The sequence below is a fragment of the Podarcis gaigeae genome (assembly GCF_964106915.1).
Source record: "Podarcis gaigeae genome assembly, chromosome: Z".
Classification (NCBI taxonomy): Eukaryota; Metazoa; Chordata; class Lepidosauria; order Squamata; family Lacertidae; genus Podarcis; species Podarcis gaigeae.
Window position 1 is genome coordinate 5907477 of NC_139691.1, and position 144179 is coordinate 6051655.

Consider the following 144179-nt stretch of genomic DNA (forward strand, 5'->3'; position numbering starts at 1 on the left):
TGTTTTTCAGTTCAATTTTCTCAGCTGACTCTCCACTGGGAGTGTGCCAGTTTACAAAAATGCAATGGGGCTTAAAATAAACAAAAAACCAAATTGTCCAAATTGCAGACTTCTATGACAGTTGTGTGTGTGTGTGTGTGTGTTTATTTTTATGTTTTAAAACCACCATTCCACTCGGTATCCCAGGTTTGTATGTCAAGATAGGATGTGCATAATCCTGTTGGAATCTCTTTAGAATCCTGACAAACAGCCTTTTGATTGGGTGGTTGACGATATCAGCATGATTCAGAAAACGCAATAAATAAAAGTCACAGAGCACCAGCATTTAAACAAAGGTGTGTGGGTTTTGTAGCTGAGTGTGAATTTCGAGCACATGGTAAAAATTAGGGAGATTTTAAGGGCAGCAGGAACAGCTTGAACTTTAAGCTTCAAAGCAGAAGTAAAAGCAACAAGTAGAAATACATTCTCCTTTTTATTTTATTTTATTTAAAAAAATATTTGTTCTTTTCAGTTTCATACATTTCACTAATTTTACAATCACTTTTTAACTGTACATTTTAAAGAAGTTAATTTTACAAAACTTGACTTCCTTCCCCCTCTTTCTGTGATTCCTTAAATTTATTTTTAATATCTTCTGCATATCCAAATTAACTTAATTTGCTCATTTAATTATCTACTGTAAATATATACCCTTATAAAACTGCAGGTCATTACAACAATCCAGCTAATGTTTTTATCTGTTTACAATTTATCTGTAAATATTCAATAAACAATTTTCATACTTTTATTAAAAGTTCGTTATCTTGATTTCTTATTCTTCTAGTAAATTTTGCCATTTCTGCATATTCCATAAGTATTTGTATCCATTCTTCCTTTGCCGGGACTTCTGCTTCTTTTCCATTTTGGGGCAAGTAACATTCTTGCCACTATGGTAGCATAAATGAATAAGTTTCTATACAGAGTAGGTAGTTCTGTCCTTAAAATTCCCAAAAGTAGAAATACATTCTCATGACATCAAGCTGTGGCCAGGCTAGAACCAGGAACACAAGCTGATTGCTTGTGTGTAATCAAGATGGGAGAGAAATTTGGATCAGTTCACATTTAAAAGTGAACCACCCTAATTTGTACTTTCCAAAACACAGCAATATTTCAAAATCCACATTGCTCTGAATTTTGGAATGCAGTTCTCCAGTTGAGTAATGTGGGCCAAAATGTATATGCTACCGTAACATGTGCAAAATTGTGTCCCAAAAATGTGTATACTAAATTCATACTAAAATGTTGGTGATTTTTCATGAGAACTTTTTATTCTTTCTTAAAATACAAACCCATATGGAAAAATGGGTAACTGAGTTTAAGCTTAGAAAAAATGAGAAATGGAGAGAAATGAAAATTGATACATGCATCCATCCTTAGTGTTACACCACCAACATTATAATTTAGAGCAGGGCTCTCAAACAAGAACATCGGAAGATTCCTGCTGGATCAGACCAAAGGGCTATGTAGTCCAGCATCTTGTATCTTTCAGTGGATAAACAGGTGAAAAATACATGAGGGCACCAACACTCTCCCGTTCCTAATAGTCAGCAACTAGTATTCAGATGTATACTGTGTCTGATAATGGAGGTAATATACAACAGGCCTCCACACCTGGAGCCCTCAGCTGGAGTCATTGGCCATGTTGGAGGGAGCTGTACTCCAAAAAAACCTGAAGGGCATTAGGTTGGAGAAGACTGATATATGTCAATATCCTCCACAAATTTGTTTAGTTCACTTTTAAAGCCGAGTTGGCAACCATCATCACATCTTGCAACAGCAAATCTCCTAGTTTAACTATGTGCTGGGTGAACAAGTCCTTCTTCGTTTTCAGCTTCATTTGACAATGTCAGGTTCTAATAAGGGCTGTGCACTGCTCCTCCTATGAGCTGGAACACACAAACACCCAATTCAGCCCTGAATCGATATGAGGGTCAATTAAATTAAACATATTGGTTGTGTAAAAATATGGCCCCAAGGGGATGGGGGAAGGTGCTTGGGACGTGGTGCCCTGCAGGAATCCTCCGCTTACTAGCTGGGGAAGGCAACTGCAAAGTAGATTCTCATGTGCACTCCGTGCCCCAAAGCATTAATTTGACGCTTTGGGGCACGGAGTGCACACGAGAATCTACTTTGCAGTTGCCTTCCCGTGTGCACTCCGTGCCCCAAAGCATTAATTTGACGGGGACTTCTCCAATGTGCTGGAAAGGCTAGAATGAAATGAGCCTTCTGGAGCTGTCCGTGGTGCTGCAATACATCTGTGCCAAGCTTTCAGCCACAATGGCTTTTATTACATTGTTTTGGTAAAGCAGGGAACAAGCTCTTGAGTTCACAGAGGTACATCATATGCCCATTGAGTGACTTACCTGGGTTAAAGTTCACCCTGCTTTAGCCTTCAGAACTGGTTTACAGTAAGTGTTCTGTTTTTAAGTGTTCTCACCATCCATCCTACTCTTAAAAAAGCTCAAACATGGAGAAAACCTTCTTAGGATCTAAAATGAGGAAAATGCAAGAGACGGGATAGTGAATTAAAAATAACTTATGTGCACAGTTCATGCATTATTTGAAACATTTATATCCCGCCTTTCCATCCTGCAGGGATCTGCAAAGCAGCTAATGAAAGCATATGGCGAGTAATCAAAACAGAATAAAACAACAGCAAAACATTCATTAAGACAATAAGCAATAAACAATAAAAGCCACAAATAACATAACAAAACCACAAGAGGCAGCAAAACAGGCGGCAGAAGCATCCAAATTGGGATTAGAGGATTCCACCCCTTCCAATCATTTCTTCCTCTCATTCCCTCTGCATCTGTGTTCACTCCTCCTGATTTCAGGTTTAAGTAGAATAATTTCTAACATTCATTGCAGAATTGGAGCATACACAACCAGAGCTCAGAGTCAAGCTGTGGAGTTTGCTGTGGCATTCAGGTCTGTCAATACAGTTGAATTTCCCACAAATCCTGACATTATTTATGAAGCACTGTGAAAAAAGCAATGCTAATAGAATGCTACATATGATTGATTTTACACAATTGATTTTAATATGTGAACCGCCCTGAGGACACAGCCGATTGGGTGGTATAAAAATGTTTAAATAAATAAATGCATACATATATAAATAAATAACTGCTCTTGATTGTATTGGGATTCTTTTTTATGGAATGTTTTAACTGCACAAAACCCTAACCACAACTTTGCGCACAAGTGTGCCCATACATCAGCAAGACATTTGAAGATTCCTTTTCTGCAGTGTTTTATCAATCAGCATATTTGCATAGCTAGTGTGTTCATGCTGCATGTGGAGGGTGGTGGTGACACAAATGAACGGAAGGAGTCACAATGTGTACATTGATCCATATAAAATATGTTCTATATAAAAGTAATGGAACAACTGAGGAATTCGAATGCTTCTGTTCCACATTGAAAGTGCTACTGAGTTATTTGGCACTCCAAATTTCAGTGAGAAGTTCAGATGAATAAAATTTTGGAAACAATATTTAGAGAAACTTCCTAATGGTAAAAACTGTTTGGATGTGGAACAGTCTGCCTCAAGACATAACATATGCTCCTTTACTGGAAGTGTTTAAGCAGAGGCTAGATAGCTATATGTTATTCTGAACTGCAGATCTAGCACTTAAGTAGGAGGCTGGGCTAGGTGACCTCTTTTGTGCAAAAACTATTTGAGTTATGTCTCAATTCCTGGAAACATGGGGCTACTTTCTGAAACAAAAAGAGCTTACATGTATAATGCACCATTGTTCCATCATGGAACCCAAGACAATGATCATCCAGTTCCCAGAAGTCACCCATCCAACCAATGATCAGACCCAGATCTTCTTAGCTTCAACAAGTTGATTACACACTCATGATATCAATCTTGCAAAATTGTGGGCAGAATGCTTCTGAATACTAGTTGATGAGGAACAACAGTGGGAGAATACTGTTGTGCTCATGTTCTGTTTGTGGTCTTCTAAGAGGCATCTTGCTAGTCACTGTAGGAAACAGAATGGTGAGTAGGCCTTTGGTTCAATCCAGCAGGGCCTGTTTTATATTCTTAATCGCAACTCCTACATGGCCCTTTCAGGGGTCGTTTATATAAATAAACCCCACCACACCTCTACCCTTCCCTAGCATTTTGTCTGCTTCCAGAAATGGAACATCCAGAAGGAGCAGAAGGAGGACGTATTCTGGGTAATGACACTGCTTCATGTTCATTTGTCTAGTTGTAATGAACAAATCTCTAAGGCAAGTCAGTATTATTAGCCCTCCATATTGCAGATGGGAAAACTGAGACTGAAAAAGAGTGGTTGGCTTAAAGCCACCTAGTGAGCCTGTGGCAGAAATCCTGCTAATGAACTTAAATTGTAACTAGGTAGATTTGGTTGTGTTTCTGTTACTTTGATACCTTTTTCTGCTATACTATAATTACATGTGCTTGTCTTGTCTAGTTTTTTGTTTTCCAACCCCCACTTTTGTTTCAACCAGATAACCCTATTTATAGGGTTACTTGGCAGTAAAATAAATAAATGCTTTTTGGTGGTTAAGGCATTTCAACACGGGAGCCAAGCACCTAGAGAAATTGTGGGCTCTCTGTCACTGGAGCTAGGCAGCCACTTGTATGGTGAGGCTCTTGCCCTGGGTTTCCCTCATTGTGCAGAAGGTTGATAGCCTTACAGGGCCAGCTCCAGCTCAATTATTTTTATTCTCAATCAGTCACTCACATTTCCTTTTCTGCCATTGTATATGCCTTTAACTAACCTCCCCCATCATAGCTGGGGAAGATCATGCAGAAAACATAACACTTCACATCGCCCTTCCTGAGTCAAACAGAGCCTCATTGAGGAAAGTGTCATCCCTGAAGGAACAAAGGAACACAGAAAGCTGACTTATACCTAGTTGTCTAATTGAACCACCCAGCCGACAATGACTGCCAGCAGCTTTCAATGGCTACTAAACCTGATGGCTATGAAACCACAGGAGGAAAGAGTGCTGTTGTGCTCAGCTTCTGCTCATGGGCTTCTCATGGTCATTTGGTTGGCCATGGTGAGAACAGGGTGCTGGATAGATGGGCCATTGGCTCAATCCAGCAGGCTTTTTCTTATGTTCTCTCTGGGGGTTTCAGGCACAGTCTTTCCCAGCCCTAACTGCAGATGCCAGGGAGTGAACTTGGGACCTTCTGCATGCAAAGCAGATGCCATCCCACTGAGATATGGCCCTTCTCCTTAAAGAACGCTGCAACAAGGGAGGTAGAAGAATCCTCACAGAGGCTGATAGGAAGAGAACCCAGTGGATGGTCAGGCTGCTTGGAGATAGCTAGGACGTGTGTGTGTGTGTGTGTGTGAGAGAGAGAGAGAGAGAGAGAGAGAGAGAGAGAGAGAGAGAGATCTGGATGGATGGCTTGTTGGAGGGAATTTATGAGCAGAGAACAGGGTGGTTGGACTTTAGGGGAGGGAGACAAAGACTGTACACAAAGGGAGGGAGAAAGAGGACCTAGTAAGACAAAGATAGGGAATGGAACGGGGGCAAGAGGCAGACAAGCTGAGAGGAGCGAAAGGGAATAGAACAGAAAGCCAAACTGCATAGAAATGGGAACTATAGAAACACAATGGAAAACGGAGAGAGAGAAACAGATGACCCCCCCCCCACTCAATTTCCTGTGGTGCTTACTATATCCAGCAGGTTTCTCTAATTAGTCGCTTCGCCTTCGCCCGCCCAAATCTAATCCAACGATTCGTGTCCACGGACACACCAGCGACTCTTGGAGCCCACTCCTCAATAGGCTCTAAACCTCCCCTTCCTCCCCAAAAGCGCACACCTCTCTCCTCCCCCCCCCCCCATGCCACATCTCAAGGGGTGGGTCCCCCTATATCTCACAGGCCAGCACCCCTGTCTTCTTTTTATGCCCTCCCCGACATCCCTGTTTCAAAACGCAGCCCCCGCTCCCACGTCCCAATGATAGAGGGAGTGAGAGACTTCTTAGGACCAGCCCCCTTCCAGGCTCTCGGCCCCGCCCTCCTCCCTCCCTCTACCCATTCATTTTCTTCAACCGGGCCGAGAGCTCCGCCCCTGACGGCACCGAGGCCCCGCCTTTTCCTCCAGCCTTTGCTCATTTCGGTCGCCTCCCTCCCTCTCTCCCTCCCTCCCACCTTCTCTCTCTGTGCTGCTTTTTGCGCCTTCGTTTCGCCCCCGGTGGCTGCAAACTGATCCATCAGAGGAAGGCAGGGAGGGGATTAAGGATAATAATAATCATACAGAAAGAACACAAGGAAAGAGGACTGGAGAAGGATAGGTAAAAGAAGGTGGGGGAGAGAGGGAAGGAATAACATCCGGATTTTCTTTTTCATCTATTCCCCACACCTCTTCCTTTTTGCATCTCTGCCTTTTAATGCCTGGGATCCGGGGCGAGGAGAGGGATTCTCTGTCTGAGCATGAAAAGGACTGCTAAAGCCCCAGTCTTCCTACGCCTGCAGCATCAGCGGAGAATCGCCCACTATGCGCTCTGGATCCAGAAGGGCTCGCACCACAAGTTCCTGCCGAGCCGAATGAGAAACCAGATCTCCGCTAGAGAGGGGCACTAACATCCGGTAAGGGAAAAAGGCATTTTACTATTATTATTTTGACTCTGCTCAGCCAGACAGCCACACAGACAGCCGCAACATCGGCTAGCTCGTTCTCGTGGGGCCGCCCTCTAGAACTCCCGTAGGCATTCCTTGTTATCTAGCCTCTCTATCTTGGTAGTCACTGTGGGAAACCGGACTAAAATGGTCTGATCCAGCAGCAGCGCTCTTCTTCTATGGCTGGCAGACTTCTCTTCCGAATTCTCTCTCACACTCCTTAACAGCGCTGCCTCCCCCCCCCCACCCCGCCAAAAAATAATAATCCTTCCATCGCTCCAATCTTTTTCCGGATTTCATCTTTCATCATTCACTCAGCCAAAATCTGAGGGATTCAGTTCCCATACACGTCGCTTTGCAGTTTCGTATCTTCCTACTTAGTAAGCAGAGGGTTAAATGGTGGATGTACAAAATCGCGCAGAAACTCTGGGCTTGCGTGTGCCGGACCGCAACACAACACAACGCAGACAAGACCTGTACGTGTGTGTTCAGGTGCCTAATCGCTCACAGGCTGTATGTAGTGCAATTCCCAGACGAGATCTGTCGTGTGTCCGTGTGTTAAGTGTAAAACTCTTTCAGCCTCTACACACACCCTTGTAGAATTATTTCTGCTGGGCTGTCATGATTTGTCATGATCTCGGGTCATAATTTTTGAAGGAAACTTCCCGGCAAGGAGGGAAAGGCTAGTGTGCGTGTTTGGTGGACGTGTGTGTGTGTGTGTGTGTGTGTACACGTACAGCTGTTTCATGCAGTGCAATCACACATTATGCTCAGGCTGAAGTAGCATCTCACCAAACTGCATGGAAATAGAGGGCTTGCAAAATCTCGGCGCCCCCACCGCAGCCCAGCCGCCACCCCCCGTGATGTCTATGCCAAGATATATTGATCAGGACAGAGTCTAATAGAGTCCTGGAGGGGGGGGGAGTCCCCAAGGAGACAATGTCCTCTTTGCTTAATAGACTGCTGTGTTTGGTTTGCAGAGTGACAATCCAAGCTTTGAATTCCAGGCTTGGGGGGGGGGGGTTACTTCCTCACCCTGCCCCACTGGTATGTGGGGAGACTAGGTAGGAATTGTGTTAAAATTAGATGTAGGGAGAATGGTCTGTCTGTCTAGCTGTTCACGGCAGGAATCAGGATGGTGGACTAGCTGGATGTTGGGGTCTGATTCAGTGGGTCTCTTCTTATCTATTTATCTATCCATTGGAACAGCAGGGTGCCATGCATGCATGGGAAAGGAGTCTCTAAGGGGAGCGCTCCAGGATGGGAGGGGGCACCTTAGCAAGTGGAAGCAAGCTGAAAGCTAAACTTCAGCTTTGCCAGCCTTTTAAATAATTTATGCAGCATGGATGGAGACTGTGCCATTCCTCCATTCTCTGGAGGGTCATAGAATATATATTCAGGGGTTTAATGGGAAGGTGGTCCGTCGTGGTAGTGGTGGTGCGGTGAAGTATGTACACACACACACACACACACACACACACCTCTCTCTCTCTGTGGAGAGAGGCTCAGTGCTACTTCTGATGCATAAGCCATAGTATAATGAGAAGGCTATTGACAAACCACTCCAGTATAAAGATTCGCTACCCCCAAATCACAGCTGTAGGGGAAAGGATGGGGGATGGAGCGTGTCCCACCCAGAGGAGAGAAATCTTTTCTTAATAGGAGTTAAGCTGGTCTGAGAAGAGTTACAGAGAGGTAGGCTGATGGTGCAAAGGAAGAAGAGATTAGCAAGAACTCTGGAGGGAGTGAGAGCTATTTCTGGGTAGATTCAAGCATCTTTCCCACTGTTGATGGTCCTATACATCAATTTACCATGCCTGCTTCCCTCTCTCTCACAGGACTATCTTTTATACACATGAACACATGCATGGACATGAGTGTGTGTGTGTGTGTGTGTGCGCGCGCGCACACACACACACACACACACACACGAGGCAGTACATTTATTCACAGAGGTCGTCTTCTTTTGGTCTCACACAACGCATGAATTGGTGCTTGTCTCCCTTTCATAACGCATAGCTGATGTCTCTCTCTGACTTGCACAGGCACACACCACTGGTGGCCTACTCTGGCATGCATGGGCACACACACATACACACATACACGTTTGTATTACGTACACACACTTTGCCATCAACACCTTTTCTTTTATATGCACACAGATACACATGCCACTTGGTCACGTAGATTTGGCTGCTATTCACAAGCATGCTAAGGTATTGCAGACAGCTTCTCTCTGTATTTCAAATGTGCATGTGTGCACACACACACACATACACACACACACACAGAGAGAGAGAGAGCTACACAGACTTTATTACTTTGCATTATGGTTGCTTGCACACAAAGTTTCACCATGTCCCCCTTCCATTTCCATAAACTGTCCAAAGAAAGCTCTCCTCTTCTCTCCTCTCTCATAAAATACATTTTTTTTAATTGATGCGCATGTATCCAGTGCTTCTTTCCAGTGGGGATGCAGGGGTACACATACCCCTAAACATTTTTTGAATCTTTGTACTTTTGTCCATTTACTGTATTTATTTTCACCAATTTGAACTATAAAATGGTGATTTTCTTGAGTGAAAATGAGAGTATCCTTAAACGTGTGTTTTTTTAAAGAAAAAAAAGCACAGCATGTATCCCCACCCAGTTTCCTTCCTTGCACAGACAGCCCCAGTTGCACACAACTTGCATGCACCCTTAGGCTTCATTCTGCACTCAGTCGCACGCAGGTTCCCCTTCTCATCTCTTGCACACCCAAAACTTCCACACTGTGTGGTTGCACATACAAATAACAATGGCCAAACAAGAGAGATCTGTCTTTGCTTCCCCCCACACCACGCATGCAAACAAGAACACATGCAGCAGACACATACACACAATTCTTTGGGAGGGTGTGACATTCTCCCTCTCCTGATTGGGTATCCTTTACTCTCAGCCCTGAACTGATATGCACAGTCATTCATCCACATACACAGGCATCATTGCCAGGGACTTTGTGGCAAGCTCTGCCCCTCTTGTCTGTACAGATCAAATCTTAAGAAGTGAATAGATATGCTTTCACCTCTCGCATCCCTCACTACTAGCAGGACGCACTGTCCGTGTTTTCCTCCAGCCATTGATGGGGGTGGGGTGGGGGGTTATCCATCACTAGAGCTCCTTAATCACTCAGCAGAAAATGCTTTGCACACATTTTCCCTCATCTTCCTTTTACTGCACTTTTCATGTCCTCAGGACTCTGCAGTTCCTTCATTTTGAAAAAAAAGCAAGAAAACAGGATCCTGCAAAAGAGGGAAGGGTGCTTATCTCTCGGGTAAGCTGGGATACACAGGATTGGGATATGTAACCTTGGAAAATCACTGAGGGAGTGTTGTAAGGGTGGTGGACGAGAAAGGATCTTGGGTATGGTCCTGTGAGCCTAGCAAGTGAGTGTTGGAGTGTGTGAGGAAGCCTGTGAGACAGCTGTGTTTGCACTTTTGAAAATGTGTGCAACAGAGCATGGCTGTCTGCCAGTGTGCTCCATGCTCACGAGACACATGGGATTGTACCTTCATTTTAACTGGTTCCAGAAATAGGGTAGGATGCATGTCCAGAGGTATTGAGGCATCTGCATGAAGGGGGGGGGGTTGAAGGAGGGCTATTGCTGTGAGAACATGTGTGTGAGTAAGAGGCTGCAATGTGAGTGCATCTGTGAGGGTGATGGAGGTTGTGCGAGAAGATCAGTTCTAATGCATTCATGTTCATGTGTTTGGGGTATGAAAAAAAGGCAATGCTTTTTTTTCTAGGGCAGCATCTGGGAGTAAAAGCAACAATGGTGGGTGAACATTGAGCATGTGCATTTGTGGGTGTTGATACCACTGCTTATAGAAGGGAACCAGTGGGGGATATAAGGGGATGGTGCGTACGAGTGGCACCATTGATGGGTTTGCAATATGGATGATGCACATTCTCCGGAAAATGCCCAAGTCTCCCTAGTGAGATCAGAACCAACACTTCCTTGCTTGCATAGCTCAACTCTCACTGGCAGCAAGACAATTGTACTAAATTAAAATGCTCCCAAGTTTATCCCACTTCTCTTTCCAGGGCCTAGTTAAGAGACTGTATAATCCCCTTAAGGCAGCATTTAATAGGGCCAGACAACTGCCCTGATGAAATGTCTTATTTTGTAGTGATTGCTGCAGGGAAAAAAAGCTGGTCCCCCAAGAGAGGACTGCTGAGAATGGCCTTTGCTTTGACTCCCCTGCCCCTGGGGTCCCACTGTATATCCCACCCCCTTCCTTCCCCAACAATTCCATATTTAAGAACTTGGAAATATTTGTGGCATCAGCTATACAAAGTCAGGTTCTCTCTTTTTTTTGATAAGCACATTTGCAGGTGTTTAGGATTAACATTAGGGGGTGAGCTGGGAAGGTGGGAAAACTGTCATAATAATTAAGCTGAATTAGGGAACCATCTCTGCCTGTGAAATAGTGTGTTATGTGTGTGTGTGAGAGAGAGAGAGCGAGTGAGTGAGTGAGAGTGTGGGAGACTCACGTCTGAATGTCGCTTTTTAACATGTATTTCAAAATCTGTTCTGCTGTCAGACTCAGTGTGGGCTGTTTAGGTATGTCACGATGCAAAGCAAGAGGGGTTGTTTGTGTAGTGGGAGGGAAATATCAGGGGGTGACAGAATAATCTTAAAACGTCTTGGTAAAGCGGGGACAAGGATGGAGAAAGGGGGTAAATTGGAAGAAGAGAGAGGATGCAGAAACAACAAATAAAAGAACATTTGAATCTTGATATGTTAAGGTTGTCAGGGAAGGGCATGAACATGTTTCAAACATGTGGTTTTATACATGGGAACCTTTGATGAAATGCAGGTATATTTAAGCACCTTTCAGGCAACACAACCAAATCATCCTTGTCTGTTCTCCTTGTCTCTAGAAAAACTCATCCCATGAAGACACTGTGTCTCCCAGAAGGGGGAGCTCTGACACCATTTCTGGGGCCCGCCTATAGATTTGCGGATGCCAGCTGTATACCAGAGCAATTTAAATTCCTATTTGGTTTAGATCTGCGAACACACAGAGAGAGAGAGAGGGAGGGAGGGACGGAGGGAGACAGACAGACAGAGAGAGAGAGACTGGTAATGGCTAAAGCACCCTTGCATAAACTAGGGTTGCCATATATTTTCTTTAGGATTCCCAAAGAAAAGCCCAACAATTTTGTCCCCTCTCCCCCAAAAAGCTCAATAACTTTTATGCCCAAATTTTCACTTTGGCAACCTTACCTAACCACATTTACTAACCATAACCCTGTTGTATCAAATCAATGGTCCAACTCGTCCAGCACCCTGTTCCCCACACCAGCCAATTAGATGTCTTCAGGAAGAATTAAAAACAAACAGGCAGGGCATGTGGGGGAAACCACTTCTTCCAACTGTTTTTCCTGCAGCAGCAAATGTTTTGAGGTAAACTGCCTCTGAAGCTGAAGGTTCCACTTAGCCTTCAGGGGGATAGCCTTCAGTAGACCTTATCCTCCATGGATTTGCCCAAGACTCCCCCTTTTAATGAAGTCTAAGTTTGCAGCTGAAAGCACATCTTGTAGCCATGAATTCCATAAGCAAACTAGACATTGTGTGAACAAGGACTTAAAAAAAAAAAGAACAGAAGAGGAAGCTTCATTTGTGTGGTAGTATAGACTTAGTGATGGTCTGTGTGAAACTTGTTCCTCCCCAAAGCTGCCTAACTGAGGTGCCAGGCTTTGGGGAGGTATGGAGGTTCCAGCAGTGTCCCAGAGCCCTCTTGCCTTCTTCCCATATGCTGGGGTCCCCTTCCCAAAGGGTTTGGGAAGGCAGTGAGAGAGCTCTTGTGCCTTGTTCACAATGCCTGTCACATTTACCCGGCCCTTGTGCCCACCCTCCACCATAAATATAGTGCTGTCTATAGTGTTCCACAGCCAAGATGGCCCTGAAAGTGTCCCAAAGCTCTCTCAATTACTCCCCAAAGCCTAGCACCTCAGGCATCAAGTTATGGGAAGGCAGTAATAGAGCTCTGGCAACATCCCAGAATCCTCCCGCCTCCTTCCCCAAACCCTCCCCCTTCCTTCCCAAAGTGTGGCATGTCCTAGAGCCCTTGTGTCTCCTTCCCAAAGGACAGTGCCTCAGTTACTAGGCTTTAGGAAGCCAGTGAGATGGCTCCAGCAGCAGATACAGACTTTGTCAATATGGTACCCTGAGCGAGGACAAAAATAATCTCCTAAAGATTAGGCTTTTGGCAATGATGTCCAGCACCTCAAAGCTGCTGCGTCTCATTTCTGAAGCCTAGCACCTCAGTTATCCAGCTCTTGTGCCTCCCTCCCAGTATTTCTTATTTTCACAATAATTCCTTGCTCTGCCCTAAAGACACTGTCAGCTGCAAAGCCTGGGACTCTTAAGCCTCACCGCCTCCTTCCCAAAACTCAGAGCCTCATTTCCATCCCAGAACCCCAGAACCTCCTTCCCAAAGCCCCATGTCTCTATTATCCTGTTCTGGGAAGAGAGTGAAATGGCTCTGGCAGTGTCCCAGAGCCCTCTTGCCTCCTCCCCCAAGCCTGGTGCCCCAGAGCCCTCCTTCCCGAAGCAGGGTTCTGAGCCCTTGCAGCTCCTGCCCGAAGCCCAGCACCTCAAGATAATATCTGGTGCCCTCCCTAAATGTTTCTTATTTTCACAATAATTCATTGCATCATCCCAAAGTCCACAGCGAGCCTGGCACCTCAAAGCTCACACACCTCCTTGCCAAAATGTGGTGCCTCATTTACCCAGCCCTTGCACCTCTTTCACGAAGCCTGGCACCTGCTTCAAAATCCCAGCACCTCAGTTACTGGGCTGAGGAAGGCAATGAGATGGCTCTGGCAGCAGGCGTGAACTTCGGTAATACACCACCCTAATCAAGGACAAAAAATTCACCCTATAGACTGCACTGTACAATGAAACCTGGCACCTCAAAACCCTGGAGCCTCCTTCCCAAAGCCCACTGCCTCAGCCTGGCACCTCCTTACCCCCCAAATATTTCTTATTTTCACAATAATTCCTTGCACCACCCTAAAGATGGCACTGCTGGCAGCGAAGCATTCCTCCTTCCCAAAGCCCACTGCCTCAGAGCCCTGTGCCTTCTTCCCAAAGCCTGGCACTTCAGTTGCATCCCAGAGCTCTTACACATCCTTCTCCAAGCCTATCACCTCAATTATCCAGCTTTGGGAAGGCACTGATATGGCTCTGGCCAAGAGCCCTTGTGCTGCCTTCTCAAAGCCTGGCAGCTTGCTTACTGGGCTTTGGGAAGATGGCTCCTGAAAGTGGTGTGGTGTGAGGGTTTTGGGGTACTATCAGAACCCTTCCACTCCCTCCCCAAAGCCTGGTAAGACAGGCAAACCCTCTGGGTGCACAAGTGGAGGAAAGTCTGTTTATTTATTTATTTCCCCTCTCACATAAGGTCACAATCGCCTGCCTCTAATCTCTCTCTCTTTTTTTAATTGAAAAAAGCAAATCCTCTTTGTCACTATTAAATACAATGTTCAAATCAGGATGAGGAAGAGTTAGGGTTGAGGGTGCTGATGAAACCCCCCCACCTGTTATTTCCACTAAATTGAGTTAAATTATCTTCTCGCTGTACTCTTCTAAAAATAGCAGCTGGGGGGCCCATGCTAAAAGAGGGGTGAGAAAATTCTGGCCCTGGAAGGGGATGCAATATGGCCCTCCAGGCCTTTCTTTCTGGCCCTCAGAATTCTCCCAGGCCACACCCATCACTGGACCTTGTTGAAATGTGGCTTTGAACTCTGATAATGCCTTTTACATGTTTGGATAGAGATTATGAGCATTTTCTCACCTGGTTTCCATAATGCAATGTGCTAAGCATGCATCATGTATCTTAGGTGGGTATACCAGACAGGAGAGAAGTGTCCTATTTTACCTCACCTTTGGCATACCATAAGTGCTGACATAGAGGAGCACTCTGTGATCACAGTGACAAACAGGATGTTCATGGGAAGCCCACAAACACGACTTGAGCACAACAGCAGTTTCTTCACCTGCAATTCCTAGCAACTAATGTTGCTGCAGACAGTGAAAGTGTAGCATGGCTGCCATGGGCAGTAGTCATCAATACCCTTGTTCTTCTGGAATGTTTCTAACGCTCTTTTAAAATCATGTGAGCTGGTGGCTACTACCACATTAGGCAGAATGAAGCAGTTGCCTCAAGCAGCTGAATTCAGGCATTGCCTGAAAACAGGAATTGCGCCAGACATTTTGTTGCCTGAGGAAAAAGACAAGATGGTGCCACTCTCACAATCCTATGTACAGAAGCTGGGCAATTGAATCTTCAACACTGGTGATGGGGCAGTGTCCTGAGGGTGGAAGGCACAGCGTGCACCACTACCCCTCTAAACATCTGTATTCATTTGCTTTTACATCTTTGTTTTTATATTCCACCTTTGCTCCCAGGTGCTCAAGGGAGCATACATGGCTCTCTCCCTCTCCATGCCATGAAGTAATTCAGGGTGAGAGATGGTGTCTAGGCCCCCAAGGTCACCAAGAGAGCTTCATGGCTGACTTGAGATTTGAACCCCTGTTCCCCAGGCCCCAATGACATAACCACTTCTCCATGCTGGCACTCATCTTACTCTAACAAAAGGGCCAGCCCTGTGTGCAACAACAGCAAACTGTCAGTTGTTTAATTGATTATTGTTATGGTTTACTCCCAGGGAAGGCACTTGTCTCAGATACTGTGCGCTAGGGATGGGAAATTCGATTCAGTTTGTGTTTCAAGCAACCCCCTGGAATCTGCACTTTCCAAAGCAATATGCAGACTGAAACGCAGCACTTTCCCAAATTGTGCTCCAGCCAATTAATGTGTAAGGTAAAGGTAAAGGTACCCCTGCCTGTACGGGCCAGTCGTGTCTGACTCTGGGGTTGCGTGCTCATCTCGCTCTAGAGGCCATGAGCCGGTGCCGTCTGAAGACACTTCCGGGTCACGTGGCCTGCGTGACGAAGCTGCAGCTGGCGAGCCAGCACCAGCACAGCACACAGAAACACCGTTTACCTTCCCGCTATAAAGCGGTCCCTATTTATCTACTTGCACTTAAGAGTGCTTTCAAACTGCTAAGTGGGCAGGAGCTGGGACTGAACGACGGGAGCTCATCTCGCCGCGGGGATTCGAACCGCTGACCATACAATCGGCAAGTCCTAGTCACTGAGGTTTTACCCATAGCGCCACCCGCGTCTCCCAATTAATGTGTACAAGGATGCATATATGAGGGTAAAAGTGTGAATGCAAAAAGATGCCTATATTTGTGAAAATAATATGCAAAAATGCATTATATTAGGAAAAGCTGCTTCGTTGAGCAGTGTATTATTAGGAGAAATTCACTAAAATGCTCATCAGCTTTTATGAGGCTTTTATTATTATTCATTTACTGCAAACCAATGTGGGAAAGGGGGCAACAGAATTTAAGACTGGAAAAATGTGAGATTTAAAGTTTTGCCCATCCCTACCATGAACCTTTGGGTGGGGACTGCGAAGACTGAGTGGGGAGGGAAATATAATTTTCTGTTTCGTCTCAGGCAGCGAAATATCTTAGACCAGCCCTCAGCACCCTCCCCCACAAATGTCAGTTTGGCACAGCTTCATGTGCCTTTTCAGTGCCAGCTTAAAACTGTTTTAATGGATGTTTTCCTGCCCCTGTTGTGCATTTAATGGATGTTTTCTTGCTCCTGTTGGTTGCCTGTCGCTGCCTGTCTTAATTGTGAGAGTCAGCTTTTGTATTGCCTTTTCAGAAAATTGTTCTGGATTTCTGCATTCATGTTGTATTCCATATTGCAAGCCGTGCAAATTGAACTACAAAATGTGGCTGGCTGGGGAAACCATTTACTTGCCTGCTAAGAGGATAGTATTTCATGGCAAGCTATTCATGGCTTCCCATGCACTTGATCTGGAAGCTGCAATTTGTGCAGAATGCTGCAGCGTGAATGCTGATGGGAGTGAGGTCTTGTCTGCACCTGTGCTCTGAGGTCTGCAGTGTTTGCCAATTTGCTACCAGGCCAAGTTCAAGGTGTTAGTACTAGAATATGTTTTTACTTGTTGAGCACAAGAGTAGAGGAGATGGCACCTGGCACCCCATTTTCTCCCTAAAAGCTTAGCTCCTTTCCTTTGATCACCATACGGCTTGGACCATCGAATTGTATTTATTTTTGCCATTATGCCTTCTGAAGACATCTGAAGGCAGCCTTGTATAGGGAAGTTTTTTAATGTTTAATGTTATGTTTTTATATATGTTGGAAGCTGCCCGGAGTGGCTGGGGCAACCCAGTGGGATGGGTGGGGCATAAATAATAAAATAATAATTGTTGTTGTTTGAGGGTATGGGGTGTGTCCTCTTTTTTGCTCCTCAAAATATGGCAACCCTACTTTTAAGCACCATGGTACTTGACTGCCCCCACAAAGAGTGTGGCCTCAGCACTATCTTGCTGCATTTGCGAGGGAAACACAAGCTAACCTCCACTTAGCAGGCTAGGAAGTCAAAGCATCAAGCAGTCCAACGTGATCCAGTGCAGCCATGGAGGAAGCAAAGTAGCCAACATGAAAGTGAAATAGGCTGTGAGGGAAGGGGGTGAACAATCTATCCTTCTTCCAAACCTCACCTGCCTGTATTGAATTCCTTCCCACCTGTGGCCAACTGGCAAGCTGTTAAATGCAATGATGGGGGCAGAAAGTCAAAATAATTTTAATCTGTTTTAGTATTTTAATTTTTGTATGTTTTAAAGTAGGATTGTAAATTCTTATTGATTTTACTGTTTTATTTTTTTCTAAACTGCTTTGAGGTTTGTTTGTTTTTAAACTATCCAGTGATATAATGTAGTGCAATAATTAATATAATATAATAATATTATATATCCCACTATTTCTGTAATGAACTCAACTAACTTTATAATAAATAATAAATAAAATCTTTATTGCAATCCCAAGACCCATCCAACAATTTCAGAACAAAATACAGTTAAGACAGCCAACCACAAAGGAGGGGGGAACCAAGGGGTTGTTTTTTCTTGTCTCAAGCATGATGATCCTTGTTTCTTTTAACTTCCGAGAGAAACTTTGCCACGGCCAGTCATCCAAAAGACCTGTCATCCAAAAGATATTTAATATGGGAGGCTTCAAATTTTCCCGGCAGATTTGCCAGTAAGGATTTGATCAGTTGGTCCCTTGTTTGCTCGTACTGCCCACAATGCAGTAAAATATGCTTCATGCAATCGACGTCCTGAGAACATAAACAAAGCCTATTCTGATAAGGGACGCCTCTCAGTCTACCATTTAGCACTTCCGATGGAAATACATTTAGTCTGGACTTGGTAAATAAACGCCGATACATTGGTACAGACAGGTTCCTAAGATATCTGAAAATCTGAAAATCGTACCCATATTGGATTTCTGCTGCTACCGGGCCACAAATTACATGGGATCGAGATCGCAGGTCGCTATGTGAAATGTCCCAAAGCCTTTGCCTCAGGGAACTTACTTTATAAGGTTCACTGACTACCATTTCTTTCTGGGCTGTTTTTGACTTTTAAAGCCTTATACATATAGGGACTATTTCCTCCAGGAACCCTGCATGAACCCTGAAACCCTTCCCCACGTACTACCACACTGGTGGAGGTCTGGAGGGGGATGAGGAGAGAGTGGGTCTTCTCTATATCATTTCTCCATTTATCAAATCATGGCAAAGTTTTGTGATCATAGCATGGCTCCCTGAGTGAGCCCAAAATTTGGTTCCCTCCAAATGAACCTTCTCAGTTTTGTATTTCCTCATCTTGGTGCCCTATGTGAGAGAACTACCCTACCACCCTAAGCTAGTCTGATCAGATGCTTTTGCCAGAGAGGTCCATTTGGCAGCAACCTTGCCATCATTTTGGCACCAGGCTAAGAGTTTCTTTTTACTTCCCCAGGTATTTAAGTAGCACCAATTATATTTTGGGACATGGGTGGCGCTGTGGGTTAAACCACAGAGCCTAGGACTTGCCGATCAGAAGGTCGGCAGTTTGAATCCCTGCAACGGGGTGAGCTCCCGTTGCTCGGTCCCAAATCCTGCCAACATAGCAGTTCGAAAGCACGTCAAAGTGCAAGTAGATAAATAGGTACTACTCCAGCGGGAAGGTAAATGGCATTTCCGTGGGCTGCTCTGCTTCGCCAGAAGTGGCTTAGTCCTGCTGGCCACATGACCCGGAAGCTGTATGCCGGCTCCCTCGGCCAATAAAGCGAGATGAGCGCCGCAACCTTAGAGTTGGTCACGACTGGACCTAATGGTCAGGGGTCCCTTTACCTTTACCTTAATTATCTTTTAGAGGGCTATTAAATTTATTTTGAATTATGCCATTTTATTGTATTTTTCTTTACTTTTTATATTGCCCCGGGACTTTTATTCTTTCTTTTGTCAAATAATATTTATTAGTTTTGCAAAATTTTAACAAATCAATACCAAATCACATTATATTTTATACAGTTTTTTCCAAAAATTGACTTCCTGCTCTTCGTTCTAGATGCTTCCCAACTTTCCCCCATAGCTGCTTGATTTTACATATTTATTTCTAATTCACATTTTATTCCTTATATTTGATTTACAATTTTTACAATTTTTATTTTTTTCCTTCCCCATTATCCATCATCTGTCGATTTATCAATTCTTGCTTGTATATTTACATAACAATAACATATTCCCTTAAAGAACAAAAGAGATTATACATCCTGTTGCCTATCCACTTTAAATCATTACTTATAATTTTATATCAATTTTTCTTTCTTTCCTTCTTGTGTGTGCTGCCATCTGTGTCTGTCTTCTCCTCCATCCTTCACCTTTCAGTAGTTGCCCATCTTCACTTTTCCAATCTACACTCCTCACAGCCAGTGTCCAATTCCTATCCAGTTCCATATTTTGCAATTCATGTTGTCTCCACAGTGTTTGCACTCTATTATCTGTTGTAAGATTATTTCTCAAGGACAGCCATTTGGTATTAACTCTAAGCAAGAAGGACTCTCGTTATACAACCCTACACACATCATCGTAGAAACTGGCCCACAAAGACCATTGGGGAGGAAGACCATTATTCCTTGAAAACTTTAAAATACTAGCAAGATCCCCTCCCCTCCACCATTGCTTTGCCAGTTTAGCAATCAGCTATATTTCCAATCTCTCTTCCTTTTGAAAAAGCAATCATCTCCAGCAACTCAAACCTGTGGTCTTTATTTCCAATTTCTCATTTTCCTTTTTTTCTCCTCAGTCTGGGTGAGGGTGGGTAATATCTCTTTTTAGTGTGTGCCCACCCTCCCACCAGCACAACACAACACAACACAGCACAGCACAACACAACACAACACAACAACACATAAACACACACACAGTGTCCTTTTCACATACCCCTTTCCAACACAGTTCCAAATTTATTGCAGTCAGTTCCAATATTCCAAACTAAATTATATCTTCCTTCTGGAGGGGTGTGTGTAATCATCCCTTGACACAAAGAAGAAAAAATATAAATCTCTTCCCCTCCTCCTTCACTTCACAAGCTTTGCACACGCAATTTCCTCATAACTCATTCTGTATTTATTCTCTTTTACTTAAATACAGCCAGGTATATCAAGCTAAGGTTAGTTTAAACTCTAGCGTCCTCTTTTGAAAGCATTTATTCCGTTAAGGCCGGAGGGTAACCACAAAAACAAGGAACCTCAAAACCATAGAGAGCTACCCTTCTCCTCTTCCAATTCTCTACGGCAGGAATCAACTTCATCACCAACCTTGGTTCCAGCAGCCAAATTTGTCAGCAGCTTGTTCCCCACATCTTCTCCACATCTTTAACTTAGTTCCAGTTAGCCAAATTGAGAAGGGAATCTGCACCTGCCATGGCAGATATGGAAGCTGGCTCACTGGCAGAGAGCTTGAAGACCCAGCGCCATTCTCTTCCAGCCCATTTCGGAGCCTTCTTGCTTCAGCAGCGGCAGGATCTGGATCCACGGTAACCAAGGGGGTTTCAAGTCTCCCTGAATTGTCTCAGGGAGTTTCAGGGGACATCTCAGCCACAGCTGCACCCCCCCCCCCATCAGAACCTTTTCCGATTACGGGAAAGCAGCCTCCATGGCTGAAAACAGAAACAAAATTCAGACTTTTCTTCTTCCTTAAGAGGGAACGGCTTATTTCCATCCCACAAATAAGTCAATCAATCTCCAAATGGCACATAGAAGTCTTAACATTAGAACAAAGAAGCAATTCAGTTGGAAATGATGGGATCTTTTCTTTGTTTTGTAGTTTTCATCTTCCAGCCAATTAAGTTCTCTGGGTGGCTTTTAACAATAAGACGGGGCAGGGAACTTTTTCTCTTTTTTCAGCCCAAGGGCTGTGTTTATTGGGGGGGGGGGAGGCTTTTGGGTGACACATACCAGTGGAAATCAGGATCAAGTGCGAAAGCGGTTGGAATAATGGGACCGGCGTTTATTTTCGTAACTAATATACTGTATACGACTATTGTAAAGGCAACATGGATCAAGTTTATGGGAAGTAACTTGAACAAGCAGGGATAATTTCAATTGTTTATAATGATTTTTTAAGGCAAGTTATATATTTTCTCCATTCCTTATTAAATTTTTGGTCTTCCTGGTTTCTAATTCTTCCGGTCATTTTTGCCATCTCAGGTTAATTCATCAGTTTAATCTGCTGTTCTTCTCTGGCAGGTATTATGTCTTCTTTCCATCGCTGGGCAAGTAACATCTGGGCAGCAGCTGTCCCATACATAAATAGTCTCATCTGGTCCATTGGTATTTCGGCACCTAAAATCCCTAAAAGGAAAGCTTCAGGGTTTTTTTTAAAAAAAGAAAAGGTTATTTTTAAATATTCTCCCCAGTTCATTATATATCATTTCCCAGAATTCTTTTATTACTTTACAAGTCCACCACATGTGATAAAAGGTGCCTTCTTTTTCTTTACATTTCCAGCATGTATTTGACTTTGTTTTGTACATTTTAGCTAATTTACTAGGTGTTAAATACCACTAATACATCATTTTCATATAGTTTTCTTTCAGAGTATATCATGCTGTGAACTTTAAATCCCAGTTCCATAGCCTCTCCCATGCTGCAAGTTGTATATTATACCCAAAGTCCCTGGTCCAGTTTATCGTAACTGATTTGACATCTTCATCTTTTGTATGCCATTCTAATATTAATTTATACATTTTAGAAAGCAATTAAGTCTTATTTTCTAATAACACTTTTTCAAAATTAGAGGTTTAATTAGAAAAGCCTTTCCTTTTGTCCATCTTAAATATGTCATTAAGCTGATGATATTGTAACCAATCAGTTAATAGTCCTCTTATATCTTCAAACCTCTTTAATTTTAATTTGTGTTCTACTTCCATTAATAATTCTTTATAAGTTGCCCAATCATTTCTCATGTTTATTTTTTTTTTAAAGATACCTGGGAAAGCCACCGTGGTGTTTTTTGTTCTAATAAATTTTTATATTTTTCCCATACTTCATAAAACACTTTCCTTACTACATGGTTAGGAAAGGTCTATGTACTTTAACTTTATCGTACCACAAATATGCATGCCAGCCATTATTATCATGGCCTTCAGGATCTAAAACATCAGTATTTTTTAAAATGATATTCATTCCTTTAGCCAGCATAGGCAGGACACCTCATAATATATACTTAAATCCGGCAGGGAGAACTCACCTCAGCAATTTATATTTTATTCTTGGTTTCTTCCCCTGCCAGACAAATCTGGTACAGTGGTACCTCAGATTACAGACGCTTCAGGTTACAGATGCTTCAGGTTACAGACTCCGCTCACCCAGAAATAGTACCTTGGGTTAAGAACTTTGCTTCAGGATGAGAACAGAAATCATGCTCTGGCGGCGCGGTGGCAGCTGGAGGCCCCATTAGCTAAAGTGGTACCTCAGGTTAAGAACAGTTTCAGGTTAAGAACGGACCTCCGGAACGAATTAAGTACTTAACCCGAGGTACCACTGTAATGTCTTTTTGCCATTCTCCAAAGTGTCCTACCTTGCTGACCAAAGGTATTGCTTGAAATAAAAATAACATTATTGGCAGCACATTCATTTTAATTACCGATATCCTTCCCAATAATGATAAGTTCATCCTTCCCCACACCTCCAGATTTTTCTTTATTTCTCTCCAAGCCGTCATATAGTTATCTTTTAAAATATTTATATTCTTAGCTGTTATCCACACTCCTAAATATTTAATTTTTTCTCTCTCAATCATTAATCCTGTTAATAATTGTAATTATTTTTTATATTGGTCAGTCACATTATTCACCAGCACTTTTTTGTTTATTTTAAAGCCTTCAATGTATCCAAATTTAGAAATCAGTTCCAGGACCATAGGGTCTTCCACAGTTACCACAAATGCCTGCAAATGCCTTAAGTGTATATGCTTTGTACCCTAATGTTATTCCCTTTATTTCTACATCAGATTTTATACTTCTAGCCAGGGTCCCTCATACTAAAATAAACAATAATGGTCACAGGGGACATCCCTGTCAAAATGACTAACCTTTTTCTCCTTTTCTCACAGGTGCAAATTTGCTGCCAAACCAGTCTAAAACCATTAAATTCTGCCTTCTCTTCCAACAGGTTACCATGCATTTTGTGGCCTGAGGTCATACTCACAACATAAATTTAAAGCACTCATACTATTTTAACAACATGCCCCCCACAATCTTGATGAATGCTTGTTAAGGATGCTGGGACTTGCACCTCCCTGAGAGGTAAAATGTTGCTCCCAGGATTCTTAGTGGGGAAGAATGAATGTTAAAGTGGTATAAACGTGCTTTTAACATATAGTTTGGAAGGTGACCTGCTTCTCATAAGAACTGAATCCTACTTGTGAGGTTCTTTAAACAAAAATCCCAGAGAAAAATAGTAACTTTAGGGAAAGAAGCATTGAATAATTTCTATGGGGTATTATTATCTCATTGTTATAACATGGAAGATGAATGTACAAATGTACAAATCAATAGGTCAAAATCTTAACATATCTCTACCTCCAACCCCCCCCCCCTGCTTTTCTTTGCAAATGTCTCTCTCTTCCTTCTCATTCAGAATAGCAGACAACCTTCCAAGATTAATGCAAACATCATTAAGCACTTCTACAGGGAGGGATCTTATTCTGGAGACAGGTGTGGCTTCAATATTATTCATGAATGAATGTTGGGGCAAAAGATGGGGAATGATGTCTACCTCTAAATATCCAGGGTTAATATTACTTTTGCCTGTTTTGTTCCTTTTCAAGTGATGCCAGACAATCAGGGATCACATACAGGATGGGATGCTATGACAGGGCTATGTAGCTAATCAGGTTTTTATATATCTTGTTTTTGATGTTGGCAAATGAAGTCCATTTAGAATGCTGATAGCGCTTCCTGTATTGGTCACATGGGTGGTCCTGCCCAGTCCAGGATCACTAGGGAGGGACTACACATCAGTGGCAAGGTATTTTCTTTGCATGCAAATCTCTGGCCTCTGCTGCCAAAATTATCTGGTAACAGGTGCTGCTGGATAAAGTGAGCTAGATGGTCAAATAGTCTGACATCATGCAAGACAGCTTCCTATGTAGAGAATAAGCAAATCTTTACCTGTGATATTTTCTTTAGACAAGGAGAGAGAGAAATGTCAAGGTAAAATAGCACCACTATCTTCCACACAATAATTGCATCTCCATGTCATGTGATAAACTTTCCACTTTCTTCTTCAGCCCCCTTGAGATGATCCCTTTGATTGTTCTTTCCCCACTTGCCTTGATTGGTTTCTTACTTGTCTTGATTGCCTTCCTGGGCATTCCATGAGCTCAACAATTCTCTTCCTACATTTCTGTGTTTTGTGCATTCAGTCTCTGTGTGTGCGTGTAGCTTGTTTAGCCATTTATAAAAGCCCATTCAAAGTTCAAGAGAAGAAAGTTTAGAAGCCAGCTTGGTTGTGGCTTCTGTATCATTTCCCAATTCACATGTTATGCTAATCCCATCCAATGTTTGTCCTCTGGTTTACAGCTCATGTGTGGTTTACAGCAAGGTAGAATCCCACCCAAATTGGCTTGCAAGTAGTAAGAGAAATTACTATCTTGGATCCAGTTCCCTACCCTGAAAGAGATGGCTATGTTTGGCAAAGGAAGACCCTTGGCCAGCCTGTCCCTTCTCTAATACTGTCACTGTTTAGGATGACTGAGCAGCAAGAAATGTGGCACTTATTGGTTACTGAAAGCATTAAAAAGAAAAAAGAATAGAGAGAGAAGTTGTAATTACATTATACTAATATACCATTGAGTCGCTCTACAAACACAAATTAAATAAGTAAAAAAAAAAAAAAGATAGGAGGAAAAATATGTGTTGTTTAGCCTGGAGGGAGGAATATAGATAGGGGTGGGGGATTGCGATGAGAGAGGCAGAATTCTTTGAGGGCAGGATGGAAGGGAGCCAAGCACTTTGCAAATGAGAACACAAAAAAGCCTTTTCAAAAAGAAGCCACTAGGAAGGAGCTGGTGTCCCGCAGGATTCTGAGCTGTGGGAGGTCATAAAAGCACCACGAAAGTAAAGACCATAAAGGCTTCAGTGATTCCATGTCAGTTAATTCCACTTTGCATTCTCTAATTAAGGGGAATGGTTCCTATGTGTTGCACTGCAGAATGTCAGAGGATCCCCTTCTGCGAGCTCCTGGGACCCAGTTGCTGATGGAAGTCCTCTCTCTCTCCCTCTCTCTCTCTCTCTCTCTCTCTCTCTCTCTCTCTCTCTCTCTTTCTCTCTCTCTCTCTCTCCTAATGTACTGAATAGCATCTTAGACATGGGTTGGCAAACTAAGGCCCATGGGTTGGATCAGGCCCAATTGCCTTCTAAATCCAGCCCAGGGATCGTCCGAGAACCCAGGCAGCAGGCATAGTGCATGAGAGTGATGGTTTTTGTGACAGACAGGCTTGGGGGTCAAAAGTGAGGCAGGCGGCTGCTCGAGACAAGCCCCTTCTCCGTCCATTGCGCGTGCAGCAATCTTTTCTTTCGGTGTGGGGAAGAGGGAAAAGGAGCCACAGTTCGGATTTCCACCATGGAGCTGCCGGCGACTGACCTCAGGAAGGGCAGTTGTGGCGGCATGGACTTGGAGACGCCTCAGGAGTGACACCCGCCGGTGTCTGTGGCAGCAATGTTCCCCGCCAGAGGAAGTGGGGGCACCTGGGCGGCTGCACTCTGAAGCAGTTCTGCACCCTGCTGGGGAAGCTGCTTGTTAGCTATATGGTGCGAGCCATGGAAAGGTAAATAGCCACCGCCTTGTCTTCCCTCATGCAGGGAAAAGAATGTTTTTGCTTGAGCGGCGCCAGCATGACCTAGCGTGGCCAGCATAACTAAACTGCTTCTGGCACAATGGGACACTGTGACAAGTGCCGGAGCACATGGAAAGGCTGTTTACCTTCCCACAGCAGTGGTACCTATTTATATACTTGCACTAGTGTGCTTTCAAACTGGCAGAAGCTGGGACAGAGCAACAGGAGCTCACCATTGTCAAGCAGATTCAAACCACCGACCTTCCGATCGGCAAGCCCAAGGGGTTCAGTGGTTTAGCCCACAGCACCACCTGTGTCCCATGCCACCCGTGCCAGCCCAGCATGACCACACCCCACTACCACATCAGAGGGAAGTAGGGTGCTAGCTCTGCCCTTGGTAGATTATTTGGACAATGGCACAATTTAGCCCAACTCCCAACTTGCCTCCCCATGTTCAATTTTGCCCAACCTAGCTCACTTCCACGATATTGGAAATGTGGTCAAATTCAGCCCAGCTACAGATAGTCATTGACCTTGCACAATCCTTTGTTGTTCCAGATTGTTTCCTTCACATTCCTTTGAAGCTCCTCTGAATGTGAAGAAAGATATTTTATCTGGCTGGCACATTCTTTTTACATTTCCGACCACCATCTGCACTATATTCTTACCATTGTTCTCAAATCAAGTTCTTATTGCTGTGGCTCCACCAAGCAATGCACAGCAAGAAAGGACATTCTCCTTTCAAGTATCAATGCATCTGCCTTTCACAAGGTTATCAAGTATGGGCTTTTTTTCACTACCTAGACACATGCTTGAGTCTTTTTAGAATCATAGTACTGTAGAGGTGGGAGGCAGCCCAGAGGTCATCTTATCCAACCCCCCCACAGAGCAGAAATCATAGATAAAAATCTAATCCAACCTCTGTTTAAAAACCTATAATGTCTATCACTTGTTCAGTGTTCTTCCACAGAATTTCATTCGCATCTCTTAAACCAAGCAGTGTGGGGTTTTGGGGTTTCTTTTGCTATTTCTTCGTACATAGGAAGCTGCCTTCTCCTGAGAGATTCCAACACCTCAAAATAAATATATTAGCTAATGTCTCATATTTGCTATGGATGACTTTTTGCTGGCTGCTGCTGTTCTTCCCTCTACTGCATGTACAGTACTCTATATACAGACATCTCACCTGCATTGTGTATCTGCTTGGTCTCAGTTCACTTGTATATCTTCTCTGGAGCTATTCATACTGAAGGCACTCCAGCTACCCACATGCAAGAACAGTGAAGTAAAGATTGCATGGGCTGATGGATGCTGATGAATGAATTGTCTTAATTTACATCAAAACTGCAGTGCCTTTGGTGCCTTCCAACTCTAGGAATCTGTTGGAAAACCCTGATGCTAAAAGTACAATCAGAAGTATAATACAGTGTGGGGAAACCTGGTAGTAGCACTACAGTGTGGGTGGAACACAGAATTGCTCTGGACAAGACAAAGTGACTAACAAATTTAATAAATAAATAAAAGCAATGAAAGATCATCAGTTTATCTAGTTCAGTATTGTCTACATGCTGATTTCCAGTGGCTCTCCTGGGTTTCAGGCAGGGGATACTTCTAGCCATTCCTGGAGATGCTGAGATTGAGCATGGCCCATTCTTTGTGCAAGGCAGGTGCATTGACCCTGAGCTATGACCCTTCCCCTGACTGTAGCCTTTCAGTAAACAAGATCAGGTTGTTTCAGGGCATTTTCTGGGATTTCCCATCACTGGCTCTTCATTAGTTAACCATTGCAAGACCTCTGCTTCACAGGGTTGGTTTGTTTGTACAAAGCTGTTATTTTTTTTATATAAAAAACCTGCCCTTCTAGTGCTTATCGACACTTGGAAGAATTAATGCCAACTGTAGCACTAGGCGTACCAGCATACAAAGCCTAAAATGACTTGGAACCTATGTACATAAAAGAACACTTTCTATAGTATCAACCATCTCAGGCCTAAAAATTGACAAGTTTCATCGGGTCTCTAAATGTCAGGTTTATAAAAAGCAGATTTCTGGTGGGAAACTACCAATCATATCAGGCCCTATGATCAGCGGGTTTCTAAACTAGTTGAGCATCAGGTTTCTAAACTAGTTAGATTCTCTGTTGGTGATGTTGCCACTGGGTGCTACCTGGTTTGCACTGGCCTTCTTGGTGGTGGCATCCTGTTTATGGAATCCTCTCCTTGGTGAGGTGTGTCTGACCCTCTCTTTATTAACTTGCTGGATTAATTTTAAAACATTCCTAGTTCCCCCAGGCACTTGATAGCTAATTTTTTTCTGTTCGTGGCAACTTTTTTTGCTGTGAGGATAAGTGACTTTTTAAATATTATTGGGTGATTTAGTTCAGTACAGTCTATGCTGAATGACAGCAGCTCTCCAGGTTTTGAGGCAGAGGGCAGTCCTTGCCCTGTGACCTTTTGCATTCAAAGTAGATCATTGCCACAAAAGGCTCATCCACACTTGTCTCAGGCCTAGAAAGCACGAGCCCAACCAGTTTTCCCCTTGCCCTGTTTCCCCCCCCCAGGGAAAAACCTGATCTTTAGCTCTAAGTTAGGGCAAATGTCAATCCGGGGAAAACCAGAATTGCTCTTTGGTCAGACTGACTTCCAAGAACAGTTTTCCCAGGGGGAAAGCAGTAGGAGAAGAGGAACTGTGGATAAGCCCTAAGTTACACCCCTTCTGAACCATAAAGTACAGTAACACCCCAAATATATATAATAAAAACAAACAGAGATAGGCATAGCAGATAAAGTAGGAGCATCAAATGAAACAAAAAAATCTGCCTAAACAAGAAGGTTTTCCGTCTGTTCTTCATCAGTAACTTGTATTCAGAATCAGAAGGGTCCATTTCATCTTTGTGAGTAGCATCAGCAGATAGATTCTATCCCATCCCTCATAACCTTGACATAACCTAAAGCCATCTTACTCAGTGGCCAACACAACATCTTCTGAAAATGCATTCCATATTCTGCTTGCCTATGGTGTGCAGAAATGAGATGGGAGGGCAACTTGGCATCATGGGCAAATGGCTCCAGTGTGGCCATAGAGACACCCCCCACCCCCACCCCCGTTCTACCTCTAAATGCAAATTGTAAGTGTAGTGTCTCTAATTGCAAAGGTCTTCCCAAAGATTGCCCACAAGCAGGCAATAACCTTCCCTTCCTTCTGTGCTTTACCAGTAGCATGCATTCAGGGGTGCACTGTCCCTGAATATGGAGGCTCCATTTAGACATGAATTTGTATTTGAAAGCCACCTTACCTAGTGCCCATTGCCATGGGCAGTGCATTCCACAAGTCAGGGTTCACCAATCTTTTTAAGGGCTCACATTTGGATTTTTCGGCTGAGCCCACCCCATCTGGCCACCACTCTGCCTCCACCACCAGAGTCATGGAAGGAGAAGGTGTGCACTCACATGCTTCACTCTTCCAAGCCATCTGAATAAAGCTCAGATCCAGCAGAGTTATTACAAGCCTTGAAAAACACGTAGAGATGAAGAGGGAAGAGGGAAAGAGTGTCATTCTTCCAACTTTCTCTTCCAGCCCTGTGTACTACTCAAGGGAGGAGGAAAATGTAACAGTCCTCACCGCTTTATGACCCAGGAGGGCAGTGAGTGGAGGTGTCTCAGAGGACGGGCAGGCATTGCGGAAAAGAACTCAAGTGCCCCATAGGCGCCACATTGCAACCCCTTCTGTACATTAGTTTTGTGTTGTTTGAAGAAGTCCTCTCTGTTCTTTTCTCTTGGTCTGTCCTGAATCTGCTGCCAACTCCCTCAGTTTTACCTGCCTTTCCCTCCAGATGGCAAAACACCAGTAAGATTCCCCCCCCCACACACACACTTTCTAATGAAGCCAAAAGATTAACAAAAACAAGGCGGCACCACTGAGGTTTGCGGGAGGGGTCGGAAGAGAGGGGAGTGCAAATGAGTTCCTAGTCATTTTGCATCATTTTGGCACAGCCATGCTTTTAGATCCAGATAAAGACAGTGTCTGCAATGGTTAGAAAAAAAAACAACAAAAACCCCCCAACAAACAAAAACCAGTCAAACAGATAGTTAAGGTAGAGAACTATAAAGGCTAAGTGAACATGGAGTTTCAGCTCTGAACAGATGGAAGAGGATAAAAGGGGAAACAGCTGTAGACAAGGTGGGAGCTTCAGAGATGGAATAATCAGACACTTAGAGAAGCAAGAAAGGGGAAGGAAGGAAGAGAGGATGTGTCCCTGGGTCTGGGGTGGGGGAAGAGGCACTGTCAGGTATGAACACCACCTCCGTTGACAAGACAGACATAAATACAGAGATAAGAATGAGTGACACCAATACTTATAGGGTATGGCACCAGGGAAGGAAATGTGGTAGGCATGTGGGAATCTGCGATAAGGGGCAGTACATGTGTGAATTGCTAGAATTATACAGAGGAGGGCCGTGTTGGAGGGCAAGTGTGAAAGAAGGATCCTTTTCCACATCTCTCATTCATTTGTAGAGAGAAACAGATAAGGAAAGGACACACACACACACACACACACACACAGAGAAAGAGAGAGAGAGAGCGTGCATTATGCAGTGTACCCTTTGGTGTGATTTTCTTCTGATGGTGGAGAGAAGAGGAAGGGAAACTGAGGAACAGTCACATAGTTTACTTTGGTTTCACATACCAGTTTACATCTTACTAAGAGCTGGTTCAGGGGCCCTTAGTATAATTCTTATTTTGGCCACTGAAAGTGGGGAAGAGCAATCAAGAGTCTGATGTATGTCCACCTCAGTGTAATATTTCACAAACAGAAGTAGAGTGTGTTTGGAACATCCCAATTCTACCACCAAGGGTCACTACTATAGTAAACCCACACCTACAATTTCCCACAGAACACAACAACCTGCCCTCCACTGATTAAAAAACCAAGATGGTAACTATCTTTTTTCTTAGATATATGTGTGAGGTGGGGGGGCGGTTTTTTGGGGGACGGAGAGAACTATCCTGCAAGACCAACCAATCAAGCCCTGTATATTGCTGAATTCTTCCCCTCCCCCATGTTCATTGCAACATGGGAAACACATGAGCTTTAAGTTGTCGGTGGGAGTTTGAAAAGGAATATACTTCCCATGGCACTGTGGGAGTTGTCCCAGAGCTTTGAGGGAATTGCACCTCATTTTCAGTTAAATGTAAGACAAAAGAATGGGTATTTCTTGACAGCTCCTTGTCAGATGTCTCGAATGTGGACATGCCCGATTCTCCAGAGAGTTTAATTCATCTGGATGGGTCTTCTGTGTTAGGGCATCTCCAGCAAAATCAGAGGCAACTGTGCATATTCAATGAGACGGGTTGCAGATGCCCACGGCAGAGCAGGCCTTGCATGCTGGCAGGGAATACTCTGCCATCTGGCTTGTTGTGCAGTGCTTGCTGATGAATTAACACCTAGGTCCAAGATGCGGCTGGAGTTACCTGCTCACTTTCGACAGGAAAAATTGTTGCTTGGGCAGAGAATTGATAAGCAGGAAAAAGATGCAGGAAAAGATAAATGAGGAGCGAGGAGGGTACATTCAGCCCCCCCCCCCGGGCATTTCTGTCTATCCCTTGTGACCCTCCCCTAAGGTCATACCCCCTACCCAAGCCACACCCCCTCTGGCCCTGCTCTACACCTTCCTTGAGTACTTCAGCCAGGTAGGATGTATTACTGAACTGCGATAATGCCTTTTATTTGCCTGGATGGAAGCTTGCATGTGTGTAAAGCTCTGATTTTCTGTAATGTAGCTTGTTGTGTGAAGGGGAGAACCCTACCCGCTTTCTACCTTCTGCCACATCCACCATATGCCACCCCCTGAAGTTTGCCAATGAGGAAATGTGGCCCCTTGGGCTGAGGAAGGTTTCCCATCCCTAAGATAATGGGGTTGTACTGAAGACCTCGGAGTCTCATCTTGCTGCTACGCCCTTCCTTCCACTTTTTATGGTGATGAATGATCTTCCTTATCAAGAATGGATGGTGCTGAAATATGCATTCTTTGATTTCATGCCAGCATTATGGATCACCTGTATAAAAGCAATGTTTCTCCCAGGTGTATTCCCAAGCTGGATAACTTTATGTCTGTTCAGCGTTGCCTCAATCCAATATTTAGACAAAGACCTGTGTTCACTAGGAGTTCCTAGGAGTGAACTTAAGGGTAAATGTTTTCTGCAAGAAAGTAGGAAGGGGTGTGTGATCAAACTCTCTCCAACACAACCTTTAACACCAGTGCACTGGTGTTTTCAGCCATTATCAGCTACATGGAAGGGCCATAGCTCAGTGGTATAGCATTTGCTTAGTATGCAGAAGATCTCGTGTTCAATCCCTAGCATCTCCGGGTAGGGGTGAGAATATGTCCTCTGAAACCCAAGATTTTAACATACATTCTGTCACGACCTTACAAGGAGCCTCTCAGGACTTCGTGGAAAGCATGGCCTCCATGGGGCTGTCCCTGAATAAGTTTGGCCCAACACATAGCCACAGACATGCCTTCGATCTGGTGTTCACCTTTATGGATGTGGGTGATCTGACACTAAGTAAAAATGAAACAAAAGAAGTGCCATGGTCGGATCACTTCCTGGTGCAACTGGACTTCTCTGTGACCCTTCCCCTCCACTGGGAGGTGGGACCAATTTGGATGGTCCACCCTGCTACAATGGATCCAAATGGTTTCCAGAGAGTGGTAGGAGATGTTTTATCCCATGTTGATGGCCTTTCAGCTAATTCCCTGGTGGCCCACTGGAATGCAGAGTTAACCAGGGCTATTGACTATCTGACTTCGAAGTGCCCTCTCCAGTTGCATGGAGCCCAGACAGCCCCATGGTTTTCCTGGGAGCTGAGAGTGATGAAACAATTGCTGAGATGGCTAGAGCATCGGTGGAGGAAAACTCATTCTGAATCAGATCGGACACAGGTTAGAGCTCAACGTTGAGCCTACCAAGTGGTGATAGGGATGACGAAGAGGACCTTCTTCGCTGCCTAATTGCATCTGCAGAAAACAGCAACAGGAGACTCTTTCAGTGGTTTGCAATCTAACGGAACCAGCTTCGTCATCGGGGCCTGATGAGCACCTCAAGATCTCCTGCAATGAATTCTTGCAGATAGTCACTCAGATTTGGAAAGAGGTAGATTTCACCATGGTAGTGAGGCCGGGCTGGGAGAGTGCTAGAGTCCTGTCCGGTCAAGTTGCATGGAATCAATACCAATCTGTTAACTCCAAGGATGTGGACAAGCTGCTTGGACGAATGAAACTAGTCACCTGTCTCCTTGATCCTTGCCCATCCTGGATAATAAAAGCGAGCTGGGAAGGGCTGGGCAATGGGCTCCGTGGGGTGGTGAATGCCTTCCTCTGTGAGGGAGGTTCCCAGACCTATTTAAAGAAGTGGTTATTAAACTGTTTCTTAAAATACCATCTTTGGACCCAGCCAATATGGCAACAATCGCCCAGTTTCAAATCTTCCATTCTTGGGCAAAATGATTGAGCAGGTGGTCGCTGAACAACTCCAGGCATGCCTGGAGGATGTGGACCACTTGGATCCATTCCAGTCAGGATTCAGGCCTCATCATGGGACTGAAACTGCCTTGGTCGCACTGGTTGATGATCTCTGGCGGGCTGGGGACAAAGGTGAGATCTGTTTCCTAGTTCTGCTGGATCTCTCAGCAGCTTTTCATACCATCAACCGTAACATCCTTCTGGACCATCTAGAGGGGCAGGGAGCTGGGGGCGGTGTTATACAGTAGTTCGCTCCTTCCTCCTGGACCGTGTTCAGAAATTGGTGGTGGGGGATGAGTGTTCAGACCCCTGGGCTCTCACTTGTGGGGTGCCTCAGGGTTCTGTCCTCTCCCCCATGCTTTTCAACATCTACATGAAGCTGCTGGGAGAGATCATCAGGGGGATTGGGCTGGATGTTCACCAGTATGCAGATGATACCTAGCTCTACCTCTCCTTCAAATCAGAACCAGTGAAGGCAGTGAAGGTCCTGTGTGAGTGTCTGGAGGCAGTTGGAGGATGGATCACTTGGGCTACTGCAGTGCCTTTGAAGGTGACCCAGAAACTACAACTAATCCAGAATGCAGCAGCTTGACTGGTGACTGGGAGTGGCTGCTGAGACCATATAACACCAGTCCTAAAAAAATCTTAATTTGTTCCCAGTGTGTTTACGAGCACAATTCAAAGTGTTGGTTTTGATCTTGAAAGCCCTAAACAGCCTCAGTCCTGTATACCTGAGGGAGCATCTCCACCCCCATCATTCAACCCAGACACTGAGTTCCAGCGCCGACGGACTTCTGGAGGTTCCCTCACTGGAGGCAAAGTTACAAGGAACCAGTCAGAGGGTCTTCTCGGTAATGGCACCATCCCTTCTTCAGATGTCAAGGGGATAAAGAACTACACAACTTTTAGAAGACATCTGAAGGCAGCCCTGTATTGGAAGGTTTTTAATGTTTGATGTTTTAGTATGTTTCAATATATGCTGTGAGCTGCCCGGAGTGGCTGGGCAAACCCAGCCAGATGGACGGGGTATAAATAAAATAACAATAACTATAACAATGTTGCTATTATTCCAGACCTACAGAGCAAAGTATTAAGAGCCCCCTGCTTCACACCATGGTTTCAATCCTTCTCCCCCCCGCATACCCTATTTATTTGTTACGCAAAAAACAGCAATATAACAAAACTACATAATAAAAGTCATGTTTACTATGGGTGTTCAAAGCAATCATTTTTGGTCACCAGTTGCCTTTGAAAAATTGGACTCATTCCCTCCTGCTGACACAATGCCACCATTATTTAGCCCCCTGTGCTTCATTAACTCCTGTGTGCACGCACACACATGCACGCATTAAATGGCACACTTTAATTTAAAGTGGCAATGGCTCTCCTGTCTTCTGTTATTTTCAAACTTGCTTGCAGACTCCAGCATTTGGGGGACATTGATTGCAGCTGAATTGCCCCTAACACATTCAGTGTTTCACAGAAGTACAATACCCCTGTCCTGGTTCTTGGAGTGCATATTTCTCTGCATGCGCCAAGAATCAATACAAACTCCATCTTTTCCACTTCTGCATTGCACCTTGCCCTTCCTCAACCCTGTATCCTGTTACACATTTTGCAAAGGCAACTGGTAGAGACTGCAATTTCTTCTTGTCACAGAGAGAGAAAGAACATTCTGATATCTGGATTAACAAAGAAAAAACAACAGAAAGCAAGCTTGATTGATGAGAGAAACTCCAAAACACATTCCACACTTAATATTTGTGTCTGATATATGTCAGAGCAGAATTCAAGGTTAGGATACCCCTCTGAAGTTTGAAAGTACCTGAGAAGGAACACATCTGTTCTCCAGGCCAGATAGCTTTCCCTCATGTTAAAAGTGATTTTTGATGTAATAGGTTCTTGCTGGTGAATAATTTACACTGCTTGTAGCACACAAAGAGCTTTGGTGGTGGTAGTATGTGTGTGTCTGTGTGTTTTTGTATATGTATATGTATATGTATATGTATATGTATATGTATATGTAACCAGCTGATGCAATCGTTTGGAAGTGTTAAAATTTGTTGAGGAAGTGCAGGCTCAAATCTCTGTTTGGCTGCAAAGCTTTCTGTTAAGCCATAAAGCTCATTGGGTGAATTCAGCCAATCCCTATCCTTCAGCTTCTGTTGGGGAACCTGTGGCCCTCTGGATGTTGTGGCAGTTCTATTCCCATAATCTTTGACCATTGACTTTGTTGGCTAGGGCCGATGTGACTTGGAATCTAGCAACATCTGGAATGCCACAGGTTCTCCATACCCACCCTGAACTGTGGTCAATGGCACCTTTGTGTTTAAACAAGCCAGCTTCACAGCCAGCTTCGAAGTTTGCTTGTTTCGAATAAAACTATATTTACATTAACCACAGTTTGCTGAGTTCAGATGGTTGAAGAAACTGTGATTATTCAAAAATGGGAGCAAAAAATTCCAATTTCCTCCTCACAATTATATTGGAGGGGGGAAATGTGCGACCCTGATGCTTGCTGTGGTTCATTCTCACCATTTTTAACAATGGTTTAGCATGTTGGTCAATGTGGTGCTCTTTAGATATTATCAAACTCCAATTCCGATCATTGCTGACCATTGGCCATGCTAAGTGAGGCTGAAGGGAGTTGGAGTTCAACAGCCTCTGGCAGGCACCACACTGGTTTAAGCATAACATCCAGGCTGGGCCAGCCCATAGGACCTGATGAACTGGATGTAAGTCTCAGAGTGAGAGGTTCGGCTGATGTTAGAGCCTCCTTTCAGACCACCTTATATTCTTCCCTCAATGCCAGCTCTTCAGCTGACTCATTGTTCAATTCTTTACCTTTCAGAATGTTATGTAGCCCTGAAGGCAGGTAGTAGAGCTGCAGCAAAGTGGTCTACCAAGAGCAATTCGTTAGCTGTTTTTCTCCAGTGAAAGCCACAGGAAGCTGTGACCTTCTTCTTCTTTTGTGCATTGCGGGGGTGGGGGTGTCTTATGAAATGTGGGACATGAAAATAAGAACAACCATACATAGACTAATTGTGTGTGAACGTGAAGTGAGAGGCAGCTTGTTTCATTATCGAGTTTTATAATCTCTGATTCCCCCAAATCTAGCAAGAACAGGTTATGTGAGGCTGGGAAAGTGAGAGAACATCTTGTTTGAAGGGGAACAGACATCTAAGTCTGATGTTAGAAGCCAAGGGCAAGCCTGGAATATGAAGCTTTGTAATGACCCTCTAAAAGGGGGCATTTTATGCGGAGGACCACTGACCTGGTGTTTTAAAATTTAATGCAAAGGTGGGAATCTCAGGCCTGGATCAGTAATTCAATAGCCATTTCAGTAACCCACTATGGAAGGGCTTTGATATAATGCTAAACCATAGTTTAGTATTACATGCACAAGTCTCAAGCTTGTGCACCCCCTCGCTCAAGGCTTCTCCTCTGGTATAGTTGCAAGGAAATCAGAAGCATTCCCTTCCATTTGAAATGAAACACACTGCATTGTTCATCTGAACAGGGTTAATTTAAACTTTAGTTCACCCGAAGAACTGAAGATCAACCCATGGTTTCTGATCCTACCTTGTTTGGATAAACCAACAGGTGGGGTGGGGGAGGGGCATGGGAAGGGAGTGGCATGGCCTATGGAGAGTTCCAATGCCCTTATATACATTTGTCCCCCAGGCCTGAGTTCCCATGAGTTCTCTTTACTATCAACCTATCTCCTTCTTTGATTGTAGAACATGAGTGGACTACACTGACTGACAGTCATTCACCTACTCAGGGCTAAACCAGATGCAATGACAACAATTTGATTACAGTGGTATTTCAGGTTACATACACTTCAGGTTACATACACTTCAGGTTACAGACTCCGCTAACCCAGAAATACTACCTTGGGTTAAGAACTTTGCTTCAGGATAAGAACAGAAATCGTGCTCTGGCGGTGCAGCGGCAGCGGGAGGCCCCATTAGCTAAAGTGGTGCTTCAGGTTAAGAACAGTTTCAGGTTAAGAACAGACCTCCAGAATGAATTAAGTTCTTAACCCGAGGTACCACTGTATGCCTCTCCAGCACATGAAGTTTAGCCCGTAATGAGGCCGGTCTTCTGAGGAGTAAGCTGCCCCCGTCAGTATGTAGATAGGTAGAAAGCCATGTGATGGCATTTTGTGTCCTTGTGTTAGCAGATGACCTCAAGCCATGATCAGGAGTCCAGCAATACTGACTTGACTTGCAAACCAGCCATTAATTGTGGTCATCTTCACACACACCCAACTCCTCCATTCTTTGGCATGCATGCACGGAGAGCTGGGGGCAGGGTGCTCACTCATTTGCACAAGGGAATGGAGAAGATAAGAAACAACAGCTTGGAAATAACTGCTGCTGTTTCTTACCTGTTTTCAAAAACTGCAATAGAATTGAGACCTCTGAGATAGGGACCTTTTTGGTTCTGGGTATCCTGCGAACCTTTTTGGTTCTGGGTATCCATGACAGCCAGCCGTCCAACCTCTGCTTAAACATCTCCAAAGAAGAAGAGTCCACAACCTCCTGGTGGAGACCGTTCCACTGCCAAACAGCTCTCACTGTCAGAAAGGTTTTCCGTATGTTTAATCAGAATTTCCTTTCTTGTAACTTGAAGCCACTGGTTCAAGTCCTACCCTCCAGAGCAGGATAAAACAAGTTTATTCCCTCTTCCATGTGACAGCCCTTCAGGTATTTGAAGGTGGCTATCATATCTCCTCTCAGTCTCCTCTTTTGCAGGCTACACACCCAACTCCTTCAAGCACTTCATATAAGTCTTGGTTTCCAGACCCTTGATCATCTTGGTTGCCCTCCTCCTGCACATATTCCAGCTTGTCAACATCCTTCTTAGATTGTGGTGCCCAGAATTGGACACAGTATTCCAGCTGTGGTCTGTTCAAGGCAGAATAAAGTGGTACTATTACTTCCCTTGATCTAGACACTATACTTCTGATGATACAGCCTAGGATAGCATTACCTTTTTTTGCTGCTAGATCACACTGTTGACTAATGTTAAGCCTGTGGTCCACCAAGACCCCTAGATCTTTTTCACATGTCCTACTAGTAAGCCAGGTGTCCCCATCTTCTATTTGTGCATCTGGTTCTTCTAAGTGCAGACCTTAAATTTCTCCCTACTGAAATTAATAATGTTAGCTTGAGCCCAGTTCTCCAATCTGTTAAAGTCATTTTGAATTCTGATTCTGTCTTCTGTAGCTTTAGCTATCCCTCCCACTTTGGTGTCATCTGCAAATTTGATGAGCATCCCCTAAATTCTTTCATCCAAGTCATTTCTAAAGGTGTTGAACAACAGGCTCTGGACAGAACCCTGCAGAACCCCACTTGTCACTTTTCTCCAGGATGACGAGGAACCGTTAATGAGTACTCTTTGGGTTCAGTCAGTCAACCAGCTACAAATCCACCTAACAGTTACCTCATCCAACCCACATTTTACCAGCTTCCTTACAAGAATATCATGGGGGACTTTGTCAAAAGCCTTACTGATCAAGATACACAGCATTCCTCTGATCCACCAAGCTTGTAACTTCATCAAAAAAAGAAATGAGATTCTTCTGGCATGACTTATTTTTGAGAAACCCATTCTGGCTCTTAGTAATCACAGAATCCTTTTCTAAATTCTCACAGACCAACTGTTGAATTATCTGTTCTAGGTATTATCTGTTTCCTGGTAACGATTTCAAGCTTACCAGTTCGTAGTTACCTGGGTCTTCTCCCCCCCCCCCTTTTTGAAGATGAGGAGTAACCTCATCTTCATCTTCTCCCTCCCTTCAAGTCCCATTCTCTATTATAGTCATTTTATGACAAAAATCCATTTGTGCAGGTGATATAGCCCACAAATCACAAGCTTAATTACTCAACTTATTTACTTAATTACTTCTGACGATGCTTAATTGCATTTTGTTTCTTAATTGCTCAGTGCAGGGCTAGCTTACAGTTAGCATGCCCACTCCCTTCAGAATGATTCGGAGTTCTATGCTCATTCCAATCATAAAACCTTGGACATTTCATTAGATTCATGTGCCTCTGACAGTTTCTATATACTTTCTGATATCATTTCTTGTCAACTTTGGAAGTCACCACTTTGATTCTTCACGTAGTGGTCTCTTAAAGTGATCACATAAAATTCATAACAGAATCCTATAAAGAGCACATAACAAAGCAGTAGAGGAAAATTACTAGTAGCCTCAATCAAGTCTCTCTTCTAAACATTGCCAAAAAAGGTGCATTTTAACTAACCATCTAAAACTATAGAGAGAGTGCGAGAGATGTGCTGCAACCCAAAGTTAAAGAATACTGCTGTAGTACAGGCTTCCCCAACCTGTGCCCTCAGATATTTTTGTAAAAGAACTGCCATTATTACTAATATTATTCATAGTGGTAGTCGGTGCTTTTTTCAGTCAGGGCACATTGGAGCACAGTTCGAGCACCTTTCAGGTGCATGCCATTGTAGGGTGGTGCTCCCCCTGCCCTCTTCTTGCCTTAATGTACTTCTCAGAAGCCCAAATCAAACATTTGAATTCATAACAGAATCTGGGCAGCATGTGCAAGTCTACACTTTTTTAAAGGTCTATGACTCTACCTAGCAGCTAGCCACTCCTAGCCATCACTGGGACGGGGCTAATTTGTGTATCTTCAGTCTTTCTCCTGTGTAGTAATGGTGGGCTTTAAGCTTTCCAGCTAAGCATCTACTGTTGCATTCAGACACACGATTGTGCAAGGGCCCTTCCAAGCTGTCCTAGCCATCCGCCTGAATCTAAGAAAATGAGAGAGGTGGGGGCACATTTGTTTTACTTGCAGGGTAAAATAATCAGGGGCATTGGAATCTGGCTCGAGTTACCTGCTGACTTACCGTAACAACTTCATGGTGAGTTCCGGCACCTATTTTCTTGAATAAAAGCACTGGTGGTAGTAGAAGTAAAGTATATATTGCTTGATACCTACTTTCTAAACAGAAAAAAAGCAACAGTTGCACAACGTTGTTAAAACACAGAATGAAAAATACAACATAATTAAAAATGCAAGGAAGAAAACAACCCCAGAAGATGGGGGAACCTGGCTTGTGAAAAGAAGTTTAATGTAAGTCAATAGCTAACAATTCTAGGCTGCATCAACTTAAGTATAATGTCCACTTCTTAGTACCACTGTATTCTCCCTTGGTCAAACCACACCTGGAGTACTGTGTCTAAACCTGGGTGCCACAATTTAGGAAGGATATTGAGAAGCTGGAACGTGTGCAGGGGAGGGTGACCAAGATGATCAAGGGTCTCGAACCAAACATTTTGAGGAGCGGTTGAGGGAGCTGGGTATGTTTAGGCTGGAGAAGAGGAGACTGTGAGGAGATATGATAATTTTTAAATATCTAAAGGGCTGTCACATGGAAGATGGAGCAAGCTTGTTTTCTCCTCTGGATGATAGGACCCGAACCAATGGCTTCATGAAATAAGATTCCAATTCAGTATCAGGATGGAGCAGAATTATGTTCAGTCTGCATTTTAAAATGAAACGATCTAACTGAAAACTAAGCCTTATGACAATCAGTTGAAGGAGCCGGGTATGTTTAGCCTGGAAAAGAGGAGACTGAAAGGAGATATGACGACCAGTTTCAGAAACCTGAAGGGCTGTCACATGGAAGAGGGAACGAGCTTGTTTTCTCATGCTCTGGAGGGTAGGACTGAAACCAATGGTTTCAAGTTACATGAAAGGAGATTCCGACTAAATATACGGAAAAGCTTTCTGACATTAAGAGCTGTTTGGCAGTGGAAGAGACTCCCACGAGAGGTTGTGGACTCTCCTTCTTTGGAGGTTTCAAAGCAGAGGTTGGATGGCCATCAGTCATGGATGCTTTAGCTGAGATTCCACCATTGTAGGGGTTGGACTAGATGAACCTTGGTGTACCCTAACAACTCTATGATTCTATTCTTTGAACTCTCAGGAAGATCTTTCTGACAGTAAGAGCTGTTTGACTGTGGAACGGAGTCCCTAGGAAGGTGGTGGACTCTCCGTCATTGGAGGTTTTTTAAGCAGATGCCTAAGTTTTAGATGCTTAAGTAATGGGTGCTGCATTGCAGAGGGGTTGGATTAGATCAGGGGTCAGCAAAGTTTATCTTGCCTGGGCTGGATCGGTCCCACGGAGATCCCACCATCACACATGCGCAGATGCAATTCTCGGCACCGCAGAAGCGAGTCCCTGCATTGCGCTGCGCCGGTTTAGTGCAGCGTGAGAGCAGGTGGCTTGGTTCAGGGGTGACGTGGGCTGGTCAAACGACCTCTGTGGGCCGCTTCTAGCCCATGGGCCTTAGGTTGGTGACTCCTAGATTAGATGATCCTCAGTGTCCCTTCCAACTCTACAATTCTATGATTAAAACATTAAAATGCAAACCACCAGTGTTGAAATGAGCAACAAAACGATCCCATTAAAGCTGCTGTGCAATTAAAACAAAATTCTTGTGTTAAGAGGTCAAGAAACTGCTTGTGTGTAAACAGGGCAAGACGAATGGCAGTGAGGATGGGGGCCTCTCACATTTCAGCAAGGAGCACATTCTGCAACACCCGCATTACCAGTGAAGAAGCTGATAAGCATCATGCCTCTGTAAGGCTAACTAGGGCCTATTTGTTGATCTTAATGCCCTTCCTGGACAACAGAGAGAACACCTGGCATTTAGGTAGCCTGGCCACTGCATATTTTGTTGTACCACCACTCCCATCATCCCTGACCATTGGCTAAGCTGCCTGGGGTGATGGGACGTGCAGTCCAACTACATCCTGGGACCCAGAGTTTGTTTATTTATTTCATAAAAATGATATACTGCTTGATTATAAAAAAGAAAAGAAAAAAAGTAAAACAAAAAAATTCACAACCCTACTTTAAAACATACGGAAGTTAAATTACTGAAAAGGATTAAAATCACCTCAACTTTCTAAGCATCTGGGTAGGCTTGTTTAAAGAAGAATGCTTTTAGCAGGCACCAAAAAGTGAACACTGAAGGTGGCTTCTTGATCTCAATAGGCAAGGAGTTCCAAAGTTGTAGTCACTGCCACACTAAACAATCAGGTTCTTACCAATGTGGAACTGGCATTATGTGGCACCTCTAGTAGTAGCAATTTCGCTGGTTGATCCAGTCATGTGCGGCAAGGCAGTCTTGTAGAGAACACTTTGGAGAACACTTTGCTGGGGAGTAACCCCTTGAATGGGACGCGGGTGGCGCTGTGGGTTAAACCACAGAGCCTAGGACATGCCGATCAGAAGGTTGGCAGTTCGAATCCCTGCAATGGGGTGAGCTCCCATTGCTTGGTCTCTGCTCCTGCCCACCTAGCAGTTCGAAAGCACGTGAAAGTGCAAGTAGATAAATAGGTACCGTTCTGGTGGGAAGGTAAACAGCATTTCTGTGCGCTGCTCTGGTTCACCAGAAGTGGCTTAGTCATGCTGGCTACATGACCCGGAAGCTGTACACTGGCTCCCTCGGTCAGTAAAGTGAGATGAGCGCCGCAACCCCAGAGTCGGTCACAACTGGACCTAACAGTCAGGGGTCCCTTTACCTTTTAACCCCTTGAACATACTGAGTTATTATGCACAAGAATGCAGTCTCCAAGGAAGAGACAGAGACATTGTGCCTTGAAGATCAGATGTACATCAGTGCACATGCATGAACGTCAAGGCCTCATGTCACACACAGGCTGCCATTCCATTTGCTGTAGCTTTTGAGGTTCATTTCCCCACTACTGATGTGCTGTTATAAGGACAATTATGCAATTTTATGAAACTCTCAATCTGTCTATCTTTACGAAATACCTTTAGCTGAAAGCACAAACTTTCTCTTTGTTTTCCAATGAGCACAGTCAGGCTAGCATATACAGAAGGCAAAATGAAATGGAATCAGCAATGGAAAGTGTTTGGGTGTGAGTTCCTGAATACTTTTGGATGAACGCAAGTGGAAACTGTAGGCAAATATCCTTTTGATAATTTAAAAACAAGCACTGAAACCGCTCTTCTTTGCCCCTGTTTTTCTCTTTCCTTTCTTCCCTACCCACCTTTCCTCTACTCCCTCTTTCCCCTCCCTACACAGGACTCCACAGAATGGAGCAAGAATGAGAGGAAAAAGGCAGACAGAAAAGCATGAACTGGAGGCTTGCTGAGTTCCTCTACTTCCTCTTTATATGGGACCATATAACAGTACAGCCCTCCCACCAGCAACCCGCTGTGACCAACCAACATGTCTCCAAGGAATTTGATTGGCTTATTTCAGACAGAGGGCCCTTCCACCACTCGCGGAGCTACTTATCCTTTGTGGAAAGACATCGTCAGGGATTTACAACCCGGTATAAAATATACAGGTAAGGAGGAATCTTTTGTTTGGGGGTGCTTTCCATTAAACCAATAGCTTCCCTTTGATGTCTTCTGAGTGTTACATGGATGATAGGCAGCTGCAAACTAGAGGACGGGTGATGCCTGGCTTGTGAAAAGGAGCTCAGAATTGCGGGATATGACTGGCAGCATGGCAGCTGCAGAAATGGCTAATACAGTCTATAGCTGCATTGATAGGGCTGTAGCTTCCCAGTTGTGAGAAGTGAGAGTTCCAATCCCCCGCCGCGCTCACTATTCTTGAAGGACTGTCACATGAGGCTTGTTTGTGTTTTGCACTGAACACAGGAACAAGCTGTCTCTACACCATAGCTGTCAATTTTTCCCTTTTCTTGCGAGGAATCCTATTTGGAATAAGGGAAAGGGGAAACGTTTACAGCTATTCTCTACACATGTGAAGGAGTGGACCCTTGTTGATTTGCACAGCTCAGCTATTGTGTGCAGATTCATAAACTGTATATTCATTGAAGGATACATGTGGATTAGAAGCGTGTATCTCGGCTATACATGGACTGTATACTTGTAGCATCTGAACACCTCTATGGAAGAGGGCAAGGACATCTGCACCACAGGGGGTTGGAATAGATGAACAATAGGGTTCATTCTAACCCCACAATTCTGTGGTTCTATGTGCTCTGCTGCCCTAAAGGAGAGAATTAGATCAAATTCAGGATGGCAGATTTCTCTTGGATCAGCTGGAAAAACTGCTTGGCCGTAGAAGTGGTTGGCAAGGACAGGAGAGAGATCTTTTGTGCAAAGAGAGCCCCCCCCCAAAAAAAATCTTTCTTTAATAAAGGCTCCCAGGGTGGGTGGGTGTGAGTTAAACCAGATCCTCTGGTGATGTGGTTTTAGTCTGCTATTGCTGTTTTGGTTTTTTATTAAACTCTTTTATGATTTTGCTTTATGATACTCTTCTCACCCCATTTACTGCTGATTGTTTACTTTTATTGTTAGGGTTGGATTTAATTATGTTGAGATATAAATTGGAAGCCACCTCAAACTTTGCTAGGTGTAAGTGGTCAAATAAGTAAATAAGTAAGCAAGCTATCTAAGCAAGTAAATAAATAAATAGCCAAGCAACCCGAGGTCAAAATATATCAATGGACAAGGCAAATAAGGCTATAGAATCACTTTCTATTCATTGGTTTATAATGTGATATTTTATGGAGAACTTGGGGTCTTGAACCTTGTGTCAGACACGGAGAATGGAAGAGGATTGCTTTCAGAAGGCATGTTACATTCACAGGAATTGGTGTTAATTCCATGCTGTTTTGGGTGGTATGAAATATTTTTTATCCCCCTCCCTTCAATTCTTTCTCTGTGTATTGGATTCCTTCATAATGGAAAGAATTTGAAGCTTTTTAGTTTAGAGAAAAGGCAGGTAAGAGGGGCATGAAAGAAGTGTTTAAAATTATTCATTGCGTGTAGACAGTGTATGGGAAAAAGTCCCCCCCCCTCATAATACAAGAGATTCTTACTTGTGTAAGAATGCAAATACCTATTTCAGCAGTTTTTAAAATCACCATCTGTGCATAGCTTACCTTTAGAAGCTTTTAGAGACAAGGTTGTATAACCTCGAACAACTATGATATTCAAAGATGCTTAGGTAGACGTGGATCATCTCCCTTCTCTCTTTCCCTTTTAACAAAGAAATCACTTGTAAACAAGAAAAAAGTAAAGTTTACTCACATACAAGTCCTGCCAGGATTAAGGAGCTACACTGATGCGAATCAGTGAGGCAATAGTTCTTAAAGTTACAAAAGACCATTGTCCAGTTCAAAATGGTGTGTAACTCTGTGGAGAAGACCCTACAGGCAACCTAACCCATTAAAGGTAGGTAGCGTGTTCTGTGATGAGGGCTGGATGATTTTGGGTTTGCAACATCGTGATTTATCACCAACCAAACATTGCAGTTTGGCGATAAACCACGATGTTGAAAGAAACTGCATCAGCCCCTGCCAGCAAGGCACTGAGGTGAAAGTACCTCAGCTCTCACCGCCGGAGCTGAGGCACTTTCACCCCAGCACCTTGCGGGCTGGGGTGTGGGTGTGTGGAAAAGCTCCTGTCCCCAGCTGAGTGAGCCCTGGTGTCCTTGCCACTCGCACACGAGTGCCAAAAACAAACCCCTGTGTTGCAATGAGAACCAATCACAGAAATATAGACACAACACGTAGGCTGATAACTGTTAAAGCATATGTAATAAAATAATGATATCATTCAAAAGGTAGAAATAAATCTATTAGAATTCATAAATACAATGTAACGGACTAGTGGCGCAGAACGTTAAGCCATGTGTTCAAGATAGGCGTCAAAGGTCAGTAGCACAATGGTTATGCAAAGGTTTCAACAGAAAGTCTCAAAAGTAAAGTTTTCTCAATAGTTTTACATGAGTGGCAGGGATGGCGGGGCTCCTTCCTGAGGCTCCCTCTGCTTTTGCTGGCTTGGGGGTGGTGGTGTGAGCAACCTCGCTCGCTCACCCCACCCCACTCCCTGAAGACAGACGAAGCTTTTCCTTTGTCCATGCAGGTGCGCTGGCTCTTTCCTCCTGGGATGGTCATTCACCCTGGGTAGAAAGACGCAGCCCATCCTCCCGGGGTGAAGTCCACAAGGCAGGGTGGCCTGACGCTGTTGGTGCACCGCCTGGCTAAGCCCGACCCCCCTGGCAAGGCTGAAGCAAGGCTCAAGGGAGAAGTGTGACAGAGCCCACACCTCCCCAGCTGAGCAGCCAGGGCTCTCTCAACCGGGGAGGAGGAGCACCTCAACGGAGCCCCCACCCCAGCGCTGGTTCGTGTGAGCTGGTGGCAGGTTGAGGGCTCTGTAAAACTGCTTGGCTGAGGTGAGGGCAATGGTGCGCCCCTCGGCCAAGCAGTCTAAAGAGGCAGAGGGAGGAACAAAATCAGCACCTCACTGATGTAGCTTGTTTCTCCTTCTGCCAATATGAGGACAGATGATGGTGGCTTCACTCAGCGGTATATCGCTGGTGGAACCGCTGCCTTCTGAGTCCCCTTGCCTCCAGCACCCGGCTACATCTTGTTTCTCCCTTGGCGCTGGTAGAAGGGGGACTCAGAAGGAAGTTTCACCCATGATATACCACTGAGTGAAACTGTCATCACAGTGTGCCCCTCGTACTGGTCCTGGGTGATATGTTGATATATTGCCCAGGCCTAGCTGTGACAGGAAGATGATTAAGTTTTCAATTATTCCTCCTTCTTCTATAAAGGTTTAGAGGATATAACCACTGGTTTAGAGGATATAACATCAGACAGTCCCCTGTCTGTAATTCTCTAGCAACTGTGCATTTGCAATTTTGGCTTCAGATTCTCCCACAATTTTGACAAAGCATATAAGTGAATTGTAGAATTTGCTCCCAGAATGTAGTAACAACCCTCAAATTGAAGGGATTTAAAAGAGGATTCAACAAATTCATAGAATATAAAGTTATCAGTATTGCTGGAGGCAGAATGCCGCTGCTTGTTTATTTTATTTATTTCATAAAATTTATACACTGCTTGATCATTTTTTTAAAAAAAAAATGTTTACAAAAGATAAAGCGGTAAAATAAAGGGAAAAATTGCAAATGTACTTTCAAACATGCGAAAGTTAAGAATATTAAAACTGATCAAAATCACCTCAGTTTCTTAGCGTCTGGGTAAAAGGTGAAGGTAAAGGGTAAAGGGACCCCTGACCATTAGGTCCAGTCGTGGACGACTCTGGGGTTGCGGCGCCTATCTCGCTTTATTGGCTGAGGGAGCCGGCGTACAGCTTCTGGGTCATGTGGCCAGCATGACTAAGCTGCTTCTGGCGAACCAGAGCAGCACACAGAAATGCCGTTTACCTTCCCACTGGAGTGGTACCTATTTATCTACTTGCACTGTGATGTGCTTTCGAACTGCTAGGTTGGCAGGAGCAGGGACTAAGCAACGGGAGCTCACCCTGTCGCGAGGATTTGAACCGCCGACCTTCTGATCGGCAAGCCCAAGAGGCTCTGTGGTTTAACCCACAGCACCACCTGCGTCTGGGTAGGCTTGTCTAAACAAGAAGGTTTTTATCAAGTGCCAAAAAGAGTACATTGAAGGCACCTGCTTGATCTCAGTAGGCAGGGAGTTGTTGGGAATTGCTGGTGAGGAGAGTGCTGTTGCACTCAGGTCCTGCTTGTGAACTTCCCATAGGCATCTAGTTGGCCACTGAGAACAAAGTCCTGGACAAGATGGGCCTTTGACCTGATCTAGCAAGCGCTTATTAGGCTCTTCTACATGGGGAAAACCCTGCCCTCCAGAAAATTATGCTGAAATGGCAGGATTGCTATGTCTCCTCTTAATCTTTCCTCTTGTTTTAACACACCCAGTTTTTTTTAAACCAAACCTCCTAGGACTTGGTTTCTAGGCTCTCCTCGTCCTGGTTGTCCACCTCTGAACATGCCCTAGTTTGTCCATGTATTTTTCTTAAAAGGAGGCACCCAGAACTGGACCCAACGTTCTAGAAGGTGGAAGTTGTGGAATCTTAGTGATAGCAAGCTCTGCAGTTGACTGCATTGTGGAAGTGAACGTGAATATTCCCCTTGCCGGTCACGTACAAAGATGGTAATGGACATCTTCATTTCGAGAGGAAATTGCAGAGTAGGAATTTTTATTATAAATAAATGAAAAAATTAAAAAAATCAACAACATGCACAGAGGCTACATAACTCTAAATATAGATGAAGCAAACATTTGTGGGCTCCATCTGGAAAGATTATTTCCTCTTATAATTGGCTGACTAAATAACTGTTAGGGTTGGTTTAGTTATAATTATTTCTTTAAAGGTTCCCCCCTCCATGGTTAAAAATTGCTTATTTCACAGTAAAAATGTGCCATTTCATGGTACATTGATAAAAAAAGGGGGGAGGAAAAAAAGAAAGACAATTTTGTGGGTAAATGGAATACATTTATTAATATCAGAAAACAGTTATGTCATACTTTCCCATATTTATGACGGATGTTCATGCACTAAATTGACATGTTTTGCGAGTTACAAATATGACTGGACAGAGGTGTAAATGATTTTTATGGGTGGAAAATGAATGCTTGCCACACGACGTTAGAAACAGCCCAGCTGGATCAGAACAAAGACCTATTATTATTACCACCACCACCACCACATTTGCTGGATGCTGCATAAGATAGGTTCTCTGGTCATTTTGCCAAATCAGTCACAGTGTACCTGCCACTTATGTGAGGTCTACATGCAAAGGCAAAACCTTGCAAAGTCAGGAGCCCCTGAGACCACCACTTCTGGTTGCAAGGGGGACCCTGAGACCCTGGGGCCTTCCCAGACCCTGGTAAGCGAGAAGGTGCCTTCCTTACTGGCCTCTAGGAGGATTCTAGTGCTGTCACGCCTCCTTCCAAAAGTCTGTTAAAGAAGGTGCTGCCATGCTTACTTGGCCTTGGGAAGCTGACACAATGGCTCTGGGACACTGTCAGAACTCTCGCTCTCTTCCCAAAGTCTGGTAAGTGAGGAAAACCTGTGCAGGTGGGGTATAAAGTAATAAATGGAGAGCAGGGAGTGGTGGGTTTCCTGGCTTTCCATCAGAAATTCAGGAGGCACTTCACTTTAAATAATTTTATTAATTGTTATTCTATGTTATATATATTGAATACAGGAAAAAGCATACATTCAATTAAAGTTCCCCCCTGTCCGCACCGTAACAACCCCAACTACATCCAGTTGTATTAGTATTAAATAAAATATAACCTTACTTCAATAGCTGATGACTTAAAAAGTGTTGTTTCACAGGTTTCCTTGTGTTTTGTGTAGTTTGTAGATGAAGTGAAAGTAGAACACGTCTTTGCAGATGATTGTGTTGTCTTCTTTTCTTGTACTTTTCTGTCAACTTTTCCATCAAAATTAAATCCCAAACATAAGCGTATCAGGCTTCATATATGTTCAGTGTCCTCCAGCGCCTAGCAACAGCAAAACGTGCTGCAGTTACAAGATGCAGAATTAAGTCTCTGTTCCTAAGTTCTTGTGCTTCATCTGCAAATATTGAAAGTACAGTGGTACCTAGGGTTAAGTACTTAATTTGTTCTGGAGGTCCGTCCGTACTTAACCCAAAACTGTTCTTAACCTGAAGCACCACTTTACCTAATGGGGCCTCCTGCTGCTGCTGCGCCGCCGGAGCACGATTTCTGTTCTCATCCTGAAGCAAAGTTCTTAACCTGAAGCACTATTTCTGGGTTAGCGGAGTCTGTAACCTGAAGCGTATGTAACCTGAGGTACCACTGTAGTGCCATTTTGGGATATATTTTTTTAAAAAAATTGTTTTACAGGTGATTTTTTAAAATGTGTTTTGTGTGTGTGTGTGTTGTACACCAATGTGATATGTGTTTTAATATTGTAACCTGCCCGGGGTTCTTAGGATGAAGGGCAGATTATTAATACAGCAATGATAGTATTGCGGCTACCCAGCCGTGTAGCATTAGCTACCCAGCCCTGCTGCCATCGTGACCCTACTCCATCCCGCTTCCTCTGAGGCCGGGAGAGGAACACCAGGCCAGGCACTGTGGGAGCCCCTGCCAGGGTGCCTGCTTCACGTCCCCTCAAAAATCCATGCCCGGGCCCACGACCCCGCTAGCAGCACCCATGCTATCCCCCTGGGTCTCCCCATAGGCTTCTGGTTGGCCACTGTGAGAACGTGAGAACATGGAAACTGTCTGTTTTCATGGACACCCCACTTCCATCTTGATTCCCTAGAGCCTAGACCAAACCACAAAGCTCTGTCAGTTGCTCCATGACACTGCTTAGACATTGATTTGATCCCTGCATTGCAGGGAGTTGGGCTAGATTACCTTTCAGGTCCTGTGCTACTTTACAATTCTATGCCCATTTTAAATTACCGTGTCAACTGTATGGCTTCTGACAGCCCTTGCAAGGCTGCCTCAGTCCTTGTACAAGGTCCTAAAATCTCCTTGCGTTTTATCCCCTCTTTTCCGTAATCCAGGGCCTGCTATTTTCATCCTGCTTGGGCCTTCACCTTTCTTTGGTGGTGGGCATCACCATGACTCTGAACAGAAGCCTCTAGTTAACCGCAGTTTCCAAACAGGGAAACTATAGCTACCATATTTGGAACAAGGCAGGATCTTCAAACATCTTCAAGCCATGGTTCTGCCTTGCTTCAGCCATCACCAAGTCATAGTGCCTTATTCTGAAGTTGCTGGCCATAGTTTCCTTTTTCTGAAAAATGGGAAACAAAGATGAATCAGAGGTTTGTGGTCTGCATGTTCATGCTGCAAAAGAGAGGAGAAAAGGGGCTGCATGCATGGACAAAAAAAGCCATTGTCCTATCTCAGCTTGAGAAGCCAGCATATAATGTCTCACACATATGATGCATTTTCTCATAAATCACACCTAATTTCTAACCAGTTTAAGCTTATTGGTTGTGTTTTTTTTAATTTTACTTTCCATTTTGTGAGTCACTCTTTCCTTTAAGCTGTTCTCAGTAGGTTTGAAATGAAGAAGCTGTTTCACCCCCTCCCAACTGCCACATCCAGTCACTAATTGCCACAGTGTACCTTGTTTAGTTGTGATTTCCCTGGAGTGCCTTGTTGTGAGGGAACATGGACACAGTGTGTTAAAATCATGTCATTTACACTGGAAGCCCTCAGAGATAAAATGGTGTTGTTGGCATTACGTGACGTACATAAAGTACAAGCCACCAGCTTTGCTAGAGTGAAAAGGCTCAAAGCAAGAGGGGGGGAAATGCTTTCTAATTGGCATTTCTGCCCAAACTGGATTTGCAGGTAAGTTTCTCAGACCAGAGATACTTCTGAATCCCTTCACACTTGGATTACTTGTTCTAAAGGTGTAACTGATCCATGGGGATAGATGGCTCAGTCTTGATGTACTTTATGCCCCTTTGCCTGTGCCCGCATGTCCGTTGATTCCCATTTCCATGTGGACTACCTGTCTTGAAAAAACCCCACACCATTTAACCTCCCCCTCCAAGATATGGATAAAGCATGTACCTCATTAAAACTCACTGCTTATCATTCAGAACCTTTCGATTCCGAATCCACAGAATGTGGTCATAGTCATGAACACTGTCTTGGACGACTTTAAAACAGGATATAACAATCTTAAATACATGGCTTTAAGAAGTGGGTCTAGTACTCTGCCCCATTTGTCTCACATGTGGGCTGAATGACATGTTGATGGGGTGATTCAGAGTCTCCCACAATCCTGCACTGAAGTACAGTGTCAATACCCACCCATCGCAAATTGGATCGAGGCCCCACAAAGTTTTGTGTCAGCTCTTACTGTTTTCCAATACAGTAAGCCCACAATTTATGTGGGGATTATGTTCCTGGGATCAGGCCTAAAGCCAATATCACATATGGTCAAAATACATTGGGTTCAATAGTGGGTGGGATTGCCAAAGTCTTTTTTTTCCAGATGCCCGCCCCCTTCCATTCCCCAATTTAAATGCACGTAAGTTGTGGGCTTATCATTTATCTCTATTTCTCTCTATGAGCTTTGCAAGGAGTGAAGCTGTGCAAAAAGTTGCTTGCAGAGCACTGACGAGCTCTAGATAATAAGAAAAAAACCAAACATGCCATGTTGGTTTGCCAAAACAAAGCCAATAGAACTATTCAGAATTCTAGACGGCCTCATACTACAAAGCTATCAGAGGCCTATATATATAAATAAAAATATGCAAGTAATAATAAACTTCATTCGACCATTTAATTATTTTAAGGTAATAAAGACACACCTATTCTCTCCTTTATTATGGAAGAAAGTACAGTATATACCTTTTATTTTTACCACAAAAAGCCCCTGAAGCTATTTGTCTGCAATTTGGCAGGGCTCAATTCACTCTGCAAGGGCTCATATACCCATAGATTTCATCCTCTTTGGTGAAAAAGGCAGGAAAGTCATGGCCATTTTTATATTCTCCATTACAGTAACTGGGAAAACTCAGGTATTCACTGTACAAAGAGCTCAGAAGCTGAAACACAGCACAGAGAGACACAAACAGATAAGATTGTGTGTGTTTTGAACCCCACACAGATATGAGTCAAGTCATGGGGGCTGTGAACACCCCTACTATCTAATGAGAGGCAGAATATATCTAAATCCCAGGCACTGTGGAATCCCAGAGGGCTATTGCACTCATGTCCTGCTTATGGGCTTCCGATAAGCTTACGGTTGAATATTATGGGGAAAAGGATTCTACACTAGGTTGGCATTTGATGGGATCCAACAGGGCTCTTCATATGAATATGCATGCATTTTGCAGGACATCCATTTGAGAACCTGCATGCTCTGGTGCCATTTCTGTGACCCTTGGAAGAACTTTATCAGCTTTACAAAGTAGTGAGGGCCATGCAGCCTGCCAGCACTTTAGATTGCACCCCTGCAGGGGAATTAATCCAGGACCCCAGAAGCATCAATGCCACAAAGCTATTTTGGAACACATGCTACTTTCGTTCACTTATACAGGCTATTTTGAACCAGAGTAAAGGAGGGCAGGTCAGGAGACCAGTAGCTATTGCTTTTTGTATCTTGCCCCTTTGAGCTACCACTGCTGTAGTTTTCTTTGGATCTTTTGTCAGCCTTGTCATGACCCCACTCAGCTAGCCAGACACGGACTACAGGGAGGAGAAGAGGCACTGAGCCTGCTCTCTAGTACAGAGTGGTGAGACTCGGGATGAGCTAATCAATGCAGATTCATAAACAGCTTGCCCATTTGAACCTGCAGCCTTATCCCAATATGAATTGTCTAGATCAGCGGTAGCCAATATGATCTCATACCACCTGTCCTGGCCACCACAGACAATGGCAAAATTTTAGATTGCAAAGAAAAATAACTAATTGGCCACTTGCTAATTGTAGCTACATTGACCTTCACGCGTCTTTGGAAATGCATGAATAAATCCATGTGGAAATTTGCCACGAGAAAGTCTTAGTTTCTGGCCATGTCAGAAAAGCTAAATCAAAAACTGTTTAACACAGGAGGATATCAATAAAAGAACCTTTTATGCACTCTGGTTTGACTTTATTAAATAAACAAACGAGGGAACAGCATCTGCAAAGACACAAACAAGGTATGCGAGTTTATGGAGCTCTTAATAGCTAAAAGACTTGACATCAGAGCTCAGTCACCAATATCTTGCGAACTCTGTGCTACACACTGTGGACTTTGTGAAAAGAGAAAGAACAGAATCATAGACTCGTAGAATTGGAAGGTTTCTGAAGGCCACCTAGTTCAACCCCCTGAAACCATATTGGACCCTGCTTAGCTTTGTAAATGTGTTTGCAGTTTCATTGCTGCACCAATAACAAGACTGATCAGTGGCTTTTGTTTTATGTTTTTACTTACCTCTGAAATCCTGGGGGGGTTATCTCATGTGTTTGTTATATTTTATTTGTAGTCTTGTCTTCTACAAAATTATATATCTATAAATTATGCACATCATCACACCCGCCTGCCCGCACACACACACACACATATATATTAAATTAAAGGGACAGTAATCAGAGATAATGGGAGTTATAGTTCAGCTACATCTGGAAGGTGCCACATGGGCTCCCCACCTAGGTTAGCATGAAAGAGGTTTCACCAGACAGAAACCTCAGAACTACCAATCTGCCGTAGCAGGTACTGGAGGCCTCTGAAGGACCGCCCCACCTAGTCCAAATTGTTAGAGTCACAGAGTCCAGTCGCTAGTGATGTCAGAGGGCCTTTCAAGATGTATTTCAAGATGTATTCAGCAACATGGGTTTTGTAGTACTTAGGCTGCAGAAACAATTATTGCAGATTGCACACCTAAAATACAGAAAAGTCTGGAGAACCATCTGGTGAGAACCAACATTCAATTTTAGGAGCAGTTTGGCCACAGTGCCACTACCCTTGATGTTGACTGACTTTTTTTCTTTTCATGACTGGTGGAAACTAACAACTTTTCAGTGCATTGTTTCATTTACAGCAGACATAGGCAAACTCAGCCCTCCAGATGTTCTGGGACTACAATTCCCATCATCCTTGACCACTGGTTCTTTTAGCTGGGGATCATGGGAGTTGAAGTCCCAAAACATATGCCTGATTTACACCTTCAATGGATCAACACAAGGTGTGACTCTCTCTCTCTCTCTGTGTGTGTGTGTGTGTGTGTGTGTGTGTTTGCGCACACACTTTCAAAAAGATGAGTTTTTGCTAACATTGATCGGGCAGATGAAAGAGTGGAAGATGAAAGGAGGTGCTTGTTGGCAAAATGATGGCAAATCAGCTCAGCAGGGCATGGAAATAACAACATTTCCATAGTCTGTATTATACATGCCAACCAAGTGTGTACAGTGGTACCTCGGTTTACAAACTTAATCCGTTCCGGATGTCCGTTCTTAAACCAAAGCTGCTCTTAAACTGAGGCATGCTTTCCTTAATGAGGCCTCCCTCTCCCGGTGCCCTTCCACCATTTGGCTCCCATTTGTAGAATGAGGTAAAGTTTGCAAACCGGGACACTACAGTCATACTCTGGGTTACAGACACTTCAGGTTACATTTTTTCAGGTTATGGACCTCCAAAACCTGGAAGTACCGGAACGGGTTACTTCCAGGTTTCGGCGGTTGCGCATGTGCAGAAGCGCCGAATCGCAACCTGTGCGTGTGCAGACGCGCCTTTGCGGGTTGCAAACGCTGCGGGTTGCAAACATGCATCATGCACGGATCATATTCACAACCCGAGCGTCCACTGTACTTCCAGTTTTGCGGAGTTCATAAACTGAATAATTCATAAACAGGGCTGTTCTTAAACCGAGGTACCACTGTACTGGGAGGCAGCCTGAGTGTAGGATTTTGAAATCAATTTATGTACAGTGTGTAAGGAAGGAGACCTTGCAGAAGCTTGCTGCATGGATTCCTTAAAGTCTATTGTTCACAGGCTTTTGTGAAACATTTTAAGAGATTGTTCCCTTACTCTTTTTTGCCTTGTGCTTTTCGCCTTGTACTTTGGCAGAGAACTCACATCCTAGTACTGAATGCAAGCCAGTGAGTTGCATCATGTAGCTGCAACTGCTATTCCTTCTGATGTTGAGGGAACATCCTTGCTGGATGCCTTGCATAATACATCAGAGGGGATAGGGGATGTCCTTTCATGTATCTGCATCTTGAGAACAAAGGGGGGGCAACAGGTGGGAAAGGATGATCCGAGTAAGACTGGGGGTGTGGGCTGCCTACCAGAATTAAGGGGATCAAAGGAAGCTTCCTGATACTGACCATTGATTGACCCAGTATTGTCCACCCTGACTAGCAGTGGCTCTCCAGGGTTTATGGCAAGGGACATTCCCAGCCCAGACCAGAAATGCTGGAGATTGAAACTGGAAACTTCTTCATGCAAAGCATATGCTCTGTGAATTCTTCTTCTTCTTCAAAACACAGAGAAATGCCTCTTACAAGTCAGCATAGTTCAAGCCATTACTGGTAATGGGCAAAGGTCAACGCCAAAATTTAAAAAGGTTCAAAACTATATAGCAAATCACATTTGCAAACACAAATAATGAAATGCATGCTGGAGATCAAAGAATTAAATAAGAAATAAGAAAAAGAAGCAATGAAAGAAACAAAGAAAGTATATCTGAATTTATTATTAAATCAGGGCATCAGCACAACAATTTATAGCTGTCAACAAAAGCACTTTTTTACACAACCTCACAGCAGTCACTTCAAAAAGACATCCCATAAGTCACTCAAATATGTTAGTGTGTTTCAAGAGATTACAGTCATACCTCGAGATAAATACGCTTCAGGTTGAGCACTTTCGGGTTGCACTCCATGGTGACCCAGAAGTAATGGAGTGTGTTACTTCTGGGTTTTGCCATTTGTGCATGCGCAGATGGTCAAAATGACGTCATGCGCAGAAGCAGTGAAACACGACCCGTGCACATGCAGACACACTGTCACATCTTACATTCTGTTCAGGATGCGAACAGGGCTCCGGAACGGATCCCGTTCGCATCCCAAGGTACCACTGTACACCAGTGGCATAGCGTGGGGGTGCAGGGGGGGCTGGCCACACCGGGCACAACATCTGGGGGTTAGGGTTAGGGTGTGCAAATCCACGGGTTAGGGGGCGCAAATTACTTGCCTTGCCCCGGGTGCTGACAACCCACGCTACGCCACTGCTGTACACATATTTTCTATGGTGGTTTTTGAGAGAGGGAGAATCTGAAAATACTAGAACTTGTGGACACCCAATGAATTTGAATGTACAAAGTGTCAGGACAGACAAAATGAAGTACTTCTTCATACTTCATAGTTAAACTATTGAAATCACAAACCCCAAAACTTGGATGCCTTTAAAAGAGGGTTAGGGAAATTCAGAGAGGCCAAGGTGAGCAAGCGTTATTTGCCTTGGTGCCTGTTTCCTGTATCCACTATGAGAAGCAGTATGCTCCTGAATACCAGTTGTTGTGAATCACGACTGGTTCGAGCGTTGCTGTGCTCTGGTCATGATTGTGGGCTTCCCACCAGGGCAGCTGGTTGGTGACTGTGAGAACAGGACGATGGACTTGATGAGCCATTGCCAGATTTGGGAGGTTCTCCTTACATAGTTGGTCTCACCCCTACCCTAAGAAAAAAAGAAGTCCACTTGGAGATGACTGCCGTTTTCAACCTAACAGTGTTATAGTAGGTCTGAGGCATTGAGAAAGATGCAAAATGGTGGTAACATTGCAAAAAAACAACAAAAAACAAAACAAAAAACCACTTCACAGAAAAAAAATTGCACACTCATGCGCGCACATACACACAGCCAAGCAGGTTCCCAGAGTGGCTTACATAAAATCAAGACAAGACACTCCCTCCCCACAAGTTTACAGTCTGAAATCAACCTCAACACACAAGGGGCAAGGAGGGAAGGGGGAAATCAAAATCAAATCTCAGACAACAATTTCTGGACCTGAGTCTGTATTTAAGAGCTGTCTCAGTGAGCATAAAAGGCATACATTCTGCAAGTTTTCATATACAGTAACTAATTATGTTGATACATGAGTACTAATGGTTCCATATATCTGCATGTTATCAGACCAAGCTAGGGCAATGGCGTGAATGCAACCCTCCAGGGCTTCTGAACTCTTCCCCAGCCACGTTCCTTCTCCTCAAGCCACACTCCTCACTGGCCCTGTTACACACACACACAAAATGCTTCTGTCTGTTTGGAACATGTCCATGAAATCCAATCAATGCTTCTTGTATGTCAGGATGGAGGATAGAGAAGGGTGCTTCCTGTACAAAAGTAACATTTGCATTTGCTACCCCACACGTTTTGCCTGTGGTCCTGCCTTCCTCTGGGAGGTGGCCTTGGAAGGTCACCCAGAAGAGAACGTGGCCCTTTGCTTTTGCCATGGCTGAAGAAGGTCCCCCAATCCTGCCCTTCAGGAAATCTTAGTCTTGTTTGGTACTGTAAGCATGGTTTGGGCGTGCAGGGGAATCCCAGATTACGCAGGGGTTCCATTCCCTGCAGCCACACACATACATGGGACACACAAATCTGTTCTGCCCTGTTCTGCCCCTACCCTGCCCCCTTTCTATGCCCAAAATGGCACTCATTTCAGTGGTCGTAAACATGCTGATCATGCGCATGTTGGGTGGGTAATTCCAAACTTCTAAGAACAGAAACTTTTTGTATCACTGCAGGGAAATTCTACCTACTGCGTTCTCCCTCAATACAGCAGTTACTGGAAGGGGGGAAGGGCAGAAATTGTACATGTCTTGTTTCCATTCTGATATTTTCTAATCTTTTTCACCCTGTCAGGCCTCTCCAGGGTGTCTCAGGTGGGTCTCTTCAGTGCTCGATGCTGGAACAGCTTTGTCTCTGGGAAACATTTTTAAAGATCTCCATGTTGCAAATCTGCTAGCTCACTCCTGGAAGCCGGGAGGCTCCATAGGGCATAATTTAAGGTTCTAACAAGCCAAGCAGAAGCCATTACTCAATTTTAATTTTAATTCGGCTTTTTCTTTCTCCAAATGGGCGGCTTGCAGCCTCCTGCTGAAGCAGTTATGTAAAGAATAGGAGTCATTGTGTTTGAAGCTAGGAATTAACTTTTTTTCTCAAGCACAAGGAGTTCTGGCTCTACCTATTAAAGTGTTTGCTATTTCTGGAAGCTCTGTTATCCTCCCCTTCTTCACTCACTGTTTCTGAAGACAGGAAGCCACCCACGTCCCTCTATAGAGAACCACCCACATGCCTCTCTAAGAAGAGCTCACCCTCAAGAGACTGGCGTGGGTCAGACCTTGATGTGACGTGAAGACGATGCTATAAGAACCATGTTGCCACACATTTAGGAATGGAGGAGAATCTTGCCCTGTCCACATTTTAAAGAAAGCTTCCCTAATTCACAGTTAGGGTAAGGGGCCATCGCTCAGTGGTAGAGCAACTGTCTTGCATGCAGAAGGTCCTGGGGTTTCTGTAATTGTTACAAGCTGCCCAGGGACCTTACAGAGACCATAAGAAATCAAATGAATAAACAAATGCCTGGCAGCTCCAGGAAGAGCTGGGAGTGAACCTTTTCTGAGCCACTACCAGTCAGTGTAGTCTGTGCTATGCCGGATGGACTCATTGGTCTGAATTGGTATAATACAGCTTCCTAGGTTGCCAGCCATATACCGTATTTTTCGCTCTATAACACGCACCTGACCATAACACGCACATCGGAGGAGGAAAACAAGGGAAAAAACATTCTGAATGAAACAGTGGATGTATCATTTTTGTGCTTCATGCTGTGGCCACAGACATGTGATCTGATGGTGAATTTGGGCTGACCCAATGCAAAAATCCTGAGAATCCCTGTGCATCCATGGTTTGTAACCACGTTTTTGCACCATTGCAGCCCCAGGCAACAGTGGGTGCGTGATTTTTGGGGGGCAGGCTGTAGCCATGGACATGCTATGTGCTCTGATGGTGAATTTGGGCTGACCCAATGCAAAGATCCTGAGGATCCATGTGGATCCATGGTTTGTAACCACGTTTTTGCACCATTGCAGCCCCAGGCAACAGTGGGTATGTGATTTGGGGGGGGGGCGGCTGTAGCCATGGACATGCTATGTGATCTGATGGTGAATTTGGGGTGACCCAATGCCAAAATCCTGAGAATTCCTGTGGATCCATGCTTTTTAACCACATTTTTGCACCATTGCAGCCCCAGGCAACAGTGGGTGCGTGATTTTGGGGGGGCAGGCTGTAGCCATGGACATGCTATGTGATCTGATGGTGAATTTGGGGTGACCCAATGCAAAGATCCTGAGAATCCCTGTGGATCCATGCTTTGTAACCACATTTTTGCACCATTGCAGCCCCAGGCAACAGTGGGTGCGTGATTTTTTTGGTGCAGGCTGTAGCCATGGACATGCTATGTGATCTGATGGTGAATTTGGGGTGACCCAATGCAAGGATCCTGAGAATCCCTGTGGATCCATGCTTTTTAACCACATTTTTGCACCATTGCAGCCCTAGGCAACAGTGGGTGCGTGATTTTTTTGGTGCAGGCTGTAGCCATGGACATGCTATGTGATCTGATGGTGAATTTGGGGTGACCCAATGCAAAGATCCTGAGGATCCATGCTTTGTAACCACATTTTAAGTGGGGAGCGAAGGAAAAACAAAGAAGGGACATTAGAGGGGTGTGCAGAGAAGCAGCTGGCTAAGAATGCAGGAGAGGGATTTAACGGGAGGGAGGAAAGAAAGGCAAAAGTTTTCCCCCACCCAAGCCAGCCATATCTCTCTCTCTCTCTCTCTCTCTCTCTCTCTCTCTCTCTCCCTCCCTCCCCCCCTCCCTCCCCCCTCTCTCTCCCTCCCCCCTCTCTCTCTCCCTCCCCCTCCCCCCTCTCTCCCTCCCCCTCCCCCCTCTCTCTCTCCCTTCCCCCCTCTCTCTCCCTCTCCCCCAGCAGCACCAGAGCTTGCCTGGAGGGGAGGGGCTTTCCCTGCTCTTTGTTCCGTTTCAGCAAACACAGCAACGAAACAGAGGGGGTGGGCAGTAAGACCCTGAGGCAGAATGCAGGAAAGCAGCCGCTTCCTCTTTTCAGGTTTCGCTTCTCCGTGCAGCGTGCAGCGCCGCGATTTGATTTTTGCATGATTTTTCGGCTCCAGGGACCACACATTCACTCTATAACACGCACAGACATTTCCCCTTCCTTTTTAGAAGAAAAAATCTGCGTGTTATAGAAGGAAAAATACGGTAAATGGATTGAAGTGTAGTTAACAACTGGATTTCAGGTAGCATAGACTTTGAACGAGGGATCAGGTAACAAGTAAATCATTTGCTCTTACGTTGCCCCAGCCACTCTGGGCAACTTCCAGGAAAATAGAAAAACACAATAAAAGATCAAACATAAAAGAAATTCCTATACAGATGTCTTCTAAAAGTCATATAGTTGTTTATCTATTTGATGTCTGATGGAAGGGCATTCCACAGGATGAGTACCACTACCAAGCCTCTCCCCAGTTCTCTGTAACTTCACTTCTTCCAGTGAGGGAACCACCAGAAGGCCATCAGAGCTGGACCTCAGTGTCTGGGCTTGATGATGGAGGTAGAGAAGCTCCTTCAGGTATACAGGGCCAGGGCTGTTTAGGGCTTTAGGGCAACTCCCATCACCACTGACCACTCTCCATGCTGGCTGTGGCTGATAGGAGCTGGTCCAAAAACATACGATTCTCCACATCTGCTATGTGGTAAACATTTGTGTGGATCTTTATACAGCTAACATTTTCAGTGGATCTCCTTCCTTCCTTCCTTCCTTCCTTCCTTCCTTCCTTCCTTCCATCCATCCTTGTGGAAGGGCTTTGTGTCTGGGATCTACCACTGCAATGCCTTGCAAAACCTAATAGTTGCTCTGGTGTTGGGAATCTATTTGCACCTTCAGAATGGTGATTTCAATGGTCCATCTTGCAAATGACTTGAAGTGATCTTGCCTGTAATGCATCCTTGAATTCTTGATGGTGTCTCTTGCTTGGATGGAGGATAGAGAGGAAATAGAGAAAGAAAGAGAGAGTAGAAACCTCTGACTTTTGCACAGCTGGAGTACCTAGTGTACAAAGGTAACAGTCACATCCATTCTGCCTACTTTTGTTCGTGGTCCACTCACATTTTGCCTCTGCCCCCTGAATGATTGCCTGTGATGGATGCAGACTTTAGACCAAAAAAACTGTTTTTATTTGAGTTTGGTGCATGCTAGCTGTAACTAGGTCCTTTATCTCCTAGTTTGATGCATGCTAGCTGTAACTAGGTCCTTTATCTTAATCCTATTGATGGACATTTTGAGCATCTTTGAGTTCAAGAGGTGGGAGAGTTGCTAATTATTTTAAATATAACACTAATGTTTCCACAACTTCCACAGCAGGCAGTATTTGGTGCTCCTTTTTAGTTTACTCAGAAGCATGTTTCGACTTCTAAGCCATGAGTCAGTTTCTGTGGTGCTCGGAGACTATTTCACATACATCTCGCTTCACAGAACTTTGCGCTGACATAGTCATTTGCAATAAAATATTGACAGAAAGCTGCAGCAAGGCCAACTCCACAAAGGAGTCATTCTTGCTGCTTGGATAAATCCCTTCAGGATCAGAAATGGAGTAGTGGGGAGAGACTCTGAAAACCAAGAAATCAAAACATATTTACATTACTGGAGTCTGCCCTGTTATTGTGTGCTTCTTATAGTGGTGGGGTTGCCTCCGATACCAACTGAATACTCTCGTGTGAAGGCATGGTATGTCCACAAACATTTCAGCTGCTCAGGGAAAGAAGCAGATGAGATGCTTGGAGTTCCGAGTTCAGTATGTGAGGGAAGGGAACCTTGTCAGTTGTCAGGGATTAAAACCTCTCTCACGCAGAGAGTAAGGGCAGGGGTGACCTTGTGGGGCAGACTGAGAAGACCAGGGAGAGAAAGGAAACTAAAAACATTGGGAAGAGAGAAGGCAGGTGAAGGTGAAGACAATCCTCCGAGAAAAGCTAACTTCAGTGATGAGAGAGAAGGCAGTTTGCAAAAATAGACACTGAAAACAATCACTAAACTAGAAATGTGCAAAGAGGGAGTATATATTGTCGATGAGAGTGGAGACGTATGTATGAGAAACTGGCTAAGGGACAGGGTGGATGAAGGAAGTGTCACAGGACAGGTAATTGACTGAAGAGCACCAAACTGGTCACACATAAAACAATAGGAGTAACCAAGATTTGTTTCTACATCTACCAGCTCCTCCTTTTCCTTTGGCTTAAGGACTTCATATGCCTTAGATGTTTCTCAAGCGACAGAGAAGTATGGAGGAATAAAGGATTACACAGCACGTCTGTCATTCCACTACTGCTGGCCCCCCAGGTGCCCACGTGTATATTCTTCTCTGTGCATGACATCTTTTATTTGATTTTAAAAGAGCTCTACATTTTTCAGCTAGGAAGGAATGTTGGAGCCACTTCTGAGCTGCAATCCGTCAGTCTGCATTTGCCATTTTAAAAAAGGAAAGAAAGAAAAGGGTGATTTATTTTTTAAATGCGTGCGCGCACAGACATACACACACGGAGAGGGAGAGAGAGAGAATATCTCTGGCTTTCATGAACTGTTTTCTTCGTCAAATATTTGCAGATGCGTGTTCATTTATGAATGGGACAGAGATATATTTAAAACATAATAGTGGGCTTGCATCAAGTTATATCTAATGCTACTGAGACCCAGTGAAATTAATGAACATGCCTAACACAGCATTATTAATCCTATTGGATCTACTCTCAGTAAAACTTGGTTGAATACAACCCCGTTATCTGTGATGTGAACATTATGCTGTTCATCAGAATACAGCAATATCTACATACCTACCTACCAGGTAGTTGGGGCCCATTGGGACTTGTAGGACAGAAAGCAGGGAGGCCATGGATGGGCAGAACCAGAGACAAAGGCAGCACCAACTCATTCCAGTTTTGCCCTATCCTCCTCTCTGCTGAGTTCTACAAAGGGAACACTGAGGCTAAGGAGAAGGAAGCTGGCTGCCAGGAACAGCTCCTGAACTGGTTGTGCTAAGTATGCAGGCATTGTAGGCCAAAGCCAGGTTGTAAGTTAAGAAGGCAGGCAAGTGAGGGCAGCTACAATCTGTGGGCACTTCCCTGTTGTCTCTACTGGACCAGCCTCCATTTCTCACCAGCATCTGTCCTCAGCTATAATCTGAAACCATCATCTGCTTGGGATATGGGTGGCGCTGTGGGTTAAACCACAAAGCCTAGGACTTGCCGATCAGAAGGTCGGTGGTTCAATTCCCCGCGACGGGGTGAGTTCCCGTTGCTCAGTCCCAGCTCCTGCCCACCTAGCAGTTCGAAAGCACATAAAAGTGCAAGTAGATAAATAGGTACCGCTAAGGTGGGAAGGTAAACAGTGTTTCCGTGCGCTGCTCTGGTTCACCAGAAGCGGCTTAGTCCTGCTGGCCACATGACCCGGAAGCTGTACGCCGGCTCCCTCGGCCAATAAAGCGAGATGAGCGCCGCAATCCCAGAGTTGGCCACAACTGGACCTAATGGTCAGGAATCCTTTATCATCTGATTATGAACATGTTGGCTTCTTCTAGTTCTTTATTGGTGTCAAACATCATCTCATCCCCCACCCCAAAGTTTTTTATTATTATTAGAAGTAGTACTGCCAAATTACTCGGCTTCTTCCCCACTCAATAAAAGATGTTGATGACCCTGTAAATTCCAGCATATCAGAAGCTTATTATGTAGAGAGGAAAAGGTCAGGGGGGGGGGGGGAGCGGCAAAGGGGAGGGAGGGAGGGAGGAGGTGTAATTCTGTTGGAAGTTTCTGGCTCTGATACTTACAGGTCAAGTTGGCTCAAGGGGGAATATCTTTTGGAAGTATCTTGATAAAGGCTCGTAATGGGGAAATGTGCCAGCAATACTGAGTTTGTTTCATCAGATAAATATTTAATATAGATGACTGGAGACGAAGCGAGCACAGAAAAAGAGGTGTGTCCCATGGGTGATATATACAGTAGAACATCTACTTACAACTGCCTCCACTCGCAGACGTTCCAAGTTGTGACCATGGCAAACCTAGAAGTAACCAGTGGGTTTGCCACCATTCACACATGTGCAGGAGCGGCGATTGCCGTTTGCGCATGCGCAGGAGTGGGCAATCACTGTCCGCACCTGTGCAAAACGGCGCCTCTCCCAGCGACCTGTTTGCCATAAGGACAGGCCTCTGGAACGGATTGTGGTCGCGAGTAGAGGTTCCACTCTAATAACTTATAGAGCCACAGACCCTTCTAGTCCAGCATCCTGTCCTCACAGTGGCCAACCAGATGCCCAAATGAGAAGCCTGCAAGCAGAAGCTGAGCACGAAAGCACTCCTGCAATTCCCACAACTGCTATTCAGAGCCATGCTGCCTCTGCAGTGTCATTGTGCCATGCCAATAGTGTGTGTATAGACAATCTACAGCTATCACTCTGAGTTTTATTCCGGAGGCTTAAATGAGAGAAAGGGATGCAGGTCACTTCAAGTAGAAGGGATTTCTGAGTTTGTGCCCCTGACTTTATTTATTTATAAAAGTATTTCTATATGGCCATATCATTAAAAAATCAGGGTGGTATACAATGTTAAAACATAAAAAATCATTAAAATAACATGCACACAATCATAATTGTGACTGATTAATTTAAAAAGTTAAAGTTAAACAACTGCAAAGGCTTGTCAGCATAAAAGAGCCTTCAAGAGACTCTGGAACGCAAAAGCAAAGGTGTCTGCTGAATCTCTCTGCTGGGAGAGTTTTCCCAAAGCATGCAACTGGTGACTCAAAATGCTCAACTACTAGCTGAGGCCAGCCAGGCTTCTGTAACATGGGAGACAACTAACAGCACTCTTCTGGATGATCTCTGACATTGTGCTGGGATGAAGGGCTCAGGTGCTCTTTAATGTACCTGGTTCAGGGCTTTGTTTCTCATCACAAAAAGCCTGAGCCTGGCTGATGGCATATGGCTAACCAGTTGAAGGCTCTGAGATTACATCCGTAAACTCCTTTAGAACCCTTGGATGTAACCCCATTCAGAGTAGACCACACCCCATCCATCTGGCCTCAGCCTTGTCTGGATCTAGCGGCAGTTTATTGGCTCTTGTCCAGTACAAACGTGCCAACGATCCCCAAAATGTTGGCAACCCTGATCCAGGGGATACTTGGTGCTGCTTCTTTTAATCTTACAGTTGGTAGAAAGTGAAAAGAGGGGTTCTAATAAGTTCAAGGTGCAGGTGGGGATGAAACACTAAACGGCATAAGAAGATAAGTTAGTCAGAGGGCTTTGGCATAGTAGATGAGTGAGCAACTGCACATGTCTCGTTGTTCAGCAAACCCGTAGGCTTTAAATACAGGAAGCAGCTGCCCTTCCATGGTGGGAGGAGAATGATGGCACTGAGACATGAAACCAGTGTAGAACAAAACAGCAGAATCCTGTGATCTGCTGTGTGGGTTTATGAGGCCTTGGATCTGGTGAAAGCATTATGGCACCACTGCAGTATCACCACTTCAAGGAGGGTCATGCGAAACCCACAGGAGGAATCATTCTTTCTATTTTGCACTCTTCAGGCTGTGAGTGATGTTATTTATGTAACCAAAATGGCACCACCAATGTCATCAGTGGTGGTGGTATCTGCAAGTTAAACAAGGATCCACTCTCGACGTCCACATGATTGACGTTCCTTAACAAGCACACAGCCTTGCACACAGAAACCTAGCATATTGGGGAGGAGGGTGTTAGCTTTCCATGTGACCGAGTAGGTGTGTCTGTGGTTTTGTGAAGGAGCATGTTGTTCAGGGCATTGTTCTTCATATCATCAATGAGCTGGAGGGGCAGGCAGCCTCAGATAGAGGTGAGGAGATTGTGTGATTGGGCACTGAGCAATGAAGTAAGAGGATCCCTAGGCTCTTCAAGGGCAAGGCTCTATGTTCTAAATTACTGTTTTAAAGTACCAGCTATGGAGGGTAGTAGATTATAAAAACGGTGTTTGCCAGTACAGTCAGTTAAAATATATAGCTGATTGAAAGTCTTTTGTTTATAATAAACTGGGTTCCTCGTTATAGCTTTGCAGGGTTAGGCTAACGAGGGGACCTTATTTAGATTTCCTGTATTTTGTTTTTATTTTACGTTTTAATTCTGTGCTGTGGCTTCTCCCTGTCTTCCTCCGAAGGGAAATATGCACAAGCAAATAAGCAAAGCAAAACATTATGTCAATTCAGAACTCTCAGTTGGCCACCTTGGAGGTCGTTGACAACTCTGGATGATGAGGATTAAAATTCTTATTTACCCTGTCATACTTCTTTGTTCAAAATCAGATGTCCCCACTAAAGTATCAAGGATTGGATCCCAACTTAAGGCTGCATTCCAACAGTGCATTATTCTGTTTTCCTGACATTTCCACGTTTTATGGGATCTTTCACACAAGGTAAAAGCCACTGTCTAGTGGAAGTGCTCTTTTCCATGTTGTTTCCAGAGGGGGAAATATGCATTTGCAACCCAGAAAATAATGGGAGTTTTGTATTGTAACTTCATGTGATGAAATATGGACTGGTATCCTGGCATACAGTTCTTTCCCACCATTCAGAATTTAGTGTGACATGGTAGTATATTGATTTAAAAAGCCAGTTTCATAATGCAACAGGTACTGCAGCATTAAAAACAACAACATTAGAAACTGGGGCAGATGTGCTAGCTTTATTAGTAAAACTAATAACCAGGGGAATGAAGATATTCCTGGGCTTGGCTTAGTGTTGCATGCAAATGAGGCAAGTGGGAGCCAGAGAGCACTGAAGCAGTTCCACCACCTCCCTTGCAAGGAACAAGTCCTACATTCTGAAATAGTCAGGTGAGGTAGGTCACTTAACATAGCACAATCCTTCATAACAGCCATGAGATTGTGAAACTCAGTGCTATGGAAATGTGACCTAGACTCCCACATAATTAGAATTTGGGTGAGGAAGTAAATAAAAAGGTAAAAGTACCCCTGACCGTTAGGTCTGGCCGTGGATGACTCTGGGGTTGTAGCACTCATCTCACTTTACTGGCCGAGGGAGCTGGTGTTTGTCCTCAGACAGTTTTTTCTGGGTCATGTGGCCAGCATGACTAAGCTGCTCCTGGCGAAACCAGAGCAGCGCATGAAAACACCATTTACCTTCCCGCTGGAGTGCTACCTATTTATCTATTTGCAGGAGCTGGGACCGAACAACAGGAGCTCACCCCGTCATGGGGATTTGAACCGCTAACCTTCTGATTGGCAAGCCCTAGGCTCTGTGGTTTAGACCACAGTGCCACCCACGCCCCTTGAGGAAGTAATTACCAGTACACAAATCATGAAGGGAAAGGACCCACAAAATCCACCCATTGACCCCTATTTTAGCCAAATCATGATCTTCATAGTTGGGGGGGGGGGGGAGAATGTGTGGTAAGAATGTACTTCTGACTTGGACATTGTCGCCAGCTTTGATCTGAGTGAACAGGGTTGTTCTTTATCAAATACAAGGCAGCCAGAGCAACTGCTGACATCAGCTGCAGTGTTAGAAATCGTAACTTTAAGAACTTGTGCTGAGCTTGCTTTTCCCTCTTCTGTCCTCCTCTTTCTTCCTTGTGTGTCATGTCTTTTTTGATTGTGAGCCTGAAGGCAGAGATCATCTCCAGCACTCGATTTTGTAAGCTGCATTGAGACCGTTTTTACTAAAGAGAGGGGTGTAAAAATGGTAAAATAATAATAAATGAAAACTGTAGCTAAATGCAGCCAGTATTGCTCTGCTCCCTTTTAATTAGGGTAAATATGCTGCTATGTCAAAGCACCCTCTGATTACCATGGAATTAAGCCCCACTGAGTTCAGTGAGACTTACTCCCCAGTAAATGTGCCTAGGCTTGCGGCCTTAGTGATTTATTTCTGTTTTAGAGGTCTCTGCTGCTGTTTCTGTTGCTGCCACTGCGGCAGTTTTCTCATTATTTGTGGCCTTATTGGTTTCTGTTTATTTATTTTTTATATGAGTTGTCGTATTGCCAATTGATTGTGCTTTAAAATTGTTTTATATCAATGATAGCCACCTTGTAGACGCCTTGTTGGTACTGGCACGGGGTGGGGGGGGGTTGGAATATAAATGATTTAAAAGAATAAGTAAGTTGAATGCAGAGACCACACATAAGCTTTGCTTTAAGGCACAAAAGCAAGTGCAGTGTCAGAATGTATCTGGCGTATTAGGGATCACCAACATGGTTCCCACAAGCACCAGTGCACCTACTAGTACCTGCTACGGTACTCCTGAAAGGACTCACTTTGTCATACCTATCTCTGATTCACTTAAGAATGTTGTGGAACAATTTTACATCTGATGCCAAAAATGCAGCAGGAGGAGGTGGTGGTGATGGTTGTTTTTTGTTTTTGTTTTGTGGAGAGAAGGAGGAAAGAACAAGGGGATGAGATGAAAGTTTTGGAAATGCTGATCAGGTAGTAAATTGCTTCTAAGAGGAGATAGGTTTGGTGTGACCTTCAGCCAGCTCTTAGTAAGTGGATTATTCCAGCTCTGTATTAAAAAAAAGAAAGAAAGAAATGGGGGGGGGAGGACGACAAAAAAACAACCAAACAAGCGTGACATTGACTCTAGTGTTGTCTGCTCAGACAGCCTGGCCTCCTTTTATGAGTCAGACCTAATTATTTGCTGCTGAGATGATTTTATTGTGCAAGTAAAGTAAGGCAAGAGAAATCACCTGTCAGGAAGATGGCCCAGAGCCAGAATGGGATCAGACTACTAGAAGTTAGGAGCTGCTCCATCTTCTTCCCTGCTCCAGCTGCTGCTCAGTGATGCTGTTAGGGCAGGACTCTGTGGCAGAAGACCAGGGCCCCACTCAGCAGCATGAGCAGAAGATGCCCCAAACAGAGAAGGGCTGGCTTGCTACATTTTGCAGGGCAGGACTGTCCCCTTGATGTTCATAGGCATGCCAGAAGCATCTGGATTGGCAATGCGGGAGGCAGAGTGCTGGGCTAGATTAACATTTGGGTCTTATTCAGGAGAGGTCTTCTTATGTCCCTGAGTGATAAGCCTGCCTGGAATGGGATGCCGTGTAGCAAATTTCCTACAGGATTTCCTGCATAAGCAGAAGGCTGGGCTAGGTGGCCTTTGAGTTAATTTCCAACTCAGTGATTCTACTGATAGCTAAATTGTTTAAATTCAAGCCACACTTCATGTCTAACAGACACACATCCAGGAAACTTGGTCAGCAAGTCCCTGACCTTTCTAAGTCCTTGGTCCCATTTAGATTTTTGAATAAGTCTCTTAGGTCACTTCTCCATTTGAGTCCCCATTCTCTACGCCAGATCAGTAGCACAAACAGAAAGAGAGAAAGCGCACACCCACCCACCCACCCACCACCCTTCACCTCATTTCCCCATGGGATCTGGGTAAAAGTTGGATCCAGCCAAATTAATCTGAGCCTTGAAAAGCACATAAAGCTGAAAGAGGAAGTAGGGAAGGGTGTTGCTCTTCCATCTTCCTCCTCCAGCTCTATGTACTTCTTAAGGGAGCAAAAGGAAACAATGACAAGTGGGGCAGTGAGTGAGTTGAGTGCATTGTGTTCGTAGGCAGGCTCAGAGACTTCATATATGCTTGGAGAAGTTCTCAAGGACACCATTCTGTCCACAGACACCACACTGGCATTCCTTTGTATGGGCTACATGCCCAATTTTCACAATGTTCTACATGGAAGTGGCTTTTCAAGTAGGGCATTTTGTTCTGTGCAAAGGACTCCCTCCAACCCTTCAGGCTTCCTCATTGTCAGCCTGATTTCTCCTGGTTGCTTCAGAAGCTGAAAGAAAGAAATCCAGCCACTGCAGTGTTAAATGCAGTAAATCACGCAAGTAGGAGGCTGACCCAGCAGCAAAGGAGGCAATGCTAGGAATAGAAAAACATTGACGTGAGCATGTGTCGAAAAAGCCACCGGCTGACAGATCAGGCTGTGGGTGGCACAGAGCAGATGGTACCTCTTGGGTGATGCTGGGGAAGCTGAATAATAAGCAGGGAGGGGTAGCAATGGGGGCCACGATGCCATTCTTCTTAACCCACCTAACTCAACTCAGTAGCAAAAGACAGCCCCCCCCCCCCAGAAGAGCTTGTAGTCAAAGATCTGGCTTCAGCCTAGTTTTCCTGGGGTTTGCATACTCCAGTTCTGAATTTTTCTTTCAACACACTCGGATTTTTCTTCAATTGTTGTGTTTAATTCCTTTATTTTTCGTGGTATCAAGCAACAACCCCCAAGGTTTCACGCTGATCTAATTTCTTTCCCCCTTCATGCCCTCTGGCCTGTGCGGTGGTTGGAAGATGGAGTATTTAATTTTCTCTGACGGCCTCTCCTTCGTGGACTCGTCACTTATGTTAGATGCTCCCGTGCCCTTGGAGTCTCCTGTTCCCCAGAGGGCAAACTCTATGCCCCCCCCAGGCTTTGAACTTTATCCTTCCTCTGCAGCATTTCCCTCCAGTTCTCTGTCCCCTTGAGGGAGCATATTGCTAATGAGCATCCCAACAGTCCCTGGTGGCACCCAGCATTCCCTCCCTGTTCTTCTTAAAAACCTGTGCAGGCTTTATTGTGTGCTCATTAGTGTGGCAGTGCCTTGGGGCAAAGTATACATTGCCTTTTGCTGTGACAAGAAACAAGGTCAAATTCTTGCAACTTCTCTTCTCCTCAGGCAGGCAAGCAGTCCTAGGTGGCTCCAGAAACCAATGTGTAGATGCTTCCCCCACCCCAGATATTAAAGCTGAGACACCCATAACTCTACTCCCTCCAATCCAGCACTGATAAGGATTGTCAGTGCAGAGGAGCCATAGCTTAGTGCTTAGAACATACGTTTTGCATGAAGAAGACCCCAGTTAAATTCCTGACATTTCTAGCTAGGGCTACCATAGAATTGTTGAGTTGAAAGGAACCCCAAGAGTCATCTAGCCAAACCCCTCTCAGTCTTCTGTTCTCCAGGCTAGGTAAGGTAAAGGTAAAGGTACCCCTGCCTGTATGGGCCAGTCGTGACCGACTCTGGCGTTGTGCGCCCATCTCGCTTAAGAGGCCGGGGGCCAGCGCTGTCCGAAGACACTTCCAGGTCACGTGGCCAGCGTGACAAAGCTGCTCTGGTGAGCCAGCACCAGCGCAGCACACTGAAACGCCATTTACCTTCCCACTATAAAGCGGTACCTATTTAATCTACTTGCACTTAAGGGTGCTTTTGAACTGCTAGGTGGGCAGGAGCTGGGCTCCTCTCCAGGCTAAACACACCCAACTCCCTCAACTGTTCCCCATAAGGCTTGGCTGCCAGACTCTTAATCATTTTGGTTGCCCTCCCCTGCACATGTTCATTTGTCAATACCCTTCTTAAACCATGGTGCCCTGAACTGAACACAGTATTCCTGGTGGGGTTTGACTAAGGCAGAATAGAGTGGCAGTATTACTTAACAGAGCAGCAGTATTACCCTGGCTATTCATATTGCCCAGTACTCCAGTAATGGGAAGCCTGTGGCCCGCCAGAAATTATTCAGCTCCAACTCCCAACATCCATGCACATTTGGGGCTGATGGGAGTTGGAGTTGAGCAACGTTTGGAGGGTCGCAGGTTTCATGCCTCTGATTCAAAGGGTGAGGATGAACAACAAGGACCTGTCTATCAGCATGGTTGGGACCAATGGCCAATTTAACCCTCCACTCCCAGAACCATCTTCCTAGATACTACTGAGTATCTTCCTAGATACTACTGAGTATCTACTGAGTAGAATCATGCCTAACTAAGCCTGTTGCTGGCACTGCTGTCTGGGAAAGTCCTTTCACTTAAGGGTTACCAGGATGTACCTTGTGAGTGCAGCAGGGTGGGCCTGAGCAGCATGGCAGTTATCAAAATCTTCGCTTTTCTGGATGTTGCTGGTGAAACCCCTTCTTGGACCACCCCTTGTCTATCTTTTGTAACCTGGCTGGATTACCATTTTCTTGACTCAGCAACCTTTCCCTAGAGCAAGGAAGGGAAATCTCATACCTGATGGAGTGGAACAGATCCACCCTCTGGGACTCACTGTCCGGCCCCTGGGGCTTCCTCCATGCGACGCGCCTCACCAACTCTGCTTCATACGGACAGATAGGGATGTGTGAGTGTAGAAGGTAGCTTACTGTGAAAAAGGTAAAAGTTACATTATTTGGCTTCCCATTCTTTTGCCTCTGCCCCCACCCATCCCTGGCATGTCTCCGCTGGAAGCTTGCCAAGTAGGGAATGTGGCCCTCAGGCTGGAAAATCTTCCCTACCCTGAACCTAGAACTAAATCCAAGCCACACAGTTCCAGTATCAGTGGAAATGGGCAACCCAGCCATGTTGCATTATAAACATTCATAGAACTGCAGCACTGTAGAGTTGGAAGGCGCCAGAGGGTCATTTAGTCCAGCACCCTGCAATGCGGCAATATGCAGCTGTCCCATATGGGGATCAAACCTGTGACCTTGGTTTTATCAGCACCTTACTCATCTAACTGAGCTGGAGTGGGGAGGACGTAGTGGGGAGATCATACATGACAGATGGCCATCCAACCTCTGCTTAAAAACCTCCAAGGAAGGAGAGTCCATCAACTCTTATGGGAGACCCGTTACACTTTCAAAGAGCTATTACCATCAGAATGTTCTTCCTGAAGTTTAGTCAGAATCTGCTTTCTTGTAACTTGAATCCTTTGGTTTGAGTCCCACCCTCCAAAGCAAGAGAAAACGAGCTTGCTCCATATTCCATGGGACAGCCCTTAAGATATTTGAAGATGACTATCATATCTCCTCTCAGTCTCCTCTTTTCCAGGTTAAATATACACAATTCCCTCAACTATTCCTCATAAGGCTTTGTTTCCATTCATTACCCTTTTCCACCTCCCATGTAATAATATAAGGAATCAGCAGCTATCCAGTTTTAACTTGGATCCTTGTGGCTGTTTAGTTCCTTTTTTGATTGGCTTCAGAAGGGCCAGGTGTTCCTGACCATCTTGCTGGAGTACGAATCAATGCTAAGGTGGGATAGTTTCTGGAAACTCCCCACGAAACCTAATTGCTTCCCCAAACTCCTGCTTCCTTGTTGTTGCACTTATTTCTGGGCATGCTGACAAAGCAAAACAGTGAAATATTTGCCATGTCACAATCAATTTGCATTTACTTGCTGTGGCAGCATATTTTTTATTTGTAGTCAGGTTTTCCTTGCCATCCACAGCAAATGCCCAACCTTAGGGAAAGAGTTGTAGCTCATGTGTTGGGCAACCTGCTTTGCATGCAGAAGGTCCCAGGTTCAGCATCAATGAGCAGGATTCAACCAGTGTGCCGTGGCACCATGGGGTACCTTGAAAGATGGTCATGGGTGCTGTGGGAAACACTGGCCTGTCCCTCTTTCCTTCCCTCCTTCTTCTGATGCCCTCTCATGTCTCTGCCCCCAAAAGGCTCGCACAGCTATTTTTTGCAGCAGCCCTGGCTACAAGCTCCACAGGCAAACGGTACCTCTGCAGCTGGCCAGGGGGTGCTGGTTGCCAGGAGCTGAGGCGGCCTCAGAGTTAGCAAGCAAGCGGGCGAGGGAGCCCAGCCTGCCAATCCCCCAGCCCTTGCTGCTGGGAATGGACAGACAAGTCCAGGGGTAGCAGCAGCCGCTACCCGGAGGACTCCCAAGGAGAGGAGGCTGAGTGGGTGTTCAAAAAAGGGTGAGGGGCTGCCAGCTCTGCAGGCAAGGGATGACATAACTGGGCTCCTGAGCCCCACAGGGGAGCTGCAGAAAAAATGTAGTTGGTCAAGGAAGTTGTGGACTCAAAAAGGTCGAAAGCTTCTGCTCTAGATGGACAGAAGGTATGGCTCGGTAAAATGTATTTCCCTATGTTTATATGTAACATAAAGAAATAGTGTGCTATTTTATGCCTCTAGGGTGAATTGAAGTGGCTACTTTTCCCCCAGCACCCAAAGGAAGAACCACATGAATTTAGGCGGGTTATTTTTTTCCTTTTTGAGGGAGTGGAGGGGGAGCAGAGGAGGAGGAGTGGTACTGGGAAATGAAAACAACTGGGGAAGGGCAGAGAAGGGCCAGTGTGCATTTTTTGGGAAGTGGGAAGCTTTATCTCAGATGCTGAAGTTTTGAAAGAGAAAATTAAAATATTTTCTGTGAAGTCAAACAGATTGACTTTCATGGAATCATCATTCAAATTAACATGCATAGTCAGAAGTGTGCAGCCTTGTTTAGATTTCCTGTGTTCGTTTTGTTTAAAATTTGTATGTGGAATTGACTTTACTTCACTGGAGTGGTCTAATCAGAGGAAAGAGGGACTCAACTGGCTTTTGGGGTGCTGGGTAGGGGCTCGCTCACTTCCTTTTAGGAAAATATATAAGTTTGTGTTCATTGTTAGTGCTTCTGAAAGTGGACCCAATGAAATTAATAGAAGTAAATTGATCATGTATATTGATTTCAAAGGGTGTTTTCCTAGTAGGACTAACAGATACAACCCACAGTACTTAACACACCTGTCTGCAGCACATGTATGAATGGATGCTATTATTCCTTTGTTGGGGCAGAACACACACATATATAAAATGTAGCCTTGTATCTTTTTGAATTATTATTGACACCAAAGCACATAGCTGAAGTACTGGGAGCAGGGAGATGGCAGTGAACTGTGATTTGAATAGGCGTTTCAAGCGACACTGATTATTTTTATATACAGTTTGTAATGGTTGATTCAGCATTAATCTTCCCAAATATTTTAACTTCTCTAAAAATAAATCTGTCAGTTTAGATAATAGGCAGAGAGGATAGAATATGGAACTCAGTCTAGATGGGCAACAAGCCATTGTGTCACTGAAGGGCTTTGGGCAATTGGCTACTCTAAAAATGAGGATAACTAAGACCTACTTGACAGGGTTGCCATAAGGAGAAAGACAAATGAAAAAGTGATGTTGCCCACTCTGTGCCTTGGGATACCATCTATAGATTAGTTCACTTGTCCGTCTTCATTCAGAGGACTCAGGAAGGTGTGACCTTCTTGCAAAACTTGGGATTCGCTGCTGCAGAACGAGGGCACTGGGATTCATATCACTATCATGGACTTTATGTGAATTCCCTTGTGACACCTGCCTATTGCCAGTGGTTAAGTTATCATAATCTGTATGGGTCTGGTTCAGGATACAATTTGCCCAGCTTGCAAATGTTTTGGGGTATCACAAATCTAATGTTGTTTCCTTGGAAAGTTCTTGTCCAACCTATAGTCTGAAATGAGATTTTGTTCATCTGTGACCAATCAGTTCACCCATGAAACACTAATCAATGCTCAGACAGAGCTGTACAAACAAACTTGAAAGCTGTTTCTCAAAGATTGTGAAATGGTATAGTCCATGGATAGGGAACCTGTGGTCCTCCAGATATATATATATATTATTCTACTCCAAATAGACCCATTTAAACTACAGGGCCTAAGTTAATCATGTCCATAATTTTCAGTGTGTCTCGACTCCAACCCCCATCATCCACAACCATTGGCTATGCTGGCTAGTGGCTGATGGGTGTTGGAGTCCAACAACATTTGGAGAACTGCAGGTTCAAGTGTAGTCCCTGAAATACAGGCACAGAGCACTGCTCAGAAAACTCACATTCCTTGGTTGAAAAATCCTAGATTCATCCTCTCACCCCTTGAGCGATGTTCAGTTTCATTCTGTCAAGTGAATGGTTTCCTCCACATCTAGGGGATGTCTGGTTCTTACTATGGGATGAATCAATACATATCAAAATAATATCTTTCCTTCTCCTCTCCTCCTCTCCTTCTTTTGCCTCCCCTTTCTCCAGCCCTCAAACCTTTTAGCTCTAGCCCTGGAAATGTGCCTGGGTATCTCCCCAGTGGCGTAAGATGCGGTGAAGTTGCACAATATTTCCCCTTTGTGTTCCTCCACAAACCATTTCCCCAGTGGTCTGCCTTTCCTGCCTGGACTTGGAACCTCACCTTTGTTGTGTTCCTGTGTTGTCGCTTAGGGAATTTGCCCGTTGGAAGGTGAGGAACACAGCCATCGAGCGGAGAGACCTGCTCCGCAATCCCGTCCCCCTGATGCCTGAGTTCCAGAGGAGCATCCGCCTGCTGGGCAGGAGGCCCACGACACAGCAGTTCATTGATACCATCATCAAAAAGTACGGCACACACATACTCATCTCTGCTACTTTGGGAGGTAAGTGGCAGTGAGGTTTGCACCTTTCCTGCAAGGGTTTGGGGTAGGAGGTTGGTGAGTAAGGATGGGGGAGGATATTGGTTGTGTTTGCATTCCAAAGTGAACTTAGCTGATTTTGCATTTCCTCAACATATGCACAAAACAAAACACAGGTATCCTATGAAATTCACACTGCTCCAGGCTTTGCAGCTCAGTTTTCCAACCAAATGATGTGTCTATTAAAGGAAAGTGTGTATAATTAGTGAAAATAACAAACAGAAAGGAATGTTACTAGGAAAAAAAATGTATATAGTAGTCAAAACTTTATACACAAATGTGTCCATAAGCAGGGAAAACTCCACTTATGATTATTTTTTATGAGAATTCTGTTGTTTGTTTGTTTGTTTTAAAAAACCACATATTCAAGGGTGGGGGGACCCACTGAGTTGGTCTGCCCTAGAAGACTGGTGGAATCCTGAATGCTCTGGGGGATTTTTCAGCTGACATGGCTGACACTCTTGTTGAGTCTCTTGTCTCACTGTGGAATGGTGAAATGTGTGGAGTCATTGACACAATTGCTGAGTGCACTCATCTTTGCTGTGGAGAACATAGGTCTCCTTGATATTCCTGTGACCTGCATGCCATGAAGCAGGAGGGTTGGTAGTAGAGTGCAGGTGGTATAGGACCCTGTCTAAACCTGACAAACATGAGTGAGGCTGCTTCACCGTGTCTACCACGTGACAGTGTTGGCAGCAATGCAAGCCTACTTCTCTGTCACCATTGCATCCCCAATTAGCTGTCTTTGTCACCCGTGTTAGTGGCATTTATTGAGAGAGAGAGAGAGAGAGAGAGAGAGAGAGAGAGAGAGAGAGAGAGGTGAGAGTATAACCCTGCTTGTTCTCAATTTCTCAATGGCTTTTGATGTTGTTGACCACAGTATCCTTCTGGAGCATCTCAGGGAGGTGGGTGTTGGGGTCACTGTGCTTCTTCTTCTACTCCCAGGGCAATTTGCAGCAAGTAGTTATAGGAGGCTACTGCTCAGCACCATGGGAATTCTGCAGTGTCCTACAAGGCTTTTCATTTAGAGAAAATGTGGGTTAGAAGTGACATGCTAGACGTTTTTTAAAATTATGCATGGCATGGAGAAAGTAGGCAGAGAAAAGTTTTTCTGCTTCTCTTATAACACTGGATTCTGAAAGATTCAGGACAAGCAGAAAGAAAGTACTTCATCACTCAGAGCATAGTTAAACTATGGAACTCACTCCTGCAGGAGATAGTGGTAGCCACCAACTCAAATGGCTTTAAAAGAGATTAGATGGATTCATGGAAGAGAAGGCTATTGATTGATGTGCCGCTTTGCTGAGAGATATTGATATTTCTGAATACCAGTTGCTGCAAACCACAGAAGAGGAAAGGGCCCTTGTGCCCAAGTCTTGCTTGTTGACTTCACACAGGCATCTGTGTGGTCATTGTGGGAACAATATGCTTCACTAGGTGACCTGATCAAGCAGGTTGTTCTTATGTTCTTAAGTGGTTTGTCTCGCTCCAGCTTTTGCATATCTACGCAGAAGTAAACTCTGTTGAGTTCAATGGGATTTACTTCCAGGTAAACATGCATAACAAGGCTGGGGAACCTTGCTTATACTGAGGGCCATATTCACATATGTGCAGCCTTTTGAGGAGCCCTCATGCTGCTGTTGGCAAGGGCCAGATGCAGAAACAAGCAGAACAATGAATCTGACTCTTAACTTTGAACATGAAGTTATATTCCAGCCATGCAAAACCCAGAGGTTTCTTCTCACACAGAAACACCCCTCTCTATTCATGCAAGAAGAGGCACTATTGCAGCACAAGGGCACATTCCAGCCATGCAAAAGCACTCAAGGGTGTGGCCTTTGGGAATCAGGTGTGGCCTGTGGAGAGTCCTGAGGGGTAAAAAGAGAAGCCTGAGGTTCTCTATCCCTATTGTTTAGATTGTTGCTTCAGGCTTCAATTCAGTTCACACTTGCCTGAGATTAAACTGCATTGAACACAGTGGCACTTTTCTGAACAAACAAGCAGATGATCTGACTGCGTGCCTTGAATTTACATGAGGGAGGGACTAGGGTTTGCTTCTTCATTTCACCTCCTACAACCAGCCAATTTTCTTTCCTTTTCCTTTTTTTTTTTCTTTCTTTTTATCTCCCTGGAAATTCCGAATAACACAGACCTTTTGACGGTGAAATATATTTTTAATTTTGTTCAGGCGCGATGGTGAATTATTCACCTTGGCTTGTTCGTGCTCCTGATTTTATGACACAACACTTTAAAATATGCACAGGCTTGTAACGAGAGCTGGCGATGGACAGCGGAGCTAAGCGTTCCATCAGCCCCCAGCACAGAGCGCATGGGGAGGGAGAGCCGCCAGGGAAAGGCGCAAGAGGAATGAAAGATTTGTCTTGATGGCAGTAAAGAGGAGGATGAGGCAAAGGGACCCTCTGGGGAGCATGCATTGTTTATGAGCAGAAGTATTTTCCTATTTGGAGACTTCAGGTTCACACACACACACACACACACAAACTTCCCCAATTCAGCCAGAATATTCATACAACCTATCATCTCTTGACATTTGATAGTTCCTCTTTCTCATTGGGATAATGCAGACAAAAGTACTTACCCCCAAAGAGCTTGAAAACCACAACACTAGAAGGCATTTCAGTGCCAGCTTCTTAGTGCTGATGGGTACTAATGAAGCCCTAAGTGTGCACATTATTCTTTCTTTCTCAAGTCATAAGTCTTGTGCCATCCTTTGTTAGGGTGTAACATGGGGAGTTGGGTGGTTGAGTGCTCCTCTGTGTCTCATTGCCCTCATTGGTGTACAGACCATTGTGCTATGCTGGTGCTGTGCTCAGACCAGAGAGATCCAGGTTCAAGTCCCTGCTTGGCTGGGGAGCTCACTGGTTGACCTTGAACCACTCAGCCTAACCTACTTCATAGGGTCGTTCTGAGGATAAAATGGGGGTTGAGCCATGTATGCCATCTTGGATGAAAGGTTGGATATAATGTGATGAATAAAGAAACTCTTGGAAATTGAAAACCATTTGCCCATGATAAAGGTTCACACCTAGCATGTTCCCTGACCTATTGGCTTTCTATGCACAGAGTGGGGGTTTTTGGTGGCGGGGGCGGAGGGAGGGTGTTGTTTGGGATGTTGGAATATACTCAGTGAGTAATTATTTTTTTGTAAACACTATATAGCCCTAACGTATTATTACTGTTCATCAGGTCAAAGAGAAGTGCAGACTTTGAACACTTTTACCCAACATGAAACTTTTCTGTGTGGATTCTTTTTGTGTGTGTGTGGAGGGGTGAGGGGGGTGGATCTGGAAGAGCATAGCATCATAGAAATCCTCACCTGCATGCAACCACATGTTGCATGATGCAATCACACTTGGAAAACCAAATACACTTTTGTTCACCACTGGAGTACAATAGTACAACTGATCAACTCTCTTATGAATAAACATTATGACATTTGGGGCATTTTAGCTCAGAAGAAAGGCGATGAAGGTGGGGAGACGTGTATAAAGATGAAGGGAGGGGAACTGGTGTATAAAGTTTGCATGGGGTGGAGAAAGTGGATAGGCGTAGAGGATTTTCTCCCTTTCACATAATGCTAGAAACAAAGTCATCCAATGAAGTGCAATAGTAAGAGAACAAGGCAGGTAAAAGGAAGTACTTATTCACACACCTTAAAGCAAATCCCATAGTACAGTTTTAAAAGGGGATTAAGCAAATTCACAAATTCAGTGACTACTAGCAATGATGACTATACAGTGTCTCCATGTTTCTGAGTACTGGCTGCTGAGAATTATAAGAGGGAGGCAACCATTGTGCTTGTGTCCTGCTTGGGGGGCTTCCCAAAGGCATTTGGCTGTCCACTGTGGGAACAGAGTGCTGGGCTAGATAGGATGTGGTGGGGAACAGGGGCCAAATACAGCCCTCTAAGCCTTTCTGTCTGTCCTTTGGGACTTCCCCAGTCCACAACCCCTTTTCCTAGGCCACACTGGCCGCCAGCCCTACTTTGTAGCCTTCTTGAACATTTTCCCCTGCCTGGGATGTGTTCTTGCTTGTCAGGGTGGGGTGGGGGTGGGGGGCGGAGAGAGAGAACTAGCCAAATGTAGGTGCATTATTTGTTCCACCTACTTTTTGTCTGCGGTCCCACCCACCACTGTCAGTAAGCTTGCCCTGGAGGAAATGTGGGCCTTGGGCTGAAAAAGGCCACCACACCTGAGACAGGCCTCAGGTCTGATCCAACAGAGATCTTCTAGTGTTCTTAAGTGCTACTGAAAAGACAGTCCCCTGAGAGATAAGAACTAAGCCTCTAAGCTCTACAGTGAGTAATCTCTCAATGTTTTGCTGCCTTTGCATCAAAATGGCGTCCACAGCGGCAACCAAAACAGTAACATTCAGGTGGAAGAGGGTGGTATCCTCCGACTAGTGGAAATACCAAGATTTGCAAAAGTACAAATGTAGGAACATAAGAAGCGGCCTTATGAGTCATACCATTGGTCCATCTAGCTATTGTCTACACTGACTGACAGAGGGTCTCTAAGATTTCAGGCCAGTCCTTCCTAGAGATGCTGAGGCTCTACCACTGAGCTCAACCTGGGGATGAGTTCTAGCTCACACTGAGGATCACTGAGGACCTGCAGATCAACACACCATTACCTATGAATGACATCTCATCTCTCTGAAACTCATCAGTGAAATAGCTTGCCCTAAACTGGTTTCTGAAGCAGGGAGTCATCTGTCTAGCTTGATAACCAGATAAAATTGGGGTGGGAAGCAGAATGCAAAAGTGATACACTTTTAAGAGCACTTTTGCCCATTCTAATATGCTTCAGATATTGTTGGACTCTAACTCTAAGCAGCCACAGGAAAAATGGTCAACGGTCAGGGATCATAGAATCTTAGAGTTGGAAGGGACCCCAAGGGACATCTAGTCCAACCCCCTGCAATGCAGGAATTTCAGCTAAAGAGTCCATGGCAGATGACCATCCATCCTCTCTTTAAAAACCTCCAAGGAAAAAGAATCCACCACCTGTCATAGGAGTCTGCGCCACTGCTGAACAGCTCTTATTGTCAGAAAGTTTTCCCGAATGTTTAGACGGAATCCCATTTCTTGAAACTTGAAGCCATTGGTTCGAGTCCTACCCTCCAGAGCAGGAGAAAACAAGCTCCCTCCTCCATGTGACAGCCCTTAATATAGTTGAAGGTGGCTATCATATCTCCTCTCAGTCTCCTCTTTTCCAGGTAACATACTCAGCTCCTTCAAGCACTCCTCATAAGGCTTAGTGTCCAAAACCTTGATCATCTTGGTTGCCCTCCTCTAAACCCATTCCAACTTGTCAACATCCTTCTTAAATTGTGGTGCCCAGAATTGGACAAAGTATTCCAGGTGTGGTCTGGGATGATAGGAGTTGTAGTTAAAGAATAGCACAGCTTCCCCTTCTCTGTCTTATATGTTCACATTCTCCATATCAGGACTCCAGCACCTCATTCTGTTACATGAGTAGACCAGATGCCTATGCAAGTCTAACAGCTCTAGGTTAGATTACTGCAACATGTTGCATGTAGGACTGTCCAGAAACTTGAGATGATGCAGAATTCAGCAGCCTGGTTGCTCACCAGGACAATAAAGAGCATATAAAATCCAGTCCTGGCCTGACAGCACTGTCTGCTAATTAGGTTCCAGGCCCAATTCAAAGTGCTGGTTTTGACCTATAAAACCTTAAACAGCTCAGAACCACAATACCTCAAGGACTCTCCTTCTCCCCAACCTGGACCCTCCAATCATCATTAGAGGCCCTTCTTAGTGTGCTTCCTCTGCATGAGGTCTGGAGAGCACAACATTAGAACAGGCCTTTTATGTGGTGACTTCCTGTTTGTGGAATGTTCTTCCCAGGGAGGTGCACCTGGCACCTAAAGTTATGTAATATTCTTCTTCCCCCAGACCTTTGGCTAACTAAATAATCTAGGACCTTTAAACTATGGGCAGAGGCGGAGGGGTTGTGTATTGTTATTGTTCGTTACTATGGTATGGTATTTTCGGGGGGCGGGTATATGAGCTGAGATAAGCCTCCAGTGTTTGATTTGTGACAGCATCTTTGTGTATGCATGTCATAACTTGATGGTAAGCCTGATTCTTCTGGTGGGGCTCAAACCTAATCAGAAAATCAAGGAATGTAGAAATGTGCGCAGCCATAGTCTTATCCTCTGCTGCCACCTGCTTAACACCTGAGTTATGGAAACACCCAGTCCAGTCCCTGATGTAGACCAATGGACTAAATTAGAGCTTGTGTTAATTGTGTGGATGCAATTAATGTGCTTTTTTCTTTCCTTGTGCAGATAGTGGCTGAGGGGAAGCCTGAGCAACCACGGGACCATGGATGTGTGTGTGTAGAGGGTCATTTTCCAGCCAAAATAAGACTCCCTTAGTAGCTTAGAAGAATCAGTAATAATATGGTTGCAGCATTTAGGCTCATGCTCTAAAAGACATGACAGAAAAGGAAGGGGAGATTGGGAGGGAGAAGGAAAAACAACCACATTTGTGTCTCTTCCAGCCTGTTCCTATTTTCAAGTGGGATTTAATCACAAAATGGGATTTAATCACAAATCCAAGTTGCACAATTATAGGTGATTGGGAGGTCTTGTGCAACAACCATACTTTCCCGAAAGATTAGACTTCTGGGGATAAGGAGAGCAGCTGGAAAATGCACTGAGAAGTGTGGGACAACACTTGCTTTGATGCTACATCATCCAGCCTCATTGTATACAGATAAGAAAGAAAAGTAATTAAATCGCCAACACCATCTAATCTCCTTGAGTGGATGAAAGTTCAATAAACAGGACACCTGGAAGCATCTTAAAACACTAGCTCTTAATTGCAGAAGTCTTCAAATTGTTCTTTAAGTTCCATGGTCATGGCAAATATCACCTCTCTGAGGCTGCTACTTGCATATCAAGGAAACCTCTTCATTGGCAGCAAAAAAGGCTTCCCAGAAGCGGAAAGTGTGCAAAAAGATTAGGGAGGTCCCATTTGTTGCAGCATGTCTGGCCCTCCCAGCCTAATTCTGATCTGTCCCAGTGCCAATCCCTTTGTCCCAGTGCCAGTAAAAGGCCCTGTCCTCTTTTTGTTTCTGTACAAAAGAAGAAGTAGAAGTAAAGAGAGAATGTGCTAGGCAATTCCTTGGACTGCATCTGCTTGAGGATGGAGTGGGCAGAGCTGAAAGCTAATTTTCAGGGAATGCCCTGAAGGGAAGATGACTTTGAACACTGCGTCTGCTTAATAAATGAGAAATTAGGACTTAATAATGCAGAAAAAATCTATTAACCCTTCTTGATTACTGTTGCTGGCTCTTTCCAGGGAGGTGATGTGTTGCTCTTTTCCTCCCTTCCTCGAACATATCCACCCATGCTTTTTGCAGGTGAAAATGGGCATGTTCACAATTGTGACACCACTTCTTTCATCCCAGTGACTGCTACTCCATAGTAGCTCTGTGCATGTCGCCCCCCCCCCATTTGATTTAGGACCTGATTTGATGCTTCAGAGCAGCCCTGATCTGACCTGGGATGTTTTGGGGTACACTTGAGGAAATAGGCGTGCATATGTATAACATAAGTTTGGAAAAAATCTCTGTGTGTGTGTTTGTGTTTGTGTGCGTATTGCCGAGACAACACTCCTAGCCCTAATTGTGCTATTGTTCTGCAGACACTGTGTCAATGTTGTCAAGCACATATAAGTACTAGAAGCCTTTACTTTTTAAATAGAAGCAGAGATCCTCCATGTGTCCTTTGTCAGGTTTCACAAAATCCCATGCACTTTCCACATCACCCTAGATTCTTCCTAGTGTTCGAAATGATGATTTTGTTGCTTATGGTTTAAAACAACATCGATGAAGAGAATGTAAAATGGCAGGCTTGCACTGAGATGTGAAGCTTTCCTTATGGTTCTTTTTCATACTTTGGGTGTCAGTGATGTAGCAACACTTTTACACCTACTCCTTATCATCACCGTGATTCTTCTCCTTCTCACCAATCTCTTCCTTCTCCTTCCTCCTCCTTTCTTATTCCTCCTCCTCCTCCCCCTCTTCTTCCTCTTCCTTGCATTCATGCTTTCTTCTTTTCCCTGCTAGGAGAGGAGGCTTTGACCATGTACATGGATAAAAGCCGACTCGATCGAAAATCAGGCAATGCCTCCCAAAGTGTCGAGTCCCTTCACCAGCTCGCCTCCTCCTATTTCTTGGACCGGGATGGAACTATGAGGCGCCTTCATGAGATCCAGATCTCTACCGGAGCAATCAAGGTATGGCTTTGGTTGCATGTGTTCACTGAGCCTGAGGAAACTGGATTTAAAGAGAGTGGGGGTACTGATGTTGTGATGGAAAGGAACAACATCACAGCATTTAGGAGGCATTTTGTTGCAGGTAAGGATTGGGGAGAATTTTGATTCAGTTTGCCTTTAAAGCTGAAACTACTTGATATTCTCTTCCTCAAACGATAAATGATTTTAAACACATACATCCTTTGAAATTCTTTCTTCTCTTAAATTTGTGGTGCACTTCCCTAACTAAATAGTGTGTGCAAAAAATGTATTAACTATTAGAAAGTGTGCATATACATTATAATTTGAATACAAGGAGAAATGTGCATGATTTTTATTAATTAAATTTATATACCACCCTTTATCCAAATATCACAGGGCGGTTCACTGTACAGAAACACAAAATATATAAAACAACCGCTGCTATAGCAGCAACAAAACAACCCCCCCTTTTTTTAAAAGCCATAGATTATTTAATTAGCCAAAGGCTAACTTTAGATGCCAGGTGAGCCCCCCTAGGGACAGCATTCCACAAAGAGGAAGCCACCACAGAAAAGGCTTGTTCTCATGTTGTCACCCTCTCATGGAGGAGGCATTAAGAAGGGCTTTAGATAATGTTCAGGGTCCAGGTCAGTACATGTTATGTTGCTGATGAAATGTCATGAGGACTTTTCATATATAAAGAATTGGGAACTGGTGCAGAAATGTAAATAGCTGAACTTGAGATTGGAAAAATGAGAAATTGAGGGAAAGGGTTTATTGTGCATAATAAACAAAAAGGCAGTGTTGACCAATGAAAGTGTTAGGATGAGGAGGGTGGAAGATGCCCACTCCTTTGGACAATAAGGTCTTGCTACTGCTGGTGGTGGTGGTGATGATGTGTTTGTTCCAAATGCTGTTCTTCCAACGTGTTGCTGTGCCGCATCAGTCCAAAACATTTGGAAGGAATAGGTAGCAGTCTTGAGAAGCTCCACCACCACCACAGGCAAGGCAAAAATAAGAATAAGAATAAGAATAAAAGGAACTATTGCCACTATCACCACCAATTAGAACACAACACCCATTTTCTTTTCTTTCTGTTTCTAAAGCACTTTGCTTCCTCCCCAAAATCAGCCCCTGCAGACACAGGTGCCCAAACCCACAAAAGTTAAGCCAACAGTTTTCTTCTCAGAAGGAAACAAAGCCTTATGAAGAATGGTTGAGGAGTTGGGTATGTATAGCTTGGAGGAGAGGAGATTGAGAGGGGGATATGATAGTCATCTTCAAATATCTGAAGGGCTGTCACACTGAAGATGGAGTAGGCTTGTTTTCTCTTGCTCCAGAAGGCACGACTCAGACCAATGGATTCAAATGATAAGAAAGGAAATTCTAACTATACATTAGGAAGAACTTGCTGACAGTTAGAGCTGCTTGGCAGTGGAATGGAAAATGATGGGCTCTTATTTATTGGACGTTTTAAAACAGGTTGGATGGCCATCTGCCAGGAATTCAGCTGTGATTACTGCATTTCAGGGGGTTGTACTAGATGTCACTTGGGGATCCCTGCCACACTTTTAGCCTTTTAAAAAATGTGCTGGTAATGCATACCCTTGAGTACCCCCAGAAAAACCCCCACTGGCTGCTGCCCATAGGGTATGGAAGAGCTGAAGGCAGGAAGGCCAACAGTGGAACCAGAGTCACTGATAGACAGTCAAACTAATTCAACTATTGTTCCCATCCTCTTTCTTGCTGAGTTCCACAAGGGATTTAGGAGGACAAGGAGGTGCCACCCTGGTTTGGTTGTACGCAGGCAGGCAGGCGTGGACTAGTTGGCAGTGCCCTATCTGCCCTAATGAACCAGCCCCTGCAGCTTCTGTGTATGTCAAGTTCAGCTCTAGTCAACACCTCACAAAACCCAACCAGGGAGGTGGAGAGGAGCGTCTTTGCACACACACAGAGAGAAAGGAGCTCACACAATGGTAACTGTTGTTTCTGTCCAGCCTTTTATGTTGCACAATTTAGCTTGAAAGTCTTTTCACAGGCTCTCAGGTGTATCAGCAACAAGAGCTGACAATAGGACTGGACAATACTTTTCCAGATACAGGTGGTCAGGGATGCAGAACAAGGCATGGGAGAGTAGCAGCGGAGGGGCGCTGACAAAAGAAACAGAAATGGGCCTTCAGACAAAGACCTTTTCAATCTGTGAAAGCAATCTACCGATACTGGATGAATGGAGCAGGGGGGCGGGGAGAAAAGAAGTCACATTCCCCAAGCAAAGGTCTAATTAAGCTATTACAGGCTGCAATCCCCTCCCCCCCCCCAATAAAACCCCACCACTGGAAGTTGCTTTGCAATTTTTTTTGCATTTATATCCTACCTTTTCTCCGAGAAGTTCAAGGTGGTGCACATGGTTCTCTGCCTTCTCATTTATTCCCCACAACAACCCTGTGAGCATCCCAACCCACACCCAGACCAACCCACACCTGGACCAACAAGGACAAATGACTGGGTTTTAATTCTTTGTTGGCAAAGCACTCAGTTACATTGGCTCCCAACATGCAAGTGCTGTACAACACTCTCCGCTAGCTAGCTGCCTAGGCAAACTTTGAGGGTTCCTCCTCAACAGCTGTTCTGACTACTCTTGTCACTTTAAGCTCCTCCTCAAGTGTGGAAGCAATGGGGAAGAGGAATTCCCCAGGGGATTCTGGAAACATGACCCCCTCATAGAGAAATTCATGGTGTGTAGAAAGTGAACAGAATTTTTTCCCCCTCCCTCCCATATAACATGAGCTGAATGAATTTTGTGAAATTTAGAAAGGACTCTTAAATGAAAGAACTTTACAGAGGGCAGAGTTAAATTGTGGTTCTCTCTCCTACACATGGCAGTGATGGCCACCAACTTGGAAGGCTTTAAAAGAAGATAACGCAAATTCTTTGAGTAAAAAAAATATATTGATGGGTACAAGCCACCATGGCAAGGCTCTCCCTTCACAACTGGAGGCACTAAATGCCTTTGAATACCAGTTTCTTGGAATCACAAATGCAGAGACAACTCTTACCCTCAAGTAAGACTTCCATTAGATATGCATTTGGCCATCATGAGAACAGAGTGGTAGACCATATGGGCCTTTTGTTCTGATCCAACAGGCTCTACTTACATACCATTCCCTAGTCTTTACATACTGTTGGCAAAGGAAATGATTTTGCGTGCTTTCTTTTTAAAATCTCTGCTGCATTAGGTAACCGAAACACGGACAGGCCCATTGGGCTGTAACAGTTACGACAATCTGGACTCTGTGAGTTCTGTCCTTCTGCAAAGCGCTGAGAGCAAACTCCACTTACAAGGTAAGGGGAGAAAGGAGTTGGACTTACTGGCATCAGTTCCTCTGATCTCCATTCCATTCCCTCTCTAGGATGTTCCATGACTTTCCCTGAAGTTTTGTAGCATTGAATGAAAATTCCCCACCCTGAATTCACTGCCCTGTTCACATGGAGTAAAAGGGCAATTTCAGTGATATTTTTGCAGGTATTCACCACATTTTTCAGGGGGGACTTAGGTGGAAAATCTGTGATATTTTATGTTTCTTTTTTAAAACTTTGACTACATATACCCTATACATTTAAGGCACGCCTTAAAAAAAAGTTCACGGGAACTGTAATTTGACAAGGGTGCTGGGAATTGTGGCTTTGAGTGGTAAACTATAGTTCCCATGACTCGGGTGTGTGTATTTCAAATGTATGGTGCTTATGCAACCTTTGTTTTGCTTCTGCCCCCCCCCCAACACTGGCCCTCAGAACAATACTACTTCATCATACACCCTACTCATACATTCTGTGAACCCAAATAATCTAAACTAGGAACCTTTAAGCCCAGCCATATTCTGTTTTTCCTTCTCTTTCTTTGCTGATGCATGTTTCTCGTCCTTTTACTTGTGATAATATAAGGAAAGCTGTGCATGGAATCACTCTTCTAGGGGTCAAGGAATGCAAAAGCAGTGGGACAACTGACACCTAACATGATCTTACTTCGAAATGTGTGGTTTAGGGTGCAGTCAAAACTATCTTTGTGGTGGGCTTGGGTGGTGGTGGTGGATTGAGCTAAGATGCCCTTCCATCCAGTTCTGCTGGCCTCTGTCTTTGAAATGATGCCACCAGCACTTCACTAATGTGGAGCTCCTCCTTCCACCTGCCTAACATGTAGGCTGATGGAAGTGCCACTGGCTGGTTCCCCAGCAGCAAGAGTCCATGGAAACTCTTGAAACAGAACATTTTGGCAAGGGTTGACATAAGATGGTGGCATAGGACCTTGATGTGCAATGATCTGCCTGCCCTGCTTTGCCCTGGAGTCCCAGCCAGCATTGCCAATGGTCAGGGATGATGGGATTTTGCATCCAACAACCTGGAGGGTACAGGTTCTCTATCCTGAACTATAATAATGATAACATTCCCAGCCAAAAGTTCTAGCCAGAAGCATCCAAAGGTTCTAGCCAGAAGCATTCCATAGCCAGAAGCATCCAGTGTGGGGTTTTATATCCGAGGGTACTCTCTGCAAAATAATTTAACTGAGCCTGGTTGACTCAGTCAATGAGATTAAGGGGAGGGTGTGTGAAAAAGCATCACTGAAGCATACAATGAGGATGGTGGTGATTTAAATTCATGAGTGGGGCTCCTGTGGCCTTCCAGCTGTTCTTGGGTTCCATCTCCTTTCAACCCCAGCAAGCATAGCTAATAGCTCAGGATTATGGGTACTGTGGCCCAACTCTGATGCCATCTTCCAATTGTGACCACAGATACGCTGAAGCACAGATTGGCTAAAGCCTTAATGAATCTACTATAAAAGATCCCTTGCCAATGGTTGCCATCCCTGCCACATATGTTAGAGCTGAGAAGGAATTCTATTTGAGATCCTTGGAGAAGATTGCTCCTCAGAGTAGCAGGAGAAAGGGATGAAGCTCAGTGGTTTACATGCAGAATGTTTCAGGTGAAAGAACAGGTAGGGCTTGAAGAGATCCCTGCCTGCAGTCCTGAAGAGCTACTGTCAGTCAGTCTAAACAAGATTGACTCCCCGTAGTACTACTGCATGGCAACTCCCGTCATCTCTGGCCATTAAACTCCCAGTATACCTGAAGGAGCGTCTCCACTCCCATCGTTCTGCCCAGACACTGAGGACCAGCGCCAAGGGCCTTCTGGTGGTTCCCTCACTGCAAGAAGCAAAGCTACAGGGAACGAGGCAGAGGGCCTTCTCAGTAGTGGCGCCTGCCCTGTGGAGCGCCCTGCCATCAGATGTCAAAGAGATAAACAACTACCTGACATTTAGAATACATCTTAAGGCAGCCCTGTTTAGGGAAGTTTTTAATGTGTGACATTTTAATGTATTTTTAATCTTTGTTGGAAGCCTCCCAGAGTGGCTGGGGAGACCCAGCCAGATGGGTGAGATACAAATAATAAATTATTGTTATTATTGTTATTATGTTGACTGGGGATGATGGGAGCTGGAGCCCAACAACATATAGAGGATACTATGTGGGCTACCCTAAGTGTGGACTGGTCTAGATAGATCCTACCCTTGCTAGCAGCTTCCTATGTCCCTACAGCTGTGCTAGATTGACCAACGTGATGTCATTCTGGTTGTGATGGTCCTTTCTCCTCCTTTCCTCTTCCTTACAGACTCTTGCAACTCAGGACAGTAAGTGGTATCTTGGAGACGTTGCTCTTTCCCCTAAACTGTCCTTCAAGCCACAACAGATTACTGATTCGTGACAGTGGTTTGTGCTTGGCTGCTAATCAGATCAGAGGAGACACATTACCTGTGGCCCTGTAAATAATGCTTAATGAGCTCTTGCAAAGCAGCTGGAGAAGAAAGTCAAAGATCTTAGCTAATTATTCTGAGAGCCACCTTCTCGATTGTAGTGGGGGAAAGAGAGAGAGGAGGAGGGTAAGGCTAAAGCGTAGTTTTAAAGGTCACAGATATATTGTAAGGCACCCATCCTATTCTCCCTGCTAAGTAACCACTTCTAGTCTTGCTCATACGAAGCTATCTGATAACTGAGTTACACCACTGGCCCATCTTGACTAGTGCTGCTAACAATGACATTCTGAAACCTTTTTCAGTCCTGATGCCTTAACCAGGAGTTTGACATGGGATCTTTGTCATGTTAAGCACACTCCCAACATTGCCTGCTATTGTCTTTGCACAGCACTGAATTAAACTATGCAATTCACTTCTTCAGGATGTAGTGCTGGCTACCAAAGTTGTTGTTGATGATGATGATTTCAACAATTTATATACTGCTTAATCATAGTCATCTCCAATAGGATTCAACAAATTCATGGAGGATAAGGCTATCAGTTGCTGCTAGCCATTGTGGTTTATGTTTTCCCTCCACTTTTGAAGGCAGCATGAGAAACACAAATGAGGGAGGGGGGTTGTTGCACTTGGCTTCTGGGAGGAATCTGTTTGGCCGTTATCATAAAAGAATGTTGGAGTAGATAGGCCTTTGTTCTAACCCAGTAGAGGTCTTCTTATGCTCCCTTTCTGTTCTGTGTTGCACTGGCTCCTTGGTGATCTCTGGCAATGCCCTTTCCCAACCCATCTCTGCTCCTGAGATCCTTAGCTGGAGATGCTAGCCCTCCCACTTTTGAATGTAGAGAGGGAGATTAGACTCTTGGACAATTCTCTTAACTCAAAAACTTCCCATCTTGCTCATCAAGGGAAAGGATTGTAGCTTAGTCATCTTTGTGATATCTTAGTTTTCTATGTGCCAGGTAGGTTATAAACTGAGGGGGAAATTAAATGAAGACGAAAAAGCTAAAAAGAGTCTTGTGGAATCAGACCAAAGGCTAATTTCAAGTAGGAAGAAACTGTGTATCCCCAGATGTTGTTAGACTACACTTTCACTCATCCCAGCCATTAGCCTGGTCTGGCTGGAGCTGCTGTCCACTAGCATCTGAAATCATAACTGTAGTGGTTGCAATCATGGCAGTTAGCCATAGCAAGTATGTTAAGAATAAAGAGAGGATGAATGATAGTATGAATGACTACAGCAGCAACCCACTCAGCCCTTGTTTGGATTACACTGTGAATCAAGACTGCCAGTTTGGATTCCTTTTGTTATTACTAAAGAGCAATGTGGTCGTATGATACCATCAATTGGGTTGTCAGGTTTCAGGGTTAGATCTGAAGGCTTGACCTTCTCTGGGTCTCAGTTAGATTTCATGGTGGTGTGTTTGAGTCAAATGGGGCAGTTTTTGTTGGGCTTTGGAGTATTTGCCATTCTTCACACCCTCCAGTCCATCCAGAGACACCAAACTCACAGCTTAAATTCCAGCAAAATTGGGTTGAAGCAATGGCACTTGCTAGAAGGGCAATGTTCTGTCCCGAGGAGCAGAGTCACCTCTTTTAGGGTAAAGTCAAGATAGATTAGGCAGGATCACAAAAGGCCCCAAACTCTGGCCTTTCAGGACCCTGAACAAATCACTGGCACATGCTGGCTAGGAACTCACCGAAGGACAGTTATCTCAGCGCAACTCTTAGCCTTATAAAGGTTAGCTGGTCTGGACCTGATGTTAACCCTGCCCTTGTTGTTTCTCAAAGGGTCATTGCCTGATTCTGTAGCAGCTGGCTCTGATATTGTTAAAATGCTTTCTGGATTGTAGGAATTTGACAAAGCTTTGCCCTCTAGCCTGGAAGCTCCTGGAGTGGGGGGGCAGACAATGGCTCCCCACATGATTCGTCCTTTCCTTCTGAGTCTTCTTTGAGCCTGGGGGGGGGGGGTTGAAACCAGAGTGCATGGCACCCAGGTGCCACTATTGTTGTTGCTGATTCATTTAATCGTGTCTGACTCTTCGTGACCCCATGGACCAGAGCACGCCAGGCACTCCTGTCTTCCACTGCCTCCCGCAGCTTGTCAAACTCATGTTCATAGCTTCAAGAACACTGTCCAACCATCTCGTCCTCTGTCGTCCCCTTCTCTTTTCATGAGGTGGCCAAAGTATTGGAGCCTCAGCTTCAGGATCTGTCCTTCCAGTGAGCACTCAGGGCTGATTTCCTTCAGAATGAATCGGTTTGATCTTCTTGCAGTCCATGGGACTCTCAAGAGTCTCCTCCCACACCATAATTCAAATAATTTCCCATACATCACTACTGGGAAAACCATAGCTTTAACTATATGGACCTTTGTCAGCAAGGTGATGTCTCTGCTTTTTAAGATGCTCTCTAGGTTTGTCATTGCTTTTCTCCCAAGAAACAGGTGTCTTTTAATTTTGTGACTGCTGTCACCATCTGCAGTGATCATGGAACCCAAGAAAGTAAAATCTCTCACTGCCTCCATTTCTTCCTCTTCTGTTTGCCAAGAGGTGATGGGATCAGTGGCCATGATCTTCATATTTTTGATGTTGAGCTTCAGACCATATTTTTCACTCTCCTCTTTCACCCTCATTAAAAGGTTCTTTAATTCCCCCTAGTAGGCGCTGCTGAAATCCTTCCTGACACAATCAAGATCCTAATGTATCCTAATCTACTAGGTCCCAGACCTTGCCCCCGTGACTCAAAGTCTCAGCTGAATCTGTGGGGAATATTTGGAATAATAGAAACTCTTTGGGCATTCTATAGTATATTACAGGTTTCATTAACCAACCTGAGGACTGCCTCTTCCTTTATGCTCCTGTTGCATGATGCCAAATGCTACAAAGAAGTGTTACACTCAGAGATTTTGTCCATGTTTTAAAGGCAATGGTATTGTTCTTGTACTATAAGCTTTAGTATTATTACATTTATATCCCACCATCAGGGTTGTACACATGGTTCTCCCACTCCCTATTTTATTCTTTGTGACAATCCTGTGAGGCAGGTTAGGCTGAGAGGTGGTGACTGGTTTGAGGTTACCCAGGGAGCTTCATGGCTAAGTTCAGATTTGAACCCTGCTCTTCCAGGTCTTAGTCCAGCACTCTAACCATTGTACCACAGTGTCTTCCATCAGCCCTAACTCCCATCACCCCCAGCCAGCATGGCAAATGGCCAGTGATGATGTGAGTTAGAGTCCAGTGACATTGGGTGGATAGCATGCTGGCTCACCCTGTTATGCTGCTTCCTTGAGGTGCCTTTCTAAGCTAACTTGCCTAGTGCTGTTTTGCTGATGCTGAATCTATAAGTTCTCAAAATGTGGAGGGGGGGTAGGGAAGGAGGGAGATGGGGAGAGAGAGAAGAGATGGAAGCTACTTAAGGATTATAACTCCCAGCTCAATTCAGTAGGATCTGCAGGTGCTAGACATGTCCTTTTCTTATGAGGAAAAAAGGAAAAAGATCGTGACCTGAATCTGCTGCCACGGCCCTCCCCTTTCCTGCTGTGTCCCATATATCATTCCTATTGACTGCAGTGCTATGTTTATCCTCTCTGACAGCTGCCACTGCTCCCCTCTTGCTTGAAAATTGGGTCAGACAAAACTGGGTGATTCACTGCCATTGGGCAAGGAGTTCTAATCTGGACAGGCAGCCCAGAAGAGAGTGGCCTGTTTTCTATGAATCATTATGACCAATATGAACAAGCGGGTCCTGCAACAAAATGTTGCAGCATTTTCTCACCTCCTTATCAGAGAGTTTCTGTTCAGGGTTCCAGCCAGCTAGCCACAGATTCTCCAGTCTGAAGATCTTGTTGTTTTCTATAACTTCCTCAAACACTACAGTTAAACCAACTGTGCTGATGCCTCCCTCCTGTTCTTTGGTGCCCACATTCCTGGTGGCACTCATCACCAGAACTTGCTATTGGAGAGATCATAATTATCTGCATCTGGCTCTCCATCTGAAGAGCTCATAGAGCCATCCCATTTTTATCCTCATAACAACCCTGTAAGGTAGGTTTGTGTGAGAAAGTATCACCCCTGGTGCAGTGGTGGCTGGTGTTGGTTGGAAATGCTAGGGTTAGAATTCCTACCTGCTGAATTCTGCGGGGGGCAACACTGAAACTAAGGAAGAGGAGGCTGTCAGTCAGAGCGACCCTCCTACACAGGTTGTTAGGTAGGAAGGCAGGCAGGCAAGAGGGAAGTGCTGGCTGAGGGCAGACTGTGATTGATAGGGCAGTGACCCATTTGCCATATGGCCCATCCTCTACTGCCTTGCAGTCAGGATTTGAACCTCAGCCTTTCTTACCCTGACTACATAGCATCTCTGTTCTATTCTACCTACCTCTGCCTCATGCACTGCTGAGCATCTGTCAGATTCTGTAGCAGCTACTATATAAGTACTATATATGAGTACTATATAAGGCATTTTATTTACGTATTTATTTTAAAATTGTGCTCCTTTCATCCTTTTTAACCCCCCTCTTCACTGGCTATTTGTGTCCTGGCTGCACTTACAGTAGCCATGGTCCCTATTCTTGTTGGGTGCCCTTTCTGCTCAGTTTTTACCTACTTTTGTCTTCTTCTTCTTTTCATCTCTCCCCCCCCCCCACCCACCCAAGATGCTAGATTGAGGGGGCAAACTATTGCCCTCACTCTGATTTGGCTTCAGGCAGCATGGAGGCCAAATTATTGCTGGTATGCAGAGGAGCGAGTTGCTCCACTTTGTCCTCACAGCAACTCTGCAAGACTGAGAAATAATGACTAGCAGCTACACAGAATCATAATGGAGCCAAATCAGACTGAAGGCAAACATGTCTGCTCTTCTTCTGGGTAAGATAATGGGGTACCCAGCAGGAGCCGGACATTATTTACTAAGTTATAATCCCACCTTTCCTCTAGAAAACTCAAGCTACCCGGTTCTCCCTCTCTCTATTTTATCAGTGCAATGACCCTGTGAAAGCAGGTGAGATGGTGACAGGCCCAAGGCCACTCAGTTCGTTTTCTGGCCAAGTGGGGATTTGATACTGGTTTCCCAGTCCAGCACATTAATCAGTAAGTGGGATGAACACATAAGTCCCATTCACAGCCTGCCTGCCCTCATGAAAATTAAAAAAATGGGAAGTGGACTGTTCACAGACAACAAACATGGTTGTGAATTTTGCCTGGCCAGGGGTGGGGTGGATTTCGGCTAAGCCTTTTCCGGTTAAGGTTTTTCTGCCAGCATCTCTAGGTCACTAAAGTAACCCTTCCCAGGGACAGGACTCAAACTCTAGGATGCACCCACAACAGTCCTCTCCTTTTTGCCCAGCTCCACCTTGTGAATCCTGACTTCTTTCCCCCTCTCCTCTGGTGGGCTGGCAGCTTTAGAAAAGTGCCATGCAGAACCACAATGGCACAAACAGGATGGGTGACTGACCAGCCCACCTTCTGTAGGCCTGTAGTTCACTGGGGCTTGTTGGTGTCTCAGACTCCTTTTAAATCTGCCAGCCTGAAAAGCCCAGACTTTGACGATGAGGCCAGACAAATCTGGGCAAGGGAATTATCATAAAGGATTCACTTTCTGTACTGCTTCCCATGCTGCCAGAAACTGACGTGAGTCTGACAAGCAGAACTGATCAGGTGTGAGGAAACAGCTGGGAATCCTCCTGGAGCCTCTGGCTCACAAATAGAAAGCTGCAGAATTTGATCTAAAGAAAGCTAATGGAAATATATGTATTGTGTGTGTCGGCCTGTACAAGCCTTGGGCCAGACAGGGGGATTTAGGCTCCACACAGAGACCTTGGAAGCACCACCTTGTATTCTTATTCCTTGACCCACATGTCCCGTGGAAGATAGAGAATGCCTGTTTTCTCCTGCCCTGGAGGGTAGTATTTTAACCCATGGATTCAAGTTACAAGAAAGGAGATGCCGGCGAAACATCAGGAAGAACAGCAAGAGCTGTTAGGGAGTGGAACAGACACCCACAAGAGGTGGTGAACTCTCCTTCCTTCAAAGTTTTAAAGCAGAGGTTGGATGGCCATTTGTCACGGATGCTTTGGTTGAGGTTCCTGCATTTCAGGAGGTTGGACTAGATGACTCTTGGGGTCCCTTCCAGTTCTACAAATATATCCAGTGGCATTGCAGCATTTCCCGGCACCCGGGGTGTGTGCTGGGCAGGGCATGAAGGGCAAACGGAACCCACCATGCCAGTCCAACCCTTAATGCTGACACTACCAAGCAGGTGTGCACTGGGTGGAGTGTGTAGGGTTCACAGAGCCTGCCACGCCAGCCCAGTTCTCACCACTGGAGCTAAGCAGAGCCATGCTGCACCACCTGCCTGCCCATGTAGGAGGGAGCCCAGCCAGCCAACGTTGGGGCTGGGGACATGCCGGCCAGGTGGGGAGGAACATGGATCCCTGTGTGGGAGCGCCTTGTTTGCGTGCTTTTAATGTGCACCTGGGGCTAGTCCCCTCCTAGCCCCAGCCCCATGCCCATGATTCTGTGAGTCTATGAAAACAATGCTGACAAAACCAGGGCATTTTCTTTCACTTCTCCATTCATTCATATGCCAGTGAATGTTGAAAGCAAAGTCCATGAATGCAGGTGGCATTTTCCCTTCATAGTTGCAGGCTAGTATTTCATCGTCTGCATCAGCAGTGGGGAACCATTTTCAGCCTGAGGGCCACATTCCCTTTTGTGGAGCATGCTAGGGGCCACATCCCAGGGCATCAGAGGGAAAAGTGGCTGGAGCAAGAAATGTAAGTGTTGCCTTTGTACAGTAAGCTAGTTCCTACACACACTCACACCCAACTCTATGTCCTCCATCCAGACAAGCAAGAGGCATGTTCTGAGCTGGTCTGAGGGCATATTCCAGCCAGGAAAACAAAATACTTGAGGAAGTGTGAAGAAAGGCCGGTGAGGGTTGTGGCCTAGGGAGAAAATATGTGGCCTGGGGAGACTCCTGAGGGCCAGAGGGAGAGGGCAGGCATACCACATTCACCCCCCAAGCAAGAGGTGTTCCTACCCCTGCTTAACATTTTTCATCCTGCCCCTCTGCCAAGGAACTCAAGGCATTTTTGCAAAGGTTCTGTTCTAGGGCTCCACACACACAAGGAAAATTGCAGAAAGTCAGGAGCCCCTGAAACACGCATGTGCCTGCAAGGCAGAGGGCTGCTTACTGGGGGTCTGGGGAGGTCGTGTGGGGGCTCTTGGATGCTGTGTGACCCCTTTTCTCTCTTCCCAAAGCCTGGTAAGGGAGGAAAACCTGCTGGGTGTACAGGTGAGAAATAAATGAAGATCATTTACTTTTTTTTTACCCCAACCACATAAGGCCGCAAACACGTAAGTAAAGCAAGTGCCAATTGGGGGCTTACTGTAGTCTGATCCATTCAGAAGTGAACCTTCTAATTCACACTTTCCAAAACAATATGTAGTGAATGTATAGCAGCCTTAGGAAATGCCTTGATTTTTGACCTTGAGCCTGAGTAGATGCCTTGCAGCCTGACGCCTTCTGTTGCTAGCATTACTATACAGAGTGGACAGAAAGGCGTTTGAACTGGACACTCTTTTTTTATATCAATTTGTGTTTGATGTTCTAAATGGTGCCTTCCAGAGCTTCATACGTCACAGCATAACCTTATAGTAGCTGGCTGATGTGATAAGATTTTCAACTCAGCAGAATCCAAGCTGAACTTACACTCAGTTTTCCATGCCCTCAATCCCTTGCTTATACTGTAATTTCACAGCAAGGTTTTGCTGCCACTAGCCACAATCCCTGAACTGCTAATAAATTAAAATAAATAAATAAAAATACAAATAGAACCTATATGCCATTCCTTCTAATAGCAAACTCAGGTGACTTGAGTGCCTATCATTTTGGAAGCAGAATGTGGGAGCACCTAAAAATAAGGTAGCAGTTTCTACATATGCAGGAGTCTCTATAGGTACAATGAAGTGTGCATGTTTGCAATTAAAAAGGAAACAAATGAATAAAACAAGACAAAGACCTGTCAGCTTCCAGGATATTCAGAATGTTGAGGGTTGACTTGGACCTTGAATTTTTACTGTCTCTTTTCTTACGCTCAATTATTTTCAATAGGCCTCCAGCTAATCTTTCCTCAGTATTTACAAGAGAAATTTGTGCAGTCAGCATTGAGCTACATAATGTGCAACGGAGAGGGAGAATATATATGCCGAGACAGCCAGTGTGGATGTCAGTGTGCAGAAGAATTCCCACAGTGCAACTGTCCCATCACTGACATTCAGATCATGGAATACACCTTGGCCAACATGGCAAAATCTTGGACAGAAGCCTACAAAGACCTGGAGAATTCAGGTAATGAAGAGGAAAGGAGAAGGTGGTTTTCAAAGGAATTATATACTAAAACTACCCTATACCAGGCCCAGATAGTTGTCCAGCTGGCTGTGTATCATCTGCTCCAACTGACAGCAGTTTATATAGGGCAGATATAGTCAACAAGACCATGAATACCCAAAGTGGTGCCCTCCAAATGCTGTTGAACTACAACTCCTATCATCCCTGACCTGCAATGCTGTAAGGGGTTGATAGGAGTTGAAATCAAACAACTTCTGGATAGCCACAGTGTCCCCAATCCTGGTCTAGAAAATGTATTCTGCACATACTAAAGGAAAGATGAGGAACCTATGGCCTTCCAGATACTGTTAGATGACAAATCCCATCAGCCATGGCCATTGGCAATGCTGGACGTAGGTAATGGGACTTGTAGTCCAATGGCATCTGGAGGGTGTCATGTTAGCTTTCCATTCTCTATGGTTTCAGGCAGAGATATCTTCCCTCACCTGGTTCCTGGTCATTTTAGCTCATAGATCAGGGACCTTGTTTTCAACTTGAGGGCCACATTCTGTTCTGGGCAAACCTACTACTAGTGATAGGTAGCACCACTGGCAAAACCAGGCTTGGGGGAAAATGTGAGATTTACCTTCGTATACCACACACACACACACACACACACACACACACACACATACATCATCCATCCATCTATCCAGGCAAGCAAGAAGCATTATCAGAGTTCTTGGGCAGTTAGCAGGTCAAAATACTAAAGGAGGATACGAGGTGAGGATAGTAGGGGATGTAGCCTGGGGAAAGTCCCAAGCGGTAGATTTCCCGACACTGTTTTAACTGGAAATGCCAGGAACTGAGCCTGGGACCTCATGCATGCAATATATGGGCTCTACCAATAATTTCATATTCCCCAAAGTTTGCCAAACTATAAAAAATTAGAAAATTAAAGAGGGCATAATGCTACCACCCCCAAAAAACAAGAACAACAACTCCACCTTTTCTCTGTTCTTGGCTTTATATGTGTCTTTGTGTATTTCACAGACGAATTTAAATCTTTCATGAAGAGGCTACCTAACAACCATTTCCTGACCATTGGAAGTATCCACCAGCATTGGGGGAATGACTGGGACCTTCAGAACCAGTACAAACTCCTGCAGAGTTCCATGGAGACCCAACGCCAGAAGATCCAGCGCACTGCCCGCAAGCTTTTCGGCCTCAGTATCCGTTGCCGGCACAACCCTAACCACCAGCTGCCGCGAGAAAGGTACTGGTAATCCTTATTTATGTAAGGGGTGATATAATGTATTTAGAGAGTGCTTGGTCCATACATTAAGAGTTCAACATGCTTATTGTATATCACTTTCTGTGTAAGAAGGCTGCACATCTTTTTTTTATTTGCTCAGAGAATTCAGTAAACAAAAGTAGCAGGAGAGACAACTGCTCTTTCTTTCCTCATCTGAGCACTGGTGCAAATTAGGCAAGACTCCAGTTCTCTCTATAGCACTATATGCTTACTTGAGCATAAGGGAAACAAATTCAATTCACTTCCCACTTAAGCATGAACCTATGTAATACTCACTTTGCAAAACAGTACATGAACTGAAACAATGCCATGCTTTTAAATTCACAGTTCTCAAAATTTTGCAGTGTTGTTCTCCAGCCAAATAATGAACAGGTAACTCTCATTTTCACTTACTTTACTTACATTATCACAGCTTTGTGCAGGTGTGTGGAGGGAGGGAGAGTGGGAAAGTAAGTAAGTAAGAAGTAAGCAAGTAAGTAAGTAAATGGGTGGGTGGGTAGGTAGGTAGGTGGAGAACTGTGGAAACCCACTCTCCATTTATATTCCCCATACACCTGCACAAAGCTGGGACTCTGGCAGCATCTCAGAGCCCTCTTGCCACATTCCCAAAACTTGATAAGCAACGCCCACTGCTTTGGAAATGAGGCTCAAGTGTTCTGTCAGGGTCCTAGAGCTCTCCTGTCCCCTCCCTCAAGTTGGGCAAGTGCTTACTGGGATTTGGGATGATGGTGGAAGGGCCCTGAGAAACTGCCAGAGCTCTTGATCTGCCTTCCCTGAGCTCCTGGCTTTATGTGTTTTTTCCTTGTATGTTTGGACCCCCAGAACAAAATGCTTGAGTAAGATGAGAGTTACCTGTACACAGAAATGCATACACTGGGTTAAAGTGTGCATCTATTAGTGAAACTAACCTAAGAAAGAAAGAAAGAAAGAAAGAAAGAAAGAAAGAAGATTTATGTAAGGAAAATGCTTTGCAAAAATGCATAGATTATGCAAAATTGTATAAAAATGTATGTATTAGGAGAAATTCACACCAAAATTATACATTTTCATGAGGACTTAAAAAAAAACAAAAACCCTCAGAAAGTGATGCAGATTTGTGGTAAAATGAACTTAAAAATGAGAAATGGAGAGAAACTGAAATTGTAAGATTTGCCTAATCTTCCTTTGAGGAGAAAATTGTGGTTTGTCTAGTAACCCAAAATGATATTTGTGAATCCTTGTCCACTGGGCAAGAAATCAGTCTGTACAAAACTGCACAGATTAGAGATAATTGCACACAGTATGTATACATTACTGGAAATAATACAGCAAAAATGCATTATGTTAGGGGGAATTGTTTGCAACAATGTGTGGAATAGGAGCAATGTGTATGCAAGTGCCTATGAATTTTCATGCATTTTTAAAGAAAAAATGAAATATGGTTCATAAATGGGGCAAATGGTACAAAAGATTTGAAAAATTAAAAATGGATAGGGGATAAATGACAGGTTTGTCCATCCTCTACTTGTGTACATGAATACAGGAGACTCCTGGGTATTTGGTCAGTATTATAGACGAGTGGCTTCTCCTTGTCCCATTTTGTTGGTAGGAGGACTGTACTGCAAAATTGGAGATGTGCAAATTTTGACACATGCAAAGGTCATCAATCCTGGATTGCCCTTGGTGCCCATGTGGCTTCTAGCTCCTTTCTCTTTCTCTCTGGAGAAGTAAATAAAGTTGGGAAAGGAAGACAGAAAAGTGCCCCCTTTCCCACTTCCTCTTTTAGCTCTGTATGCTCAGAAGTATTCTACTTGCTCTCAATTTTATCCACACCATTTGATAAAGTAAAGTGTGTGGTGCATGTGCGTGTCCTTTATCTTTCTGTGCCAGGGGTAGGGAGGCATCTGGTCCAGGAAGCAGAAACATAAGAAGAGACTGCTGGATCAGGCCAATGAACCATCCAGTCCAGTGTTCTATTCTCACAGTGGCCTGTAAGCTGGGCATGAACCCACCAGAAATCCCCAGTAGCTGGTATTTAAAAAAACTGAATGGCATAGTTGAAGAATCTCTGTTCTCCAGAAATAGCTGTATTCAAAGCCAGCAATATCTGGGGCACTTACAACAGCAATCATCTCCACTTGATGTGCTAGGAACCTAAGAAGAGCCCTGCTGGATCAGACCAAAGGTCCATTTAGCCCAGCATTTCCATGTTTCACAGTGGCCAACCAGAGGCCTCTGGGAATCTCACTGTCCTGGTTCCCACCTGGCTGTTGCTCGTAAAATTGTAGAATCATAGAATTGTACCCAAAGGGTCATCTAGTCCAACTCCCTGCAATAAAGGAAACACAGCTAAATAGTTCCAGTTACAGATAGGTAGCCGTGTTGGTCTGCCATAGTCAAAACAAAACAAAATTCCTTCCAGTAGCACCTTAAAGACCAACTAAGTCAGTTCTTGGTATGAGCTTTCGTGTGCATGCACACTTCTTCAGATAATTACAGCTAAATAGTGTAATTATCAAACTCTCAGTGCTTCCTCGGTGTTTCTAATAGGATTTTCATTATTATTCATTTTGGGAGTTGTTCGAAGTTAACTAAGTTGAAAGTGAGTGGAAGTGCCATGACCCTCTTTCTCTCTCTTTGTTTTCCTTCAAGTGACCAGAGTCTGGTGGTTCCATTGCACTCAGTCAAAAATCCAAATATGCCCACAAGCCTAGAAAGTTGACAACACTTGACACATTGATTTCAGGGAGTGATGATTAGTTTGGTTCACATTAAAATGTGAACCAATTTTCTCCCCTATCTTTAGGAAGGAGGCAAGCTGAGTCCAGTTAGAACAGGAGGCAGTTTTTCAAGTGGCGTAGGTTTCAGATTATGACAGCAACTTAGGGGAGAAAGTTAGTGTGTTTTCTTCAACAGATATCCAGATTCAGCTTCACGCTCCACTGTTCAGCCTCTGTCTTTGCCACACATCTGACATGAGTTTACTAGAATATACCTTGCACAAAATTAGACCCAATATGGCCCCATACTGGGGCAATTTTGACTGTGTGAATGCCCCGACCGAGACAGCAGCATTTAATATGTGCCGCTGACTTTGAAAAGATGGAGTGGTTATATTAACAGCGTGACACTCTCTGTCCCATTCACAAAGGTCTAATAGAAATAGCATGTTCTATATTCAATTATAGCCTAAAGGAACGTGCTGACACTCAACTGCCCTTCCGGAAATGAAGCAGAATAGAGCTGAATGCTGAAAGGGAAAGTTGTGTTCAGCCAATTTTAATGGTGCAGGAAGGTGTGAATCCAGATTTTTTAAAATCTATACTCCCTCCCAGTTTCACTTTTTGTTTTTTTATCTATAGATTTTGTTTGCCAAACAAGCAGAGCAAATGAAGTTAATTAAAAAAATAAAATTAAAAGTGACTCAAATGGAAATTGAATCAAATGCTGGATTCATTTTCTTCTCTCTTTTTTTTCTTTTTTGCTGACCTGTTTGTGTGATTTCTGAATGGGCAGGCTGATGCATAATTTGCCTCAGGGAAGGCTGCTAACTTTGCAGGGTGGAGGGGAGTAATAGATTTAAGAGCTCTGAGCTTGACTGAAGATTTATGGGCCTGTTGTGCTTTGGGTTTTGTTTTGCTTTGCTTTTTTCGTTTTGTGAGAATGCAAGAGTAGCTGATGCAGGCGGATGAAATACGGCAAACGGCAATATGATGATGAAGAGGAGCTTCTGCAAAGTCAGATCAGATGTTCAAAACAATATATTGAAATATTTGTGGGATTCAGCTAGGATCGCATGTAGAATGGCCGTTTACCATCTTGCTAGTTGCGGCTCAGTGCGATGCCTCCTCTCTCGCATGACACACAGTGCGATTTTTGAATGTTTCCCCATCCCCTCTGGCCACCACAGAGGCTCATGGGTTCCCGTCAAACCCATCCTTCAAATGAGCCAATACATGGCAGGTTGGGGATGTGGCATGGCCATTTACTTAGCCCGGCCGACCAATCAGCACAGCATTCAGTTGGCCAGGAGAGTCACCCACCTTTCCCCTCCCTTCATTAATAGTTGATTACTTCTCTAACCATTTCTTTTCGGCTAGCCAGGCTTTGCTGTGGTCTTTTGATGGGTGCTGTATTCAGAGCCAGGAAGGAATTTTCCCTGTTCTGCAGGTTTTGCCTTCCCCATAGCATTAGTCACAACTAAGGCGATTTAGGCCTTGGGCAGAATCCTATAGTCTTTCATCCAATTGGGGTGTGGTGAAGTGGTGACTCACCCACCCCCTGTTAATGATGACGTAACCAGGGTAACAGGTTAGAGGGGTCTGGAGGGAAGTCTTTGTCCAAAAAGCCAGTTGTTAGGGCTAGCGGGCCATAGAACCTACCTGAGCGTTTGGAGGCCATCCACATAAACTTGCATTTCGTGATGGATCCACCCCCACATAGACCCACCCCCACATAGACCCTTGTGCATCAGTCCTCCAGCAGGGGAGGGGCTGAGGGGAATACACACCCAATGCATATGCCAAGGCTTCGTATAACTGAAATCAGTAAAGTTGTGGCCATTTCAAATACCAGACAGTTGTGTCCATTCATTTTACCCCTAAGCAGCTAGGCGCTGGGCAGGGGAACTCTGCGTCTGGGCACCCCATCAAAGCACCACTTTCCTACATCTTTTTCTTCCTCTACCACCTAAAGCCTATTAAGTGAGGAAACCTGCTGGGTGCATGGGTAAGGAAAAAATAAATAAATTGAGAGAAGTGGGTGGTGGGTTTCCCCACATCTCCATTTTTTTATTTTATCCCCCCCCCCAATGAAAGGTTGTAATTGCATAAGTAAAGTGAGTGCAATATGGAAGCTCACTGCATGCAAAAATGTGTAAATCCATCAAAATTTACATACAGAAAAATTTGCACTACAGGAGAAATTTGCACTAAAATTCTGATGAATTTTCATTTTTTTAAAAAAAGCAAAGTGCTGTGAAAATGTGGCTTAGATGCATCCTTGTGGCTTAGAACCAGGCAATACCTTCACAGATGGGAGCGGACCTTCTGCTCCAGCGGAGTGTGCACTTGCAATCTCAGCATTCCTTCAAACACAAGAGTCTTGCAAGTGAGCAATCATTGAAAGCTTGATGAGTACAGAAGGGAATATGGTGGGGGTACCTTTGGCATTTCCATCCATTTCTGAACTTCTTGCATTGCTCCTGAATCATGACTCATGGGTGCTGTGTCTGCTGCCAAGTCTGTACTGTTACTTGGCTGAATAAATACAAGTAAGAGCTTCTGTCTGCACATTTTGGGTGGGAGCCAGGGCAGTGAGATTCCCAGAGGCATCTGGTTTGCCGCTGTGAGAAGCGAAGATGCTGGTCTAGAGATGGACCTTTGGTCAGACCCAGCAGGACTCTTCTTAGGTTTTTTTCAAACCAAGTGGAGAAGATCACTGTTGTAAGTGTTCCAGATATTGGAACACTTGGAATTTTAACACAGCTATTTCTGGAGAATGCTGCCTGTAGCACAGGGGTGGTGAATCAGTGGCCTGAGGTCCAGATCTAGCCCCAGGGGTAGAACAATGGTTTTATTGGCCGAGTACACTGTATGTGCATTGAGCCCTCCAACCCACTTGCAAAGTATGAAAGTCCATGTGCTACTTTTTTGGGGGGGGTGTTCTTTAACATCCACCCATACTTATCATGCAGAAAATAATTTCTAGGAAGTACCTGATCTCAGGGAAACCCACCACAGGAAGGATGTGTCCTGGTTGCTAGATGGGGAAAAGAAGAACACAATTTCCAAGGAGTAGAAAATGAGAGAGAAGCACCTAAAAGGGGAGGGGGAAACAGCAGCTGTTTAGGACCCCAGGGATTCCTTTTGCCCAGTGTCAAAACAACTCATTCATCAATCACAGTTCTGGCTTCACTTACTGGCCAAAAACGCTAAAAGACTGGAACAGCCAGGCTGGCCCATCTCACAGAAATTGCTTATCTGAGTATATTTTGCTTCATAACTTTGAGAGAAGTAGGTCCCTGCAGGTTCTGAACCTGGTTCATCAATACCCACTGTATCGGCCTCTTGGGTTATCTATCCAGCCCATGAAACCCCTTCTAGTGACCTGCCAACCCTCTGTTAACTCACACATTTATTACATTGGAAAAGTACTTCTCACCCTGGCACACAACCATTAGTAGAAAACCATAGAGGCTCAGAAAACAAAGCACAGGGCTTTCTTTCACTCCATCACTGTGGTGGGCTATGCTGTGATGTGGGGAGGGGAGGGAGGACGGAAGGGAGCATCCTCTCCTCCTAGCCCATTGCTGTGATGGGGAAGACTTCCCTCCCCCCTCCCTTGCACCAAACGCATACACCTCTGGTGATTTGTAGGTGATGAATGGGGTGCCTGAATATGTGTACATCTGTATGTATCTGTCTGAGTGTGTGTGTGTGTGCCTGTGTATTTTCACTCTGTGTGTGATGAGTGTGTGTGTATCTTCTAACACACATGAGTGAGTGAGTGTTGGACACCTTGGCCCAACCCATTGCTTAGTCATTAAAGAGCTGTTCACCCTTATGTTTGGCCCTCATGCTGAAAATGGTTAGTCACATTTGCAGTAAAAGAGCCTCGTGTTCTTTTAAATACAATCTAAATCTGTCCCATTCTCTATTGAAGTTTTGATCCTCCTGATTTCTAGTTTTCCCAGTCAATCCAGCCATCTTTGCATAGTCCCGTAGTTTTATCTGCCAGTCTGCCTGCGTAGAATATATTCAGAAAGCACCTCTATGGATGTGCACCTAACTGGCGAAAGAAAGAGTTTAAGAGAGTTTTTGTTTTGAGGGGGACAGCTGTGAGTCTCCCTCCCCTTTTTGTCAGTCAGTGTTGCTACACAACTCTCAATTATATTTGCTTTAGCCGCTCCAGTGGTATATGGCCTTTCTTCTTCAGATTTGGGTGTAGTTATGCTGATTTTGACATGGAAATATAAAGCAATCAAAATCTCTGAGAGAATCGCCTCCTCCTCCATGAAATATTCTCAGAGGGTAATTCTGTTGGTCTTTTGCAATGGTTTTCAACCAGTGTGCTGTGGCACCATGGGGTACCTTGAATGATGGTCATGGGTGCCGTGGGCAGCACTGGCATCTGTTCCTCTTTCCTTCCCTCCTTCCTCTGATGTCTTCACGCATCTCTGCCTCCCAAAGACTTCTACAGCTGAATGGTGCCTCTGTGGCTGGCCAGGGGGTGCTGGTTGCCAGGAGCTGAGGCGGCCTCAGAGTAAGCAAGCAAGTAAGTGGGCGAGGGAGCCCAGCCAGCCAGTCCACCAGCTGTTGCTGTTGGGAATGGACAGACAAGTCCCAGGCCCCTGTGGGGCAGTGTGAGGGGGCACCTCTCTTTGGGACAAGGCAGGGAGGGCAGCTCAGATACCAGCTCAGAGAGGGAAGAGGAGAGGAGGCTGAATGAGCACTCCACAAGGGAGGGTGTTTAAAAAAGAGTGAGGGGCTGCCAGCTCTGCAGGCAAGGGTAACATAACTGGGCTCCTGAGCCCCACAGGGGTGCTGCAGAATGAATGCAGTTGGTCAAGGGAGCCATGGGCTCAAAAAGGTTGAAAACCTTTGGTCTACTGTATCAAATACAGGGAGGTGGAGTATTGCAGCGCCTTAAAGGCTAGCAGATTGTGTAGCCCCTGTGCTTTGCCTGTCATTTGCTGAGCTTCTCTGATTCCATAGAGGGGCTCTGTATAAATTGGATCCCATTCCCTATCTTCCATCTTCGGAGGTGCATTCTCAGAATGCGTTATGTCAGGTTAGCTTTTTAAATGCCAAAAGATTCTGTGTTTTCTGAAATGCATCTTTGCCTTCAGCAAAAATGTGGAACTGTCCTTGGCAGAGACTAAGAAGGTGAGTTCTGCAGTGTTAGCCATTGTTGATGTGGCTTTGTTGCTGGGCTTGTTCTGTGAGAACAATATTTATAGATTTCAGTGCCTCTCTCCGCACCCCCCCCAATCCAGTGCATTGGCTTCCTTCTACCTCGCAGGAGAGGGAGAGGGGGTGATAGACTCTAGCAGCTTCAACACAAGCGAGACATGTGATAAAAGTCCTTTCACACTTCCAAAACCCTCTGGAAGCACATAACTGCTGATTCATTTTCTCCTTACTCCCCACTCTCTTTCTCTCCATTTTCTCCTTCCTTCTGGTCTTCCTTTTCAGGCAGCTTTGGGCTGTATCACTGGCAGGAGGGGCAGTGGACGGAAGTGCCTCATGTTCCCTGTGCACCTCCATGTTGCTGAATATGTATTAGATCTGCACTGGATGAAATGTGCAAATTGGTTCTGCCTGGAAGAGCAAATGCCGATGGGTAGCCCCACTGTGCAGGAAGCTATGGGAAAAAGAAAATTAGGTCCAGGCTAGTGGGTGCAGAACTGACTCATTTGTCAGCTGCTGAGGCAACAACAGCCTGACTGTTGAGGCAGTGAGTGATTGTGTCTCTCTCTATCACACCTAGGAGGGGAGAAACATCAGGCTACAGCCACTAGACTTTGCAATACTCCCCCTATCTAGGAGCAGAGGGTGTAGATCTGGCTTGTGGCCTAATTTCTCGTGGCCTATACTATACTCTCAGCCACCACTGCCACCAGGACAAGTGCCAGCTCATCCTCCTCTCTGAGTTCAGTGGTGGGGAAAAGAGGGACTTAATGGAATCAAATTAGAAGCTGGGATGGCTTATGTAGTTCTGGGACTGTCCCTGGAAAACAGGGACAGTTGTAGGGTATGGAATTATTAATTAATTTAATGTGGCAAACGGGAAAAACTGGGGCGATGGCTGTCAGAGAGAGATGAGGGTTGGAAGGGAGGAAGGGAGAAAGAAAGAAAGGATTGTAGAGAAAAGAGGATGATGGGTGGGGGGATTCCTTCTGGGATAGCTCAGTTGGTCAAGCATGAGATTCTTAATCTCTGGGTTTGTCCAATTTCCACCATGGGCAGAAGATTCCGGCATTGCCAGGGGTTGGATTAGATGACCTTCATGGTCCATTTCAACTCTACATTGCTTTGATTTTGTGATTTTTTGGCTGCCGCCCGCCAGCATTTTAAAATCGCCCCGGGACAGTGGAGGACTTCTCCGCTGTCCCGGGGCGATTTAAAAGCCCCCGGGAAGGCAGGCAGGGGGGGACAAAGACTTTTGCCCCCCGCCAGCCTTCAGAAGAGGTCCCGGGGTTTTTTAAAATGCTGGGGGTGGGAAGAAAAGCCCTTGTCCCCTCCCCAGCCTTCAGAAGAGGTCGGGGGACAGACTGATTGATTTTCAATGCATTCCTATGGGAAACCATGCTTCGCAAGATGAAAAACTCGCAAGACAAAAAAACTTGCGGAACGAATTAATTTCGTCTTGCGAGGCACCACTGTAGATAGATAGATAGATAGATGTGATAGATGATAGATAGATGATAGATAGATAGATAGATAGATGATAGATAGATAGATAGATAGATGATAGAGATGATAGATGATAGATGATAGATAGATAGATAGATAGATGATAGATAGATAGATAGATAGATAGATAGATAGATAGATAGATAGATAGATGATAGATAGAGATAGATAGATGATAGATAGATGATGATGATAGATAGATAGATAGATAGATAGATAGATAGATAGATAGATAGATAGATGATAGATAGATATAGATATAGATAGATAGATAGATAGATAGATAGATAGATAGATAGATAGATAGATGGTAGATAGAGATAGATAGATAGATAGATAGATAGATAGATAGATAGATAGATAGATAGATGGATGATGATGATAGATAGATGATAGATAGATATAGATGATAGATAGATAGATGATAGATAGATAGATAGATAGATAGATAGATAGATAGATAGATGATAGATAGATGATAGATAGATGATAGATAAGATAGATAGATAGATGATAGATAGATAGATAGGTAGATAGATGATAGATAGATAGATGATAGAGATAGATAGATGATAGATAGATAGATGATAGATGATAGATAGATAGATAGATAGATAGATAGATAGATAGATAGATATAGATAGATAGATAGATGATAGATGATAGATAGATAGATAGATAGATAGATGATAGATAGATAGATAGATAGATAGATATAGATAGATGATAGATAGATAGATGATAGATGATAGATAGATAGATGATAGATAGATGATAGATAGATAGATAGATAGATAGATGATAGATAGATAGATAGATAGATAGATAGATAGATAGATAAATAGATAGATGATAGATACCGTATTTTTTGCACCATAACACTCACTTTTTTCCTCCTAGAAAGTAAGGGGAAATCTCTGTGCGTGTTATGGAGCGAATGCCTGCGGGTGGCGGGGGGGGGGGATCTGCTGCAGTCGTGAGCAGAGGATCCATGGTTCCCCTTCCTTCCCTCCTCCGTGGTTACAAAGCATGGATCCACATGGATCCTCAGGATTTTTGCATTGGGCTACTCCAAACTCACTGTCAGATCACATGTCTGTGGCCACAGCATGAACCACAAAAATCATATATCCACTATTTCGTTTAGAATATTTTTTTTCTTGTTTTCCTCCTCTAAAAACTACGTGCGTGTTATGGTCTGGTGCGTTTTATAGAGCAAAAAATACGGTAGATAGATAGATGATAGAGTATAATGGTTGTTAGCTGCCTTGAACACCTTGTGGTGGAAAGGTGGCATATAAATTTCAGCAAATGAATAAATAAGTCCTATCTTCCTTCTCCACTGGGTCAGCCAGAAGAAGGGTCCCATGTGGGGGTTTCAAGACACCCCACCCTTCAGACCCACATCCAAGTCTTGTTATGTTTCAGATGATATGAGAGGCAGAGGAGGGAGAGAGGAAACATTTCAGGGGGTTGGACTACATTACCCATTGGACCCCTTCAAACTATACAATTCTCTGATTCCTGCATTGGAGGTTGGGCTGAATGATCTTTTTATTACATATCTAGTCTTATCATTCCAAGCCCTCATTCTCCCTCATCATCTTGAGGGGTTCTGGTGTCTCTACGTTTCTCTGCCTTTTGTTTCCAGTCTTCTTTAAATTATACATGCCCATCCATTTCCCATCCTCCCACGCCAACTCCATGTCTCACCACCCCGATTCCTCCCCCTTCCCATCTCCCTCCCTCAATTTGCCTTGCTCTTCTGCACTATTGTGTCATTTTTAAATCTGCCTTTGATACAGCACACAACCTAATGATTATTCTGGGGTCAAGCTAGGCAGGTGCCGTGAATCCTACTAATCCAACTCTCAGAACCTCAGTCTGTAATCACTCCTCCCAATCTGCAGGGATGGCATCCTAATTTCTCATTAGTAAGTGTCTTGTCGCTGCTGAGCTGCTGAGAACTCTCAGCCTTTGGGGAAACAATGAAGCATTCATTAGCACAGCCAGGGAAGAGGGGGGAGTTGGAAAGAGTTCTTTGGGCAGGAGGAAATGATGGTAGAATTAAGAAGTCCTGGAAAACCATGACTGCTCTGTTAAGGGTGGTCCACTTGTTAGTCCCATCAAAAGAGGGCTAGCTGGCTGTAATCTGGTTGGGATTCAACGACAGGAGGTTGAAGTTCTGAAGCAGGGGTGGCAAACTTGACATGGCCCTCCAGATGTAGGCCGATGAGTATTATGTCCAAATGGTGTTCTCCTTCATTGGAGGTTTTTAAACAGAGGTTGAATGGCCATCTGTCAGGGGTTCTTCAGTTGTTATTCCTGCATTGCAGGGGGCTGGACTAGACCCTAGAGCTCCCTGCCAGCTCTATCTACAGTTCTGTGATTCTGTGAATGAGGGTCTCCCCAATGGTCATGCTGAACACTACACCACACTGGCTGGCAGTCAGACAGGCAGAATAAAGATATACTTATCTGTGAGGTGGGTGGTAGACTAAATGCATACATTAATGTATGATTGTTCTTGAAAGATTTTATTGGCACACAGGTTGGTTGCACTCAGTGTCTTGCTTCTAACTGTAGCAAGGGAAACTATGGGTAGTGGTGGTAGTGCAGAATCTTTCCCCAATAATCCATTTTCATGGGTTATCTGGTTTAAAGGGGAATGGTGTGTGTGTGTGTGAGAGAGAGAGAGAGAGAGAGAGAGAGAGAGAGAGAGAGAGAATATTTGTAAAATTATGCAGGGCACAGAGAATGTGAATGGGTTGGTTGCCAGTGTTATACCTATCTAGGGTATAGCCATTGAAATTGATGGCATGACTTACTCTGATGGGTCTACTCTGAGTAGAGCTTTGATGGATTAAACACAATCCAGTGCAGAACAGCCACATAATACTCAGCGCTGTTTAGGGATTTATTTATTTATTTTTTAATGATTGATGTTTTAATGTATTTTTAATCCCATGTTGGAAGCTGCCCAGAGTGGCTTGGGAAACCCAGCCAGATGGGTGGGGTATAAGTAATAAATTGTTGTTGTTGTTGTTGTTGTTGTTACTCTGCACTTGTAAGAAATCAGTATTTTAATGTGGCAGGATATACACTTTGGAACTCCTTGCCTATTGACAACTTCCACTTAGCTACTTCATTTCTCTCACCTCTACTTTGTGGCATTGAGTTAAAATGATACCCTAGACAGCTGCCTTTAGAAATTTGGAGTTCATGCCCCTGTCTTTCTCCCTTATAGGACAATACAGCAATGGCTGTCACGGGTTCAGTCCCTGCTCTACTGCAATGAGAACGGGTTCTGGGGAACCTTCCTGGAAAGTCAGAGGAGCTGTGTCTGCCATGGAAGCACCAGCCTGTGCCAGCGACCAATCCCGTGCATCATTGGAGGCAACAACAGCTGTGCCATGTGCAGCCTGGCCAACATATCCCTCTGTGGCTCATGCAACAAGGGCTACCGTCTCTCACGGGGTCGATGTGAGCCTCAGAATGTGGACTCAGAGCGCAGTGAGCAGTTCATCAGCTTTGAGACGGACCTGGACTTCCAGGACCTGGAGCTGAAGTACCTCCTGCAGAAGATGGACTCTCGTCTGTATGTGCACACCACCTTCATCAGCAATGAGATCCGCCTGGACACCTTCTTTGACCCGAGGTGGCGCAAGCGCATGTCCCTCACCTTGAAGAGCAACAAGAACAGGATGGACTTCATTCACATGGTGATTGGGATCTCCATGCGCATCTGCCAAATGCGCAACAGCAGCCTGGACCCCATGTTCTTTGTCTACGTTAACCCGTTTAGTGGAAGTCATTCCGAAGGCTGGAACATGCCCTTTGGAGAATTTGGCTACCCACGCTGGGAGAAAATCCGCTTGCAAAACAGCCAGTGCTATAACTGGACCCTGCTTCTTGGGAACAGGTGGAAAACCTTTTTTGAGACTGTCCACATCTACCTACGCAGCCGGACTCGGCTGCCCTCCCTGATGCGCAATGAGACTGGCCAAGGGCCCGTGGACCTCTCTGATCCCAACAAGCGTCAGTTCTACATCAAGATCTCAGACATTCAGGTGTTTGGATACAGCTTGCGCTTCAATGCTGACCTCTTGCGCAGTGCAGTGCAACAGGTCAACCAGTCTTACACACAAGGCGGGCAGTTCTACTCCTCCTCCTCCGTCATGCTCTTGCTTTTGGATATAAGGGACCGAATCAACAGACTGGCACCTCCTGTAGCACCAGGGAAGCCCCAGCTGGATCTGTTCTCCTGTATGCTCAAGCACCGTCTGAAACTGACCAACAGTGAGATCATCCGTGTGAATCACGCACTGGATCTGTACAACACCGAAATCCTCAAGCAATCTGACCAGATGACTGCCAAGCTCTGCTAACCAAGACTTTATGTACTTAGGTACTACCAGACTCACCTTTTTGCTGTAAAGAACAAACACAAAACCCCCAACCCAACATTAAAAAAGAAGTTAAAAGAAAGAGATTTAAACAAATAAAAAAAATGTAAAATGTAATTAATATACGAGAGAGAGAGAGAGAGAGAGAGAGTGATGGAAAGGTCTTTGTTTATTGGAATACTGAAAGAAAACCATTCAAGCAAATATGTAAAACTGCCGGGCATGTTTAGTTATTCCTGTAATCATTAAAAAGGGTCAGAACGTGAAAATCTGCTGAGGTGTTGCTCGGTGGGATTGGGAGTAAAGAATATGGGATGGGGGAGGGAATTACAGAACATGCAGAAACGGCTTTTTTGAGATTCCCTGTACTTAATTGTAAAGATTTCAGCTATGCAGGTGCCAAAAAGAAAGAAAACCAGAGTGAGAAAGAGAGAATTCTGTGTAAATGTACCAAGAGTTGCCATTTCTCCTAATGGGAGCTAATGGCCAAAGATAAAAGAAATTTCTTTTGTGAAGTGTTACGGAAGCTTTATTCTCAGTCATTTCCCCCACTACTCTAGGATGAGTTTGACGACGACCATGACTACTATTCTGATTTGCATTGCCAAAGGGTATAATTTTATGGTTTGGAATTAAGGGTTTACCCAGCCAGTAATGCCTGGATGTGCTACCAACCACAGTGATAATATCTTTCAGAAGTTATTTTTCATCAGGGATGAGGAGACCTCTGGCCTTCCAGATGTTGTCAGACTCCAACTATTGTCAGTCCCAGCCAGTATGGCCAATGATCAGGGATGGCAGGAGTTGTAGTCCAGAGGTGAAGAATCCTTTTCACCCCAAGAGTCACATTCCCTTTTTTGGCAGTGGCAGTGGGTGCGGTCCGCCCTGGGTTTCATCCCTGAGGGGGGGTGTGACATCGCCATGCCACATCGCTCGCCACTTGTCGTGGGTGGCACCGCCCCGGGACACTCGCTGCTCACTGCGGACAGCACCCCCCCCAGGACGCTAGCCCCGCCCCTGGGTGCACATCATGTGGGTGGCTCCAGGTGCCAGAGCAGCTAGCTCTGCCTCTGCCTTTGGGGCAACCTTCTGAGAGCCACATGATAGTGGTGGATGAGGACAGAGACAAAAGCAGGCAAAGCAATGAGAATGAAGTTTTTGCCTTCATACAGCAAGGTAGTATGTGTACAGTACATACACACTCCCTCTCCCTCCCTCTCTTTTTCTCTCTCTCTCTCTCCTCAAGAAAGCCAGGCATCAACAGAGCATCCCAGTAAGACAAAAACACCCAAATAGGGTGCAAAGCAGAGATCATAAGGGATGAATCTAGAGAGGGTGTGTGGTCTGGGGCGGGTCCCACGGGCCAGATAGAGGGGCTTGGGGGGCTGTCTTCACCGTCGCCGGGCCAGAGTTTCCTCATCGAGAAGGCCACACATTCCCTGCCACTGTTCTACAGCCTGGAATTCAACGTGAATGCATTTTTCTTCAACATCTGAGTCCTCTGCATATTTACTCTAAGGTGAATCTCCCTATCTTCAGGGGGTGGGTGGGGGGACTTTATCCGAAGTAAATAGGCAGAGGGAGGCAGTTCCAGAAAAGAAGAAATCCTATGGATGTTTCATGGTGCTTGGCACATTTATTTCCATGTAAGTACATGGAGGATGGCAACCATGTAGTGCAGTTATATGCACATCTACTTAGAATTAAGGCTATTGAGTTTAGAGGGATTTATTTGAAGTCAGTGGGATGGTGTAAGCAAGCAGTAATGACGGGTTGACGACATGGCACCAGCAGCTGCGCATGTGCCCTCAAAGACCTTCTGTAGAGCCCACATGGCCTCTGCCACCACCTCTCCCTCACTGAAAGCAGGCTTGAAAGAAGCATAATGTTCTGACCAATAAAATAGGTTATGGGGTGTGTGACAGTTTTTCATGTTTGCATATGTGCTCAAGTGCCCAAAAGCTGGTGATCCTGCCCTAAATCCTTCCTTCCTTCCTTCCTAGATGACCCCAGGGACCTCTTCCAATTCTGCAATTCTATGATTCTTTCTCTTCCACCTTTTTTCCTTCTGTCTAGGTGTGGAAACTAATTTAAAACTGTTGGGAGAGGGGAGGAAATGAAGTTTTTGTCTTTCTTTTCTTTTTCACGTTTCCCCAGTGACTGCTTGTAATTGCTGGCTCTTTTCCGAACCATGCCGTTGGTGGTGGAGGTGAGGGGACTGGTTCATCACTAGGATTAATCTGTAGAGAATCCCTTCATGTGAACTTTCTCCCCTCTTCATCATTTGCCAGAGGAAGATCAGTTCGGTCCAGCTTACGCAAAAGATACTGTTGTAATGTGTTTATGTGTGGTGGCGATGGGGACTTACCAGGTTTGAGGTTGGAAGAATTTTGGCTAGCAGGAACAGTAGTGACTGGAGTGGTGTTCATATAAAGTCACTTAACATCTATGGGGGGTGGTCAGGATCTCACCTGCTAGTCAACACACATACTAGCTGTGTACTGAGGAGTGCATGTTCACCACTTTAATGGAAAAGAATCCTATATACAAATCATTATATACATGCCCATAATGTGTGTGTGTGTGTGTGTGTGTGTGTGAGAGAGAGAGAGAGAGAGAGAGAGAGGGAGGGAGGGAGGGGGGGATTGTGCATCATGGGTCAGTGTTTATGCTTATGAGAACCACATGGCTCAGTAGTGGAACATATATATATACCCTGCATAACATCCCAGGTTCAATCCCGGAAATCTCCAGGAAGATCTAGAAGAAAACAGTCTCTGAAACATTCAAGAGCCACTGCCAGTAAGGGAAGTAATTACTGAGTTAGATGGACCAATGGTCTGCGGCTATACAAGGAAGTCTCCTATGTTCTCAAAGAGCTGTATCATATTCAGCTGTATGTGCACATAGCCCTTTCTTGTGAAAAGTGAATTCATGGACACTCACATAGATTTTCTCATTAACACTGAACATGTGGCTGCTGGGGAGTGTGGGAGCATGCAAAACTTTGGTACCCTGGTCAAGTAAGGGAGATAATATTATTCTGCTAGGGGGTCAGTGGTGCCATCTTAGCACAGTCCCTGTGCAGCAGAATGACCACACTTTGAAGTACAGAAACAGAAGAGCAACAGAAGGCTTTGTAGGTCCTTGATAAGAGACTTTGGGGTGGGGTGTTGGCATTGTGCTTCAACTCAGAAAGGAGAAAGGTCCTTAAGTCATTCCATCTGCATCTTTATTCAGCCTCCCCACATACATAATTCACACCTATAACTCTTGAGATGGGACCAGTCTAAGAAATGGTGGCAGACCCAAATAATCAGGCCACATTTGGGGGGCTAGGATGTAGGATAGCACCAACATCAGGCACGTCATATGGCAACAGTGAGAGTGACTAAGAGAAGCAAGAGTAACAGATTGGCTGTTGCCCACCAGTTTCACTATGCAGTAGGACCACTCCTGCCTGAGGATCATAAGAGATCCCACACAACTGGCAGCTGAAGGACAGGTGAAAATTGCAGAAGCAGCCTCTGCAAATTCCCACTTCCTACTTCATTGGCAGGAAACCTTAGACCTGGGTCCCAAATGCACCCCCCAATCCCCTGTCCAAGCCATGCCCTTCAATGTCCCTGCTCTGCACCCTATAGCAATCCTACCTGGCTGGAATGTATCCTTGAACTGTGTTAATACCTTTTGCTTGCCTGAATGGAGAGTGGTGTGCATTTGGTTTCTGGCCCTTGAACTGAGAAAGGTTCCCCATCTCTGGCCTATCTAATGTCCACCAATGTGGATTCTTGGCCCAGATGCCTTCACTATCTCAGCTTTCACCAACATGGTGACCTCCATGTTTTTGGAACAAAAACTCATTTCAGTCTCATCCATTATAGTCCTGGGAGTTGCAGTCCAAAACATCTGAAGTACACAAGGAGGGTGGAGGCTACCCTAGAGCAATGCTACAATGAGTGTTCCAGGGCATTCTAAATGACTGCTCACAGCTGCCCACTGATATAGAAATGGGAGCATGGGAGGCCAAAGGTCTTGTCAAATATGTAGCTGGCAAAGCTGTCTAAGGGATTGTTGTTGTTGTTGTTGTTGTTGTTTTTATGTATTTATACCTTGCCTTTTTCCCTGACAGGACTCAATGCAACTTACAGATAAAGCATAGAAAAAAACTATCATTAAAACAGCAATAGAATTAAAATGAGAGAGAGAGAGAGAGAGAGAGAGAGCTTAAAAGATAGAGATAATTACAATAAAAACAGCACAGCACCAGCCCTTTCATTCAAACAGTCAGTTCTTCAAAGCTTGTTACAACAAGAAAGTCTTCACCTCCTAGTAGAAGGACAGCAAGGAGGGAGCCAGTCTGGTTTCTTTAGGGAGGGAGTGACAAAGTCTAGGAGCAACCACCAAGAAGACTCTCTCCCACGTCCCCACCAAGTGTGCCTGTGAGGGTGGAAGGACTGAGAGAAGGGCCTTCCCTGAAGATCTCAAAACCCAGGCAGGTTCATATGAGGGAATACAGTCTTTCAGATAGTGAACGTGTGCTGCATTCCTGGTGCTACTGGGTTGAGGGGGTCTCTGGGTTGCCAAGAGGTGACTAACACAATAGAGGGAGGTGAAAGGGTTCTGAACGGATATGCAGTGGTACCTCGGGTTACAGACACTTCAGGTTACAGACTCCGCTAACTCAGAAATAGTACGACAGGTTAAGAACTTTGCTTCAGGATGAGAACAGAAATTGCGCAGCGGCAGGGGGAGGCCCCATTAGCTAAAGTGGTACCTCAAGTTAAGAACAGTTTCATGTTAAGAACGGACCTCCAGTATGAATTAAGTTCTTAACCAGAGGTACCACTGTAGCTGGTTGTTGTTTTTAAAAAAGTTGGCCCAATCATATTTTGTCTGGTCAGCACACCTTATAGCAAGGATGGGGTACCTCAAGCCTGAGCATCAAATGCAACATTTGGAACTCGTCCCTCGGCCACATACCCTCCGTGGCCACATCCCTTACCGGCCGTGCTTTATACAAGCCTTGGGTGTTTTTGTCTGACTGGAATGTGCCCTTGAACTCTCATAATGCTTCTTGCTTGCCTGAGGAACATGTGTACAAACTAACCTAACACAAAGGTAACATTTACATTTGTTGCCCCAACTAGTTTTGCCTCTGCCCCCAACCACCACTGACCCCTAGAAGGTTGGTTGCTCAGAAGGGAATGTGGCCCTCAGTCTGAAAAAGTTGTTCTGCAGTCCCAGAGAATTTATCAGTATTTCTTTTAAGGCCATCATTGATATCCTGGGCAAGACCACTCCTTACATTGCTCTCTGGGTGCTGTCTTTTCTTGTTTAATGAATTATTACCATAAATATCCCTAGTGGGATAAAATCAGAGGAAAATAAACATCTTCAGAGGAACAGAAGATGAAATGTCCTGCTTCTTTCCTGCTTCAGGCAGTGGGAAGGAGGAGACGGGGAGGGGAAATGCAAGGCTCATATTAAGCCAAGAGGAAACAGGACATGCTTCAAGCCTGCTTAAACCTCCTCTCCACCCTCCACTCAATATTTTCTTAATTCAATTACTATCTTTGCCAGTCTGATGTGGGAGCAAGCAAGTTTCATCAGCTTGCTTTATTAAGAAATACATGGATGCTAGGGTAGTAGAAGCAATTGAATTGCCACTTGGAGGAAGCCTGAGAGCAAAGCATGAGGTTGCTGTGGAAACGAGAGGCCATTAATTAGCCCTCATACAATATCATTGGGAAGAGACTCTCTTGGCATCGCTGCCCCATGCAGGGGCAAAGGGGACTATAGCAACTATAGCTTTGCCAAATAACAAGGCCAAAAATATGAAGACTTGAACCCACAAATGTATTCATTTCATTTTCTCTGAGCTGCTTCCCATGAAAGCCCCTGAATGATTAACAATAAAGCAAGAGAAGGGCTGAGCATCTGCCTTACAAGCAGAAGGTCTCAGTTCAATCCCCAATGGCATCTCCAGGCTATGAGGGACCTGCATCAGAAATCCTGGAGAGCCACTGTCCATTAGTGCAGACAATACTGAGCTGGATGGTCTACCTTGGTATAAGGCAGCTTCCTAGGTTCCTACTAAAAACATCAACAACTAAAACTCATATAAAAAAATTCAAAACCAATGCAGATGCGGACTAGGATAAAGATTTTCTCTTAAAAGACCTGTTGGTAAAGGAATGTCTTTAGTGTTGTTGTTGTTTAGTCGTATCCGACGCTTCGTGACCCCATGGACCAGAGCACGCCAGGCACTCCTGTCTTCATGTCTTTAGTAGGTGCCAGTTAACATAGGAGAACAGGCAGTTGCCTTATACCGAGCTACTGGCCTATGTAGCTCAATATTATCAACACTGGCTAGCAGCAGCTCTCCAGGGTTTCAGGCAGGTAATCTTTTCCATCCCTATCTGGAGAGCCCAAGTGTTGAGCTTCAGGCCTTCTGCATGCAAAGCAGGTGCTCTTTCACTGCACTGTGGCTCTTCACTTAGCTTGGGTTTCAGGCAGGGGAAATTCTTCAACCTGCCTGGAGATGCCAGGTACTGAACTCAGAATGTTCTGCATGCAAAACAACTACTCTAGCATGATATATGGCTCATTGGAGCAATAGTAACAAAGGAAGCTATTTTATACCACATCGGGCCTTTGGTACATCTAAAGTCCATCAGTATTGTTTACACTGACTGGAAGGGCTCTCCAGGGTTTCAGGCAAAGGTCATTGCCAACCCTACCTGAAGATGCTGGCTGTGCCACTGAACTATGGCCTTTCCCCATGTACTTGCTCCACTTGATTTCAGTGGGACCCAATTTCAGCTAACCTAGCTCACATCTAACTCTTTCTACATAATGATTTTGCTGAAGATTGCCATACACCAACAGTATTTTTACTTTATTCAAAAATTCACTCTGAAGTTGGTTTTCCAGGGAGACCACTGATTACTGACCCAGGATGAGTGTTATCAGCATAAATAGGAACCATTCCCAATGCAGGGACTAGGTAGGAAATGATTTTGTGTGTTTTTTTTAGGTTTAGTTTATTGGGACCTGTTTTTTAAGAGTTGGGGAGGGAGGGCAACTTATTTTCAACAGGATGTAAAGTGAGCACACATTGACTGATTTCCCTGATGTCTTCCATACTAGCTTAATTTCTAGTAATTCCCACATTCCCCAAACAATACTGTTTGCCAGTATTTTTGCAGCAGAAATTGCCACTCCAGACCAAAAGTTCTTTCAAGGGTCACACTCCCCTAGTGCTTTTGCTGCTCTTCCTCCTTACAAGGAAAAAAAGGAAAGAAATATGTACCCACTGAGTGTCTGACTGGGATTCTTCGATTGCTTTCATGGCCTGAATGGGCTTCTCAAAAACATATGAGTGGCTATTGTAAGGTGCAGGAGGCACAACTAGACAGACCTTTGGTCTGATACAGAAGGACTCTTCTTGTTTTCTTTTCTTTACTGCCTTCTTTGTGGGCTCCCTGGAATTATGTTGCTGGTCACTATTGAAATCAAGATGCTGAGAAGGACATGCCTTTGGTCTAAGCCAGAAGGGCTTTCATTAGGCACTTCTATACGAATGTAAGAAGAGCCTTGTTGGGTGAAACCAAAGGCCTATCTAGTTCAGTTTCCTGCTCTCACAGTGGACTACCAGATGCCTGTGAGAAGCCTGACAGCAGGACCTGGGCATGAGAGCACTCCCTTCACTGTAGTGCATTTTTACAAGGCATAATGTGATTGACATCATGTTCCAGGATATACTTTGAAAGAAGAGGCTGAACTCTGACAGTTAAGATGTTTTCTTTGGTGTTACCCACCTCTTTTCTTGAATTTATGCTTCTCTTTTCCACTTGGAACACCTTTACTTATTTTTATTTTAAAACTTTAAAACTTTATTTTTGAAACTTGCAAATTAAATTCTGGAAGAATCACTTAAAGGATTATGTTCTCAAACTGAAAATGTTCTGGGCATTCTTTGTAATGATGACAGCCATGAGTGGAAGGCAGTATTAGTCCTACCCAAAGGAGACCCATTGAAAATAATGGACATACCTAACTTTGGCCCATTAATTTGAGCAGGTCTACTCTGATTAGAAATTAGTTGGCTACTATTCAACATTTCCATTTAATTTTTTTACAAGAAAACATGAACTTCCCTAAAAAGTTCCAGAATGGCTCACAAACAAAGTTTGTTTGTTTTCAATTTTTGCTTTTATTTTTAATGCACTTCATTAATTGATACACCACTTTTCACAATCGTTCATAAAAACAACTAAAACAGTTTTTTAAGTGCTACCTGCCTCCCAAAAACCCCAGCTAAATACAGTTTTTTAAAAACAATACAGAGTAAACACTGAAGGCAAATGCCTTTTTATCCAGCAGGAAAAGCTTGTTGAAACAAACATGTCTTCAATTGTTTGCAAAAACTTCAAATATTGGATGCCTGTCGTATCTCAGCAGGTATGATGTTCCACATAACAGGGATAGTCACACTGCAAAAACCTGCTCTGAGTTACTTTGTAGAAAGCTTTTGATATTTTGATGCAAGGCTGGAAAACAAACCAAAACCACATCATTTTGTGTATTGCATTTAGAGCCTACCTGTTCTCCAAGTGGCTAAAGATGCATAGAAATAACAGAGTACTCTGTGTGTAAGAGAGAAAGAGGAGAGTGGAGGAAAAGAAAAATAATTTGTCACACAGTGAACTGCAGTCTGCATAGAAAATTGGGAGGCTGTTCTTTCTGAATTCCCTTTTTCTTCTCCCCTACTATTGAGACAGCCCTATATTCTTCCCAATACATTTAAAGCCGTAGCATTACACTTTGAACAGTCCTAACTTCCCTAAAAAAAACAAAAACAAATGACAACCATTGGAACTGTAGTTCGTCAAAGATGCTGAGAGTTGTTAGATCCCTGGGAAGAGATATTGAATATAAAACTACTTTGGGAACTGTGGCTCTCTGAGGATGGTGACTGTTTAAAGTCTGTTGAAATGTGCTGTTTAAATGGTGGTTCAGATGGGACCTGACACTCATTAGAGGGAAATCACCTTGTCAGCCCCAGGGGGAGTGGGGACAATGAGGTTGAGGATCCAGCAAATACTCAGCAGCCCTGGGACACACTCATCTAATTGTGACCACAACCACCCCTGGGAAATGTTGAAGGCACGCAAAAAATAAAAATAAGAGTGAGTACCACAAGAATCAGTACTGAAACCAGTACTGACTTACCCAGTGTTTTTTTTCTGGGGGTACGCATACCCCTAAACATTTTGTGAATCTAAGTTTGGCCTCATTGAGGGGCAGTATTTCAATATGAGTAGGAAAATAAGAGTACCCCTGTCAGGACTGCCGCTAAGTCCCAGCTCACAGAGGACCAACGCCCAGTGGATGTTATATACAAAGGTCTTTATTAAAGTTTAGTTTCCATTTCCAAGCTCTGGGCGCGCAGACCCACGTCTCGACGCTAGACCGGCTAAGTCCCCTCTGACTCACTGCTCCACCCACACCAGTTTAAGATTCTAGCCCGGCTCCACCTCCTACACTGTTCTTTCCTTCGCTGGGTCCTTCTGCCCTCTGGGGTTCCCTCCTTCCTGGACTCCTCTGACGCTGAGCCTCCTGAGTCTTGCCCCTCCCTCCGGCGGGCTTTAGGACCTGGCTCCCTTTCCGGGCTCCCTGCTGTGCCGCGCTCCTGTACATTTGAACTTGGCGCGCGCGCCCAGCCGGTGACTTTCCTTCTGACCGTTTCCCCGCTTCCTGATGTGGGCGTTGCCAAACCTGACTCCTCTCCTCCCTCTGGTGGTGAGGACACTGGTCCCGACTCCTGGGACTCCCCCTCCCCACTGCGCTCTGGTGGAGAAGCTGGTCCTGATTTCCAACTGCTGCTCAGGGACTCCCCGCTAGCCCCTTCCTCCTGGGGCTTCCCCCCTGGAGCCCCCTTCGCTCTGGCCACCGGCGCTCCCTTCTGTGAGTCCTCCGATTCACTAGAGAGGCTTGTGGAATAACTCTGGCCACTGTCACTGCCTGCGCCCCCCTCGTACTCCTCCTCCTCACTTTCCATTTGCTCCCCCTCCTGTGTCTCTCCTTCTGAACCCCTGACAACCCCTAAACTTTTTTTTTTTTTTTAGGGGGGAAAGCCCTGGGCACAATATCCCACAAGGCAGCAGTAGTTTAGGATCAGAGTTTTCCTTCTAGATTGGCTACCTTCCAAGCTGATGAGCCCAATCTGCCCCTTATTTCCCTCTGCAGCAAGTCCATGGAAAATCAGAAACTAGGATGGCTTCTGTAAATCCGGGACTGTCCATGGAAAACAGGGACACTTGGAGTATCTGCAATAACTTCTAGAGGGTCACAGGTTCCTCCTCTCTGATTTAGTAGTTTAGATCTCTGAGTGGAAGACTAGTGGATGTACATAGAGCACATAGAGCAGGCATAGGCAATCTTGGCCCTCCAAATGTTTTGGGACTACTGTACAACTGCCATCATCCCTGGCTAACAGGAGCAGTGGTCAGATATGATGGGAGTTGTAGTCCCAAAACATCTGGAGGGCAAGTTTGCCCATGCCTGACATAGAATTATAGAGTTAGAAGAGACTACAAGAATCATCTAGTCCAATTTCCTGCAATGCAGGAATTTTTTACTTTTTTTATTGGTTGGTATTGAACCCATGAACCTGAGATTAAGACTCATACTTTACCAACTGAGCTATCCATCAAAGGTAATGCATGCCCATATATTTGTTGGGAGTAGGGAACCCATGATCCTCCAGAACCTGTTGGATTACAACTACAGTTGTACCTTAGGTTACATACGCTTCAGGTTACATACGCTTCAGGTTACAGACTCCGCTAACCCAGAAATAGTACCTCGGGTTAAGAACTTTGCTTCAGGATAAGAACAGAAATGGTGTGGCGACAGTGGCACAGTAGCAGCGGGAGGCCCCATTAGCTAAAGTGGTGCTTCAGGTTAAGAACAGTTTCAGGTTAAGAACAGACCTCCGGAATGAATTAAGTACGTAACCAGAAGTACCACTGTATCACCATCCCTTATGACTGGCCAGAGCCAGCTAGAACTGATGGGAATTGTAGTCCAACAATATCTAGAGATCCACAGGTTCCTCATCCCTGACATAAATGGACAAAAAAAGGTCAGCAACAGACCTTCCTTTCCACAGTCCCCCATAACCACCTATAAATATAGTAAATATCTCTAAATACAGTTGAAGTTTTATCTCATCTTTAACCAGATACATATTAATATCAAATGTTCTATTAAAACATTCTGTACTTTTCTGGAAGAGGAGTAGGAGTTGGCATTGGGGTGTCTGTGTGAGAAGGCGACAGCTTCCATTTTTGGCCAACCTTGACTGTGAGATGCATTATGGCAGGGTTCAGCAACCTTTTTCAGCCTTGGGCCGGTCCACTGTCCCTTAGACCAGTGTTTCCCAACCTTGGGTCTCCAGCTGTATTTGGACTACAATTCCCATCATCCCTAACAATTGCCCTTGCTAGTGAGGGATGATGGGAGTTGTAGTCCAAAATCAGCTGGAGACCCAGGGTTGGGAAAGACTGCCTTAGACCATGTGGTGGGCCCGACTATATTTTGAAAAATAAAATGAACTAATTCCTATACCTCACAAATAACCTAGAGATGCATTTTAAATAAAAGGACACATTCTACTCATGTAATAACACATGAGTGTTATTCCCAGACCGTCTGTGGGAGGATTTAGAAGGTGATAGGGCCACATCCGGCCTACAGGCCGTAGGTTGCCTACCACTGTATTAGGGCATGGGTAGGCAAACTAAGGCCCAGAGGCCAGATCTGGCCCAATCGCCTTCTCAATCTGGCCCACGGACGGTCCGGGAATCAGCATGTTTTTACATGAGTAGGATGTGTCCTTTTATTTAAAATGCATCTCTGGGTTATTTGTGGGGCCTGCCTGGTGTTTTTACATGAGTAGAATGTGTGCTTTTATTTAAAAGGCACCTCTGGGTTATTTGTGGGGCATAGGAATTCGTTCATTCCCCCCCCCAAAAAAAATATAGTCCAGCCCCCCACAAGGTCTGAGGGACAGTGGAACAGCCCCCTGCTGAAAAGGTTTGCTGACCCCTGTATTAAGGGCTTTTTGGGATGCTAGGGGAGAGGTATTACCTCTGGTGGGGGACATGTAATGCTTTTTCTGGGGCAATTTGTCTACCTTTGTTCCCCACCCTGCCCTCATCTTTCACCTGCGGCTTCTGGGAGCTGTCAGCATGCAACAGTGTCCACCCCCCAGAAAACAGTTTCAACTGACCAGCCAAACCATGTGGGGGTAGCTGATGGGTCTGAGATTGTTGGTGGGTTAGGGGCTTTCCCATGCGTGGCACAACAGACTCTGGCAGATGAGAACAATTGTGGGTCCAATGGTCAAGATGGTGGTTTCTTCACATGCTGCAGAGGGATATAAGCAGCAGATTGGGCTCATCAGCTTGGAAGGTAGCCAATCTAGGAGAAGGAAAACTCTGACCCGAAACTTCCACTACCTTGTGGGACATTTTCAGAAGAAGAAAAGGCTAAGGAGTAAGCCATACAAAAATCAAGAGTGGAGTCCATAAGGCGGTTGGATGGCAACATGTACACCTGCTTTTGGCAACTCCTGCAGCCCAGCTGGTGCCAAACCTACCCAGTGTTAGTCATACACAGAGCAGACATGATGAATTCAATGGACACATGTGACTTGAATACCATTCCTCACTCCCCCGCAACTGACTCTTCTCTCTTCCTCCATTTTTTGTCCTCCCCAACCACAGAGCATTTCCACCACCACTACAGCAATGGGATGCAGCACACACTCTCCATTGCCCTAAGAAAACTCCTTAATCTCAATTTTACTTTATTCTTTGGTATATTTACAAAAAGCAAAGCACACACCAATAAATAAATTTTAGAAAGGGGCAAGATTAGACATGGATGCACAAAGCATTAAAAACAAAAAACCTAGACTCCTTTCGTTCTCTCTGCTCTCCTTTTCTTCTACCCCAGGGCCTGCATGTCAGGGCCGGCGCCCCCCACAAGCCTGGGCCTCAGTGGCAGCAGCCTCTCTTCCTCCTCACCTGCTCTCCAACAGGCACGACAAGCTGCCCAAGCAAAGAGGCCCACAGTGGTGGCCATGGAGAGGCAACAGGATGCTCCTTCTCAGCCACCACTGCCACCAGGACAAGTGCTAGCTCATCCTCCTCCCTGAGCTTGGTGGTCACAGCACTGGTGGGGAAAAGAGGGACAATCTGCGACTGCCCCTGGAAAATAAGGACAGTTGGAGGGTATGGACTTGATTACACTCAGGGCTTATCCACACATACCATTTGCCCCACTTTTTTCCAGGCACAGGTCTGCACTTTAAAGTTCCATGTTTGAGCATGGGTTGTTTGTTTGTTTGTTTGTTTGTTTGTTTGTTTGTTTGTTTTGGTGTTTGCTTTCCCCCAAGCTTTCCTTGTGAAAACCCACTCTTTAGTGTTCAATCAGAACAAATATCAGTTCACGCTTTCCATGGATTGCTGTTTGCTCTAGTTCAGTAAGAGCTGACAGGGCCTGGAAAGAGAGGAGGAATGGTAGGTGTGGATAAGCCTTCATTAATTTGATTGAGTCTACTCTGAGTACGAGTTAGTTGGATATCACCCATTCCAATTCCAGTTTACAGTATCTTTTCACAGCTAAATGCAATACAGATACAGTTGTACCTTAGGTTACATACGCTTCAGGTTACATACGCTTCAGGTTACAGACTCCGCTAACCAAGAAATAGTACCTCGGGTTAAGAACTTTGCTTCAGGATGAGAACAGAAATCGTGCTCCAGCGGTGCGGCGGCAGCAGGAAGCCCCATTAGCTAAAGTGGTGCTTCAGGTTAAGAACAGTTTCATGTTAAAAACGGACCTCCGGAACGAATTAAGTCTTAAGCTGAGGTACCACTGTACAGATCCCAGTGTAATAGCCAAACAGAAATGCCTTCAAAATAAAAATTAACATTAGGATTTAGTAACAAATTTGCTACATAAAGTATGTGTGTTTAGAGGGATATACCCATAAAATGTGATTTCTTTTCTTTGTGCACTGAATATTAGCTAAATGTGCAAAAGTAAGCAGTTTTTGCATCTTTATTCATATATATCTACACACATACATGCTGGTTTCAGAGAAATTGGAATATAATTTAACGAATCATTCATAAACAAGAGAAAAAATCAATTTTCCTCTTGATGCTGTATAAAATCTGCAAAGAGAGCGGAGAGAATTATCAGTATACTATATTGAGTAAAAAGTGGCTTAGTCATGCTGGCCACATGACCCGGAAAAACTGTCTGCGGACAAACGTCGTCCCTTGGCCAGTAAAGCAAGATGAGCGCCAAAACCCCAGAGGCATTTACTTACTATCTATCATCTATCTATCTATCTATCTATCTATCTATCTATCTATCATCTATCTATCTATCTATCTATCTATCTATCTATCTATCTATCTATCTATCATCTATCTATCTATCTATCTATCATCTATCATCTATATCTATCTATCTATCTATCTATCTATCTATCTATCTATCATCTATCATCTATCATCTATCTATCATCTATCTATCTAAGTAGGAGCAAAAACATTTACATGTGTCGATAATATTTTGTTACCTTCTCAAAGAATGTTTTTATGATGGAAGGTTGCAATGAGCATGCTTCTGTTCTATCTTCCCAAACCCGCCCCTCAGTGCAGATACTTACACCCCTGGAATGAGCTGGTGGTGTTGTTTCCTGTTTCATCCCAGTGTTGTGCTGTCAGCCTCTGGCTCTGAGCCCTTCCATTGTAACTGGAGTCAATAGCGGAGAATCTCTACCCCCATTCCCTCCTTTTCTAGTTGAGCTCGCCAATCCATGCTTGAACCTGATAGAGCTAAAGGGCTCATGATACTGGGGCTGACCTCTGGCTTACATCACTACCATAAATTCTGACTAAAAGCATCCAGGAGTGTATGGGGTGTTAGGAGAAGGGTAGTATCTGAGAAGGAAGACTCTGATCCTAAACCTCCAGCCATGCTGAGTGGCTTCTGACATATATAAAAACAAAAGAAAACATTAAACTAGGGCTGCTTTCGGATGTCTTCTAAATGTTACTTATCTCCTTGTTATATGATGGGAGGACATTCCAGAGTGGGTGCCACTGCCAAGAAGGCCCTCTGCCTGGTTCCCTGTAACTTCACTTCTCATAGTAAGGGAACCGCCAAAAGGCCCTTGGAGCTGGACCTCAGTGCCCAGGCTGAATAATGGGGGTGAAGACGCATCTTCAGGTATACAGGACCTTCAGGTATACTTCTTTAATAGTTCCCCTCAAGAGCAAATACATACATCAGCGGCGTGTGTATGGATAAACAGTAAGAGGAAATAATGAGAGGCCTCCAGCTGGCCAAATTTTACAAGGAACTGTCTCTAAATTTGGGTGTACATTCCTTGCAAAGTTCTGCCGCTCTTTTGCATTTTCAGTCTTTCTAATTCAGCGGCAAGGGACCTATGGCCCTCTAGTTGTGACCAGACTTCAACTTCTTTCATACCAAATCATTGACCAATAGCATACCCTCCAACATTTCTCCAATGAAAAAATGGATATTCTATTCCATACCCTCCAACATTTATTGGATAAAAATAGGGACGTCCTAAGGAAAAGTGAGGTATTCCAAGATCAAATCAGAAACTAGGATGGCTTCTGTAAATCCGGGACTGTCCATGGAAAACAGGGACACTTGGAGTATCTGCAATAACTTCTAGAGGGTCACAGGTTCCTCCTCTCTGATTTAGTAGTTTAAATCTCTGAGTGGAAGACTAGTGGATGTACATTCTAGAGCACATGGAACAGGCATAGGCAAACTTGGGCCTCCAGAAGTTTTGGGACTACAACTCCCATCATCCCTAGATAACAGGACCAGTGGTCAGGGATGATGGCAGTTGTAGTCCCAAAACATCTGGAGGGCCACGTTTGCCTATGCCTGACAAAGAATCATAGAATTATAGAAGAGACTACAAGAATCATCTAGTCCAATCTCCTGCAATGCAGGAATTTTTTTTATTTTTTTTTATCGGTTGGTCTTGAACCCATGAATCTGAGATTAAGTCTCATACTTTACCAACTGAGCTATCCATCATAGGTAATGCATGCCCATATATATATATTGGGAATAGGGAACCCATGATCCTCCAGAAACTGTTGGATTGCAACTATCATCATCCCTTATGACTGACCAGAGCCAGCTAGAAATAATGGGAATTGTAGTCCAACAATATCTAGAGAGCCACAGGTTCCTCATCCCTGACATACATGGGCAAAAAAAGGTCAGCAACAGACCTTCCTTTCCACAGTCTCCCCCATAACCACCTATAAATATAGTAAATATCTCTAAATACAGTTGAAGTTTTATCTCATCTTTAACCAGATACATATTAATATCAAATGTTCTATTAAAACATTCTGTACTTTTTTTAAAAAAAGGAGGAAGTTGCGTCTAGTTCACAGTAGGCAGAGACTTCATCTGTATCTAATGGGTGGTAGCTAGTCAGTGACCCTTGCTGTAAGAATATGAAAGTTGTGTGTAAATGAAATTTTGGTGGTTAATAATCACAGCTGTCCAAAACAGACACTGCTTAAGAAATAAGGCCTGATTTATGCCATTTCTTTTCCTTTTAACTGGGAGATGCTAGTGACCAAGATATTTCCTTCATACTTTGAGATGTGCTGATTGGTTTTCTCCTCTCTCTAGGAGAAAGTAGATATTCCATTATTCCCTGAAAATGGTTCATAGCCTTGTATGAATATGAGCTCCAGAACTTCAGTGAAGAAGATAGTTCTTGTATATACTGGAGAAGCTGAAGGAAAGAAATAATCTGAAATGTATTTCCTTTTGATTATTTCCTTTCCCTCATTTTCCAGGTCAATGCAGCTGTGGTATGAGGATATATTCATGTTGTTGACCATTTTCAGAGACAATGGAGCATGATCCCCTGGGTGAAGTCAAACCGCTGGAGAATCACAGCCCCTGCTGTGTCTGTAGAGACCAGTAATTTATAACTGCTGCTTCCTGCTTTGTCTTTGCTGCATTGGGAGTGCCAGAGTAACCTTTCGGGCAGAGTGGGGGCAAGTCTGGGCATGAAGGTCTTGGGCTGCCCAGATGACAAAACCTCCTTTTTGGCCTCACTGATGCCATCCAATCATCTTAGGGACTCCACCCTGGATTTGTGTAGGGTTTTCCTTCTCCTGAAGGTGTCCCACAAGGCAGAAGATACACATTTTCCCTCAGGGTTTACTTCCAAAGCCTTTCCCATGAAGGAGTATGGCTGCAAGGCAGAAGAGCTTTCCTTCTCCAATATGTATGACCTTAATAAGATTACATGAAGAATTCATTTTAATTTTCCATCAGTGGATTGAGTAAAAAGAAAAACCCGAACACAATGAGCAGAAAGCCAACAGCCAGCAGAACATTCCAAGAATCAAGGGTAGGGAACATTTTTCAGGTTTAGGGCCACATTACTTAGTGAAAAAGCTTCCAAGAACCACCTGCTATTAGCAGTGGGGACCAGAGGCAAAGTGTGGATGGAGCAACTGATGAGACTCTCACTTTTGTAGAGTTGGCTACTTTCTAGCTATTCAAAAAACAGATGTTTCTATGCACATACTCTCCATTCTCTGTTCAGGCAAGCAAGAGATATCATCACAGTTTATTGACATGTTCCATCCAGGCAAAAAAGGAGGGATCAGAGAAGACCTGGTGGGAGGTGAAGCCTAGGGAAAGTGATGTGGCCTAGGGAGAGTCCTAAGGGCAACATTTGGGGCCCCCTCTCCACCACAAATGCCTCAGTGTGGAAGCTTGTACGAGTGACCACATCACTCAATACTTTAATAGGGAGGAACTGATACCTGTTTTCTTGTTTTTGCAAGAAGTGGTAGAATATTTGGCAAGACATCTTTCCTTTCAGGTGTATCATGCAAAGGTGAGGTTTGAAACAACCCTTGCACTGCCAAAGACCACATACGATCCAACCTTTGGTATTTCTGATTAAAAAGCAACAACACCCACTCCACTATGCTTGTGTGAAGGCATCACTGGCCTACTGGAACATCACCAGAAGAGCACAGTGCATTGAAGGTCAAATAAGGGAAGGCTAGGAATTTAATTTAATTCTTGCAATTATGTGGTAATTACTATTTTATGTCCCCAGATGGGAAGAAGGGGGAAGCTAAAGGGGATGGTGAAGCTTGCATAAGAAAACAATCAGTGCAAGAGTTTAGCAAAGTGAGGTTTAAATGCAGAACCTAAAATTAATTCATCTTATTTTTTTGTAGTAGAGTGGTGGTGAAAGTGGTGGTTATGGAGAGACTTGCATATTTCACTTACTTGATTGGCATTTTGAGTTTTATACACATACAGATTAAAAAATATCTACCAGTTTTCTCCTACAGTCAACGTGTTGTCCAATAAAGAGATCAAGAAAATACAAGAATAAATGCATCATTAGATGACAGGAGGTTATATGGTGGGGCGGGGAGAGAGAGGGAGAGAAGTTGTAGTTATGAATTACATGCTCTGGTTTATGATGGGGAACCAATGCATTAGGATTCCTGTTCTGAAGACTGGACAGAGACTGTTGGTGGTTTTTTCATTTTCCTCTTCTCTGTATTAATAGTGTGCCCACCCACCTGAATAAACACTGCGTGCATACATTCACACACACACAACACACACACATGCATGCATACTAACTATGATTGCTACCCTCGGATGATGTGTTCGTTCAATTGCATCAATATTCTATGTGGTGCTTTCCCCATGTAGAGATTATTATGAAAGCAATGACACCAGACTGGACCTGTTGCACAGCTCAGGAGAACAGAGCTTTGATTTTGCCTCAGCAGCAATCAAACTGAGATCAAGCAGCAAGCAGCTGCATCCCAGTTGCTCACCCCACCCACAACAGGGAGGTGCCTTTTCAGTGAAAGTAGCTCAGTCTACTCAATAAGTCTTCCACTCAGATAGAGAGGAAACTACTCTGGTCTCACTGGAGCCTCTGTGATAGGTGAGTCAGGACATATTGACATTTTGGAAATGTCTTCAATATCCTGAGAGTATCGGTTGCATCTTAGTAATCATGGTGCAGAAGTTGTTGAGGCACACAGCCGAAGGGTGATGTCTGTATGCCATTCCACTTCTGGTTTGAATTCCTTGACTTCATTTTCCTGAAGATTGGGAATCTGATTCCACAGTCATGGCACACACCCCAATATAACATCATGAAAAAAAAAGTGTGCAATGGCATCAAGGTTGCTATTTTTTGCCGTGTTTTATGAAAGTGTGTGAACTCAATGATGATAAAGAAATGGTAAATAGATGCAAATAGAGTGAAGGGACCTAACAGGTCTTGACATAATGGAAAACTGTACATACATCTATACATATTTATTTTGCCTAATTGAACCAGAAATTGGAAAGAGTGAAACACAGGGCACAGACAACTGATAGAACCATCTGGGAATTTGACAAAGGAAATGTACCCAACCCTGGCAAATGTGCCACATGCAACCTGCTGAAACAGCCTGGGGTTTCCCTGGATGTGGTAAATATTCTTAGTCAAGAAGAAGAAAACTTGGTCTCTTCATCTGATTTCTTGCATCATATTCTACTTCTCAGTTTCCCTTTGGTTCTGATTTCTTTTTTGACCCTGACTCCTCCTGGTCCAATGTGCCACTGGTTTAAATGAATGCGGGACTTCATGGGGAGAGACAGTAAAGAGACACAAAGGTTGTATTCAATGTTAGTCATTCTCAGAGTAGACCCATGGAAATTAATACACGTGACCAGCTTAGGTCCATTAATTCCAATGGAACTCTTCTGAATATAACTTAGCTGGCTAGAAACCCCAATTCACTAATGTTCTGAACAAGAATGACAAAATTATAATGCCATCGTGATCTTTCCATCACTCTATTCCATTCATGCATAAAAATATGACCATATTTTTATGGTCATATTTTAAGTTGGCCAGTTTGGGTCGACCCACGATTTTACAGGATTGAGTTGAGATAACCATGGATTGCCCTAGGTGCCCATACAGATCAATCAAGGGCTGCCAAAAAGCAGGGCAGATGGGTGTTGGGTGGGGGAAGAGGGGAGGCAGGCAGCCTCAGCAGGGTTTGCTTGGCCAGCATGTTGCCTGCAGGGGACATACTCTGAAAATCATAGAATTATAGAGTTGTAGAGTTTAAACGCACACCAAGGGTTCTAGTTCAACCACCTGCAATTCAGGAATCTTCAATTTCTTATACATGACAGTCTAAAATCTCTGCTCTTCTGTAAGCTTATGCAGCCACACCAGTTTCCCTAGATGCCCCCCACTTTTCTTTCTTGTTGGAAATGTCTGTATTTGGGCCTTCCGTATTTCTCATTTTAAAAACTCCCATTCTTCTTGGACTCCCTTCTTTTTAAGTATTTCTGACCATAGGATCTTACCTAGTAGCTCCTTAAGCTTTTTGAAACTGGTCTTCTTAAAATCCAGAGTGCCTGTCTGACTACTCTCAGCTTTCCCGTCCCTGTGTATCATGAAACCTAGGAGGACACGATCACTTCCTCCCAAGTTTCTGAGTACTTCCCCTTTGTCCATCAGTTCCTCTCTGTCAGTGAGTACTGGGTCCAAGATCAAAGATCCTCTTGTTGCTTCTTCTACCTTCTGGGAAATGAAGTGGTTGGTGACACAGTGGGGGAATTTGTTGGACTTTTAGCTTCTGGTGGGCTTATGTACAGTTTAGGGTATTTTGTCTGCTTCAAGTTGTCCAGTACAAAAATACTTCCTTACCTTGCTTCAGCTGTGCACCTCAGCAACATCTGTATCATCATTACTAAGCTGCAACAGATACTCTTAGGATATTGAAGACAATTCCAAAATGTCAATATGTCCCTAGTCCCTCAAAAGCACCTGAACATGGGATCAGTATATTGCTATGCTTTCTCCTCATAAGAGTATTTTAGGTAACTACTATACCATACAGATCTCTGGAACACACCATTCAGTCTAGTAAGAGGAGAGTTTTCATATGAAATGTCTTGTTCTGGTCTGATGCCAGCTCAGCTACTTCAGGACCACAGAGTGAACAGCTTGCTAGAACAAAGACTGAGAAATACTTTTTTATGCCTTTGCCCCTAGACTACCACTGCTGGGCTCCACCCCCTTTTTGATACTGTCAGATTTTTAAAGGGCTAACCATCAGGCTTGAAGATGGGCATGCTTTCTCTTCTCCATAAACTCCCACTTGACATGTCCCCTGCACTACTAGACCAGTGAGATCCCATGGGACACATTGGGTTCCTAGAGGGAAGGCACCTGTGAGATTCCTGGCTCTGCTCCTATAGGCCCTGATCATACAGGAGGTTCTTCTGGCAGCTAATATATGTCAGAACCCCAAACCTACGCTGGGACATGTCCAGATCCTAAGCCAGGGATTCTGGAGACTCTGGCTCAGAGTCTTGATCACTGCTGGTCTCTGAAGTTATAGCATGACACATGACATTGAGTTCCCATTATCTGGCATACCCTAGACTGCTGTCCATGGCTCAGTCTTGAAAAAGGCTGATCAAAGTATTCAAATGGAAATACGTCAGTGATGTACATTTGTAAAAAGGCACTGATGGAACCTTAAGGACCAGAAAGCATAACATGTGCTTTCCTGGGTCAGAGTCTGTTTTTTCTCCAGATGCATAAGTTGTTATCTTCAATTGCCATGTGTGTGTGTGTGCGCGCACACACACACACAAAAACACACACACACAGAGAGAGATGTACAAAGAGGAGGAACTGCCATTATCCAGAAAATCCAGAAGAACCAGCAATGTAAGAGAGAGGTGTGTCGTGAGTCCTGTGTGGAAGTGAAATGAAAGCAAGCTGAAGTCAAAAGGAGAAAAGAGTCAATCATACTGGGTGTCACCCACTCCCAGCTAGTAAAGAACTGAAAAAGCAAGATGAATAGTGAACATAAACACCTAAAGAGGGACAATTGTGTTGTGTAGATAAGAACATTTAGTACATAAGACTTCAGTAATGAAAGAATTCAGTAAAGCTACCAATGGCTAATAGCCACAATGATACTTTTCTCCCTTGACAGCCAGAGACAGTATGCCCCTGACTGCCAGTTGCTGAATATCAGAAGTGGAAATAGTGATGTTTCATTCAAGTCCCAGTTGTGGGCTTCCCATAGGATTCTGGCTGGCCACCGTGAAAATAAAATGTTGAACTGCATGAACCTTTGGCCATGATCTGGCAGGACTCTTCTTATATTCTTAATATTAGAGACCTAATTCTCATTGGTGATTTGAAGGAGCCTTTGGGCAACTTGCCCTTGGAGGGAGGGGAGCTCAATTCTTGAGGAAGACAGTCACCTTTTCATTGCTCGTTCTTTCCCTGTCATTCTGGATTGAATCCATACCACCACCCAAAGGAAGAATACAAGGTGAATGACAGTACATTCATCACACTCCTAGAATAATAGAATCATAGAATTGTAGAGTTGGAAATGATGCCAAGGGTCATCTAATCCAACCTCCTGCAATGCAAAAATCTCAACTAAAGTATCCATGACAAATGACCATCCAACCTCTGCTTAAAAACCTCCAAAGGAGAGTCTACAACCTCCTAAAGGAGTCTGTTCCACTGTAGAACAGCTCTTACCATCAGAAAGTTATTTTGACATAAATGCAGTAAGAATCAGACCAGTCTACAGAACAAGGATAATAAAAACCAAGAGAAAAATCTGGCCTAGGGGGCGGGGCCCAGGCTCACCTTCGCCACGGCTTTAAGAGGCCTCATTGAGGCCAGGGACATCGCTGCTGCTGCACCGTGAGTGTTTGGAGAAGGCCTCTCCCTCCTCAGGCTAATTCCATCTGGCCTAGGGGGCGGGGCCCAGGCTCACCTCCATGATAGTTTTAAGGACACAGGTGCTGCTGCAGCAAATGCTAAAGATGTTTTATATATTTTAAGGGTTTTAAACGTGTTTTTATTGCTTATTTTGTTGTACCACCGTGAATGGTGGTTTTTATCTATGTATTATTGTTCTGTTTCATCTTGTTTTGTTTTGGGGTGGGATATTAGTGGGGTGGGGATTGATTTTGTTTGGCATAATTGTTTTTGGTCATTTTGTTTTTCTATTTTGTAAATGGAGGTTAGTTTGAGGCTTGGGATTGCTACCGTGGAGGGGCGAGGGAGGTATGGCAGTGGGGGCAGATGCTATAGGCGAAGGGGATCGAGATATGGACATGCTCGTACCCCTTCCAATCTGCGCCCCATCCCGAGAGACTAGGGTAGGGTGAGCAAGGATTACTCACCTCCTTCACTGGTGTTGTGCAATGCCAGGTCTATAGGCAACAAAACCGCCACCCTGCGAGATTTCTTTACCTTGCAGGGGGTTGACCTGGCTTGTGTGACGGAGACCTGGGTGTGTGAAGGGGTAACTGTTACCTTACGAGAGATGCCGCCCCCGGGTTTCTCCATCCTCCACCAGTCACGGACTGTGGGCCGGGGGGGAGGGGTGGCATTATTAATCCGGGAAGATTGTTCTTTCAGGGCTCTACCATCACCATCGATCCCTGGCATTGAATGTGTTGGCCTAGTGTGGGGCTCCGAGGAGAGCTTGGCTGTCTGGCTGGTGTACCGGCCACCTAGCGCACCAGCAGCCACCCTGTCAGGCCTGCTGGAGGCGGTGGCCGGCTGGGCCTTGGAGTTCCCTAACCTATTGGTATTGGGAGACTTCAACTTCCATGCTGATGCCACTCCCTCCTCACAGGCTCTGGACCTGGTGTCTTCCATGGCGACACTAGGGCTCTCCCAGTTTGTTTCGGGCCCCACACATCAAGCAGGCCACACACTGGATTTGATCTTTGGCGCCGGTATAGATGTGATCATGTCTCCTTCGATGAAGGTGCCATGGTCTGATCACTACGCTCTGAAAGCCAGGATTGACTTTCCACCCCCACCCTGCTTAGGTGGCGAGCCGATTTGGGCTCGCCCGCAGAGGCTGATGGACCCTGATAGATTCCGTCAAGCCTTGCGGGACCTTGCTCCCCCTGGCGACTCATTGACTGAGCTTGTTGAGGGCTGGAATACCCAGCTCCTGGCAGCCATCGATGAGATCGCACCTAAGCGCCCTCTGCGACCCCGCAGAAACCGGGCTCCCTGGTTTACCGAGGAGCTTCGGAAAATGAAGCGGGACCTCAGACGGCTAGAGCGAGTATGGCGGGGTGCCTGTGACGGAGCCTCAAGAACATCTTATAGGGCTTTTATGAAAACCTATGAGATGGCAGTGAAGGCCGCTAAGAAGTCTTACTTCTCGGCCTCCATTGCATCCGCTAGCTCTCGCCCGGCACAATTATTTAGTATAATTCAGTCTTTAACGTCCCTTGAAGGACAGCCAAATTTAAATAACAATCTGACACACAGCTGTGAGGCATTTGCAAGCTTTTTTGCGGAGAAGGTCCTGTTGCTCCGCCATGACCTCCCTGCCAATCTGGATACAATAAAGGAACTGGAGGCCCCTCGACTGTCCTCGGGTCCAGTATTGGACCACTTTGACCGGATATCTCCAGCCGATGTGGACAGACTCCTCCGAGCTGGAAAGCCCACCACCTGTCCTCTTGACCCGTGCCCGTCATGGCTGATCAGAGCGTGTCCAGACGAGGTGCGGGCCCCCCTGGGGGATATCATCAATTTGTCCCTTGGCACCGGGATATTCCCAGGGGAACTGAAGGAGGCGGTGGTGCGTCCGCTCTTAAAGAAAACATCATTAGATCCCTTAGATCTATCCAATTACCGCCCGGTCTTGAATCTTCCATTCCTGGGTAAGGTGATTGAGAGAGCGGTTGCTGAACAGCTTGGTAGGTTTCTGGATGAAACATCTGCTCTGGATCCATTCCAGTCCGGCTTCCGTGCTGGTCATGGGACCGAGACGGCTCTGGTCGCCCTAACAGATGATCTCCGCAGGCAGCTGGATCGAGGCGGGTCGGGGCTGCTGATTCTTCTAGATCTGTCAGCAGCCTTCGACATGGTCGATCACGAACTCCTGGACCACTGCCTTGCCGACGTGGGAATCCAGGGCACAGTACTTCAATGGCTGCGCTCGTTTCTCTCTGGTCGGGGACAGAGGGTGGTGCTTGGGGGGGGGGGAATTGTCATCGCGCCACTCCTTGGTGTGTGAAGTGCCTCAGGGTGCAATTCTCTCCCCGATGCTTTTTAACATCTTTATGCGCCCCCTCGCCCAGCTTGTCCAGAGTTTTGGGCTGGGCTGCCACCAGTATGCTGATGACACCCAACTCTATCTGTTGATGGATGGCCATCCTGACTCAGCCCCAGACACACTGACGAGATGTCTGGAAGCTGTGGCTGGATGGTTACGTGGGAGCCGGTTGAAGTTAAATCCTTCAAAGACAGAGGTCCTCTGGCTGGGGCGGGACGATATGGGATTGAGGGGGCAACTCCCATCTCTTGCGGGGGTGCAATTAGTGCCAGCACCGTCCGTTAAGAGTTTGGGTGTAATCTTCGATACCTCCCTCTCTATGGAGGCGCAGATTACAGCTATAACAAAGGCGGCATTTTTTCATCTCCGCCAAGCTAAGCAGTTGGCCCCTTATCTCTCTTGCCCTGACCTAGCCACTGTGATCCATGCGACGGTCACCTCCAGACTGGACTATTGTAACTCGCTCTACGTGGGGCTGCCCTTGAGACTGACCCATAAACTCCAGCGGGTGCAGAATGCCGCGGCGAGACTCCTTATGGGGTCTTCGCTGCGAGATCACATTCATCCAGTACTATACCAGCTGCACTGGCTCCCGGTGGAGTACAGGATCGGGTTTAAGGTGCTGGTTTTAACCTTTAAAGCCCTATACGGCCTAGGACCCTCGTACCTACGGGACTGCCTCTCCTGGTATGCCCCACAGAGAAACCTACGGTCTGCAAATAATAATACCTTCAAGGTCCCAGGCCTCAGAGAGGTTAGGCTGGCCTCAACTAGAGGCCAATCTGGTGGAACACTGTCACAAGAGACTAGGGCCCTGCGGGACCTGACATCTTTCCGCAGGGCCTGCAAGACAGAGTTGTTCCACCAGGCCTTTGGTCAGGGCGCAGCCTGACTCCCTCCTCTGGCAACCTGTACAGAATCTTGTTTAATCGGTTGCCATTAATTTGATTTTAATTAATTTTTATAATGAAATATTTTGAATGTGTAACTATTTGATTGTTTGATTATTTGATTATTGTTAGCCGCCCTGAGCCCAGCTTCGGCTGGGGAGGGCGGGATATAAATAAAATTTATTATTATTATTTATTATAAGAGAAAGAGAAAGAAAATACCTGTAAGACCCTTTACCATATTTACCATATTTATCATATATATCCTGTGTTTTATCCACATGTAGACATTCCCATCTCCCACCTGGGAGCCTGTGTCTTCTCCCAGTTTCTCACACTGGGAGACCCTTTCTACTCTGCCTTTCATGCAGGGACCCCTCTCTTCCAACTGTCCCCTTCCTGTGTGTGTCCTCAGTCCAAAATAAAGGACTTCTCTCTCCTCACGCCCCCAAAACTTTTTCTAAATGTTTCCAATACAGATTAATAAAAATACAAAGAGAAAACAAGCAAAAGAGAAAAGAAAAAGAGAGAACCAACAGAACCAATTCATCTTTACATTTTATACATTTTAGAAATCAATTTTTCATTATTCTCAAGCAGCCCCATTTCAGAATCAGATCATTGTTCCATAAAACCATTTAAATAGTTCTTAAATAGTTCATTTACTTGATGATACTGAAACTAACCTGACTACAATCTTGTTTTTTTCTAATTTTTAAATTTTATAACCACTTTCAGTATAACTTAATATATCTCTGTAAGTCTCCCAGTACTCCTTCATATTTATTTCTTTTTGAGCACAAGCTTCTATGGGGGAAAACCACAATGGCATTTTTCTTTCAAGTACGTTTTTATACCTGGCCATACTCTGAACAAACATCTCATTACACAATGATTTGAAAAACATTTATGGACCTTTACTTTTTTCATGCCACAGGTAAGCATTCCCAGTGCACTTTTTCTAAAAAAAGAAGAGGTGGAACTCACCATGAACACCTCCCTTTTTCTCTTATTATGGCAATGGTGCCCACCTGAGAAGTGCCAGAACTGAGTTACTGTTAGTTCCAACAAAAAAAGCCCTGCATGCTATCCATATCTTCTACCATAAACTTCCAGATCCAACAATGTGGCATTTTTTAATATCATCCATTCCTTTATCCATGTCAAGCAGGCTGCTTAATAATAAAATTTTAGTTTTGGAAGTGAGAATCCTCCTCTTTCTTTAGCATCTGTTAATATTTTAAATTTAATCCTTGGTTTCTTCCCTTGCCAAATAAACTTTGACAATTCTTTTTGCCATCATATGAAATACCCAGGATTACATATTATCAGCATAGTTTGGAACAAAAACATCTTAGGCAGTATGTCCCCCCCCCTTTACCAACATTTTAGTTTTATCATTAAATAAAAACCTGCTAAAGTGCCAAACTATCAAAGTAGTGATGTATGGAAGTGAAAGCTGGATCATAAAGAAGGCTGATCGCCGAAGAATTGATGCTTTTGAATTATGGTGCTGGAGGAGACTCTTGAGAGTCCCATGGACTGCAAGAAGATCAAACCTATCCATTCTGAAGGAAATCAGCCCTGAGTGCTCACTGGAAGGACAGATCCTGAAGCTGAGGCTCCAATACTTTGGCCACCTCATGAGAAGACTCCCTGGAAAAGACCCTGATGTTGGGAAAGATGGAGGGCACAAGGAGAAGGGGACGACAGAAGACGAGACGGTTGGACAGTGTTCTCAAAGCTACCAGCATGATTTTGACCAAACTGCGGGAAGCCATGGAAGACAGGAGTGCCTGGCATGCTCTGGTCCAGGGGGTCATGAAGAGTCGGACACGACTAAATGACTAAACAACAACAACAAAAGTGCCAAACTGCTTTATTGTCTCAAATACATTCACCACATTTTCCAATGGGTTTTCAACAAATAAAACAACATCATCTGCAAATGTCCTTAACTTATAAGTTTGTTGTCCTACTTTGATACTTTGTATCTCATTACTTTCCTTGAATATGTAGAGATGTAACACTTCTAACACTAAGATGAACAAATAATGGTGACAGTGGACAACCTTGTCTTGTTCCTTTTGATATAATACATTTTTCTGACAAAATTCCATTTACTATAATATTGGCATATTGCTTTGTGTATATCACATTCATCCCTCTTGAAAACACATTCCAAAATCCCATTATATCCATAAGCTTCCTCATAAAGCTCCAAGAAACATTATCAAATGCTTTTTCAACATCTAGAAAAACCAGGGCTGCTTGTCACTACATTTTTCAAAATATTCAATAACATTCAGCACTGTTCTTACATCATCTCTCGGTTGGTTTAAGTGTAAAATCCCTGTTTGATCTTTATGTATTACATTTTTCAGCACTGCTTTAAGTCTCCTTGCCATTATTGCTGCAAAGTTTTTATAATCACTGTTAAGTCAAGAAATAGGCCTCTCTTAATGTCACAAGGTAAAAATTAATATTAATTGCTACATTCACTTTGCCTTTGCCTTCACCCTTAGCTGTCATGTGGCCATGAAGAAACATGGACCACAGTTTGGAAACATTTATCCAACCTTATTGTTGATAGAGTGAGACTAGGAATGGGGGCACCAGGGCTTAAGTCACCACTCAGGCATAATGTTGACTGGGTGACAGTCATCCAAGCATTAGCTCTCAGCCCAACCACCTTGCATTGTTGCTATGAGGTTGAAATCCAGTGGATGGCTTGTATACTGCCATGTGTTCCTTGGAGGAAGATTGGGATAAAACTTTAAGTAGGAACACCTTTTTTTGGCCAGCAACTGTTCTCTTGTAGCAAAAATCTCAAACAGAAAATAACTTATCAGGTTTGGAATAAAAGCAAACAAGTGAACCCAGGTTCGCAACAAAATGGACCCTCTTTATGACATTGAAGTGCATTTCCTGCTACTCTCCATATACATTCCCACACTTTCAGTGTTATACATGAATGCAGAATTTGAGATGGAGATATTTATTTTGAGTGTGTTAGGAGGGAGATTCAATACCAAGCAGTTAGTTTGATGGTTGAATAGATGGTTAGGGGTACAAGCTTCAGCGCTCAAAGGGGAAGGAACTGTCAAGGGTTATGATTTTTATAGCTTTTTACACTTGTTTGGTTTCCTCATTTTATAATGCCTCATGTTAGCTAAGAATTAGATAATGGATCTCTCTCTCTCTCTCTCTCTCTCTCTCTCACACACACACACACACACACATTTGCTATTCCAGGCAGAACTGTTTTATTCACCCATTAAAAGAAATCTGAAGACGGCAATGGAGGTACAAGCTTTCATTGCCTCCTGCAAGTT

At 44.5% G+C, this 144179-nt stretch overlaps 1 protein-coding gene across 2 annotated transcripts; it reads left to right on the forward strand.

Annotated features, from left to right (window-relative positions):
• The first annotated feature begins 6160 nt into the window (after positions 1-6160).
• BRINP1 (BMP/retinoic acid inducible neural specific 1) lies at positions 6161-115186 on the forward strand. 2 transcript variants are annotated; one of them, XM_083721733.1, is made up of 8 exons: positions 6161-6626; positions 43601-43868; positions 76905-77095; positions 85252-85421; positions 88658-88763; positions 99334-99570; positions 100603-100825; positions 113507-115186. In XM_083721733.1, the coding sequence occupies exons 2-8, from the start codon at positions 43651-43653 to the stop codon at positions 114645-114647; spliced, it is 2286 nt and encodes a 761-aa protein (XP_083577859.1). In that variant the 5' UTR covers positions 6161-6626; positions 43601-43650; the 3' UTR covers positions 114648-115186. The 2 variants fall into 2 exon arrangements, with proteins under 2 accessions (XP_083577859.1, XP_083577860.1); XM_083721734.1 differs by lacking the exon at positions 6161-6626 and adding an exon at positions 9887-9969.
• Positions 115187-144179: the final 28993 nt, after the last annotated feature.

Bases quoted from the DNA above. Each gene is read 5' to 3' on its own strand.
- BRINP1 (XM_083721733.1), top strand. From the start codon at position 43,651: ATGAACTGGAGGCTTGCTGAGTTCCTCTACTTCCTCTTTATATGGGAC. The intron at 88,764-99,333 runs GTAAGGGGAGAA...TATTTTCAATAG, and splicing joins GAGCAAACTCCACTTACAAG to GCCTCCAGCTAATCTTTCCT. The intron at 100,826-113,506 runs GTACTGGTAATC...TCTCCCTTATAG, and splicing joins CACCAGCTGCCGCGAGAAAG to GACAATACAGCAATGGCTGT.